The sequence below is a fragment of the Tiliqua scincoides genome, chromosome 11 (genome assembly GCF_035046505.1).
Source record: "Tiliqua scincoides isolate rTilSci1 chromosome 11, rTilSci1.hap2, whole genome shotgun sequence".
Taxonomy (NCBI): Eukaryota; Metazoa; Chordata; class Lepidosauria; order Squamata; family Scincidae; genus Tiliqua; species Tiliqua scincoides.
The window spans coordinates 11,884,946-12,026,430 of record NC_089831.1 but is presented as its reverse complement, the minus strand read 5'-3'; the positions used below and the strand labels follow the sequence as shown (position 1 = coordinate 12,026,430).

Below are 141,485 nucleotides of genomic sequence, written 5' to 3'. Positions count from 1 at the left end.
TTTTTACTTATAGAACTTTTGAATGTGCCACTCCACCTACCTCTGGAGGCATTCGTGCTACTTGTGGTTCAGCTGGGATGCACTGCTCTGTGGGGAGAGAGGGGGAAGCACTATGCTGATCGTCTTCACCACATTTCATCTGCCCCACCTTGTCAAATGCCTGCTGCACCAAAAGTCCTATCAGTGACCTGGCAAAGTTTCTACACTTGACTGCAGAGACCTGCTCGGCACAAAGGCCACTGTCGAGCCAGAGCTAACGCAGTTCAGATGGCCACCAGTCACCTATGCTGGGGAGATAGCGCTCAAGCATGCCTTGCGTGTGGGTGACTGGCCTATGCTAGCCCTGGCTCGGCAGCAGCCTTTGCACCGAGTTGGTCCACATGGTTGGGCACAGAGTCTTTGCATAAGTTGCTAGCGAGGGAATTGTGTGTGCCGCTTGGAAAGTGTTTGTGTGGGATTAGTAGCACGTCTGCAATGGGCTGGCCACTCCTGACCTAGGGTTTCTGATTTCATAATAATTGTATATGATATTAGTATTAGTATTGGCAACCTTCAGTCTCGAAAGACTCTGGTATCGCGCTCTGAAAGGTGGTTCTGGCACAGCATCTAGTGTGGCTGAAAAGGCCGATTCGGGAGTGACAATCCCTTCCACACTGGGAGCAAGTGCAGTCTGTCCCTGGTCTGTCTCCCTGGCTATGGGCCTTCCTACTTTGCCTCTTTGCCTCAGACTGTTGGCAAAGTGTCTCTTCAAACTGGGAAAGGCCATGCTGCACAGCCTGCCTCCAAGCGGGCCGCTCAGAGGCCAGGGTTTCCCACTTGTTTCCCACTATATGATATACGGTTTCCCACTATATGATATTAATAGCCCAGTAATATGTAAAATACGTGATAATGGCAATGTAAAAGTCAGTGTGGTTTAGTGGTTAAAGCGGGGCTATCCCAAGACCTCCTAATGTCTGAGGCAGCACGCCAAATGCTGCCCCTCTCATCCAATGATGTACCAGCCTCTGCTCCTCCAACTCTCTGATGTTCCTGCTCAGCACTATCTGCCAGATTCCTTTCCCTCTCCGTCCCCTCTTCCTTTTCCAATCCACTGGAAGGGAAGGAGAAGGAGGGGCAGTGGAGGCAAGAAGGTGAGCAGAGAAGATGCCTGATGCAACAGCTTCAGTTGGCCTTACAGATGGACCGGCTCTGAGTTACAGTGTTGGGCTCCAACTCAACTCTCCACACCCCCAATGCTCATTAGATAACCCTTGCCAGTCAACCCTTCCCCCTATAAGGCCACTGTGAGGATGCAAAGGGGTGGATGGGGAAAAAGCACAAGGCCCATAGCCAGGGAGACAGACCAGGGACAGACTGCACTTGCTCCCAGTGTGGAAGGGATTGTCACTCCCAAATCGGCCTTTTCAGCCACACTAGACGCTGTTCCAGAACCACCATTCAGAGCGCGATACCATAGTCTTTCGAGACTGAAGGTTGCCAACAGAACTAACAGTGTTCAAATGTTAACTATCTATGGCTGCAATCCTATCCACACTTTCCTTTACACTTTATGGCCAAGTGTATTCGGTCATATCGTGAGAATGGATGATGGCCGGATCCCAAAGGATCTCCTCTATGGAGAACTCGTGCAAGGAAAGCGCCCTACAGGTAGACCACAACTGCGATACAAGGACATCTGCAAGAGGGATCTGAAGGCCTTAGGGATGGACCTCAACAGGTGGGAAACCCTGGCCTCTGAGCGGCCCGCTTGGAGGCAGGCTGTGCAGCATGGCCTTTCCCAGTTTGAAGAGACACTTGGCCAACAGTCTGAGGCTAAGAGGCAAAGAAGGAAGGCCCATAGCCAGGGAGACAGACCAGGGACAGACTGCACTTGCTCCCGGTGTGGAAGGGATTGTCACTCCCAAATCGGCCTTTTCAGCCACACTAGACGCTGTTCCAGAACCACCATTCAGAGCGCGAAACCATAGTCTTTCGAGACTGAAGGTTGCCAACAACATGACCCTGAGCTCCTCAGAGGAAAAGTGAGATAAATAATATATAAGAAGTTATAATTGGACATGGATGGCCTGATTTTCCATGTCATCTTAAACAACTGTGATGGACCATATTCATAAGTTTCAGGAGGAAACAAGAGTTTGAAAAATGAACTGGAGGTAAGCCACCCCCCAAAAAATAATTATCAGAGGTTTATTGAATGTTGACATAGTCCCCTCTCTCCAAGTACTTGTGGTGCTAAATGGGATAGCGATTTGCAAAAGGAAGTATCCCAGGATGCTTGGAATTCTTTGCTTCCAGGGAAAAATAAATTCAGGAGTCCAGCAGCACCTTGAAAATGTTTAATTCAGCACAGGTTTTTGAAGACTTTTCATCCACTTCATCAGAGGCATCATCAAGAGATGAATCAGTGCCTCATGCACCTGACAAAATGATCATAACAGAAGCTTATGCTGAAATAAATGTAGTAACCTTTAAGGTGTCACAGAACTCTTTGATTACAACGCTAAGGGCACAATCCTATCCTGCGCTGAACAGGCAAGCCAAGAGGCTTGTGCTGTATCCAGCGCAGGATAGGGGCCGTAAGCAACTCAGCCAGAGAGAAGGAGAAACATTTCCCTTTACCTCCAGGTAAGGGCCGCTGGCCCCTATGGGTCTCCTTGGACTTCTTGGAGTCTCCTATGGGACTCCTTGAAATCCGAGGAAAGTGAAGCAGCTTGGAGCTGCTCCGTTCTCCCCGGGAACAGGGGTTGGGATCTGGCATAAGTGCCCTGCCTCCTGCTCCCCGCCCACCCGCCCCCGGGGCCGCCCACTGCCCGCCCTCCCCCCACCCAGGAAAGCCTGATTTTTATGTAAACTACTTTGTAAACTACTGATTGTTGGAAAACTGTATATAAATATGTATCAATAAAATTAAATAAAATAAATGCCACAGGCCTGCCTTGCTCGAAGAACGGCAATTCCTCATTTTGAAGATAATTTTTTTTAATACCCTCCCAACGGATTGCTCGTCTAAATAAATTCAATTTGTTTTGAACTGTCTGGCACTTCATTGCACTTCTCCATGCTACATGTTTATGTATCTGTACTGAATTGTCTGGATAATTAAATAAAACCTTGCAATTAAATCATGGTGATGAAATGGCCATAATTGTCGAGACTGTTGCTATCCTGGTTGTAATAAATACCTGGACCATCCCTAGTTTGGTGGGTCCTTCTCCGGCACTCTCTTCCCCTCCACATTTCCTCATCCTCTCTTCCAGTCCAGGAATAAGAAATGTGGAGGGGAGAAGAGTGCTAGGCTAGAACTGACACGTCATCAAGTAAGGTAGGGCAGCATTTTGCATGCTGCTTCAAGTGCTGGGAGGTCATGGGCTGGCCATGTCCCAGCCATTGGGGCGAGAATAACACCAGAACCAAGGGACATCCACTAAAATTGAGTGTTGGGAGAGTTAGAACAGACAAAAGAAAATATTTCTTTACTCAGCGTGTGGTTGGTCTGTGGAACTCTTTGCCACAAGATGTGGTGATGGCGTCTGGCCTGGATGCCTTTAAAAGGGGATTGGACAAGTTTCTGGAGGAAAAATCCATTACGGGGTGCAAGCCATGATGTGTATGCGCAACCTGCTGATTTTAGAAATGGGCTATTTCAGAAGCCCAGATGCAAGGGAGGGCACCAGGATGAGGTCTCTTGTTATCTGGTGTGCTCCCTGGGGCATTTGGTGGGCCGCTGTGAGATACAGGAAGCTGGACTAGATGGGCCTATGGCCTGATCCAGTGGGGCTGTTCTTATGTTATGTTCTTAATATCTGAGAACAGGAAAATGACCCCTGGGAAAGAAAAAGGGCAGTTGACTTCAGCAGCTGCTCCACCACAAAAGCCCAGATGGGCAAGGTTTTTCTTTCTGCCACTGTACAGGTAGAGCCTGTTTATCCGCGGATTTTACACTTGCTGATCTGACTCAACGCCAATCCTCTGTGATCGGGTTGCGTCTGGGGGCTTCCCTGGGCCTCAGAATGCCTTAAAAGGCACAAAAGCATCCCAGTCCCTCAAGAGAAACTAGAGATTGCTATGTTTTTTTTGCTCTACGGACCATTCTAAAGCCCACAGAGGCTGCAGGTGGACGCGTGTGGCCTCCGGCCTTCAGAAAGCCCTCCGGAGGCAACCGAACAGCTCCGGTCACCTTTAGAGGGTTTAAGGAACCGAAAGCAGCAGATTTCATTATCCATGGTTTTCTCGTGGATTCCAAGGCTGTACCTGTAACTGCAGGAGGCATCATGAGGAAGAACTTGCATCCTCAGCTGCTTGGCTCCTAGACATCATCAGGGGGAAGGGGGGAGAAGAGGGCATGCACATCTTTTTTCCCAAAGGCCAGCTTTCCCAGGACTGACTTTAAGTCAATCAGACCAATTATTCCCAATTGGGCCCCAGGTGTAAAGGGGCCCCCACACTAGGGTAAAAATAAAATAAAAAAATTAATATTTCTACTAAACCATTTCACAGCCACTAAAACAAGTGATTTTGTAAAAATTTTCAAAGGTAATCTATACAATGGTTGGCAACCTTCAGTCTCGAAAGACTATGGTATAAGCCTACAGCACCCGGTATTCCCAGGCGGTCTCCCATCCAAGTACTAACCGGGCCTGACCCTGCTTAGCTTCCGAGATCAGACAAGTTCGGGAGATAATGTTCAGTATAGGGAGATGGTTGGCAACCTTCAGTCTCAAAAGACTATGGTAGAAGCCTACAGCACCTGGTATTCCCAGGCGGTCTCCCATCCAAGTACTAACCAGGCCTGACCCTGCTTAGCTTCCGAGATCAGACAAGATTGGGCATACATTTTGTTTGTTTATTTGTAGGCTGACATGTATACAATTTTTATTAAAATGCGCTTAGATCCATTTGGTCCATTAACTCACGCGCATTTTTTTAAGCACACATTTGGATTGCTTTCCATTCTACTGTAGAAGGTATATATGTTCTTGATATTGCTAAAATTCTACAGACCTTGGCTGTGAACTTGGACCCAACCCTAAAATGTGTCCAATTGGACCCCAGCTCCTAAGGCTGAACCTGCCTGGCCCCCCCAAAACTGGAATCAATAATGGGAAAGATAACAGCATAATTGATTCAAGTGGACCTGCTGTGGTTTGAGGGGGGGGGGTGAGTCTGCTGTGGGGCACACAGAGAAAAAGGGTCCTGATGGAGAAGCAAAAAATAAAATTCCAAAGAATAAAAATATTTTGCTACAGGAAGTATTGTAGGGCAGGGGTGTTCAAAGTTTTTGGCAGGAGGGCCACATTGTCTCTCTGACACTGTGTCGGAAGCCGGGGGGGGGGAAGAATTAATTTACATTTAAAATTTGAATAAATTTACATAAGTTTACATAAATGAATATATTAAAACTGAATTTATATGAATGAATGAAGGTCTTGCAATAGCTCAAGGCCTATAAAAGGCCTTGCACAAAGCAAGGCTGGCCTTTCCTTTGCTGCTGCTACTGCATCACAGACGTGAAACAACAAGCAGTGGAGGGAGCCCTCAGCCCACAGCTAACGTGAGAGGCCAAACAGTCGTCCTCACACTGAGAGCAGTTGCGTCTGGCCAGTGTGGGCTCCAACAAAGCTCCAGAGGGCCAGAGGCTCATTGGAGACTGGGGGCTCCCTGAGGGCCGCATTGAGAGGCCTCGAGGGCCGCAAGTGGCCCCAGGGCCGGGGTTTGGGCATCCCTGTTGTAGGGTATTGAAATGCAGAGTTTTGCTGCAGGGTTATGAAGTAACACAGCCTCTTAATTAAACAGAAAGCAGAAACAGCAGCCTTGGGAGTGATTTGGGTTGCACATCCTGCAATGACACATCCAGTGTCCATTTGCTCTTAAAACTGAATCAAATTGGCTCATGCCTTGTCCGTAATCAGACCTATGATACACAGCTATCCTGGGAATCCACTTCTGAAGTATCAGAGCCTTCTATAACCTAAGGAACAGAGGACCCTATAGCTGTTCTTATTGCGTGGGTGTAAGGGGGAACAGTTAAAGTAAGATTTTTAAAGATTTGACCAGTATTTTTTCCAGCAGTAATTTTTCTTGACATTTGAGGAAGTGATTGATGAATCACCAAAGGCTGAGAGAGAGTATATTTATCTGGTGGTACAATGTAGTCCTCTCTTTGAATGGAAGTGACAGCTGGAAATACCTATTGCACAAATATTTGTATACAAACTGTTATCTGTTCCCAATCATCACTGCTGTTTGGGGAACTGGGACATTATCTGGCTTTCTATATCCAGAAGGATAGACTGGTAATGTATTGCCCTCGCAAGCAATGACTGCCTTCAGTCTCGAAAGACTATGGTATAAGCCTACAGCACCCGGTATTCCCAGGCGGTCTCCCATCCAAGTACTAACCAGGCCTGACCCTGCTTAGCTTCCGAGATCAGATGAGATCGGGCATGTGCAGGGTAAGTGGCCTGGAACAATCTCACCAGTAGCTTTTTTGCAAGGAAGTCCTCTCTTTGAAAAGTGTCTGTTGAGATTCAGCAGGGTTCCTTGCGTAATATGGATATTTTGCTGTGGAAGGAAGGTTGTGAAACAGGGCCAGGAGGAAATAAATGCCTCCTTATCCCCCCCACCGCCATATTACTCAGAACGCAATTCAGAGGAGCGCTCAAGCCAGCACGAGTCCCATGCGCCAGCATCTGGGTATCCTGAATGGCACTGGGCCGCCAGCACAGGGGTTTGGGGAGGGCAGGGAAGAGTGTTCCAGGGGCATTTCGGGGCAGGGGGTGGGAGGGTGGTGGGCAGACTGGTGGAGAGGGCGGAACTGGGAGGGTGGGGGGACCGGCCTCTGGGACTTAGGTCAAATCCTAACCCCTCTCCCGAGCAGCTCAGCCTAACTCCAAGCTGCTTGAAACTGCTCCAGAGTTAGCTGGCACAGATCTGAGTAGCTCCATTGCAGTGCCTGGGGCATCGCTTGGGGTAAGGGGAAAAATATCCCGTTACCCCGAGTTGCAACACAGCCACCTCCAAACCTGTGCCTGCCTGTTCCAGTGCAAGTTAGGATTGAGCTGTAAGGTATGCAGACATTATCCCATTATTGCACCCCTGCAACAGGTATTCAGAGCCGAATCCTATCCAATTCTCCAGCACCAGTGCAGCTGCAATGCAGCCCCAAAGTAAGGGAACAAATGTTCCCTTATCTTGAGGAGACCTCTGTGACTGCCCCCCCCCCCCAATTCCAGGATGCAGTATGCTTCTCGTTGGCATGGCTGTACCAGTGCTGGAAAGTTGGATAAGAGTGGGCTGTCAGAGGCATACTGAACCCAAAGGTAACACATACGTAGCCATCATGACTAATAGCCATTGATTGTCTGCCATCAATTCCCTTTTGAAGCCATCCAAGCTCATGGCAATTACCATATCTTGTGGCAATGAATTCCACAGGCTAATTCTGCGCTGGGTGACAAAGCGCCGCCTGAATCTCCTGCCAAACAGATTCATTGGAAGCACAATACCTGCTTCTGGTATTGTGAGAAAGGGAGAAACATTTTCTTCTGTCCGTTCTCTCCATGCCAGGCACCATTTTATCAATCTCACTGTCTTGTCCCCTTACAGTGGCTCCTCGGTATCCATGGGCGATCCGTTCTAGGACTTCCTGTGGATAGCAAATTCCGTGGATAATTGAATCGGGGAGGGGGGCAGCCCGCCACCTCAACAACTTACCTGGGGGCCGCACCCAGTCCTCCAGAGATTGTGTTTGACTCCCAGTTTCCTCAACAAACCAGAAGTGTTTTCCAGTTGAGTCCAGGAGGCCTTCTGAAGCATGGGGAGGTAGCCAATTCTTACAGCTTGTTAAGAGTTATTATTATAAGAATTGTTCTATTAGACTCGTTAGAGTCTTATTATTTCTTTTCAAAACATATTTAAAGAATCAAGAGCAGTGAAATGGTTTTGCAGAAATATACACTGATTGCACTGTGTGTGTGTGTGTATTGTCCACTTTGAAAATAACGCATAGGTCAACAGCCATTTACTGCTCTTACAAGTTATAGTCCTTCATTAGCCCATAGTGGCAAACTATAATTGCCACAGTATAATCACAGGTCTCTGGTTGCATCTTTTAATTTTTTAAAAAAGGATAAAAGCTTATGATGGCTCTGTGGTTACAAAAAGGCACTTGGCTTTTTTAATAATACAATTGGGAAGGGCTTAGAGGTCGAGCAACTGAAGGTTGTAGAATCTATTTGCAAAAATACACCCAGTTGGATCTCTGGTATCTTCGTGCAAGAATTGCCAAAACTACTATCTGAAGCTCTGAATAACTGCTGTTAGTGTACTGTAAGAAATGCTAAACTAGTTAAGCTGGCTTAGTAGAAGGCAGCTTCTGAAGCGAGTCTACTCCGAAGTAAGCCCTGTTAAGAGTTCAGTGGGACTTTCTCCTAGAGGAGGGGTGTCCAAACCTTTTGGCACAAGCGTTGCATCTTATATCTGACACAATGTCGAGGGCCAGAAAAATAAATAAATTGAAATTGAAGTTTAAATAAATTTGAATAATTTTAAATAAATGTCATGATTGATTTTTAATGCGATACCTCCTGATTCTCTGAAAATGGGAAATGGAGCAGAAGAGAGAGTGGAGAGGAGAGGACAGCAGAGGAAAAGAGACAAGAGAAGTGAGCTGTGGCATCTATCATTTGATGATCTAACCCAGGGGTCTCTACACTTTTTGGCCGAAGGGCTGCATCAAACGTCTGGTACAATGCCAGATAGAGGTTTGCTGCAGGCCGCAACTGGCCCCCGGGCCGGGGTTTGGAGACCCCGATCTAATCCATCACTCTTCAATGGTGTCACTAGGAGGTGTGGAGGGTGTGGACCACATCGGGTGACAGCCTCGGGGTGCGTGTGACACTACCAGTGGCCAAAATTGTGAAGACCTTGGTATTTTCAAATACCATCATGTTATATAGGATCAGTAACTGAATGCAGAATGCAGTCAAATAAACCGTGTTAAAATATCTGTATTCTACCAAAAGTTATAGCCAAATAACTGAGAAAGGAAAACACAACTGTAACAAAAAGCAGACTTCCATAACTCAATACTGACCGATGAAACTGATGGTTCCAAGAGCCAATGAGGTGTTATTATGATATAGCAGGGAACCAGTAAGATGTTAGTCTGAGACAGCTCACATTTCCATGTAGCAGAGATAATACTAAAACTCTTAGAGCCCAATCCTGTGGTCTGTGCCGCACCTCCGGGGGACTTTCCACCGGGCTCCCACTGGAGATGGCTCAGCTGTGACCGCCGGGCTGCGGAACGGGAAATGGGGCATTCCCAGGGGTGTGGGGGAGGCGTTCCGGGGAGGGGGCAGGCGCGGTCAGGGGCGTTCTCAGGGGCAGGGGAGAGGTGGGTCTGCGGAGCCGAGCTCCACAGGATCCAGGGCGCTCAGGCAGGGTTGCTCGCCCTACACGAGCGCCTTCACTTTCGTGGTGACCAAACAGTCGCCGCGAAAGTGAGTTGTCCCATTGCGGGACTGCTTCCCTAACTCGGGGGAAGGGAATGAATGCCCCCTTCTCCCGAGGAGCCTCCCGTGGTAGTGCGGGAGGCTCTGGATCCGGCGGGAGCCCTTAGTGGAGCCGCAGGGTCCCACAGCTCCAGGCAGCTCAGGATTGGGCTGTTATTCAGTTGTGTGAGTGTCATCAAGTTGGCCACTGTTTTTTTGTTGGTTCCTGATTTGTTGGGTGACCTGTGCTGATATATAGTAAGCAAATGAATAGATAAAGTTGTTGGGGGTTACACCAACCCTAGTAACGTCACTGCATTTAGGTTGCACATATGATATTGTAATTTATTCTTTATGGTCTGTTATGGGAGGAGGTCCATCATGAGGGTGACGCGCTGAGCTCTCGCACCAGGTGGTGCAAACCCTAGTGACGACTCTGCTTCTGTCCTCCACCCTTCCTCTCCACTCTGCTTTCCTCTTCCTGTTTGAATCCCGGAAGTGGGAGGAGGAGCAGCAGAGGTGGTGGATGGCATGCTTACTGGGGAAGGGGGGGGCAGCATTTAGCAAACCACTTCCAAACCCTGAGAGGTCCTGGACTGCTCCCAGTCCTTCACATATGCAAACCGAATGGCTGCTCAGTACTATTTCAGGCTCCATCCTTCCATTTCTGGGCACGATGAAAAAGCGCTTGAAATCAGATAGAGCTATGCAGGGAGCCCTTTGTGATACTCCTTCAAGCCAGGAGCAAGTAATAAAACCACCCAGGCAAAGCTGCAGAGAAAGCCAAGGAGCCCGTCCTCTTCCCCTTTGAAAAGTGCAAACAGAAGACTCGCAGGTGGCAAATTACCGGAAATCCCAGGACCTCACTTTTTGAATCGCCCACACAGCCTGAATCACCTGAAGGATGATGCATGTCAGAAGTCATGAAAGAAAAGCAGAGGATAGAATTAAATCAAGTCACTGGGGCGGTGGAAGGCTCCTCAACAGCTGTTAGCCATAATAGAATGTCTATCTTTAGGAGAAGCATCTCTCTGGTTATGGAATACTGGGGCCAAACCCCCCCCCCCCCCCAAAAAAAAAACAGGGATGTAAAAGCTATGATTATTTTACTCTGCTGAGAGCCTCTCTGGGGCTTCAAAATAAATGAATCTGATGAGGCACTGATGGAAATTGAGATCTGAAGGTCTCATCCAGCTTGTTAGTTCTTCTGTTCTTTGGCCCAGTGGTTCTCACACATTTAGCACTAAGACCCACTTTTTAGAATGACAATCTGTCAGGACCCACCAGAAGTGATGTCATGACCGGAAGTGACATCATCAAGCAGGGAAATTTTTCACAATCCTCGGCTGCAATCCTACCCACAGTTACCCAGGTGTAGGTCCCATTGACTATCATTGTTAAAAGAATATACATAGCAGCTTGTTAAAAGTACAGGTCTGTAACATTTCCCTAAATGCAGTCACATACCATGGTAAGTATCAAATCTAATATATTAAAAACAAAATATTGAAATGAATGGGACCCACATGAAATTAGCTCGCGACTCACCTAGGGGGTCCTGACCCACAGTTTGAGAAACATTGCTTTGGCCCAATGTCTATGTAACTTATGGGCAGAGTATCTGTCCGTAGTTTCCCCTGTGGTCGGATTTCTATGTCACATCAATTAACACAGGGATGGGTTTCTACCTCAAGAAAAAGGTAAGCCACAGGTACTCAAACTTCTCAGGAGTAAGGCTCCCGAGATAAGTCTTTGTAGCGGAGGAGGGAAGGTAGCGAAATGAACCTCAGGAAGGGGGTCTATTTTTGAACTTAACTTACATGCTGCCGGGGTCTGGAAGGTGTGGGGAGCCCCGTAAAGCACTCTGAGGGGCTCCCCGTGGCTTGTAAAAAGTGAAAGCTGTGGTCACGACCCACTTCCAGGTTGTGATCACAAAACCGGGTCATGATCGCAACCATTAATTCCCTCTTCAGAGCATAAGAACATAAGAACATAAGAACAGCCCCACTGGATCAGGCCATAGGCCCATCTAGTCCAGCTTCCTGTATCTCACAGCGGCCCACCAAATGCCCCAGGGAGCACACCAGATAACAAGAGACCTCATCCTGGTGCCCTCCCCTGCATCTGGCATTCTGACATAACCCATTTCTAAAATCAGGAGGTTGCGCATACACATCATGGCTTGTACCCCATAATGGATTTTTCCTCCAGAAACTTGTCCAATCCCTTTTTAAAGGCGTCTAGGCTAGACGCCAGCACCACATCCTGTGGCAAGTAGTTCCACAGACCGACCACATGCTGAGTAAAGAAAGCCATCCATTGGCCTTCTGTGATCAAAGCCAGAACACCTTCCTCCCGAGGAAAAGCTACAAGACTGGAGGCTTTTTGATTCAGAAGGCAGGCAGCTTAGGGAACCCGCGATTGAGGCTTGTAAGATGATGCATGGTGTGGAGGAAGTGACCAGGGATACCTTTTCCTTCCCTCTCACAATACTAGAACCAGGGAACATCCAATCAAACCTATCGGCAGGAGATTCACGATGCACCAGAGGAGATGTGCCTTCACACAGCAAGTGGTCAATCTATGGAGTTTGTTTCCATGCAGCATGGTGATGGCCACTTGCTGAGAAGGCTTGAGAAAGGGTTCATGAAGAACGAGTGTATCAGCCACACTTACAGCCCAATGCTATCCAACGCTGGCACAGCAGGGCTCCAGCATTGGTGTTGAAAAGTAAGAGGTCTCCTTGGGGTAAGGGAACAGGAGTAGCTGTGTAGCCCCCCAGCCTGCTCAATGGGGCTGTTCAGATCTGTGCCAGCTATTTAACTGGTGCAGAACCAAGTAACCCCATGTAGGGCTTTCAGGCTAGGATGGTTAGGGCAGGGATTTGGAGGCCTCCTCCACCACCCCTGCCCCCTCCAACCCAGAACATCTCCTCCCCCTTCCTATCCTTCCCTTGCTCTGAAACATCCCCTCCCCGCTTCTGGAACGCCCTCTCTGCCGCTGGAGTACCCTGCCTGATTCCCTGGGACCCGCACTTGAGGCTGTCAGGCGGAGTATCGGCGCCACTTACTTGCGCCACTTATTCGCTGGCATTGCCCCATGTTAGGATTGAGCTCTTAGAATGATTATGTGCTACCTCCAGAGTCATCATATCTCTGCATCCCAGTTGCAGGAGATCATAAGAACATAAAAAAAAGCCCTGCTGGATGATGTGGGCCAAGGGCCCATTTAGTCCAGCTTCCACAAGATGCCTCTAGGAGCACAAAAGACAACATGATACCTGTACCCTGTTGCTACTTCCTTGCACCTGGCATTCAGAGAGAGGCTACCTTGAAAACCCAGAGCTTGCATATAGTCATCATGACTTGTAGCCTGTGTTGGGAGGTTCTGGATTGGCCCTGCCTAGGATGGAACATTAAATAATAAGGGAGTGAGACACACATAGGGTTGTGCCCAAGACCACCTGGCACCTGAGATGGCATGCCAAATGTTACCCCCGCCCCACTTCTGCTCCTCTGACACTCTAGCCCGCTACTCTCTGATCCTCCTGCTCTGTCCCACTCCTCCTTTCTCAGTCCAGGAAATGGGAAGAACAACAAGAAGAAGAGAATCAGTGGAGGCAAGCAGGCAGACCGTAGTGGGTACCCCCTGCCAGTCAGCCGAAGCCATCCAAGCTCGTGCCCATTACCATATCTTATGGCAATGAATTCCGCAGACTAATTCTCCCTGAGGCGATTGCTTCAGTTGGCCTGAGGGATGGGCCGACTCTGGATGCATGATACTTTGAGACAAACATCTGGCAATGAGAGTGACGGGTGTGTGTTTCCTAGGAGATAAATAACCTCCTGGCAAGAACTTGCCAATGAAGCAAAAATAATAAGACCAATTCATACACTGAGACAAAGAGTATCCAGGCAACAGACCGGAGAAGGGAAATGCACCCAGGAAGTTACAGGTGGCCTAGAAGAATGATAATGAGAGTCGGCTTCCCCACATGTATTTTCCTGATAGAATTAATGTGGCTTTAACAGCTCTAAGGGCCCAATCCTATCCAGCCCTAGCTCCAGCAGCGCTGGGTGTTGTAAACATGCTGTAAAGCACGTTTATGATACCTTCAGAGTAGGAAGAGCCAGCACCAACCCAGCACCAGTTGGCGCTGGGCCCAGTGGCAGAAGGATGCCACCTTAGAAAGGTAAGAGCTCTGGGCGGTGGTGCGGGCTGAAGGGTTAGGGAGGCATTCCGGGGCAGGGGTAGGGTGGGGTGGGGGAGGAAGCGACCCGAGAGGGGGAGTGGGACCAGCGGAGCACAGCTCCACCAGATCCTATCCTCCGTGTGGGCTGAAAAGCCCAACACAGAGGTTCTTTCGTCTACACCAGCAAAATACTCAGAGCAGATATGAGAAGCCCCATTGCAGGGCTAGCAGCAACTGTTACCCTGCAGATGCCTGATCTCGTCTGATCTTGGAAGCTAAGCAGGGTCAGGCCTGGTTAGTATTTGGATGGGAGACCGCCCGGGAATACCAGGTGCTGTAGGCTTATACCATAGTCTTTCGAGACTGAAGGTTGCCAACCACAGATTGCAGGGCTTGAGGCTTTCCTCAGGGGAAAGGGTTGAAAGTCCCCTTCTCCCGAGGAGAGCTCCCGCTGCTTCCCAGCACCCATGGGATACAGCGTCCCCATTTTGGCACTGCTGTCCTTCTGGGCACCAGGAAGCTCAGGATTGGGCTGTCTGGCATGTCAAGCTTTTCTCATGTTGACATCTACACATCCAAAAAAGCCTAGAGTGATCAGGTATTGAATTGGGATCTTCTGCATGCCAAGGGAGGGCTGTAACACTCATCTGCAGCCCTCCCAGGCAAACATTGTCCTCTGGATGTGCACGCAGACCCACACAATGCTTTTTGCGGCCTTCTGTAGGACAGATTTGTTCGGCTTTACACACAGAGCATCATCCCCAAGTTTTCACTTTGACCAATAGGTGGAGGTGGTTCACTGTCTCTAAAGGACAAGCCTTCCAAACTGGCTACTGGCTCTGATTTGGGCAGTCTGATGCTGGGGTGGAATGTGTGTGTGGGGATTTCTGATGGACTCTTAAGTTGAATAGTGCTTTAAGGCAGCCAGAGGAGCAGAAAAGGTAGGGAACTATGTAACAGAGAAGTGTGTTACTGTGTTACAGGGCTGGGGCACCTTCCTTATGAGGAAAGGCTACAGCGTTTGGGCCTCTTCAGCCTAGAAAAGAGGCGCCTGAGGGGGACATGATTGAGACATACAAAATTATGCAGGGGATGGACAGAGTGGATAGAGAGATGTTCTTTACACTCTCACATAACACCAGAACCAGGGGAAATCCACTCAAATTGAGTGTTGGGAGAGTTAGGACAGACAAAAGAAAATATTTCTTTACTCAGCGTGTGGTTGGTCTGTGGAACTCCTTGCCACAGGATGTGGTGATGGCGTCTGGTCTGGGCGCCTTTAAAAGGGGATTGGACAAGTTTCTGGAGGAAAAATCCATTACGGGGTACAAGCCATGATGTGTATGCGCAACCTGCTGATTTTAGAAATGGGCTATGTCAGAATGCCAGTGCAAGGGAGGGCACCAGAATGAGGTCTCTTGTTATCTGGTGTGCTCCCTGGGGCATTTGATGGGCCGCTGTGAGATACAGGAAGCTGGACTAGATGGGCCTATGGCCTGATCCAGTGGGGCTGTTCTTATGTTCTGGATTGCATCCTGTGTAAACTTGGTATTCTGAGAATCCAAGTAGTAAACACAGGATACTGCCTTAGAATGCTCTCCTATACACATGATCCTGGGAGTAAGCCCCACTGAACACAATGGAACTTATTTCTGAGGAGCCATGCCTAGGGCAGCACCGTTAGCTTGAGCCAGACTACTGGTTTATCTAACTCAGTCTTCTCTGCACAGACCGGTAGCTGCTCTTTGGGGTTTCAGACATGAAATTGTCATTGTTGTACTGGAAATATGACCTGGCACTGCTGTGCCATAGGGGCTAGTTCCTTCAAGACCCCAGATGGTGATTCAATTATCTGGGACTGGCACAGGAAATGAGCACATCCTGTGACAGATGACATCAGCATCCATCTCTCAGCCTCTTAAAGCCATTGATGCTTTGAAACGAGAAGGGCTGCTGCCATTTCCTCCTCCCATTAAGTGGTCAGTTATGGGGTCATGGAAGCCTTTGAAAAAAACAGGCCGGAAACCAGTCAGGGGCCTGGGTTAAAGTTCATGGACCACATTGGATAAATGTTCATGCCAGGCTTGTCCTCAATAATGACAAGCCGGGCAACCCAATCTTAATCTCCCTGGCTGCCACTGTATCCTGTGGGGGCAGGGGACATGCCGGAGGACTCCTTGGGAGAAGGGGATATGCATCCTCGTATCCCAAGTAAAGCCCCAGCCTCCACAATGGGGCTTCTTAAGTCTGCAGCAGCTAAAGAGCTGGTACAGACTTCAGAAGCCCTCTGTAGGGCTTCTGAGCCCAACATAGGTGATAGGATGGGCAGGTGGTCTGGTCTAGGCAGGAGGTCTGGTCTAGAGGGTAGAGCCGCCGTTAGCCCGAAGACAACATCAGAAGGTCACCAGTTCGAGGACACCGGCAGCTCCCTGAACGACTGAGAATGGCAAGACCTTGAAGCAGCTGACCAGCCCAGCTGAGTGATTCCACCTGCTCTTGGTGTGAGCAAGAAGCATCTTGGCTGCCCTCCATGTGAGAGATGGAGCTGCTTGCCAGCCTGTGTGGGAAAACTGGAGGCCAGAAGTGAGACCAAACCAGGAAGATCCATTCTGAAATGGTTCTTGAAAGAGAGAACCTCTATTATTGTAAAAATCCCCTTGAGGGTATGCCTATGTAAACCGCCTTGAATAAAGTCAGAGGAGTAATCCGATGACCAGAAAGGTGGTATATAAATACCTAGCTACTATTATTAGGATCTGGCAGAGGAGGCCTTTGCCAGTCCCACCTCCCTCCCATGCTAGTCCCTCCCTAATCTGCCCTCTCTCTGCCCTCCCCCCACCCAAGAGCACCTGATCCACTGAATTTTTAAAGGTGGGTTCCATATTACAGACTGGGATTTGAAGTAGACAAATTAACCACTGTTCCCCAGAATCCAAAAAGTTCTTTTATGCCAAAGTCACTTTCTTGCATCCAAAATGCAGTCACACTTGAGTGTGCAGCAAGGTCTGACAAAGGAGAGCCTTGCTTTTGATGGGTAAAAAATTTCTTGACACTCCCAATGCATTTGAATATATTTTTTTTTAATTGACACACACAGACAGTTCAGGAGAAGGCCTATTTCACACAGCTGGAGAAAGGAGTACAACGCAACCGTTATGGTGAAGAGCAGGGAATTCCAGCAAGTACCACTTGTTTGGGCACAGCGCTGTCCAAGTGGCACCACCTAAAACATTCCTTCTTCTGTACAACTCTTAGAGGTATGGAAGCCTTGGCCTCTATTGCGAAGAATGGTAGGGAGCACCTGTTTATACTCCCACCCAGAGAAGGCAGTTGCTAGATTGGTGCTCTCCATGCATGTTGACAAAATCTTCATCAAGGGACTCCAGAGCTCCTTCCTAAACCAACTCAAATGGAATGCCTCCATTTTGCTCCCACCACCAGGAATGGGTTCTAAAGGGAAGGGGGAGGGGTCACTTGCACTTCATGATGAGACTCCCTGCAAAACTTAGTGCTTTGCACCCCCTCTAGATAACACCACTGTTTGCTGCCGTAAGAGAGAACAGCGGCTGCCGATGTTCCACCTCAGGCCCAAAGAGGTCTTGGGGGGGGGGGGGGAGTCAATTCTGTTTTTGAAGTCTGTGAATCACAAACCAGGTTTCTATTGCTCTAAAAAATCATTCTCAGGTTAGCCAGGTCCAGCAAAAACTGGACTCCACTGGAGCACTCCACTGGAATCCTGTCGTGGAAGTCCCATTAAAATAAACAAGTAGCACAAGAAGACCTTTTCTCCGTCTCTCCTTCATTAGAATGCGGCTCATGAAGACCTTCCTAGTGCAATGGGACCCACATCTAGAAAATATGCACATAACAAAAGAGAGAAGAAGAGATTGAAGCCACACTCTGGCTGAGCACCAAAGTCTAGCTTCTGAGGTAGATTAACACATGCGTACATTCCTTGGATAGCTGCTTTGGGCATTCCAAGGAGCTCATCTCCAGAAAAGAATGAAGCTGGTTATCTTGGTCGATCACTCAGACAAATACGGGCACATTCAGTCCCTGAACTGCGTTCCTTCCAGCTCTATACATTTGAATAAGGCACTGCTTCTCAAACTGTGGGTTGGGACCCACTAGGTGGGTCGTGAGCCAATTTCAGATGAGTCCCCATTCATTTCAATATTTTATTTTTAGTATATTAGACTTGAGATCCACATGGTATGTGCATCTGGGGAAATCTATATTTTTAATAGGCTACAATATATGCACAATCCTAACCAGGTCTACTCAGAAGTAAGTTCTATTTTGTTCAATGGGGCTTACTCTCAGGAAAGTGTGGTTAGGATTGCAGCCTAAAACAATGATAGTCAATGGGGCTTACTCCTACATAAGTGTGGATAGGATTGTAACCTAGGATTGTCAAAAACTTTTTCCTGCTTGAAGATGTCACTTCCAGCCATGACATCACTTCCAGGTTAATGACATCACTTCCGGTGGGCCCTGACCGATTACCATTCTAAAAAGTGGATCCCGGGGTAAAAAGTTTGAGAACCACTGGCATAAGGCTATGGGATTTGATTGATTTGATCAAACAGAATCAGAAATGAAACTGGAGGAGAATTTCAAGAATCAAGAAACATCATCTCTGCATGATGATGTGTGACTGCTGGGCAAACTGGTGTGGGAACGCATGTCCTCCCATCAAAGAATTCCAAAACACTGGTTTTCAAAGAGAAGGGTGTCATGTGCATTTTCCAGGCTTTGAACACATTCTGGAGCCGGCCCAAAGGCAAAACCATATTAGGAGAGGATTTTAAATCCGACAGCCCAAATCTGAACGAGCGACTTTTGAACTGGCATCCAGAATCCCATTGCTCACTTCAAAGAGCCTTCCCGGTTCCTTGTTTATATACTGCTTAGCGGATACAGTGGATCGCGTAGTGAGCCATTCGGCAGTACTGCCAAGAGGCTTGGGTGACCAAAGCAAGTCCTGTAACTCTAATCACTGTGCAGAGCAGGGAACTTGAACAACGGAGGCAGCTTCACAAACTCCTATCACGCACGTCACAACCTCCTGCTCTCCATGACTTGCTATCATACAAAAACATTGTGAAGCATTTGGTTACTCAACAGTTGTTCCTTAGGGGTAGCACCCTAAGTTACTGGAAAGTGCTTCAGGCTGTTAAAGGGTCTTTAATACTTTGTGTCTGGCATTGCTCCAACACAGATCACATACCCCCATACTCTATTTGCAGTGGGGGGGAGGGGGGACCTGTATTGAAACCAAATGAAAGCTTCTTTTTTTCCTATTATGGGGAGAGGTGACATGATCCAGACCAGATACATGGCGGGGAAAAGGCATTAAAGTCCTCGAACCCCCCTGCTGCTATTTCTTCTCCCCCCCAACAGCTTTTTTTTTTTTTTTATTAAAGAAAAACAGGGAGGAAAAAAGAGCATTATGTGTAACATAATGGCCCTGAAAGGAGCCAGGAGCAGAAAAGAACCTCTGAAATGAAGTGATTGAATTGATTCCATGCATCTGACCCCTGGAAGTGACACAACTGGAACTGGTAATTGCAATGTTCTCATGGTCCACCACAAGAGTTGTGGGATGAGTACATAAGAAAAACCCTGTTGGATCAGGCCAAAGGCCCATCTAGTCCAGCTTCCTGTATCTCACAGTGGCCCACCAAGTGCTTCAGGGAGCACACAAGACAACAAGACACAACCTGTGTCCTGGTGCCTTCCCCTGCATCTGGCACCCGGAGGTAGCCTACCTCTAAAACCAGGAGCTTGCACATACCTATCATGATCTAGCAACCCGTGATGGACTTTGGGTGATCTGGTAGACATAAGCCTCGCAACACAGAATCCCATTGCGGTTAGGACTTTTTTTTTCCCAGTTTTTGACACTCATCCAACCAGTAGCAGTGATGGGAGCATGGGTACCTGTTGAATTTCTGCTAGCCACACAGCTGTAAAAGGTACCCCTGCTCTCTCCCCCCACACCTAAGTGGCAAGCTCATATATGATGGTACATCTTCTTTTCTTTATTTCCTGACAGGGCCAACAGGGTCAACAGTAAGCTTCATGACCCACATCCAACAGGACCCAGAATATGAGAAGGATTGTGACTTGCCAGGTGCAGCCAAAACCAGCTGCAGCATGAAAAATCCACCTTTCCCCTACAGTTCTGCTCCTCGTATAGGTGCATCTGCATTAAAGAATGGCTCTATGTGGCTGCAATTGGCTTCCTTTAAGTAAAGAATAAAAAAAATTCTCTATAGCTTCAAGTGCCATTCCTTCTTCTGCAATGTATCGCTCTTGGTGGGTAAGGAGATGAAGGCGTGCATGTGTTTCAAAATACCTGAGTCAGTATCCAGGAAAAGGGACACATAAAAAAAAGTCAAGCGTGCATTCACACCAGTGCTTTTACCTGCCTGTGCTCTGTAAAACTCCTAGTACACCTTGAAGGGTGGCACTGTGGCCAGATCAGAGCCAGTTGCAGTCCTGACCATCCCAGGAAAAACAAAACAGAACAAAGAACAGGTTTAAAGGGACAGAGTCACTTCTTGAATCCGTACAATGTTTGGCATATAGCTGGCCTTAGTTGATGAGATATAACGGTGGGTGACTCTAGGATTCAGGGTAGTTCTATGCTCTTTGCCCATCAAAAGAGCCACATCTCTGTTGTATTCAGTGGCCCATCTTCACCCCTCTCTAGGGAGCACGTGACAGCTATTCCCAGCTTCTTCACGGGAGTCTGAGTTGTTAACACTGGAGTAGACGCAGATTCAGGGGCAGGGGAACACCATTGCCAGAGGAACAGCCCCTCTTGAGATGAGGCTATCACTGGCAGTCCTGAAAAGGGAAGAAGGAAGGATTTGTTTTGGAAAAGGGAAACTCACTTAGGACTGGAGAAATCACTATTGGTTTGGAGTGACAGGTCTCATCAAAGCCAGCAGGACTTTGTCCAACACAGCAACACAGGCGTCGCTAGGGGGGTGAGACGGGTGCGGGCCGCACCGGGTGACGTGCTGGGAGGGGTGACGTGCTCTGGGGGGGTGACGTGCTTTCATGGCTTTAGGAGCTACCGCATCATGCCATACACCACTGGATGCAGAATGGCCAGCGGAGTGCAGTGCAAAAAACAGAATCGAAATAGCTCCTTTCGTTCAAAGGTTACGGCCAAAAAACTGGAAGGAAAAATGCATGGAGGCCTATGGAAAGTGAAAGTGAGCTGTATCGCGCGTTTACTCACGAGTAGGTGTACTTGCCACAGTCCATCGGAAAGGGCAGGCTGAGAGGAATCCAACGTCACCTGAATGGTCCAGATCCAATGAATGCAGCCCCCCAAAAACACCTGAGAAGGTCCCATCCCTCCCAGCTGCGAGTCTGAGCCCAAACGAAGCCACGTGACCGCGTTTACTCGCAAGTAGTCCATCAGAAAGGGCTGCTGAGAGGACTCCAAGGAGATCCAAATGGTCCTGATACAATGAATGCAGCTCCCAAAAACACAAAAGAGAGAAGGAGGTCCGTCCCTCCCTCCCAGCTGCAGTCTATGGAGCCCTATGGAAAGTCAAGGAGCCTCACGTCGTGTTTGCTCCCGAGTAGGCAGACCTGCCTTGGCTGGTGGTCAGGCCAGGCAAAGGGGAATGTGAGAACACCAGAAGGGTCCTGATCTGATGGAGCTGGAGATGCTCCAGAAGGCAGCCTCCCTCCCCCCCCCCCCCCCAAAAAAAGAGGCTTGAGCTGGTAAGGGAAAAGTTTTCTATTTTGCACTTGCAAAGCCAGGAGGGTCTTTACCTTGATGTGCCTGAAATAGAAGAACTTTAAACTGGGCACTGGGGAAGGCTGGAAACCTCACTGATTCTTTTTTGGGGGGTTATTACTGTAGGCAGACTACAGAGTAAGCTCCATTGACCACTATGGGACTTACTTCAGAGTAGACATGCATAGGATTGGGCTCACAGGCTGCAATTCTACCCACACTTTCCTGAGAGTAAGCCCCATTGACCACAATAGGACTTACTTCAGAGTAGATTCACTTGGGGGAACAGGACTGGCTCCCCCTTATTTAATTATTTCTTTTATTTTAATTTAATCATTTTATAATTATTTATTTTAATTTGCTTGATTGGTCCTCTTCCAATCACTTCCAATGGGTCCTGGGCTGAATGTCATTCTAAAAAGTGGGTCCCAGTGCTAAAAGTTTGAGAACTGCTGCAATAAGTTGTCAGTAAGTTGACACGTGTGTGTCAAGTCTACAAGTTTGTGTGTGAGACTCTACAAGTTTTCAAAATCACTAAAATCAGAGTTTGGAGGAATAATCCCATCATGTTATATATCAATCAATGCGCAATTTCATGCAGAATGCAATGAAACAAACCACATTGAAATATCTGTGTTCTAACAAAAGGTACAGCCAAAAAACCAGTGGGGGGCGGGGCAATGGTAAATCACCACACCCACCAGCTGGGGCGTTGCCCCGCCCACTGCATGGGGTGGCGCGCAGGCCTCCCACACCGGGTGACGCGAATTCTAGTGACGCCACTGCACAGCAACTGTGCCCGTCATTGAGAAACCCACCCAAGCTTAAGTTCCGTTCAAAGGCAAACAAACACCGTGAACGGGAATCAATAAGCAAGTGTGTTCGTGGGTGGCATAACTGGTTCTGCAGAGTTCTAAGGTGGGAACTAATCGGTTTTCTCTCCCCCCCCTCCCGTAATCCAAGGTATTGGGCCAACAAAAGCAAAAAAAGCAATCTACAAAAGCTGATATATGGCTTGCATCAGCTGATGCTGGTTGAGCACCGGAGCACCCGAGGAGCTACAGCATGGGGCTTTGAGAAGAGCACGAAAAGAGCTCGCACCAGAGGTGGCATCTCGGTGTGTTCCCTTGAGTGTGGGACCGCTGCACATACAGCTTGGACTCTCTGCCCGAGATCGGGAGCCCTGCTTTTTTCAGGGTCCCGGGTCTGTGCGGAGAGAGCCTTCCACACAGAAAGTTGTACACGCATGCACATGTTTAAGGGAGTGTGCAAGAATGAGGGTGTGGGACCTGCCACTGCAATGCTACTCTACTCTCTGTGCATGTCCATTTCGTTCGGATGCGCCATGACACCAGGGCTACTGAAGGCCCAAACCAATGGCCCAGGGACTGCCGCTCACAGTCACTCATCAGGGTCTCAGACCCTTTCCCAGCTGTTCCTTTGAATACAATGGAACCATCACACCCTGCTTTCTGAAACGGAATGGATGGACTGCAGATGAGATGCTAACACACCTGCCAGGGAAGTCTTATTCTTCCTATACTAAAGGGCAGCAAGTTGAGAGGGAGCAGGTTGACGAAGGCGACCTGTTGGGTACCAAGCAGAAGGCAGGATCTGAACCGGGGAAGGTCGGTTTGCATCTCAACCCCTTATTTATTTACCGAAAGGATCTGGATCCCACCTTTTCCCCCACCACAAGGCGCCCAAGTTGGTTAAGAAACATATCACATGAACAACCGTAAAATACCAAAATAACTTACTATGAAAGCGACATATTTACTATGTATAACATTCTACACTAGTGACGTGACATTAATAGCACGATAGCAAAATTAAACACAAGCAACACAAAAATAGGCCCCTGCAGTTTTGTGTAGCCCACATGTGCCAGCAGTTCTCACTGGTGCAGAATATGACACGTGGAAAGCATGTGTTTTCTAATATTGACTACATTCCCTCCCCATAACATCCCCAAATATTGACTTCTCCTGTCCTAGCGCTTCAGAAGACTTGGGGCTTACCAAGGTCAAACCCTCCCATCCTATAGTGATCCTCCACCCATCAGCACCCACACCTGCCACCTGATCAAGACAGAAACAACAGAGAATACCAGTCTCGAGCAACCATTTTCAACCTTGTTTCATCATACTGACAAGGCACTAAGATCATCAAGGCACACCATCAGTTTTTAGACAATTAGCAAGGCACACCACACTGCCAGTGGAAAGACCATTGCTGGTCTAGTGGAAGATTCTGTTCCAACCCAGGGTTGGTCCCAGACTACCTGGCACCAAAAGTGGCATGCCAAATGCTGCCATACTGTAACCTGCTGATGTGTCTGCATCTGCCTTGGACTGGAAGAGGAAAAAGGGAAGTACAGAGGAGGAAAGAGTGGTGGCCTAGAGTGTCAGGGATGCTCTAGCCCACAACTCACCTCTCCTCATCTGCTCTATCCTTCTCTTCCATTTCCAATCAAGAAAACAGAAGGAGCAGCGGAGGCAAGTGGACAGAACTAGGAAGCTCCACCAAGCCGCTGATTGAAGCACCTGCTTCCGTTGGCCTCATGGATGGGCCGGCCCTAGCCCAAGGTAGCAAAAATCTGGCACCAAACATTTTAGAAAATAGTGAACTGCAGGTAGAGAATAAGGGAAGGCCACAGCTCAGTGGGAGAACATCTAATTTGCAGGCACAAGGTTTCAGCTTCAATTCATGGCATCTCCAAGCAGGACAGAGAAAGATTTCCAGCTGAAACGCTGGAGAGTCACTAACAGTCAGTGAGCTAGATGGACTAACGGACTCAATATAAGGCAGGCTCTTACACCCTAAAAGGAGGGACCAAGAGACTTCTGTGCAGCATGATGCTTGCCCGATAAGTTTACCCCAAGTTCGTTCAGAAACTCCCACAGAAACTCCAAATACAACATCTGCATCCTGTGAGTATTAAGTGTGATCACTAGGAAAATCATTTGAGATAAACATTCTCTGCATGAGCTCGAGAACAGGCAGCCTTCCTGATGTTTTTCTTGCACTCAGAACCGCCTCTGGTACTCTTCAGAGGAACTGGTAGGGAGCCTTACAGTCAGGGCTTCTTTTCTAATGGAACGCGGGGGGACGGAGTTCCGGCACCTTTTTGCAGGGGCCCCTCCCCTTCGGAGGCATTCCAGGAGGGAGGGAGCAAAACAGAGGCATTCGCTGGGTGGGTGCTGGGGGGTGCAGGGTGGGTGGGCGCCTGGCCCCTGCCTGACCACACAACGACCCCCTCCTGCCCCCAAACCCAAGCTCTCGCCTGAGCCCAGCCTGCCTCCCTTCTCCCCCGCGCTCTGCTTCCCCGCACAGCTTCCAAGCTGGTGGAGGGCACGGGGGACATGCGCCGACACTGAGGAGGAGGACGGACAGCCAGCCAGCCAGGATTCTAAGAAAAGGGATTCTATGTGTGTACAACGTGCTGTCCAGCCTTGCCAGAGATCCTCCTCGTCCTTCTCCCACAAGCATGCCCTCCGCCAGCCAGCATTTGCAGCTCCTCTCCAGCAATGCACAGCAGCTGCTCAGGGCAGCAGAGAACATACACTTGCATGCCAAGCGCCTTCCCAAAGACACAGAGTATTCTGACACCTGAATTAAACCATATTTAATCGCTTGTTTGCAAATGTAGCTGTTTCTGTGTGCACCTAAGGACCCCTCTCGTGTAAGAATTCCTTTTTTATTCTTACTCCCACAGTTGCTTAGAGTAATTTTACTACATGGAACTCATGTAAGCCATTTTCCAGAATCCATTCACTGCTTCCTCTCCTCGAAGTAGTGCCACACTACATACTACACGCTACAAGTGCACCTCTACAGTATTTTTCCCCATGTGTAGAAAAAGTAGCTAGGGGGAAGGGGATGTGGAGATTGACAGCCCAATCTTATGCATGTCTACTCAGAAGTAAGTTCATCTTTAGGGGGGAAGCACATAAAAAATATTTTATTTCTCCAATAAAAAATGGTTTAAAAATAAATAAATAAAATATTAACAAGTTGTGAGTTCCTGCACCTTTTCTTTTACAAAAAAAGCACTGCTTACAGTGCGTTCCAGTATTTACCCTCCAGAACCAAAGCACCGAATTAGGAACTCAGACTGACAGCAGCATGCCAAGAACCTGCCAAGATCTTTTCATCTCCTTAAGGTGATGTGATTAGATTTTCCTGCAAACTATTAATTAATCAAGTCAGCAGGATTTTGGGAAATCTCGAGAGGAAGCTGGTTCTCCGGTCTGCTCCGCTTCCAGAGTTGAAATGCTACATGTCGTGTTTCGTCTGTGAAACGGCAAGATCAAGACCTGCTGGGAAGCCACGATCTTGAAGTCACCATCTTCTCATAGGACCAAAGGCAATGTGATCACAGGACATTCTGCTAGAGGATCTTAAAAGTGACCGTTCTCCAACAGAAAAACCTCAGAGGAAATTAGTCTGATGAACAGCTGAAACAGGGATTTAAAGCAAGACACATCACCAAGCAAGAGGAGGTCTGAATCAAGACAGGGATATGATTTCTTTTTTTTTTTCCCCGTTTTTTGAAAACTACATTACAAAGTTAACTAACAGCATAATCTTATCCGTATTTACTTAGAAGCAAGTCCCACTGTGTTCATTGGGACTTACTCCCAGGAAAGCATGCATAGGATTGTAGCTTTAACACTGCAATGAGGTCCTCTTCACAGTCTATGAATGGTCTCAGTGCATGTCTACTCAGAAGTCAGTCTCATTGACTCCAGTGAGACTAAAGACTATCCTATCCAACTTTCCAGTGCTAGTGCAGCTGTATCAATGGGTTGTGTGTTGCATCCTGTGGTGCGAAGGGCAGTCACAGAGGCTTCCTTACGGTATGGGAACATTAAAAAATTTTTTTAAAATGACCGTGTTGGTCATCCCTTCCTGCTGAGGATTTCAATTTGTGTATTTGAGGGAGCAAGTTACCACCCACGAAAGCAACCCCTGCAATAAATAAGTTCATCTTTTAAGGTACCACAACCTCTTTGTTGTGATTGGTCCTGACAACTTGTTTTCCCTGCTTGTAAATAGCATCCTGGGGAGAGGGGGGGGGCGCCCTACTGATCTGGATTGAGACCAGGGGTGTCTACTCCCCACTGTGATCTTGATCCAGATTCCCCCACAATGCTTGCTTTTGCCTTGGGGAGGAAAAAAGTTCTCTTTGGTATCAATGGAAAAGTTATTTTCCATGGCCAAGGGTACACGGACCCAATCCTGATCAGGACTGCAGCGGTGGCTATGATTAAATACCTGCTGTCTTGATCTGAATTCCCCCAACTGTTTTATTTACCGGGGGGGGGGGAAAGCAAGCATTCTAACACCAATTGAGTGAAAAAAAGTTGCATCTTTACAACGGTGACAATGCAATTTACTTATAGTATATGGTGCTTTAATGGTGAAACCGCCCCCCCCTCCCCAAAAAAAAACCTACATCAGAGAGAAAGGCTCTCATCACATTTTTCCCAACAGCCTATAATGGCAGAGAAAAACAGGCCACCATATCAGGGGCTGAGGACATACTCCATGTCTGAAAACAGATCCTACAGCCTGACTTCAGAGAGCTGGAGTGAAAGCTAGCTCACCCACTTGACTAGGAACAACAAGGAGGCGTCACCCTTGGGGAAATGTTCAGCCTCCCTGAGCTGGTGTAACATCGTGAGGAACTCTGTAATCTTATAAATACTTGCCTGGGGGCAGGTCCCATTGAACTCAGAGGACCTTACATCTGAGCTGACATGCACAGGCTAGCACTGTTTGTTGCAAGAAAGACTTAGGACATCAATGAGGAGAGGGACTCTCTATCGTCCAGGAACGCACAGTCATGGCTCAGTGGTTGAGGACATACTCTGTGTCCCAAAGGTTCCAGTTGTAATCCCTGGCAGTTTCAAATCCCTAACAGGGCTAGGAAAGAACCCCGCTTGAACCCCGGAGAGCTGCTGCCAGCCCGTGTTTACAGTACTGAGTTGGACAGACCAACAGCTGGACTCAGTAGGAAGCAGCTTCCCAAAATGGAGACAGCTTGATAAAATTGATAAGAACAGTGGGCACTCTGGGAAACACTGATTTCTGTATGAAAGGATGCTTCTGATGTACCTGCAACTCCTAATGCAGCTAGATCGAGACAGACAAAAACCAAATGGTTACTTTGTGCCATCTGGTAGCCAAAGCCAAACTACATTGAGCTCTGTGCAGTTCCACTCAGCGGCCATGGAGTGGGTTGCTGTTCCTTTTGGCTTCAAAGCCCGAACGCTGAGCTGCTCAGCCAATTTGACACGCAGTTGAGTGGAAAGGCAAGAGGGCGAGAAGGAAAAATCATTCCATTTGCCCTTGCAAACATGCCCTTGGAGACCAACAGGGGAAAAAGATGCTTCAGGGCAGGATTAGAAACGCAGAAGGAACTGGCAGGGAAAGTATAAAATATGTTTGTGCAGGCACCCACCCACTTTACACTATTCCTTTCAAAGAAGGCACCCGGGGGCCTTGATCCTTGCACTCACACCTATTTAGCCCCTTTGCTCTTGGTGGTTCCCTTCCATCTGTTTTTCTTTCACCATTCCACATCTTAGATGCAGTGAGCTGCTTGCTCCAACTAAAATAATAATACTAATAAAAGAACTGGAGGCAGAGCGATGGCTGGCAAATGGGAGGAACCCGTAAGCAAGAAGAAATCGGATCTGAGTGGTATACAGCCCAGGTTCGTTCTCTGGTATCTCCCAGACAGGCAGAGAAAGATGCATGTCTGATACCCTGGAGAGCGGCTGCCAGTCTGTGTTGACAGTATTGAGGCAAACTCAGCAAGAAGCAGCTCCCTAAATCCATCCATCCAACCAGCTAGCCTCACTATACCTTCTCCTGCATCGCCTTCTATGCTTCCTCCTCCTATTCCCACTCTTCCCATGGCAATCTCCTTTCCTGTCAAAGCCTGGATTGCCAACTTTTTGAAACAGGGGCGGTACCCCTGCTATGTTTTATAGAGCCCCTGTCTGTATAGCTCACTGTTGCAGAAGCACCATTCTCCCGGACCCCTACACAGATCAGGGTTGTCATACGTTAACTCCAACACTGGAGCCAGAAAGGTGCCCTCTGTCTGACTTTCACCTGACATTCTCCATCCACTGTCCTGCGTTGATCATACCTATAGGACACCTAGAAAGTAGACAGGGCTGGTGGCAGAGTTGCCATAGTTAATGTGAGAAATCTGGAGCCTCAGATTTTACAGGCTGAGAGCACTGAAGACTTCAACTTTTGGAAACCTATTTCCAGACATCAACAGGCAGAGAGGGCAATTTCTGGAAATGGAGCAGAAATCCTATTGCTCATTTATCTCCATGAAGAGAGAAACCAAGCCACCAAGCTACCTCAAGTCCTGTATTCTAAAGCTGCAGGTCCAAAAAGGGAGGAGGGGGTAACACTGATTGAGAAAGAAAGCAGAGCAAGAGGTTTCCTTTAAATTTCTCTGTTTTGAGCTGGCTGAGAGAGCCGTCATGCACCCCACTGACCACCATCCCCGTATTGCTTTCACAACCCAGGGGCACAGATCAGTAGCAGAAGACTGACTTTCAACACAGAAAATCCCCAGTTCAGTTTCTGGCAGCTCATTCAGGTAGTGCTAGGGGGAAATAAAACCCTGTTTGAAACCTTGGAGGTTGGATCAGTATAAGGTAGTATTTTACCATTTTCAGGGCAGAGAGATCAAACATTCCTTCTGGTTCACCCCCCCTTTCCCCACATCATCATGCAGCATACTGGTGACCGCCAAGACATCTGGGCACTCTAGGAAAGCAGCATTTAAGGCATCCAGCGGCCACATGGCCTCTGTTGTAAGTTGCTCTGGGCCCCATAAGGACAAAATAAATAAATAAATAAATATGCCCACAAGCCACCCCTCTCCCCATTCCCTTTCCCGAAATCTTGACACCTACTCTTCCAGCTGTGGGCATAAAGTAATCTGGGTGCCTTGAAGTTGGGCTTCCCTGAGTGGCCGTGGGGTAAAACTGTGCCCATTTCTGGCGTGGCACAAGAGCTTGGTTTCCCCAGTCCTACTGCTTGAGCGGCTGCTGGCACTGCTGGAGCCCCCATCTTCCTCTTCCTCCTCTTCCTCCTCTCTGGCCACCGTGGTCAGTTTGCTTTCCTTTTCCAAGGGTGTCCGGGGGCCAAAGGCCCATGGGCACCTGCGCAGGTCCTTGGAGACTACATGAAGGCGGCGATCAGCGCTCCGAGGGCAACACAAGAGCTTCTTGAAGGCACATCTGAAATCGGGGCTGCGGCAGTAGATGATGGGGTTGAAGGCCGAGTTGACGTAGCCCAGCCAGTTGAAGAAGAGGAAGAGCTGGTCAGGGATGAGGGGCCGGGCGAAGACCTTGATGACGTTGGCCACAAAAAAAGGAAGCCAACAGAGGGTGAAGATGCCCATGATGATGCCCAGGGTCTTGAGGGCCTTGTGTTCCTTGATGGCCGAGAGCAGCCGGGAGGGCCTCCTTCGGCGGGAGCCCTTGGAGGCATCTTGGACAAACCTGCCCTTGTCCTTCTCGATGAGGTGGAGCTGCCTGGAGGCCACGGCAAAGACCCGAGCGTAGACGAAGATCATGACCAGCAAAGGCACGTAGAAGGAGATGATGGAGGACAAGATGGCGTAGGGCATGTTGGTGACGAAGTCGCAGCAGTGGGGGTCGGCGTAGCAGCGCAGGGCCTCCTCGTCGGCTCCGTCGCGCCACCAGTGGTTCATGATGGGCAGGAAGGAGACGAAGGCCGAGATGACCCACACCAGGCACACCACGCCCCGGGCCCGGCCCTTGGTCACCAACGCTTCGTACTGCAGCGGCGCCGTGATGGCCAGGTAGCGGTCCACGGCGATGGCGCAGAGGGTCTCGATGCTGGCCGTGACGCACAGCACGTCCAGCGAGGTCCACAGCTCGCAGACGACGGTGCCGTAGGGCCAGTGGCCACGCAGCACCTGGGTGGCCCCCAGCGGCACCACCAGCAGCCCCATGATGAGGTCGGCACTGGCCAGCGAGGTGATGAAGACGTTGGTCATGGTCTGCAGGCGCGGCGTCTTGGCGATGGCCACGATCACCAGGAGGTTGCCCGCCACCGTGGCCAGCACGGCCAGGCTCAGCGCCGCGCCCAGGGCCCACCGCCAGCCGGGGCCACCCACAGGTGCCCCCGAACAATTGCTGCCGTTCCCCGGTGCCCACCACGTCCCATTGGGGGGCCAGGGAGGGGCCATGTTACCCACCCCCAGCACCAACGCGGGGCGCCTGGCTGCCGATCGCCTTCCTCGACGGCTTCAGTGGGAAGGGTCCGCTCCCCCCAAGGCTGGCACCGCGGGCGCCACGTGCGGCCGGCCCGTTGCAGCTGCCCGGCCCATGATCGTGGGAAGACTGAAGACGCTCCGGCGGGGACCTGCGCCCTCCCCCTCGGTGGGCACTGCCGAGAGGAGGAGCCCTTAAAGGCGCAGAGAGCAGGGATGGAAACGCCCCGGGCATCGCCCTCCAGGATCCACGCCTGTGGGGTTGGCATCGCTGCCAGGCTTCCCCCTCCCCATGCCAAGCGGAGCCTCCCTCCCCCCAACCCACTTGATGCCCTCGAGAGGGGCTGCAAAGAGGAGATCGCTCCCCCAAACGACCCCCAGCCGTCCCCATGCATTTTTCTGATGCCCCCACTTGATGCCTAGACTTCCCAGCTAGAAAGCTTGGGGGAGGGGGGGAGTTCCACAGCACCTGCCCTTTGCCTTTCTTCAAAGCTGCCCCCCCCCAATTAATCGACGGCACTGGACTGAGGTTGAAAGCTGACCCCCCCCCAATTAATCGACGGCACTGGACTGAGGTTGAAAGCTGACAACCCCCCCCCCCCCACAATTAATCGACGGTACTAGATTCCCAAGGGGTTGAAAAGAATCGCCCCCTGCTTCAATGCTAAATGGGGGGGGGCTCACCATGTTGCCAGCCTGCACATTCTTGCCCCCCCTCCACTCTACCGCTCCCGCCCACGTGCGACCTCACTCAGGTGTGGACCTCACTCACCTGTTCATCCCTCACAGAATCCCTGCTGCCCCCACTGCTTGCCTTTCCTGCCCCCACATACGATGATGGACGTTTAGACCAATGCGAGAGAAGTGGGGGGGTCTCTCCCCACACCCCCACCGTCCCTAATCCTTCGCTGATGTCCCCACTTGAAGCCTAGACTTCCCAGCTAGAAAGATTGGGTGGGGGGGTCTTTCCCCCCAGGTGAGTGGGGGTCTCTCTCCCCCCCCTTGCGGGCTTGTGTTTGAAGATGAAACCCCCCTCCCGTGGCCACGGACCCTTGGAGCCATCACTGTAGACGGCAGAGCTAATGAAGTGCCCCCCCCTTCAGGAGTAGTTGAAAGAGTTAATAAATTGAGGCTACAATCCTATCCACACTTACCTGGGAGTAAGCCCCACTCACTGTAATGGGACTAACTTCTGAGTAGACATGCATAGGCTTGGGCTCAAAGATGAGTTTCGTAGCTGTTTGATTTAATGTGGCATAAGATGTTGTAGATTAGAACATATTTAAGCACCAGGGCCCTTTTTAAAAAAAATGACACTCTATCAGGACCCACCCAGGTTTACCAGCTTTTAAAAAAGGAGATCTAGAAATAAATAATATTTTATTCTATTTATTAGTGATAACAACCAGAAAAAGACCCTCAAACTTTTACCTCCCTTTATTTACACATGCTTGCAAACTGCAGGAGCTCAGCAACTTACAGGGCAGTTAGCAGCTATATTGCTAACTGCAGGAGCTGAGCTTTTTGCAGGGTAATTAGCAGCTACAGTATCTGATTTTTGAACAGCCTCAGGGCTTCCGGCAAGTTATCTTTCCATCACCCACTGGCAACCCACCAAAATCAGGTCGTGACCCACCAGTGGGTCCCGACCCACAATTTGGGAACCACTGAACTAGAACCCAAGTCATCAAATGCACAAAATGCCATACTCAGTCACACACACACACACACACACACAACGTAGAGAAATAGGTTGTGTACAGCCCATCCACAGAATGCATGAGGTGCAGCCTGAGACATTTCAAGGCATGGCTGAAATTTTTTCAAGACCCTTCACAACAGCAGTACATACTGGAGACAACACACAATGCAGTATCTTTAGCTTTGCTCCTTCACTTGCGGGGGGGGGGGGGGGGGAGAGAAATCTCTGATCTTGTTTGAGTCCTCAATGAAAACGATCAAATTGACTGATACTTTCTGTCCCAGCAAATTCCCTCTGAAGGTCAATCTATTTTTGTTATTATAGCAGGGGTTCCCAAACTTCTTAGTACCAGGACCCACTTTTTAAAATGATGCTCTGTCAGGACCTACCTAGGCTTACCAGACATTTGAAAAGGCGATCTGGGAAAAAAACATTCATTCATTCAAGCATTAATAACCAGAAAAATACCCTCAAACCTTTTTCTCCCTATATTTACACATACTTGCAAACTGCAGGAGCTGAGCTCTTTGCAGGGTAATTAGCAGTCACAATATCTGATTTTTGATAAGCCTCAGGGCTTTGAGGCAATTAGTTGTTTGGTTTTTCCATCACTCTTTGGCGACCCACCAAAAGCAGGGCGTGACCCTCCAATGGGTCCCAGCCCACAGTTTGGGAACCGGTATGTTATAGCAATGATTATGTCCCAGCAAAATGATTTGCTGTACTGGTCTCCCAAATCATTCTTTCTGTTCCCTTTCAAGAGCTCCCACTTCTCTGTAGCCTAACATTTCTCTCATAAGAACAGCCCCACTGGATCAGGCCATAGGCCCATCTAGTCCAGCTTCCTGTATCTCACAGCGGCCCACCAAATGCCCCAGGGAGCACACCAGATCACAAGAGACCTGCAAGGCTTCCTGGGAATTGTAGTTAAGAACATAAGAACAGCCCCACTGGATCAGGCCATAGGCCCATCTAGTCCAGCTTCCTGTATCTCACAGTGGCCCACCAAATGCCCCAGGGAGCACACCAGATAACAAGAGACCTCATCCTGGTGCCCTCCCTTGCATCTGGCATTCTGACATAGCCCATATCTAAAATCAGGATGTTGCGCATACACCTCATGGCTTGTACCCCGTAATGGATTTTTCCTCCAGAAACTTGTCCAATCCCCTTTTAAAGGTGTCCAGGCCAGTCGCCATCACCACATCCTGTGGCAAAGAGTTCCACAGACCAACCACACGCTGAGTAAAGAATTTTCCTTTCTTGAGTAAAGAATTCTCCTTTCCCATCATGCTCTTTATGTTTCTGCTGTCGCTTGGATTTATTTCCTCCATCTGCTGCGTCTTCATCGGAAATGAAAAATGGCTATGAAGGCGTGAGAAAACTTTTTTAATCCTGAGTGTTACTCTCATGGTTTGCAGAGTGAAGTTTAAACCAAAGAGTAAATGTTGGAGTTGGAGTTGTACATCAAATTGGATCTCAGCTACAGAAAGGCCAGGGCTGGCCCATCCATGAGGCCAACTGAAACAGTCATCTCAGGCAGCAAGTTGGCGAGAGGTACCCATCTATGTCCACCTACTTGCCTCCATTGCCCCTCTTTCTTGGTCCACTCCCTGGATCGGACAAGGAAGAAGGGAACATTGAGGAAGAGGAAATGTGGAGGGGAGGAGGGTGTTGAGCTTGAACACTGGGGAATAGGAGGAACAGAAGCTGGCATCTCATTGGGTAAGGGGGCCAGCATTTGGCATGTGGGCATCAGGAGGGCTGGCTCTGATCAAAAATCGCCATGGTAAGTCCTCATTCGGCAAACAACCTCATTTGTGTTCTGCTGAATGTATGCAGAAATACTTTTTAAAAATAGATTTGAAAGACTCCCTTTGGGGTGAAACCTGATGATCATGAAATATTTGAGCTCTGTGTGTGATGTTCCTAAAATATGGTTGTTCTCCAAGTTCATAACATTATTTGCTTGGTATAGATGTCCAAAGAGCTTGGAATGGGTGTGTTCCTCCAGGAGTTGGCTGAATCCTCAGAATGAACATCTGTCTCTATTTTCATCACCTCCTGCACAGTACATTGAGTTGCAAGAGCCAGTTCCCCTCCCTCTGTCAGAGTTAGGAGCACAGTATAGGACGCTGTCCTGTACTAGCAGACCAATCTTATCCTTTCCACCACCACCCCATTGATGCAGTGGTGCCAAAATGGCGTCCACTGCATCCTATGGTGCAGTTGCAGAAGTCTTCTCGTTGCCTTACCTGGGGGTAAGTTTCCGCAGCACCTAAGGGTCTGCTTGGACCTGTGACTGCCATTTTGCTGTCATTCCGTATTGACCCACACTGCAGGATCAGGCCTGGGAAAGGGGTTCGGATATTGGCAGTACTGGTGGCACCAATCTCACCCACCTCCCAGGTCCCATCCTCCCATCCCTGCCCTGTTTTGCCCCCCTCCCTGCCCCATTCTGAACTTATGCTTGCAAGTTCTTTTTGGCTAAACAACTAGGGCTGGCCATCTATGACGCTACAAAGGAGGTCCCCTCAGGCTGCAGAATGATGAGCAGAATGGCACAGAAGAGGGAGAAGAAGACTCCGACGCTCTAGCCCAAAGACTCTGACGCTCTAGCCCACCACCCGCCTCTCCTCCCACTCTGTTTCCCTCTTCCATTTTGAATTCAGGAACCAGGAAGAGGATTGACGAAACCAGCACCGCTTAGTAAGTTTGATGTGGCACCATACAAAGCAGGTGCTGAGAGGTCCCGTAAACAGCCTTGTTTTCTCAATACAAGGGAGCTTTGGATGAACCCCTCCCAGGAGTGAGCCATCAGCTCCTAAGCAGCTGTTCAGCAATGAAGAACTTAATTAAGACCAGTTCAGTGATGGCTTCTGTTTCTCTGGCCAAAGGAGCAGCTTAATATTCCTGCTCACCGGTCATCCTAAAAAATCCTCAAAACTAACAAACAACAAACCCGGAGAGCAAATCCGAGACCATCTGGGATCATGTAGACATTAGATCACGTACAAGCCTGTATGGAAACTCTAGGGGAGTCTATTTAAGCCGTGGATTAGAGTAACTCTTTTTGGCTCGGGCTGTAGAACAGTGTGTATTCTTTCAGAAAAATTGTTTGTGTGTATGTATTTCTGAGATGTGGGTTCAGTGCAGTCCCTTCCTCTGGAGCAGGGGTGCCCAAACCCCGGCCCGGGGGCCACTTGCAGCCCTCAGGGGCTCCCAATCAGGCCCTCGGGGAGCCCCCAATCTCCAATGAGCCTCTGGCCCTCCAGAGACTTGCTGGAGCCCAAGCTGGCCCGATAATTGCTCTCAGCATGAGGGCGACTGTTTGACCTCTCACCTGAGCTGTGGGACCAGGGCTCCTTCCACTACTTGCTGTTTCACGTCTGTGATGCAGCAGTGGCAGCAAAGGAAAGGCCGGCCTTGCTTTGTGCCAGGCCTTTTATAGGCCTTGAGCTACTGCAAGACCTTCATTCATTCATCTAAGTTCCATCTCTAATAAATTCATGTATGTAAATTTATTCAAATTTTAAATGTAAATTAATTCTTTTTTTCCCCTGGCCCCCGACACAGTGTCAGAGAGATGATGTGGCCCTCCTGCCGGAAAAATTTGAACACCCTTGCTCTGGAGGGACAGAGGTGTAGCTAAGACTGAGATATTGGCTTGCCCTTCAGTTAGAGGGACATTGAATGTCCCTTGGAAGAAGAGATGAAGCAGTGGGATGTCAAGCAAGTGACCCTGCAAGCCTTTATCTCCAGCTGCAATCCCTATACTCACTTTCCTGGGAGAAAGCCCCATTGAAAACAATGGGAGTTTCTTCTGAGTAGACATGCATAGCATTGCACTGTTGAGTGGGGTGAGACAGTCCATGTCAGGACATGTCTACTGCAGGGACGTGCAGTGCGGGGGCCTCAGGTAGGTAGAACTGCCCCCATCATAGTCCATGGAAAAGCACCGCAGCCACCCCACCCACTTACACCCAAGGAGGCTCTCCTTACGCCCGAGAAAGCAGGCGGGTGAGAAAACTGCAATGCTTTTCCATGGACTACGAGGGGGCAGTTCTATCTCACCTTCCACCCCCGCATTGCACGTCCCTGTTCTGTTGTACACTCTCCACTGCACTGCAATGGTATCAATGCAGCAGGCAGAGTCATGTTGTGTAGGGGGGGTTTCCTGAAGAAACTCCAGATGGAAGTCAATTTAATCTGAAAGGGATTTATATTATTATATTAAGGAATTTAAGATTAAAGGGTCTTAATGCTGGTTAAGGCCATGGATGTTTCCTGATTGGGCAATTTACTGGGGATAAGAACATAAGGAGAGCCCTGCTGGATCAGGCCAAAGGCCCATCTAAGTCCAGCTTCCTGTATCTCACAGTGCCCACCAGATGACTCTGGGAGCACTCAAGACAACAAGAGACCTGCATTCTGGTGCCACTCCCTTGCATCTAGCATTCAGAGAGAGGCCACTTCTGTAACCCAGAGGTTGTATGCAGTCATTATGACTTGTAAACTGGGATGGGTTTATCTTTCAGAAATCTGTCCAATTCCCTCTTAAAGGCATCCAGGCCAGATGCCCTCACCACATCCGGTGGCAAGGAGTTCCACAGATTAACTACACCCTGGGTAAAGACATTTCCTTTCCTCTGTTCCAATTCTCCCTCCAGACAATTTTAGTGGCTGTCCCTGGTTCTGGTGTTGTGTGAGAGGGAAAAGAACTTCCCTCTATTCTCTCTATCCATCTGATGCATAATATTATATGTCTCAATCATGTTCCCCCTCTTTGGGGTTCTGAGTGCAGGACAAACACTTTAGTGTCATCATGGACTACCTACAAGCTTGCAGGATATACTTTATTGACTACAACCAAGATCCACCAGCCAGAGCCTGGTGCAGAAAAGTGACTGAGGATGGACAACAGGAACCAGATGCTCTGGCCAACATTTTTCTCCACATCCTCTTCTAATCCATTGCACAGTCTTCAAGGGAAGCCTCATAAAGCATGTTCCAGTAGTCCAGCACGGATCACTGTGGTCAGTTCTTCAGGAAGGACTCCAGCTGGCTCACAAGTCAATGTTTGACAAAAACAGTCCTAGCCCCAGATACCACCTCCATGCTCAGGTTCCTGTTGGGAACCAGAAGCAATCCCAGATGCCACACTAAATCTTCAAGGCAAGTGTAAACCTTTTCAGAACAGGCTGTAGACCTATTCCAAAATCAGCTTTCCTACTGACCCTCAGTTCCCCTGTCTTGCCTGGAATAAGTTTCAATTACCGGTAATTAGCCCATATCCACTCCTTTGCAGGATAGTCGTGGTCTAGGAAGATCAGATGCTCTGAACAGTAGCTAAGGGCTCTGGCACCAGGGGGACCCCAGAATTTTTTAACATCCCCCAAGGTATTAATACACCCCAGGGACCACACGTCCAGAACACCCCCTGGGGGCATCCAGGAGGTGGTCTGAAACGTGGGGAAACCATGCATGGACTCCACTGGCTTACCTGGAGGGTGGGGGGGGGAAATGCTCCAGGACACCACCCAGTGGAGGTGGTGCCAAAATTCCTTCGGCCCATTTTTTTTCCCCTTTAGCCCTTTTACCAGAAGGCCTTCTGAGGGCTCTGGAAGCCCTACATGGGGACGGGAAGGTCATGCACAGCCTCTCTGGCCCTCAGAAAACCCAAAGTGACTTTTTCAGCCTCTGGGCTGTGTGGGGGGAGTGGCATTTTGCGGCCCTGTCCCCTAGCAATCTTCGGCGTTGAAGGGAACTTACCCCAGCCACCTTCTGGCTGGGGTATGTCCTTTAACAACCTCATGGGCTCTGGGGAGGGGAGCAGGGGCTCTGCACCCCCCGCCCCATTCCTTTAGCTCATTTAAGGTATTACCCAATCCAAAAAGTTTTTTTAAAACAGAAGATCCTGGTGATCTTCTGCTTCAAAGGGACCTTTTGTGTGTGGAGGGGTGGGTGGGGGGGACAGGTGTCAGTGGATATGTGAAACTGCAGATACAGGATCCGTAGTTACCGGGACAAGCCTGTATAGCTGAAGCCTCCCTTCTACCTGGGCTTGGATCTTGCTAAAAGTGACTGGCTCGCATTCCCATGAACATTAAACATCAAAAAGCAGAAAGCCTGGTTTAATTCCCTGGAGCCCAGACCTATGCTTGTTTCCTTGGTAGTAAACTCCAGTGAGTTCAGTGGGGCTTCCTCTCAAGCAAGTGCGCACAGGATTGCAGGCTTGGCGATATCTGAGGGTCCCAAACGGCTCTGTTTGTAAACACTGATAAACAGGGCATGCTGTGCATATTTTCCCATCCTGCCTGTGATCTGAGTCCTCTGACTGAATGAGCCCTGCCTGCCCATCATCAAAGAGGACAGAGGCGAGAGAAGTAATGTGGGAAGCCAGAGGGATTTTTTTTTCCCCCCGGAAATCAAAAGTGCATGTGTGCATAACAAGGAAAGGATTGTGTCACTTCAGCGTGACCCAAGCAAGCAATGGGACAGAATATTGGCCTTCTCTCACCCCCACTTCCCTGAGCGGTGAGACGTTCCAGGGGCAGAATCGACGGGATTTGGGCTTCTAGCAGAGGAGAGATCACTGGAGGCTTATTTGGTATTTGAAATATTTTGCTTTATTGACCTGGATGCAAACTCAGCACTGGGATGGAGGTAGGGAGCCCAGTAAGCAAGAACTGGCGACACCGGTTCCCTGGTGAGCCATTTATTCTGCACCCTGGAGGTGCTGTTAGCTTCCAGCTCTTTCCCTTAGCCTCCATTTCAAGATCTCTTTGTAGCATTTCTCTCCCCAGGGAAACTGACATGTATGGCCTTCACAGGAATGTGCAGCAATGACCCTTCCCTTCCCTTCTCTTCCCTCCCGTGTTTAGTGGCACCATCTCTGCCCCCACCCCAGTGGTGCCTGGGAAAGTGAATCGGGAAGCAGAGTGGCGTTTGTCCTGCAGATGGCAGGACCAAAGGAGAAGTGTCTGGCACCGCTGCCCCCTATCACCTGATAAGCTTGCTAGGGCCCAGTGGGGAGAATTACTGGGTAGCAGCAGGCACTAGGACAGGGGCTTCAGGGGTCTACCAGGCAGGTGTAGGCATTCATAAGAACATAAGAACATAAGAACATAAGAACAGCCCCACTGGATCAGGCCATAGGCCCATCTAGTCCAGCTTCCTGTATCTCACAGCAGCCCACCAAATGCCCCAGGGAGCACACCAGATAACAAGAGACCTCATCCTGGTGCCCTCCCCTACATCTGGCATTCTGACTTAACCCATTTCTAAAATCAGGAGGTTGCGCATACACATCATGGCTTGTACCCCATAATGGATTTTTCCTCCAGAAACTCGTCCAATCCCCTTTTAAAGGCGCCTAGGCTAGACGCCAGCACCACATCCTGTGGCAAGGAGTTCCACAGACCGACCACACGCTGAGTAAAGAAATATTTTCTTTTGTCTGTCCTAACCCGCCCAACACTCAATTTTAGTGGATGTCCCCTGGTTCTGGTATTATGTGAGAGTGTAAAGAGTATCTCCCTATCCACTCTGTCCATTCCCTGCATAATTTTGTATGTCTCAATCATGTCCCCCCTCAAGCGTCTCTTTTCTAGGCTGAAGAGGCCCAAACGCAGTAGCCTTTCCTCATAAGGAAGGTGCCCCAGCCCCGTAATCATCTTAGTCGCTCTCTTTTGCACCTTTTCCATTTCCACTATGTCTTTTTTGAGATGCGGCGACCAGAACTGGACACAGTACTCCAGGTGTGGCCTTACCATCAAATTGTACAACGGCATTATAATATTAGCCGTTTTGTTCTCAATACCCTTCCTAATGATCCCAAGCATAGAATTGGCCTTCTTCACTGCCGCCGCACATTGGGTCGACACTTTCATCGACCTGTCCACCACCACCCCAAGATCTCTCTCCTGATCTGTCACAGACAGCTCAGAACCCATCAGCCTATATCTAAAGTTTTGATTTTTTGCCCCAATGTGCATGACTTTACACTTACTGACATTGAAGCGCATCTGCCATTTTGCTGCCCATTCTGCCAGTCTGGAGAGATCCTTCTGGAGCTCTTCACAATCACTTCTGGTCTTTACCACTCGGAAAAGTTTGGTGTCGTCTGCAAACTTAGCCACTTCACTGCTCAACCCTGTCTCCAGGTCATTTATGAAGAGGTTGAAAAGCACCGGTCCCAGAACAGATCCTTGGGGCACACCGCTTTTCACCTCTCTCCATTGTGAAAATTGCCCATTGACACCCACTCTCTGCTTCCTGGCCTCCAACCAGTTCTCAATCCACGAGAGGACCTGTCCTCTAATTCCCTGATTGTGGAGTTTTTTCAGTAGCCTTTGGTGAGGGACCGTGTCAAACGCCTTCTGAAAGTCCAGATATATAATGTCCACGGGTTCTCCCGCATCCACATGCCTGTTGACCTTTTCAAAGAATTCTATAAGGTTCATGAGGCAAGACTTACCCTTACAGAAGCCATGCTGACTCTCCCTCAGCAAGGCCTGTTCGTCTATGTGTTTTGAGATCCTATCTTTGATGAAGCATTCCACCATCTTACCCGGTATGGATGTTAGATAGAGGTCAATTCCTAAGCTTGCCAATCTCTGATGCTGCCCCTGGGTTGTGGAGACCTGGGAGCAGCAGACCTGGGAGCAAGGCCGGCCCATCCTTGAGGCCAACTAAGGTGGTGGCCTCAGGTGACAGATGGGTGGGGGAGCCTATCTTTGTCCACCTCCTTGCCACTACTGCTCCTCTTTATCCTTTCCCTCCTTGGATTGGAAAAAGGAAGAGGAGGGCAGAGATGAAGAGGAAATGTGAAGGTTAGGGAAGTAATGAGCTAGAACATTGGAGAATGCTACATTTTTGAGTAAGGGTGCAGTGATTAACATGCTACCTCAGACATTAGGAGGGTTTGGGCCATCCCTATCTGGGAGACAGGGAGCTTGGCTGGCAAGGAGATAGAGGAGGAGGGGAGCTAAAGGAACAAGGGCTCAGGAGGTATTGAGGTGGATTTTGAAGGCCATGGGCACAAGACTACTGTTATAGGACAGAAGAGCAGAATAGAATCAGTGAAAGCCAGAAGGTCTGTTTTGGAAGAGGTATGTCAAGGATTCGCCCACTGTAAAGAGGGGATTAGGGACTGTGGAAAGGAATGTGACTGCACTGTAAAAAAAAAAAAAATACACTGCACATAGCTGTGTGTGTGTGTGTGTGTGTGTGTGTGTGTGTAGAACAAGATGGTGCACTGGGAGAGGGTAGAAAATTCTGTTTGGTGGAAGAAAGTCCTGTAAGGCAAACAAGCCTCATTCATGTGTAGTGATTTCTGCCAATCATTCCTCTTCCCTGGCCTCAGCAATCTGCATTATTCAGAAAGAAAAAGCGCATAGTTTCACCAGAGATATGTTGACATTTGGAATCTGGGCTGAGGAGCAGGTTTCTTTCTTTCTTTCTTTCTTTCTTTCTTTCTTTCTTTCTTTCTTTCTTTCTTTCTTTCTTTCTTTCTTTCTTTCTTTCTTTCTTTCTTTCTTTCTTTCTTTCTTTCTTTCTTTCTTTCTTTCTTTCTTTCTTTCTTTCTTTCTTTCTTTCTTTCTTTCTTTCTTTCTTTCTTTCTTTCTTTCTTTCTTTCTTTCTTTCTTTCTTTCTTTCTTTCTTTCTTTCTTTCTTTCTTTCTTTCTTTCTTTCTTTGGCATGTGCATGTGCATGTCAAATGCTGACCTCCTTACCCTGGTGCACTATTGGGTAAGACTACTTCAGAAGGCCAGATAAGCAGGAGAGGGCATCAGGACGCAGGTTGTGCCTTGTTGCCTTTTGTGCTCCCTGAAGCATTTAGTGGGCCACTGTGAGATACAGGAAGCTGGACTAGAAGGGCCTTTGGCCTGATCCAGCGGGGTTCTTCTTATGTTATCTGTACTCCCTATCCCCAGTGGGCCTACTAAAATCTAGGCCAGCTATTTTGCTGGCGGAAATCTGTTAGGTCAAAGAAGATGTGCTGGACAGGGGTTCCTGACCTTGCGGGTCATGTTATAGCCAAGATATACCCCCCCATTCTGCCCCAACCTGCCCAAGCCCCTATCTGCCCCTGCTGTCATTTCACCTGCTCCACTGGTAAGTATGCTGCCCTCTGCTGCTGGCACAGGGGTTACTGGCTACCACACCATCAGCCCCAAGCTTCCCACCACTTGAGCCATTTGAGTGGCTCTTGCAGGGGCAGACTGAAAGCAGATTGCGAGATCTGCCGTCCTATTGCAAGGATAGGATTGGGCTGTTAGCGCAATGAAAAGGATCAACTTCTTGAACCACTTCAATAGTTATCTGAGCACATTTCCTGTTTTCTGTTCAAAAAGGAGAAGGGAGGGGGAAGCACTTTGTCAGAGGAGAAACCCGGCCTGTTTGACAGCAGAGTTTAGTGTTTTGCCTCCAGCTAAACGCAAAACAGAGATAGACAAGGAAATCCTCGGAGCCTTAGATGTATATATAGTCAACGATGTTGCAAGATTACACTCCGTTCATTAGAACATTGAGGCCATATTACTGAGTGTTGCTATGGCATCCCAGTGAGAAGCTGTAATGTCAGTGATATTCATGCATTCCTTGGCTGGCGACTCTGGGAATTGCCCTGGGAAGAAGAAATCACAGGCGTTTCTATTGGGAAAATGAAATTAGCAGGTGGGAATAATTCTGTGGACTTTGGAACAAATGAAGGAGGTTCTGGGATCCAAGTTCTCTTTAGCCACAGAGCTGTTCCAGTTTGGCTAGGAGCAGTGGCATCACTACGGTTTGAGTCACCCAGTGTGGGAGGACAGTGCATCACCCCCATGATTAACCCCCTCCCATGCAGTGGGCGGGGCAACACCCCAGGTGGTAGGTACAGTGATGTATCATTGCCCTGCCCCTGCTGGATTTTTGGCTATAACTTTTGATAGAATAGAGATAGTTCAACATGGTTTGTTTCACTGCATTCTGCATGAAATCGCGCATCACGTGATATGTAACATGATGGTATTATTCAAAAATACCAACATTATAAAAATATTGGCCAGTAGTGGTGTCACCCCCCCCAAGCGCATCACCCAGTGTGGCCTGCACCCCTGCACCCCTCTAGCTATGCCATCGGGCAGCAGTACAAAAAAGAGAGAGTACAAAACATGAATTTCTGACTTGGCTTTGAAGGGTGGCACATTGCAAACTACAGAAGCTAATGGAGGACAGAGCCTTGCATGCATCATTGAGAATTTATCAGTATTTTCTTTGATAATACCCTGACTTGGCACAGCAATTAGAATTCATATTAGCATGAAAAAAATGCAACACAACAGCTGCTTCTGTGGCTGAAGTTCTCTGTTCTGTGCAACAATAAGAATTACCCGGTGTGTGTGTGTGTGTGTGTGTGTCACAATGGTAAGTATTGACGCTGCTGCTGCAACACACCACACCGTGGAATCACCATCAGAGCCATACCCTCTCATTCCCTTTTCAATCCAGGGGGCAGAAGGAAGTCGGGCTTTTCTCCTTTCTGCAGCCCTGTCCCCAAACAAGTGGGGCTTGCGGAAAAGCCCTGCTCTTCACAACAACGGACCCTGGATTGTGCATCTTCCTCCTGCAGCCTGAAACAGCCCTTCTTCTTGTCACCGTATGTAAATCATAATGTCGAAACGCACCGCAGTGAGTTTCCAAGGGGCAACCAAGAGAGCTGCTTTGCATTCTGGGATGACCGATTTGCCTATGACCATTTCCTCTTCTGATCCATCCTGCTCCACCATCTGCTGCCTGATGCTGCTACAATCCTATCCACGCTTTCCTGGGAGGAAGCCCCTTTGACTATAATAGAGCTTATTTCTGAGTAGGCATGCAAGATGGGCCCTAAAGCAGCCCTCTTCATCCTGCCACCGATGGGCTCTTGTTCACTTTAACAGTTGTTTATGATGCATGCATTGGGCAAAGAAATAGTGACCCCATTTATCCTGCCTCTATTGCCGAGCGGAGAACTTGTTCGACCCCGCGTTTGTCTGAGATTGCCGTCTTCGACTGTTTGGTTTCGATGTGCTGACACATCTCTCTGGGAAAAGCAGAATCCACAGAGAATTCTTATCCTGTCTCAACAATTCAGTCACCATTCCTTCTGACATATTTACAACTAGGTAGTTCTGGAAAAAAAAACAATGGCACCATTGTGTTTTTTTAGGGGGGTGGGGGGTTTAAAGCCAGAGAAATGCTCAACTTGCTTAGCTAAACAGGCTGAGCATGGAGCCGGAGTAGAGATTTGGGATGCCTTCACTCTTTTCCTGTCACTCTGCATATAAACCTACAGTTGTATTCTTTCCGTTGGCGAAGATGGCGAGTGAAGGTTTTCTGCTGGAGCAGGTAAGACCATGCAGGGGGTGGAATGGGATGTCAGGAGGGTGAGAAGGGCAGAACAGGGACAGAGGTGGGTGAAACGGGGTGGTGACAGGAGTGGGGAAGAGGGTAGATCAAAGCCAGGAGGGAGGCAATTTGGCAGCAGCACATGCCAAAACTTGACCGCCTTCCCAGTCCTGATCTAGCCAGTGATTGAGCTGGTACAGGTCCAAACTGACGCATAGCAGCATCTGGGCATACTCTGGGGCAAATGGACAAATGTCCCCTATGCCAAGAAGACCTCCAGTAGTCATAAATCTCCCATGGGATACAATGGAAGGACCCATGCCAACGCCTCTGCACAGAGATTTAGTTATGATTGGGCTGTAAGTATCTTTATACACATTTTAAAAAATTTTTTGCATTGTAAGCTGCTTTGAACCCTGCATTAGGTAGAAATGCCCCAAATAAAGACATAAATACATAAATAAATAAATTCCATTGTGAATTTTAAGGACCAAACTATATAGTACATTTAAGGGCACAATTATGAGGGAAGTTTTAAGACCACAAGTACCTGTTCTGTAACAAAAAGAAGCTGTTTGGGAATGATGAAGATCCAGGACAAAACTGCAGGTAGAAGGGGGTTATACCCACCCCACCCCTGTGCCATTTTTCATTGCCTCCCCACTGCCTGGCTGTTTTCAAAGCAGCTAACAAATTGCTGGGGCCAGGGAGTAAACAGCAGCTTCAGGGGATAGTTTTGATGAGAAAACTTCCCAAGGAGAAAGGGTTGAACCACCACCCTGTGCACCTCAGTCCCAATCTTGACCCCCCCCCCCAAAAAAAGATGGTTTTGTTTAAAAAAAAAAAAAAAAGGATGTTTCCCATCTGAGGTCAAGCTCTTCAGAAAGCATTTTCCATACCACCTAGTTTGGCTTGGAAGGATTTTTGGAGAATGTCTTGGGCCTTTTCCTTCTTGCTACCAAATGCTTTGCAAATATTTGACTGGGTTGCAACCAAAAGTCTGATCTATCCTTTTGGAGTTGCAGACCACAATTTGCTATGTAAAAATGACTGTTGTGGAAAAAAAAACAACACAAAACCAGGTGGGTACTTTGTGGCTGCATATGTCAGTTTACACAGCCCAGAATGCAGTGGGTTAGAACCCACAAACGAAGGGCATGTGGTCCTCAAATGAAAGGCTTGTGGTCAAGGTTATCGGAGTAGGTGCTGAAAGACTGTGCAGATGCTTGGGTTAGGGCAGCATTTCTCAAACTTCAGGTTGGGACCCATGAGCACTTCAGGCCTGGTCAAGGAAGTGCAGTGGCAGGCCTCCCCAGGTCACCTTCATGGAGCTCCTAAAGAAGCAACCTCAGCGGCCTGGCTCCTTAGGAGCTTGGCTGCCGGGTCAGGGAGCTCAGCCACTTCCAGCCACATGGCCCACCTGAGGACTTGCGAGACTTTGGGCCAGCCAGAGCATAGGTTGGGTGTGATCTCGCCACTCCCATCCTACTCAGTGGGCATTCCCCTGGCGCCCGACTTCACTCCCCATTCCAGCAGACACCCTTCCCTGCTGGCACGACAGTTTGGGCGGGCTATGCAACCATGGGCCCCCTGGATCCGCCCCAATGTAAAGAAGATCAGGGTTAACAATGGGTTCCCCTTCTGATAAGAATGTATTGCCCTTTTTGCCCCTAAACTACCCTACTGAGAGTACTGCCCTAAATGGCTTTCCAGAACGCCATTATGAGCTTAGCTGGAACAGAACAAGCTCTATAGGCATAGTGACAAGAGAGCAACCCACCCTCCCAGCAGAATGGATGTGTGTTTAGTTACTGGAGCTCCAACCAATGCTTTGAACGCCTTAGCAGTTAGCAGTTCTGTTACATGGCGTTACATCACAATGAGCTGAAATGCGCTAGTCATGCATGGGCAATGTATTCAGAATATGCAACCGCCTTGCCTCATTAATTGTTCAGTCATATTTCTCTTTCAGCCCTCCCCTCCCCGGACTTAACTGAGTCAGTCAGGAGGTGATCAGGCACCACTTCTTGAAACTCAGCCCTGGAGGGAGTGAAACTGGCATATACCGACTAGCTCCACTGGCCTGTCTTGGTCAGTATTGTCAATACTGGCTGGCAGCGGCTATTTAAGATGGGGGTCTTTCTCAACCCTCTCTGGAGATGCCCGGGTGCAAACCTGGGGTCTTGGGAACGCAAAGCCCAGCCTTCCACGGGACTACAGTCCCTTGATGTGCTTGATTTTTCAAATCAAATGCAAATAGCAGCTACATGGAATGCCAGTGTGGATCAGGACCATGGCACGAGAAGGGCAACTTTACCCCCTTGCCCCTCCCCATGGTCTCAGTCTGAATGGGGGCCTGTCACCCACTGCTATTTGCCACAGCAGAGAAACACAGGAGGGTGTTCTAGCTAGTTCATCATTCCCCTCTCTTTCACGCTTCGTTTCCACTCTGTTTCTCTCTGCTGTAGCCCACAGGTGTCAAATATAAGGGCCACGGGCTGGATGTGGCTCACTGAAGCTCTTTATATGGTCCTCGAGCTCTCCCAGTAACACCATTGGCTGCTGAGCCTGTACTGTGGTATCACTGCTGAAAGCTCAGCCCGCTTGATAATTGGGGTCTCTCATAGCTTGAAAATACGATCAAGATTTGCATATTTTCTCTTCTGCCATTTGCAGTTTATGAGTTCCTGAGAACAAATGACATCACTTCCTGCTTATTGACATCACTATCATCCCTCAGCAGGCATCATGACTATGGTTTGGCCTGCTGTATGACGCATTCTTGGCATCACCTGGCAGGTCAAAGTTCCAAACAACACAGTCCTGGAACGTGCTGGAATCCCTAGCAAGTATGCACTGCTGAAACAGAGACGCCTGCGTTGGCTTGGTCATGTTGTGAGAATGGATGATGGCCGAATCCCAAAGGATCTCCTCTATGGAGAACTCGTGCAAGGAAAGCGCCCTACAGGTAGACCACAGCTGTGATACAAGGACATCTGCAAGAAGGATCTGAAGGCCTTAGGAGTAGACCTCAACAGGCGGGAAACCCTGGCCTCTGAGCGGCCCGCTTGGAGGCCGGCTGTGCAGCATGGCCTTTCCCAGTTTGAAGAGACACTTGGCCAACAGTCTGAGGCTAAGAGGCAAAGAAGGAAGGCCCATAGCCAGGGAGACAGACCAGGGACAGACTGCACTTGCTCCCAGTGTGGAAGGGATTGTCACTCCCGAATTGACCTTTTCAGCCACACTAGACGCTGTTCCAGAACCATCTTTCAGAGCGCGATACCAGAGTCTTTCGAGTCTGAAGGTTGCCAACATGGATGGACACCCACATTTGACACCCAGGCTTCTCTATCCCAGCACTCTCCCTTCCACATTTGCCTTTCCCTTCTGTTTGCTTTTCCCATTTTCAAATCCAGGGAGCAGGAAGAAGAGTGGAGGTGGGCAGCATTGGAAGCAGGTGCCCGCCCCCCACTAATCCACCAGTTCAGTTGGCCTCATCAGTGGGTCAGCCCTACCCAGTGGGGCCCACTTCCCAGCAGTATTTTTTATTAATTTTTTTAATTATTTTCCAAAATAAAAACAAACAACCAATATAAACAAACACATAACAAACACAAACTCAATACACAACACACAAAAACACACAAAAACACACCATTGGAGGGTGCAGGCAATTCTATATCAATATATCTAATAAATCAATACAAATCTTCTAATCTTGTTCCTCTTCTAGTTTAGCCTCTTAATATCATTTATCTATCATATAATATCCTGTATAATATATCATGTATACAATATATTCATCTAAATGCCCTGTCTTAAACATCTACAACTTCATTTTCAACCAAACATAAAATGGTTTCCATGTTTTACTGGTGCCATGTACCATCTATAAAACATTTTATATACATTTTCTTTAAAATGTGTCGCTCTAGTAAATTTTATATTATATTTCCAAATCTGTTCCCATTGCTCTAATGTAATGTTATGGCCTATATTTTGCACCCGTTTTCTCATACGTTCTTTTATTGTTTCTTCATGCATCTCCAAATCCAATAGGAATATATACATTCTTTTGGTATATTTTTCTTTTGTTTCTAAGAGTATTCTATCAAATGGCGTCTGTTCTGAATAGAATCCTTCATGTTTATCTTTCCCAAATTTTGAATGAAGTTGCGAGTCCACCAATTCATCTCCACACCCTGTCTTAACAATTCTTCTTTTGTCTTTAATTGCCCATCCTTCTTCAAGAAACTTTCATATCTAAGCATTTTTGTTATCTCTAGTAAATTCGGACGGGTACATGCTTCTAGCGGCGCCACCCGCTTCCCCACAGTATTGATGCAACTGGATAACAATCCATTTTAAATATCTGCGGGTGGCCTAAACCAAGACAACCCCTCAGGTTTGCCCAGAGCATGCCAGGGCATTGACCAGCAGGGCATGAACCTTTGATATTTTTAGTGACAGGAATTTAGGCTGCTTCAAGCCGATCTGATTGGAGTGCCTCTAGTGATGATGTCATCTTGCCTGCCCACAGCTTATGGTCTGCAATTTACCCATTGTTTTCACAAGATTAAAGAAAATAGTAAGAAAGCAGAATAACATAGCGACTGAGCTCTGGATGTGGATCATAAAGTCCCAGGGATGAAAGCAGACAGCAGATAAACCTCTATTTCTGACTCCGCAAGTATTTTTTTATTTTATTTTTATTTTTTCCAGCTGCAGGAACAATTCATGATGTTGATAGCAGCTTATAAGGAGATGAAGCCAAGACGAGCTGATTTCTTCTTGGCTTAGCGGCAGTTCCTTGAGAATTCTCCGACGCACATCGAGGTCACCCGCAGCTTTTGGAAAATGTTCTCGTCAGGCGGATCAGCTTGAACAGCGATTTTCAACCTTTTTCATCTCAAGCCACTCTGTCAAGATGCGAACATGGTCAAGGCACACCAGCAGATTTTTTTTTTGGCAATTGACAAGGCGCACCACACTGCCAGCAGAGGGGGGAACTCACATCCCCCAATGGCCCTACTTTATAAAACTTTGCATATAGGCTAACGCAGTGGTTCTCACAAATTTAGCCCCGGGACCCACTTTTTAGAGTGAGAATCTGTCAGGACCCACCAGAAGTGATGTCATGACTGGAAATGACATCATCAAGCAGGAAAATTTCTAACAATCCTACCCACACTTACCCAGAAGTAAGTTCCATTGACTATCATTGTTAAAATAATATACATAGCAGCTTGTTAAAAGTACAGGTCTGTAACATTTGCCCAAATGCAGTCACATACCATCATAGCACCAAGTCTAATAGATTAAAAATAAAATACTAAAATGAATGGGGACCCTCCTGAAATTGGCTCATGACCCACCTAGTGGGTCCCGACCCACAGTTTGAGAAACATTGGGCTAATGGGTTCTGAGTTGTCTGTGACAGATCAGGAGAGAGATCTTGGGGTGCTTGTGGACAGCTCGATGACAGCGTCAACCCAATGTGAGGCGGCAGTGAAGAAGGCCAATTATATGCTTGGGATCATTAGGAAAGGTATTGAGAATAAGATGGCTAATATTATAAAACTGTTGTACAAATCAATGGTAAGGCCACACCTGGGGTATTGCGTCAAGTTCTGGTCACCACATCTCAAAAAGGATATAGTGGAAATGGAAAAGGTGCAAAAGAGAGCGACTAAGTTGATTACGGGGCTGGGGCACCTTCCTTATGAGGAAAGGCTACGGCGTTTGGGCCTCTTCAGTCTAGAAAAGAGACGCCTGAGGGGGGACATGATTGAGACATACAAAATTATGCACGGGAAAGATGAGTGGATAGAGAGATGCTCTTCACCCTCTCACACAACACCAGAACCAGGGGACATCCACTAAAATGGATGAGAGTTTGAACAGACAAAAGAAAATATTTCTTTACCCAGTGTGTAATTAGTCTGTGGAACTCCTTGCTACAGGAAGTAGTGATGGCATCTTGCCTAGATGTCTTTAATAGGGGATTGGACAAATTTCTGGAGGAAAAGTTCATCACGGGTTACAAGTCATGGTAGATTTGTGTAAGGTAGAGGTAGGCTGCCTCTGATTGCCAGATGCAGTGGAGGGCACCAGGATGCAGGTTGTGTCTGTTGTCTAGTGCAGTGTTTCTCAAACTGTGGGTCGGGACCCACTAGGTGGGTCGCAAGACAATTTCAGGTGGGTCCCCATTCATTTCAATATTTCATTTTAAATATATTAGACTTGATGCTGACATGGTATGTGACTTCATTTGGGGAAATGTTACAGATCTGTACTTTTAACAAGCTACTATGTATACGCTCTGAACAATGATAGTCAATGGGACTTACTCCTGGAAAAGTGGGGGTAGGATTGCAGCTGGGATTGTTAAAAATTTTCCTGCTTGATTATGTCACTTCTGGTCATGACATCACTTCCAGCGGGTCCTGGCAGATTCTCATTCTAAAACGTGGGTCCCAGTGCTAACTGTATGAGAACCACTGGTCTAGTGTGTTCCCTGAAGCATTTGGTGGGCCACTTTGAGATACAGGAAGCTGGACTAGATGGGCCTTTGGCCTGATCCAGTGGGGCTCTTTTGATGTTCTTATGTTCTTACTAATAAATGACCCTCTCAAAAGCTTCTCAGATACACCCGCGGACCATTCGTACTACACCAATGTGTGGTGGCTCAGTGGTTAAAAAAATAGCTGAGCTAGAAGGTGGTGATTTTCAGTCCCTGTCTGGATCAGAGCACTGATAAGGTTCTACTTTGCTAACAAGGTCTTGGTAGCCTCACCATATACGGTTGTGTGAATCATCTCTCCAGCTTCCTTTCCTTGTGCAATGAATGGAGTCATCAGACATCAGACAAAGAAACGGAAACTTTTTGGAAGTTGTGCATAAATTTGTTTGGGATGGGGTCAACAAGTGAGGGACTTTGATGGAGGATATTAACATGTTCCTTTCATTTGGACTCCCAAAAGCATTTCCAGAGATAAGATGGACTATTTTTGTTTCCTGGCAAGGTTCATGCATATTTAACAGCAGCAAAACATTTTTTACATTTAAAAAACAAACAAACATGTATACTGTGCATCATAAATCAATTCTTTATTGATTCATTCACTGATCATTTTCCATTTACTGATTTTATCGATTGACTGTTTTATTGATATTGGTTTCCTCGATTGATTCATATTTTCAAGAAACTTAGAGCCAGTTGTTCTGCCTGTGCAAACCTGACCAAGCGTTGTCGGGATTCTCAGGAATAAATGAGTGAGTGAATTGCATCAACAATAGCCTGGGAAAAGGTTAGTATCCTAGTATGGGATGGGCTCAACAAGTCAAAAAAAGTGAGGTACTCTAACAGTTGATCCACTACACCAGTGGCCCAGAAGATCCAGTGGTCTTCAAGAGCTGGGGACCCACCTCAAGTTGCAACATGGAACCCACCTTCAAGGGCTAGTGGGCAAGAGGGTGAGGCAGGTGAACAGCCACTGTACTACCTTCTCCTTCCTCTTGCTCTTTTTATCTGGTGACAACCAATCAGCATGTGATTCTCCTCCTTTTCCCACTCTCTGGATTGGAAGGAAGATGGGGCAGAGAAGAAGAGGAAATATGGAGGGGAGTGCTGAACTAGACCATTGGAGATGGGGATAATCAGAGACTGGCACATCACCAACTAAGGGGGGCATCATTTGTCATGCTATCTCAGGCATCAGGTGGTCTTTGACCAGCCCTGCTTCCAATGGACTGATGGAAGACTTTTGTACTGCTCTGCACTTTTATTTTTTTTATTTTTTTATTTTTATGAAAAATATTTTATGTTTTTTGAGTGAGTAAACCTCATATAAGGTCATATGATCTCTTTTCTAACTCCAAGCACTGGGACAGTTTTGTTGATGCTGTGAATGATATGTGTCGAACAGGCCGTTCTTCGTGCTGTTTTCTGAGGATCTGTTCACAGCTGTTTGTGAGCCAGAACAAGCAATGGAAAGCATTTCTGCTGGGAATGGAAGGTGGCTATACCATCATGCAAGGGACAAGTCAATGTCAAGCAACAGCCCCTCCCCCCCCACTCAAGCATATTAAAGGTTTGTCAGCTTTTCCCACTCATGGCCTTGCATTAGCAAGACCTACTCCCAGAAAGGTTCCTCTGCAGGTCTCGAAGTTCCATTCCTCTTAAGAAATCTTCCTGAGGGTCAAAGCTGGAATCAGTGGCGTCACTAGTGGGGTGTGGGGGATGCGGGCCACACCGGGTGACGTGTGCAGGGGGGGTGACACCACTACTGATTAAAATTTTTTAAACTTGATATTTTTGAATAATACCACCATGTTATATATCATTCGATGTGTGATTTCATGCAGAATGCAATGAAGCAAACAGTGTTGAAATATCTCTATTCTATCAAAAGTTATAGCCAAAAAATCAGCTTTGGCGAGGCAATGATATGTCACCACACCCACTCTGCATAGGAGGTGGTCCATCATTGTGATGACGTGCTGGTGCCCTGTACTGGGTGATGTAAACCCTAGTGATACCTGGCAGGAACTCTAAGAAGAGTTGGCTGGACTTTCCTTTTCACAAGAATTCTCAAGCTGATTACTTTGTGGGTGAGACTGGGATGCATTGTGCCATATGGTATTCCTTACTGACATGTCAATATTATTGTGAATTTTCAATCTGATGAGTTTCAAGCCATGAAGGCTTCCTTGAGATAAGAGAATATTTGTTCCCTTGCCCCAGAATAAGCCCTTGCAGTCCTGCTGGGTCTACTTGGACTGGCACCAGCTACTTTCCTGCTACCAGTCTGAGTGGACTCAGGAAGGTGGATTGAATCCTCCGGTGGGGGGGGGGAAGGACATCAGCGGTGCCACTACTGGCCAATACTACCCCCCTTCCCAGTCTCAATTCATTCTCCTTCGCACCCCGATCTCCTCCCCATTCTGCCCCGTCCCAGTTGTATGGGAGCAGCTTATTCAGAGCTGGTCCAAGATCTCATTGTTCCTGAGGCAGTGCACAACATATCATTTCCCTTTGTGCATGGGCTTTGCCAGGCCAAATGCTGCACCAGGATTTGGAGGTACCCCATCAGAGAGGCATCATTCCGCATCCCTCACTATAGATTTGATAAAGAAGGAAACTGAGCAGGAGAGGGAGTGGAGAGCAGAGGAGTAGGCTAGAGGGTAATCATTCTCTTCCTTTTTTGAAATCAAGGGGTGGGAGAGAAAGGATCAGTGAAAGCAGGTGAGCAAGTGGAGCCAAGCAAGGGGTGTTCCACCACTAACCTGAAGCAACTGGCTCAATTGGCCTCAGAGTTGGGCCAGCCCAGAGCTTCTCTGTGAGCAGTTCCTGTGTGTTGGAGACTGTGAGAACGTTTCAGTGACCCAACCCCATGTATGGGAGCCAATCACGATATTCTCTCCCACACAATCAGCACCACGCCAAACTTTGCTGCTGAAACAAAGTAGAGCTCCTCACTGGGTGCCAATTTCCTGGTGAGAGTCAAGGCAATTAATTTTGTAAGATCTGCGGGCTGTGAAACAATGAAGATTCAAAAGGATTGAGAATGAGACGTCTTGGCTAGCTCAGTATCAGTGTGGTCTGGGAGACAGAATGTTAAATTGGCCTCTGGGAGGCCTGAAGTCAAGAGCCTTTCCAGAAACCTGTTTTGACTGCAATTCAGTATTTTGCAAATATTTTGCAATCCAGAATATTGCAAATATTCAGACACTTCTCCTCTCTGCACAGTCATGGTTATGTCGGTTATGTCAGAATGCCAGATGCAAGGGAGGGCACCAGGATGAGGTCTCTTGTTATCTGGTGTGCTCCCTGGGGCATTTGGTGGGCCACTGTGAGATACAGGAAGCTGGACTAGATGGGCCTATGGCCTGATCCAGTGGGGCTGTTCTTATGTTCTTAAACTACAATTCCCAGGAAGCCTTGCAGGTCTCTTGTTGTCTGGTGTGCTCCCTGGGGCATTTGGTGGGCCACTGTGAGATACAGGAAGCTGGACTAGATGGACCTATGGCCTGATCCAGTGGGGCTGTTCTTATGTTCTTATGTTCTTATGGTTCTTTAGCTGCTCTGAGCAGGCCCAGAATGATCCTCTTACCTTATTGTGTCCCATTTCCCACGATGGGCAGCCTAGTTCTATGCAGCCATGCCAGCAAGGTGAATCCCATGGGGACGTTTCAGGGCCGAGAGGCCTCCTTGTGGTAAGGGAACATTTGTTCCTTTGCCCTTGGGCAAACTTCTGCTGTCCCAAAGAGTCTATCTCATACTCAGGCCAGCGGTTTTGGTGGCTCAAGTCCAAGTAGACCTGGGTAGCTGGATTGAGGTTGGAAATGGAGATAGGGTATCAGAGGAACTGCTGCCATTGCCAACAGTCGCCATGTTCCTGCTCTCAGGACACACCCTTCCTAGGTTACACAAGGAATGGAGATATTGAGCTGGATATTGTGCATGGACACCCTGCCCTTATCCATTCCTGATAACCTTCCCCAGTGGTTTCATATAGATGTTAAACAACATGGGGGGGGGGGAGAGACAAGCCTACACTGCAGGACACAAAGGGCCAATGAGTATGGCGTCCAGTTGAACATAATGTGCCTCTCCAGCAGGAACCCCACCCCAGCCCTGAATACGGCGCATTAGTTCATTTTCAAATCGCCTGGTCATTCCAGCCAGAGGGGCAGACCCATTGTTTCAACGGGTCACATTCCTTTGTCACAAAATGTTCTGACTGCTGGGAAAGAAAGAAAAAAAAAAAGGATGGCAATTGTGTCCATGCCCCAGAACTGGAAGAGGAGGGCTGTCTTTCTGTTATAGCCCCTGTGTGAGGAAGCAGAGGACAAGTGGGCACAAACTGTTTACTTTGGGCTCAAAGAACTGTTTATGAAATGGTCACTGATCACTCTTCCTGGATGGCCTGCGTCTGTGGAACTCCTTGTCCACTGACAATTGCCCCCCACATACCAGAAGTCTATTTTTAACCGAGCCATTCAACTCACTCTTTTGTTGTTCCCATGCAGAGCAAAGGCAGGGATTCACTGCAAGAAGGGACAGGCTGACGTTGGTTCTGTTTTGCGCGGGGAAGGAAGGGAAGAGGAAGGAGGCGACAGGCACTCAACGACATTGACAGCTGGAGCATTCAGCCATGACAGTTAGGCCAGCCCTGAGAAGTTAGGATGCCCCATTTTGGCCTGCAACAGACGGTGGACCCAATCCTATCCAACTTTCCAGCACCGGTGCAACCTCAATGCAGTCCCGGGGCAAGGGAACAAATGTTCCCATACATTGAGGAGACTTCTGTGACTGCCTTCCCACCACTGGATGTAGTGCATGCCCCAGGGGCACAGTTGCACCGACACTGGAAAAGTGGATAGGATTGGGCTTTGTGACTGGTAGCTCAACAGTAAGGGAATTTTGGAGAATGAGTTTGGCAGTGGCGTAGCTAAAGGGGGGCAGAGGATACATTACCTTGGGTACCAAGTCTTAAGGGGGAGCTTGACATTAGTGGCTAAAATTGTGAAAACCTTGGCATCTATGCATAATATCATCATGTGATATATCACTCGACAGGTGATTTAATGCAGAATTCAATGCAACAAACCACACTGAATTATCTTCATCCTATCATATGTAGATAGACAAATAACCAAATTCCCTTGCTGAGCTGGAGCACTGTCACAGAGTAATTGACAGTAAACACACTTAAACTGGAGAAAACTGCACATTTGAGATCCACAAATTCTGGAAATAAGAATTGGGAAGAATCAGTGCTGGGGCAAAGCCCTGCATTTGGGGGGGATATCCCCAAGACACTGCATTGTCCCAGCTTTCCAATAGGGGCTGACCTCCCATCCTCCCCACTGGCTAATGTGAGCATCTCTTAAAGTTCCAGGTTGACCCAGGAGACCCTTGAATTTATAGCTGCCCAGTTTGGTTCTGGTGGCTATGAGTGGGTGGGAGCTTCCCAAATACAAGTCAAGGTTGTTTACTCAGCCATCATTTATTTGCGTGTGCCAAATTGGCTGGCAGGGCGGCCAACTGGATGTTATCATGGCTGGCACAGAGAGAAGAATGTAAACTGGGCATGGATCCAAAGTGCCTCGTCAGGCTGATGTCACCAAGGGACAATGAGTGCTATTTTGGGGGCCTTGCTGTCATTCAAGGAGTCCCTGAAGTGTTGGGACACACGGCCAGATTCTAGAGCAGCAATTTCCATTCCTTTCCATCTCATGGCACACTGACAAGGTGCTGAAATTGTGCCTTGAGTACACTGTCAGACATTGACAAGGCGCACCATGCAGGTGGTGGTTGGGGCTCACATCCCTCAATGGCCCTACTAATCAATGACTCTCCCCCAAACTATCATGGCACACCTGTGGACCATGTGAGGTACACTGGTTGAAAATTGCTGTTCTAGAGCAGGGGTGTCCAAAGTTTTTGGCAGGAGGGCCACATCATCTCTCTGACACTGTGTCAGGGGCCGGGGGAAAAAAGAATTAATTTACATTTAAAATTTGAATAAATTTACATAAGTTTACAAAAAATGAATATATTAAAGATGAACTTATTTGAATGAATGAAAGTCTTGCAATAGCTCAAGGCCTATAAAAGGCCTTGCACAAAGCAAGGCTGGCCTTTCCTTTGCTGCCACTAATGCATCACAGACGTGAAACAACAAGCAGTGGAGGGAGCCCTCATCCCACAGCTCATGCAAGAGGTCAAACGGTTGCCCTCATGCTGAGAGCAGTTGCGTCGGGCCAGTGCGGGCTCCAACAAATCTCCGGAGGGCCAGAGGCTCATTGGAGACTGGGGGCTGCCTGAGGGCCACATTGAGAGGCCTCGAGGGCTGCAAGTGGCCCCAGGGCCGGGGTTTGGGCACCCCTGTTCTAGAGCAACCAGTGTCATCACTCTCCTTTGCCTAGAGATTCTGCTTCCATAGGAGTGATCAAGACGCACAGAGAGGAATGAGACGAGGTGCAAGCAGAGGACTGCATGGGAGGAACTGCTCACAAATGGTTGAAGAAGGAATTGCAGCAGCTGTAGCTTTCCTCCCCCTTGCACTTCTTCCGATGTGACAAGCAGTGCCTGCCAAAATTCCCTCTCGACTCTTAAAGGAGCAGGAGTTCTGTCCTCTCCATGTATCTCGACATGCTGCGCATTGGGTTCGCTGACCTTCCAGTCAGCAAACAAGTGAAAACAGAGACCTGATTTGAACACTGTGCTTTACAAGTAGCTGTAGTAGAACCACACAGTATGCAGGTGGTCATTGGCCTTGCTGCAATGCTGACTCTGCCCTGCCCTGCCTTGCTGGAGGTGGAAGCAGCTGGGACAGTGGTGCGTCAGCGGTCAAGTGCTGACAGCGTAAGAAGGATTCGGCATTAAATCACACTCATTTTTATGCCTGGCCCCGCACTCTCTGTGACCATTTTGTGAGAGGTCCCACTCTCCGCAGCAGCCATTTGGTAGCGACACCCACCACTCCCTTCTGAGGACTCCAGCAGGTGTCTCTCTGCTTGAAGATCTCCTGTGAGGAGAGAATTCACCACCTCCCTTGGCAATCTGTGCCATTGCCAAACCTCCTGTACCACCAAGAATGTCTTCCTGAAGTCCAACTGGAATGTTTACGCGCATGCATTGATGCTATTTGTGTCATTGGTGCTGGAATGTAGATGCCGTTTTCCAGGATGAAGCTCTGTGTGTGTTTTTGATGGGGAAAACAGCTAGGGGGATAACAGGGTTTTAAAGCAGTGCCCTAGAGCCCTCCCACAGATCCTTCCAAAGTGGGGGAAAAAAAATAACATCAGATCAGATCGCTGATCTCTCACATCGTATCTGTTTCAGCCCTTATATAGAAGAGGTTCTTGAGCAAGAAGATGAACCAAGGGGGGGGGGGGGGGAATGCATAGATCTACAAATTAGATGTGATAAAACTTGGAAAAACACTTGAAAAACACTGTGCTCAATCAACACAACTCCAAGTGTCCAGTGAGCCTAGCCTTAATGAGGCCGTGTACTGGCAGGGGTACCAACCTCTTCCTTCGCCCCCTCTGTGGATTCAGAAAGAACAAGGAAACAGAGCAGAAGAGGAAGAGTGGAGGAGTGGCGGGTTGTTCTTTCCACTCTTCCTCTCCATTCACCTCTTCCTTTCGGAAGCCAGAGAGTGGGAGGGGGCATCTGAATCTCTGCTCAGAATCATGTCAAATCTGAGACTAAAGGTAGCCAAACCAGCACTGGAACCCCCTCCAAGGGCTCATCCAGGAAGGATTTGGCTCAGTGAAGCGGCAGCATTCTAGAGAACCCAGGGGGACCGTTCACATATTATGCTGTAGTCTGATACACCAGTCTGTGTGAATGACTGCACTTGGGTTCATGAGACAGGTCAAGAGTCATACACTGAATTGAATTGAATGTGTGAATGCATGCACCCGGGTGTGACATAACAATGATTGAATCTGGATAGCGGTCAATGTGCAGACAGCCCTACAATTGCTCTGTGATTCTCTATTTTCCTAGCTCCAAATATAACTCATGTACAGGAAATGGATGCGATAGGTGTCATGACTAGAGATGCGATTTTTGAGATGATAAAATAAAATCACATAACACTGCTTTCTGCACTTCTCACGCCTGTGAAAAAATGAAATCTGCAAGAAATAAAAACAAAAGCGTATAAGAATATAGCCAACCCCCTCTAGCTATGAATCACACACCAGCCAGTCAATGGGTCAGGGTTGACCCAAGACCACCTGACACCTGAAGTAGCATTCAAATGTCACCCCTTCTTACCCAATGATGTGACATCCTTTTCCTCCTCCTACGATCCAATGTTCTGGATCAGCAAACTCCTCTCCTGAACACTTCCTCTTCTTCTCTGTCCCCCTGTTCCTTTTCCACTCTAGGAACTGGAAGGAGATGGAAGAGCAAGTGGGTGGAAAGAGATGGGTGGATCCCCCTCCCACCATTCTGGTGCCTGAGACAATTGCTTCAGTTGGTCTCATGCATGGGCCGGCCTCACCATGTTTTTTGTCCTAGGCAGCCTTGTGTTATCACAGGACCATTTGGGACAAAGCCAGCAATAGCTTAGTTCCTCTGCCACCTTTCAAGGAAGGTGTTAAGCTGGATACGTGGAGGTGGGAAGGCTGGAGATTCAACAAGGGCAAGGATTCGGAGCTGTACTTCACCCCAGAGCCCAGTGCAATCTGCCTGGACCTCTGAGCATGTAGATTGCTAGATGTGTCTCCTGTTACACACATGCACATGTTGTTGTGTTTCTGAAGCTAGTCTTATTCTGGGCGCATACTAGGCTGCCTAGTGCCCAAATCATTGGGGGTGGAGGTGTCTCACCACAAAAGGAACAGCATTCCAATTGCGTCATGGAAAGGAAGGGACAATTTCTGTGCCCCCTTCCCTCCCTGCCACTATCTCGGCTGCTTTGTAGCTGGTTGTTTACAGAAGAGGGGATGTTTATGCTCTCCTTGCTATATTTTCTTCCTGTCTCAGGTCTCTCTTTTTAATTGAACAAGTCGCTTAGTATTGGTGGAAATGCTGAAGATAATAACACACTGGCAGGCAGGAATTTCCCCCTGGCTTCCAGTCTCTTCTTCTTGGAGCCCCAAATGGGCAATAAACACTCTCCCACCCTGGAATGAGGGGGGGCCCACCTTGTCACGCAAAGGAATCCCTTCAGAACAATGATGGTATCTGCCCCTTGGGCAACATGAAAGTACTAGTGGAAAAACAGCCGGAAGGATCTGAATAGATGGGCAGCAGGAAACCGTTTGGGCAATAGCAAACTAGGCTCCGAGGACTAAACTCAACATCTTACATTCAAAGGAAAATTTGACCATGCTCCTTTTAATTTTTTCCCCTCTGTTAGTTGAGAGGTGGAATGGGGCTTGAGATTGTGCCACGCAAGGAGAGGTTTTTACACACACACACACACACACACACACACACACACACACACACACACAGTCCCATTACTTGCTATGAATCTACAGAGCGAAACTCCAAACTGAATGTAACATGTAGGTTGGTCCTGGTCTGAGGTTCTCAGCAACAGTGAGACTCAACAAGTGAAGGACCATGAAGTTAAGACTGGGCAGCTGCAGAGAAGGAAGGTAGGTTAGACTCAAAGTACCTTGGACAGTTCCAAGGGAGGATGTTGCTCTGAAGGGGCATAGGTAGATTGAGGCCTCAAATACATTCCCATAGGCTACATCTCAGGGACACCGCCTCTCTGCCCTGAAAGTGGAGACCTTAAAAAAGGTATCCTTCTAGCCTGAAGACTTGCACTTTGCCTCATCTTAGCCAAATCCTGCTTTTCCCATTGCCTGTGTTATTGTTCAGGCACTGGGGAAAAGTGCAATTTCTTGAATGAGAAGGTGCAATTTTTTAGAGGTTTGGGGTGTGTGGTCCCTCCCTGAGGATGCCTGCCTCTGAAAGTTACTGTCTGAAGGATTCTTTAGGCTTGGATTAGGTATTAAGGCCTGGATTGGGTCTAGTATTTGTCCTGCCTCCTCAAGTTCTGCTGGGGGCACACATCACAGTATCAGGCTGAGATAGATTGCCTCTGAACATGGAGGCTCCACAGAACCATTATGACATTCACTTGCAGCTAAAATATTTGCAGTGGGATGCAGCCAATCAAGAGATTTTGGTGCCTGGCCCTGCCCACCACAGCATCCCTTCTGTGATGGAACCCATTCATCATCTCTTCTCAGACTGCCAAACTTGTGGACTGTCAGGGCCTACAAGTTCAAGGCTTTTGAGTCACAGCGAGTGTTTCACCTGTTAAGATATTTCCAGTCCCCTTTCACCTTGTATCTCAGACAATGTTGCAATCCAGCATTTCTCAAATTGTGGGTCGGAGCACTTGGTGGGTAGTGACCCGATTTCTGGTGGATTCTGCAGAGCCTCTGTTGAAAGCAAGGGTGATGGAAAGATCAGATATGAAATTGCTTCAAGCCCTGAGGCTAGGCAAAAATTAGATTAGCTGCAGTGACCCTGCAAAGGGTTGAGCTCCTGAAGTTTGCAAACTTGTGTAAATATGGGGAGATACATGCTTGAGTGCCTTTTTTTCTGGTCTTCCTCCCCCCCCCCCCCAGTCCATCAATGACAGGTAGTGGGGGCAGGTGATGGCTGGGTCACTCCATTAAGCCCCTCAAGCTTTGAGGCTGTCCATTAGGGCTGCCTCGTTACAAGAAATGGATAGGGTTTCTTTGCAAATCAATAAATAAAATATTACTTGTAAAAAAAAAATCAACGTATTGTTTCCTTCTAGATCATCTTTATCAAAGCCTCTTAAAGTTAGGTGGATCCCGACAAAGTGTCATTTAAAAAAGTGGGTCCCAGTGCTAAAAGGTTTGAGAAAAGCTGCTCGAGTAAATGCCATCAGCATGCACTGAACATCCCACCAAAAAAAAAGCAAGCATCAGCCATGGGCAAACCCCAGTGGCTTAGCACCACACAAAGAACCTTTTCTGTTTTCATATCAGCCACAGCTCTTATTGCTGGGACATCACTTCAACTCTCTCAACCTGACATTTCCTGAAACCCGTATTTCCATGACAGTGTTCTCACTCTCACTTCTGCAGCAGCAAAAATATGCTCTCTTTCCTTTCTCATAAATGCCAAACGCCGGACAATCATGTCTCAACGCTTCGGAGAAGAAACCAGTAGGGGTGAGGATGGGGGGGGAGGATTGAGAAGGCTTTCAGGAATGTGTGTCCATGGAGATTTTTTTTTTTTTCATTCTTTATACCTTCCTGTCCTTTGCCAATGGTGTCCTTTGCATGTTATGGGTTTGTCTCTGAAAAAACTGGATTAATATTAGATTTCTTTCTTTCAGTAGTGTCACTAAGGGGATGCAGAGGGTGTGACCAGCATTTGACATGCTGACACCACTACTAGCCAAAGTTTTGAAAACCTTGGTATTTTCGAACAATACCTTCATGTTATCTATCATCCAATGTGTATTTTCATGTGGAATGCAATGAAACGAACAGCATCAAAATATCTATATTCTAGCGAAAGTTATAGCCAAGAAAAAGGGGGGGCAGGGTGGTGGTGGATCACATGCCCATTGCCCTGGGCATTGCCCCACCCACTGCATGGGAGGAGGTCCATCACAGGGGTGGGGTGACGTGCTGGCCTCCCGCACCAGGTGACACAAACCCTATGTTTCTTTAGCAAACTTCTGTTTCTCCGTTCAGCCCTTCAGTCTTCCCCGAGCGGCTAAAAGAAGTCAGAAAGCAATTAAAACCACAAACATTGTGTAACAAGAACCCAGCAGGAGAACAGGAATTGGAACAAAACACAGCAAAGCCCCATGAAACCAACCAGAGATTTAAAAGGCCCAGGAGAATTATCATTCTTTTATTACCCTGCACATGCCCCGATCTCATCTGATCTTGGAAGCTAAGCAGGGTCAGGCCTGGTTAGTACTTGGATGGGAGACCGCCTGGGAATACTGGGTGCTGTAGGCTTACACCATAGTCTTTCGAGACTGAAGGTTGCCAACCATCTCCCTATACTGAACACTATCTCCCAATCTCATCTGATCTCGGAAGCTAAGCAGGGTCAGGCCTGGTTAGTACTTGGATGGGAGACCGCCTGGGAATACCGGGTGCTGTAGGCTTACACCATAGTCTTTCGAGACTGAAGGTTGCCAACCATCTCCCTATACTGAACACTATCTCCCAATCTCATCTGATCTTGGAAGCTAAGCAGGGTCAGGCCTGGTTAGTACTTGGATGGGAGACCGCCTGGGAATACCGGGTGCTGTAGGCTTATACCATAGTCTTTCGAGACTGAAGGTTGCCAACCATTACTTCATCACAGCCGATGCTGGGTTGCGTATAGTCTGCAATTCAGGGTCTATCCAAGATCCTTGGAATCACAGAGATAGTTTTGTAGGATTTTTGCTGTTCCAAGAACTGGAGCTGAGAAGGTGTAATTTGCTCAAGGCCAGCAACGTGGAGGTGTTCCTTCAGAAACAATATTCATTCATTCATTCATTCATTCATTTATATCCCCATCTTCCTACCAGCGAGGGCAATCAAAGAGGCTTACAACATTAAAACCAAATGACAACAATAATGAAACATTAAAAGCACTTAAAACAATAAAAACGAAACAAACCCCAAAAGATCACATAAACTGTTGAAATTACTTTTAATTAAAATGCCCCGTCCTTCTAATGTCATGTCAGGTATTGAATGCTACCCTAAATAAAAAGGTCTTAAGGAACTGAAAGTTCTCCAAGGAGGGAGCTGTTCTTAATTCCACAGTTGGGTGCCACCACTGAGAAGACCCTGTTCCTCACCGCCATCCCCTTCACCTCTGTCAATAGTGGCACAGTTAAAAGGGCTCCCTCTGATGACCTCAGAGGTTGGGTCGGATTACATGGAAGGAGGTGGTTCTTCAGATATCCTGCTCCCAAGCTGTAAAGGGCTTTAAAGTCAAAACTAGCACCTTGAATTGCGCCCGGAAATGAACCGGCAACCAGCATAGCCGCCGGAATGGTGGCCCAACTGAGCCAAACCAACGAGAACCTGCAACTACATGGGCGGCCGGATTCTGTACTCATTGCAGTTTTTGGACAGTCTTCAAAGGCAGCCCATGTAGAACGTGTTGCAGTAATCCAATCTAGATGTCACTACTAGGGCATGGGGTCACCATGTCCAGGTCTCAATGATTCAGGTACGGCTGAAGCTGTCAGATCAGCTGAAGCTGAGCAAATTGACCTTCTCCTCCCAGAGATGCCAAGACCAACTTGCAGGTCTTGATACCTTGTACTCTTCCCAATCTTCTTTATCTTCACTTCTACTGTCACCCGGGATTGTTATATCAATGATCTCATCTTGATTATTTTTTTTCCAACCACTATTATATCTGGTGTATTACTATATATTGTTTTATCTGGAGAATTATTATTATTAGTATAGTATTACGCTGCTTTTGAATAAAAGGAGTGTGAAGATGATTCCTTGACATCAGTGGTGTCACTGGGGCTTGTGCCACCTGGTGCAGGAGGCCAGCACGTCACCTCTTCCCATGCAGTGGGCGGGGCAGTGGGCGTGGTGATGCACCATTGCCCCACCCCACTGGTATTTTGGCTATAACTTTTGATAGAATAGAGATATTTCAACGTGGTTTGTCTCACTGCATTCCATATGAAATGATGCATCAAAGGATATATAACACGATCATATTGTTTGAAAATACCAAGATTTAAAAAATTTTGGCTAGTAGTGGTGTCACCCCTTAGTGCGCGTCACCCTGTGAAGCCCGCACCCCCTGTGCCCCTCTAGCGATGCCACTGCTTTACATCCTTAGGCTGCCTTTTCAGTTGGCCCAGTATGATTCCACGTTGGTCAGAGCATGTGACTTCCAAGGAGATTTGCCCCAAGTATGGATTAATATTTAGGGTAGCTGCCCTTGAAAAAAAAAGAAAAATCCTCTTTCCTCTGCTTGTTTTTCTCATCATTAACACACTGGGCCAACATTGTCATTCCAGATGGCATCTGTTTCATGGGATGCCAGCCTTTGTGAAAGATTGTTTAGGGACTGTTCTTAAGAATGAGTAAATTAAGAGAATGTTTATTGGCAGGGTGGCACTCGCAGACAGACAGGCAAAAAACGAAACAACCCCAAGTCAATCTTCTTTCCTGGTATGCGTTCTTTTTTTGACCCAGTGCAGATAAACACATTTCCATGGGAAAAACTGATAAACACATCAAACAGCTGGAGCCTTCGAGCCAAAGGAGAGAAGGCACTGAATTGAGGCATGTTGCGAGCAAATCAAAAGGGTACATGGAAGTCTGAGATGGTACGCAGTGCATATCTAGGAGACCACAGTGTAAGAGGTGCTGTACAGGGCCAATCCAACCATGAGGCTGAATGAAGCCATCCCCTCAGGCAGCAGATTGGCAGAGCTGTCCAGTTACACTTACTCAGACCTGCGCCAGCAAAATTGCTGGCACAAGTCCCTGTGGACCTGGATCAGGGTATTGAAGTTGGAAAGGGGGCTAGGATTAGGTGGATGCTGCTGCTAAACCCACCCTCTTCCCAAACGCAGTCCACCCTTCCCCCACTCCTGTCACTGCCCATTCCACCCAGCCCTCCTGTCCCAGCTTCCCCAACATCCCTTTACCCCATCCAGCCTCCCCCACTTGCGCACCTGGGTCGGAGGGCCTTTGCAAGTCTGCCAGTGCACAAGAAGCTACTATGGCCCCTCTGCCGGTGCTCCAACCGTGTGCAACTTCACACGCTGCCAGAGCGCCGTTTACAACTGCCATAAAGCAATCAACCCTGGCAGCATGCTAGTTCCTCCAGCAGGCCTTTCCAATAGAATTGGGCTCCCCATGACCTAAGGCAAGCCACTCCCACTTGGCCTCAGTCTTCCCCATCTGCAATATGGGAATAATACTACTTTCTTACCTTACAGGGCTGTTGTAAGGACAACACCAAGATTACACTTGTGAAGAAGTGCTTTGCTAGTGCCAAGTATTTTTATTCTCCCCAATGTTTAGTTATCTGTATGGATGAACTTGGATTTTGAAGGAGAAACTTCCAACATGTAAGTCTGCATCTGCTATCTGAATTGGCACTGCCCAGATACTAGATTATCATTTCTAGGTCTCAGAGGGGTTGCTGTTTCCTTCTTGTGCCCTGTTAAGTCCTATCTCCAGTCCGATCACCACAAATCCAGTGTAGCTCATCTTAGTCCCAGGCTGGCACAGGAGTGGTACACCCAACTTCCTGAACAATAGCTTTTCCTTTTGGGTCTGTTCCATCCCTAATTTCCCACACTGAGACAGGAGACCAAAGCCCAGGATGCTGGGGTAATGAGCTGAGGTTAGGGTGGAAATAAATCAACGCATGCAGGGCATTGTGTAACCCAGAGACGGGAAAAGTCTTGAAAATACGCAGAGGGGAGGGCAAGGGGCAGCTTGGCAAAAACAAGCTCGACAAAGTTGCCCAGAGAGAAAAAGGCTGGGGACAGAAAGGAGAGACATAAGCCCTCCACTGTTGCCTCATTGTTTTCTAGGGAAATGTGTTGGCAACCTTCAGCCTCGAAAGACTCTGGTATCGCGCTCTGAAAGGTGGTTCTGGAACAGCGTCTAGTGTGGCTGAAAAGGCCAATTCGGGAGTGACAATCCCTTCCACACTGGGAGCAAGTGCAGTCTGTCCCTGGTCTGTCTCCCTGGCTAGGGGCCTTCCTTCTTTGCCTCAGACTGTTGGCCAAGTGTCTCTTCAAACTGGGAAAGGCCATGCTGCACAGCCTGCGTCCAAGCGGGCTGCTCAGAGGCCAGGGTTTCCCACTTGTTGAGGTCCACTCCTAAGGCCTTCAGATCCCTCTTGCAGATGTCCTTGTATCGCAGCTGTGGTCTACCTGTAGGGCGCTTTCCTTGCACGAGTTCTCCATAGAGGAGATCCTTTGGGATCCGGCCATCATCCATTCTCACGACATGACCGAGCCAACGCAGGTGTCTCTGTTTCAGCAGTGCACACATGCTAGGGATTCCAGCACGTTCCAGGACTGTGTTGTTTGGAACTTTGTCCTGCCAGGTGATGCCGAGGATGCGTCGGAGGCAGCGCATGTGGAAAGCGCTCAGTTTCCTCTCCTGCTGTGAGCGAAGAGTCCATGACTCGCTGCATGCTTTCTAGGGAAAGGACACTGGCAATGCATAGAACTAGGCTGCCGACCCAAGTCAGGTTCATCTAGTTCAGCCTTGGCAACACTGACAGGCAGCATCTCTCCAGGGTTACAGACTGGAACTATCAGTCCCAGCTGACGAACCTAGGTCTTCTGCACACAAAGCATGCATTCTGCCTGGTGGCGTCGCTAGGGGGGTGCAAGGGTGTGGGCCACATCAGGTGATGCGCACCACAATGAGCCCAATTTTTTTTTAAATATTGGTATCTTCAAACAATACCATCATATTATATGGTACCATATTATATGGTACTCCCGTACAATCCGGCTCGCCCTCTCAGGTCATCAGAGAAGGCCTTTTTACAAGTGCCGCTGCCTAAGGAGGTACGTGGGGCGGCAGCAAGAAACAGGGCCTTCTCAGTAGTGGCACCAACGTTATGGAACTCCCTTCCCCTTGACTTGAGAATGGCTCCCTCTCTTGAGACTTTTTGGCGAGGCCTGAAGACTCTGCTGTTTAAACAAGCCTTCTGACTTCATGGCCTTTTTAACATCTTTTATACATCTTTTAGTTGTTTTTTACAGGCGTGATTCCTCCTTGAACTGCTGTTTTATGCTCTTTTTATTCTGACTTTTATCTGACTACTGTTTTTATGGTTTCTGTTAATGTGTTTTTAATACGTTTTTATCTGTTGTTAAATTATGTTTTAATCTGTTTTTAATATGTTGTAAGCCGCCATGGGTCCCTTTAGGGAGAAGGGCGGGATAGAAATAAAGTTGTTTATTATTATTATTATTATTATTATTATTATTATTATTATTATTATTATTATTATATCACCTGATGTGCAATTTCATGCAGAATGCAATGAAACAAACCACGTTGAAATATCTCTATTGTATCAAAAGTTACAGCCAAAATCCCAGCAGGGTCAGGGCAATGGTGTATCACTATGCCCACTGCCCTGAATACTGCATGGGAGGAGGTCCATCATGGCATTGTGTTCCCCTTGGCCTGTCCTTCAAAGTGGAAAAGGCAGAGTCACCTACTCATGAAAAAACACGAATGCTGCTCTTGTTTCAGTTTCCATAGGGCCCAATACATTTTCCTTGTCTGCTATCAGCTTGCCAGTTTCACAACCCACCAAATGTTGGTTCACAATCCACTGGTGGGTCCCAACTCACAGTTTGGGAACCACTAGCATAGCGGCAAAGAAGTTTTGCTGCAAATCAGCTCCCCAGTTCAAAGCTCCTCTCTGCTGTCAGTGCACGAGGTCGAACGTGGCAAGTCACTCCCTCCCTTCCTCTGCCTGCCATCGTACCTACCTAACCGGCTTGTTGTAAGGACGCCACCCAGAGAGCACCTGTGAAGCACATGGTGCGCTCAGAAAGTGCCCTTCAAATCTGAAGCATTTTTATGCACCAAGAAAGGGCCTGTAACAAAATGGTGTCGTATGCAAGCACTTTGTCCTGGAGGGGTGGACGTTCCACTACACGCCACAGTCTTACTTCAGTGTAAGAAATGCTATGGATCAAGCTTGCAAGGGTTGGGCAGAGGTCTTCAGCACTCTTCAACCAAGCTCCCCTCTTCCTTTCTCTTTGATCCTCGTGATCTGCTCAGCTTTACTTATATATCTTACAGCATGCCAGAACTCGAACTTCGCAGTTACAGGTGAAGGTTCACTGAATTCTGAGTAGTCCATTGCCCCTGCCTGGCCTTCTGTGTTTATAGCAGCACAGAAGTTCCACATCAGCACAAGCCGCAATTACCATGCCAGGCAATGGTCATGAAATAGGCTCTAAAGCACAGCAGGGTTTGCTTTAAAGTGAGAAAGCATCCCAGCCTTATCAACTGTCCAATTTAGGTGTTATTCTTCCAGGGAGAAGGGCAAACTGGAATGCATCAGCTAACCATGCCCCTGTGCCAATGACTGTCCCTAGTCATGCTCCTGAATGTCCCTGAGTTTCATCACTTGTCTATAGAAGGCAGGCAGCAAGCATTCTTAATTAGGGGAATAATTTTCTCTTCATTCAGTATGCGCCTTCTGCAGAAGTGCTTAACCCATTTCTGCCCAGCCCACAGGTATACACATTTGATCCCTGATGCATATATGCAACATTGGGCAGAAGTGACTTGGTATGGATAGTGTGTGTGGGGGTGGGGGGTGTTGACCAGAGAGTGCATCAGTGAATGGCAGGGTCAGGGTATAATTGGCAGGTGGGGTGAGGTGTTCCTACTTCTATGAGGTGTTCTACCTCTATGGAGATCTCTGAACAAAGCACTTTTGCATCAGTCAACAGATTCAGTAGGAGGCAAATTGAGAAATTTGCCTAGGGGCATATGTCAATGTCTCAGGCCATTATCTTTTTCAAAGGCTACATGAGAGAGAGAGAGAGAGAGAGAATGTAGCTCATATTACATCAAGGCTATAATCTCATGCAAAACTACCTGGAATAACTTGTACTGAACACAATGGCACCTACTTCTGAGTAAATATGCATAGGCAAGTACTCAAAAGTTGCAATTTGCCTAAGCAAGCCTGCATATGATTGTGCTGTAATGTAGTTTTGATAATTATCTGATTTTTTTTTAAAAAAAAAATTCCATGTTTCATATTTTATACATTTAGTTTTGATATATCTTTATACATTTGTTGTAGTAAACTATTGCAATTCACTTCAAGAGTCGGGGATGCAGCGCACTAGAATAGATCCTTAAATAAAGTGTGTCTGATTATGCTTTTCAGAACATGAATAAATGGCAGGAGAAGGAAACCCTCTCAGATCATTTGCTTCTTGTGATCTAGCTATGCCCAACTCCATCATATGTGAAGATACCAGGAATTGAACTTACATGTAATCGTGTGCCTCATCTAGGACCCTTCCCTGTATAGAAAGTCTATTCCCCTTTAGGCAGACCACACCTGTTCACAGGTAACCCAAAATATGGAGAGAAGTTGAAATATTATCCTCGGCATCACCTGGCAGGACAAAGTTCCAAACAACACAGTCCAGGAACGTGCTGGAATCCCTAGCATGTATGCACTGCTGAAACAGAGACGCCTGCGTTGGCTCGGACATGTCGTGAGAATGGATGATGGCTGGATCCCAAAGGATCTCCTCTATGGAGATCTCGTGCAAGGAAAGCGCCCTACAGGTAGACCACAGCTGCGATACAAGGACATCTGCAAGAGGGATCTGAAGGCCTTAGGGATGGACCTCAACAAGTGGGAAACCCTGGCCTCTGAGCGGCCCGCTTGGAGGCAGGCTGTGCAGCATGGCCTTTCCCAGTTTGAAGAGACACTTGGCCAACAGTCTGAGGCTAAGAGGCAAAGAAGGAAGGCCCATAGCCAGGGAGACAGACCAGGGACAGACTGCACTTGCTCCCGGTGTGGAAGGGATTGTCACTCCCGGATTGGCCTTTTCAGCCACACTAGACGCTGTGCCAGAACCACCTTTCAGAGCGCGATACCATAGTCTTTCGAGACTGAAGGTTGCCAATACAATATTATTAGCATTTATATACTGCTTTTCCAGCTAAATATAGCTATAAGTCCACTGTCCTGCAGGTACAAAAACCTGGTGCAAACACATATGAAATTTGAGTTTCTGCATTCACACACACAGAGTGGAAGCAAGAGAGAAGCTCAAAAACACTTTAATAAATACCATTTCTGCCCAACATTGCATATACGCAACCAGGATCAAATGTGTACACCTGTGGGCTGGGTAGGGTTAAGTGGTGCAGGTGAAATGCAGGTGAATCAGGCTTTCAGCCTCCCTGCTTCCAAATGCACTCTGTTGGATCTGTTCACTCAACTAAGAATGTTCTCCGACTGCCATCTGGTGGATACAGAGGTCACTTCACCAGAGGTATCACAAGGGTTTGCATCACCTGGTACGAGAGTTTATTGTGTCACCCCCATGATGGACCTTCTCCTGTACCAGATCATACTGATGGGAAGTCTTTTTCTAGCCCTCAGCAGTCCTTTGCATTGTGCTTGGAAATACAGGAGAGAAACTACCCAGGCATGAATCCCAGGACTCCTTGCTGCAGAGTAGCTCTTATGGAGAAAATTGGACTTGCTTTGGACTGAGCATCTTTAGGATTGAACCACAAATCTTTAATGTGAATGTTGCATCTACAGTTGATGGAATTAATGCTCAGTTTCTTTCCAGTCCCTCATAGTCACATGTGGCTTAGATAATTCAGAGGAAGCTAAACAGTGCCAGCCCATGCATGCTTACTCAGAAGGAAGCCCCACTATGTTCAATGGGGCTTTCTCCCAGGAAAAATGTGTTTGGAGGTTGCATATGAAAGGCCGAATCCTGTGCAAGTTTACTCAGAAGTAAGTCTCATTGTGTTCAATGAGGTTTACTCCCAGGAAAGTGAGTATAGGATTACAGCCTTAAGCAGAAACAAATCCCATCAAATACTGTGGGGCTTACTTATGAGTAACAGTGCCTAGATTTGCACTATCAAAGAAAACTCGTAAACCCCACATGAAAACAGACTAGAGCTGCGATCCTATGCACATTTACGTGGGAGTAAGCTGCACTGGCCACAATGGGACTTACTTCTGAGTAAACATGCAAGACTTGCTCTTCAGGGCTGAAATCTTACACATATTTTCTTGGGAGTAAGTTCCATTGAACACAATAAGGCTGACTTCCAAGTGTAATATGCTTTGAATGGCTCTGTTTTTGTGTCCCTGTGCTGTCAGTGAATGTTGGTTTAGGAAACAAAACAGATCCATTTTAAAATCCAGGTGTACTGTATTCCAGTGCAGGGAGGCTTTCTATTCCTGCTGTGGATTCTAACTGAAAACCAATTCCAGTTGCACAAACTGGAAAAACCCCTTTAAGGACTGAGGGTGTTGCCCAGTCTTGGAAAGGATATAGGGTGGAATCAGTATTGGCAGGAAAGTTTTATATATATATATATATAAATGTTATCTAAAATGGTGGTTGGGCTGCACTGACTTCTTAAACTGGTGGGTAAGGTGGGCTAGAGTATGACTCACTTAAAAATCTGGAGTTTGTGTTTGAATATATAAGTGAACTATGTGTGGTGGATTTGCCTTACATATGTGCCAAAAAAAAGTGTTTTGAATTGGGCTTTGGTTGGTGACCTCATTTTGGTCATGCATTTGCGCATAATATAATTTTGGCTGGTAGCTTCCTTTCCATTTTGATTTGCTTTTAATTATCTTCTGTTGTTGCCCAATTTAATTGAGTAAAACTCTATTGGCTCCAATTTCTTTTTGTTTCCTTCTTATGAATGAGTTCTGCGGGGGTGAATTCACTTGCTGAATATCACGTGCATAAATGCTGCAGTTCTGACTATGGAGCAAGTGAAGTTTAACCCCTTTTAAAGATTTCTGCTATATGTGTTGCAGCTAATTTGGAGAACTCCTCCCCTCTCGGAACTCCCCCGAAAAATTTCTGGATGTTGGATAAAGGAGTTCTGAAGGAATTTGGACAAGGATGTGCTATAAAATAGCTTTCATTCATCATCTAGTACAGGGTGTCAACCATAAGGACCACATGCTGGAGCTCCAAGGTGCTCAGGGTGGTGTATGTGGTTCTTTCTGGCCTGTTGTCCTCACAACAACACTTTGAGATAGGTGAGGCTGAGAGAGAGAGAGAGAGAGAGAGAGAGAGAGAGAGAGAGAGAGTGATTGGCCTAAGATCAGCCAGGTAGCTTCATGGCTGAGCAAGGATTTGAACCTGGACCTTCCAGATCTAACACCTGAACCTCTACCATCCTGGCTCACGGGATGATACGTTAGTTTTCTTGTGGATTCCAATACAGGCATGACCCTTCTTTGGGCAGTGCTTAATATATTTGTAACTTATCAATAATATATCAAAGAAGAAATGGTGTCATTGCTTTAAGTGTTTACTACTGCATCTTCTTTGTAGTCTAGTTTCACCCCTTGGTAGTTGCTGAGCAGAATGACTTCCTCTCTTTCAAACACACTTTCATCAGAAGACAGACCTGTGACTGTCCTTTGGGGTAAGGATGTGCATTTCTTAACCATATCTTCTTAAATACCGCCCAGAACCTCAGAGGTGAAATGTGATTTCGCCTAATAAAGAGTGTTATCAATGACTCAGTTCTTTGGTACAGTTCTTAAGGTGATAAGAGCCAATTGTGAACTCAAGTTACACCTTCCAGGTGCTTTTAAGAGTTATGTGAGCATTGGCAGTATAATTTATTTTATAAATATATTTATACCCACCTTTTGGCTGTGTGGCTTACTTGGTGGCTTCCCAAATGGCAGAAATGTTCAAAATAGAAGGGGAAATCGCATTCATCCACATGGGAGCAATTTAGCTAAATTCCCTTTGCTTCTGGTGCATGTTTCATGTGTCTAAAGTAGCGCCCAGGCAGTGTTCTACTGGCCCTGGCTAGCTCCAATAACCCATGCAAGGCTAGCAGGCTCAGACCAAGTGGCACAAGCTCAAATTGAGATTGTAGCGCAAAAAGGTTAGATGAGTTGGTGCACCCTTTTGACAGCCCCTAGTCTCTGATTCCAATGAATTGGAAGGGGTCATATGGCTAGTGAATCCAGAGGCAAGACTAGAGTTTGTCGCCTTTCGCGAGAGCTTGTTCTGTCAACCCCATGATGGACCACCTCCTGTACCAAACCTTAATAAATTATAATATCATATGCACAGCCTAAATGCAATGGCATCACTAGGGTTGGTGTCACTCCCATTTACTTTATTTTAATGTGTAACTGGTTGGGTCACCTGTACAATCAGTAACCAGCAAAAAACCAGTGGCCAACTTGATGACACTCTCACAACTGAATCAAAGTTCTAATATTGGTTCATACAAGGGCATGAGAGCTGACTCATACTAACACCTTATAGGTTCCCTGCTGTGTCATAACAACACCTCATTGGCTCTTGGAACAATCAGTCTCATTGGTCACTTCTGAGTTAAAGAAATCCACTTTTTTGTTACATAAGGCAGTTGTGTTTTCCTTTGCTGGTTATTTGCCTAGAACTTTGGATAGAATACAGATAATTCAATGTGGCTTGCTTCATTGCATTCTGCATGGAATTGTACATTGAATGATATATATAACATGGTGGTATTTGAAAATACCAAGGTTTTCACAATTTTGGCCATTAGTGGTGTCATACTTCCCCCCTGAGGGTGTTACCTGGTGCTGTCTCCCCCCCCCCGCATTCCCTAGTAATGCCACTGAGTGAATCCCTGGGACATTGTCAAGCTGAAATCAAATTGGTGTTCCTGTAGGCTGTGAACTGAATAGCGGCATCAGGAGTTGTGTCGTGAAAGAGGAGGATGACTTGCTGGAACACCTGGTGTACCTGAAAACGGTAAGCCTCTATTGAGATGTTCCCTGTTGCAAAACAATAGGCTTGATGTCTGCACAGCTCCTGCTTAAAACCATATTCCTCCTTGGATTGCTACACATCCCCTCTCCTTGACTTTGCAGCAAGAAATAAGAAATGGATGTGCTCAGAGGGTCGTAAATATGCATGATCCTGATCAGTGCCAAACCAGGTTGCTGAACAAAAGTGTATCGTCCATTCCTTGGACAAAGTCTTGCACTGCCATTCTCCCCCCGGGGGCCCCCCCAGATGTACTGGGAGCAGAACGTGGGAAATAAAGGTGGTTGTGCACCGTAGTGACTCTTCCTAACCACTCTATGGGTAAATGAAGAGCCAGGGTGGTGTAGTGGTTTGGAAGCTGGACTTAGACCTGGATGATCCAGGTTCAAATCCCCCCCCCCCCAGCCGCAAAGCTTTTCCTGGGTGACCTTGGGCCAGTCACTTTCTCTCAGCCTCACCTACCTCACAGGGTTGTTGTGAGGACAAGAAAGAGGGGAGCAGCAGCTGTGTAAACCGCCCTGAGCTCTTTGGAGGAAAATGTGAAAAATAAATAAAATAAATAAATGAAGGCATTTTCAGTAGCAGCAACTCCTTTTGCTTTTGGAAGGTAAGAGGAACTGCCGATGCATCTGTCATTCACCACTGGGAAGGTGGGAGAAGAGTTGTAGCTGCAGAGTCCTGTGGTGGTGGTGGTGGTGGTCGCTCCTTCTCTGACCCTTTCCACTACCCAGTGGACTTCCCCCAGTAGTTTAATACACTATTCATCAAACTCCTTTATCTGACCACTTGGAGGACCCTCCCCCAGAAGTGGGTCAGCAGGAACTTGGGTCAGACCTGCCAGTGGTGTAGCTAATGGTCATGTAGCCTGGTGCTGAGCTCAAAATGATGACCTGGAAGTGATGTCACACCCCGGCTTTTAAAAATGTGTAAATGGGAGAAAATCTACCTCTGCTGCCCACTTGCTCTTTGCCCTCCCCCTAGGCTCCCTCCATTACCACCTTATTGTTTCCCTGCTGTATCATAATAACACCTAATTGGCTCTCGGAACAATCAGGCTCATTGGTCAGTTTTAAGAAAATTCAGTTTTTGTTACATAAGGCAGTTGTGTTTTTATTTTCTGGTTATTTGACTATAACTTTTGATAGAATTGAGATATTTTGATGATGTTTAATTCATTGCATTTGGCATTAAATTCTGCATTGAATGGTATATAACAAGCTCGGGATGTTGCCCCCTAAAGCTTGTTACCCAGTGCAATTGCTACCCCTGCACTCTCTTAGCTATGCCACCGGGACCCGCTCCTCTGATAGTGATTTGTGGTGTCATCTTAACGACTCCTCCTGACACCATGGACCAATAGGAAGGCGTTTCAGATCCCTGGAACTAATGGTGTGGTGGGGAGGCTCGCATAAGAAGAGTCCCACTGGATCAGGCCATAGGCCCATCTAGTCCAACTTCCTGTATCTCACAGCGGCCCACCAAATGCCCCAGGGAGCACACCAGATAACAAGAGACCTGCAAAGCTTCCTGGGAATTGTAGTTAAGAACATAAGAACAGCCCCACTAGATCAGGCCATAGGCCCATCCAGTCCAGCTTCCTGTATCTCACAGCAGCCCACCAAATGCCCCAGGGAGCACACCAGATAACAAGAGACCTGCAAGGCTTCTTGGGAATTGTAGTTAAGAACATAAGAACAGCCCCACTGGATCAGGCCATAGGCCCATCTAGTCCAGCTTCCTGTATCTCACAGCAGCCCACCAAATGCCCCAGGGAGCACACCAGATAACAAGAGACCTGCAAGGCCTCCTGAGAACTGTAGTTAAGAACATAAGAACAGCCCCGCTGGATCAGGCCATAGGCCCATCTAGTCCAACTTCCTGTATCTCACAGTGGCCCACCAAATGCCCCAAGGAGCACACCAGGTAACAAGAGAGCTGCATCCTGGTGCCTATGGGGTGCCTGGTTTGGGATGGTACGTGACCCCTCTAGAAACACCTCCCAATGTCCAAATGCTGAGTGATTATTTGAACAACAGCAGAAGGGAAAGATAGCTTGCTAGAGCATGGAAATGTTCACTGACTGTTGCACCCCTACAGATGTCTCTGGGTGAAGGTGCTACCGATGAACTGCATGTGGTGGCCGCGGAGTCCAAAAACATGGCCAGTGCCCCCAAGCCGGTACCAATTGCATCGTTGAGGCACTCAATCTTGCCAATGGTAACTCATGGGACAAAGCGTGCATTTGCTGGGTGGGCGCTATCACTCAGCCACATGCTTCTTAAGAGAAGGATTGCACATGTTAAGCTCGGCATGTGCAAATGAACCAACCCAACCGAGGAAGAGAAAAGGTGGGGGGGGGAAGAGTGCTGAGTTAGAACATTGGAGAGCGGAAAGAGCAGAGGCTGGTACATCGTTTGGTAGAGGGGCAGTGCTTGACATGTCACTTTGGGCATCGGGGTTCTTGGGCTGGCCCTGGGAACAATAGTTAATTAGTAAAGCCTTAAAGTGAAGGAAGGGGCTAAATGGAAGCGCACTGGATGTCTTATGAAGCTGAATGTGTACGATCTGGCTTAGCATAAAGCATGGCTACCGCTCTAGAAGTTCTTTCCAACCGGACTTCAACAGTCTGATTCTAAATCTGTCTTGGAGAGCCCATCCACATCAGAAATCAAATGATTCGGCCACTTGGCCTAACCATTGGATGGTTTAAAAGTGTATTCAATGGAGTATGTTGCAGAATGTATATAAGGAAAGCACTCATAAAAAAAAAACTGCTTCCTAGGTTTGGTTTTGTTCAAACAGGTCAGTCTGGATGGCTTTGAATTCATCCCCCCTGTGACCTTTATTCTAAAGTCCGGTTCTGGACCAGTCTACCTCAATGGACAACACTTGATCTGTGAGTGAAATCCCGGCAACGTGAAAAAAAGATTGGAATGGGTGGTGAAGAGGAAGTGGTGCTGTTCACTGGCTGGACCAGAAGAGTCAAGTATCCTGAGTCTAGGATGCCAGGGGGTTCTTGCATGGGTGATCGAGTTTGGCCCAAAACCCCTTGCATGCACTGCTATATTCCCACACTTTCCATAATATTTTTTGGACATGTTGAGAGATGGCTCATGGATCTTCCCCCTTCTATCTAGCCTGGCCCTCTCAAGCATCTGGCTGCTTGTAGTCTGCCGTTTCCATTGAATGTGAGTGTATAGCTGGTGCCTCATGTCCGTGGGGGTTCCATTCCAGGAACCCCCACAGATGCCAAAAACAGTAGATAACAAAACCTGCACCCCTCAAACCCTCCGAAGGTGACCGGAGCTGACTGGAATGTTCAGGTTGAGCCAAATCCATGAATAAAAAATTCACAGATAAGTAGGCTCAACCTGTATATATTAATATCCCATTGAATGTAAGGTAAAAACATTCATGACTCATAAATGAAAACTGTCCTTTTAGAAAGAGGAAAAACCACCTTGAATCACAAATATTGTTGTGGTTCACCTAACATCTTAAAAGCACAGCTCTTTGGTATCAGGTTGCCATGAAGGTAATCTTGCTAATGCCCTAATTTGATGACTAAGTCCCTGGGTGTCTGCCAGTGGCAACTTGCATAAAATCACCATGGTTGACCACCACTGATGTGCCAGCTTGCAAAATTGTGGCTTTTCTTTTAAAACTGGAACCTTCGTTCATTGTGACATCAGCCCTTTCTCTCGTCTCCATTCTTCTCCCACCCACCTAACTGGCACAGAACTTGATGCGGTTGAGTGCTCTGGGTATGCTCTCCTGGCAACACTGACTTGAGTGCGTCCTTCGCTTCGCAATCGGGGACTGCTGTCTCTGCTCTTCTGAAACGCAGACCCCTTTGGGGGGAATAAGGGGAGGTGATGCCCTTCAAAACGCTGCAATTGGGACGCTGGTGGTGGTGGTGGTGGCTGATAAACTTACTACTGCCTTACAATGCTTTTTCGCAAGTGGAAGACTTATCGGATTATGACACGGCCGAGGATACCTACCAACCACCTCCAGAAGATGACAGTGGGGCGTATAGCAATGGCGCTGAGAACCCCAATGATCCCGGTGATCTCGAAGAGGATAGCCAAGGCTCTCAAGCGCTGCCTCCAGAAGTAATGTCTCCAGAGGCAGTACCTCCAGAGCTTCCACAATCGGTAAGTTCTGCTCAGTAGTAAAGTGGTAGATTTTGAAATACAGGAGCTCATCACCTTATAGCCACACCCCACCGAGAGAATAACACATAATAAAAAAAAAAATCAACATTAAACTTCTTTATTAGAGCATTTTCCATTGCTTATCACTTATTCCTGTTTTGAAACATCCTGGACTTCCATGAAAAGATCTAGCTTGCTCCATCCCAATTCTGGGAGGAGGGGGGCTGCAATGGTTCTAAAACAAAAGCATGAACATGCCTTCCAGTACATACTAAAGGTATACCGGAGACGGTATGCAGGCTTATTCGTTCATAAATCCTGTTGTGTTCCATAGGATTTCCAGGTAAATTTGTATAGGAACGTAGACTCAATGCAACATGAGATCCATACTGTCTCTCTAGCAGTCCTTGGGAAAGACAAATGGCCTAGACCAGTGGTTCCCAAACTCTTTAGCGGCGGGACCCACCTGAAAAAGCATTACCAATTGCCCAGGCCTCTGTGGCTATAAAGATTATTTTGTCCCCCCAAGCAACAGATTGTTGAACCCTTGATGCGTATAGTCTAATTGTCTAGTCTAATCGTCGGTTTTGTGACCCACCAAAAATTGGGTCATAATCCACTGGTGGGCATGGATCCACTATTTGGGAACCACTGGCCTAGACATTAACATGCCCCTAGGCAGATTTTTCAGTTTGCCTCCTGCTGAGCCTGCTGCTTGCTTCTCAGCTAAGGTCATCTGGTGGGGGGGGGGGAGTTTCCAAGGAAGCCCCTGAGCGCTTGTCCTGCTATAGGGGAAATCTCAGAACACTGCTGCCCATCAACTACACCCATACTTTCAGCAGAAGCTCTTTTTCCCCTCTTTAAAATAGCTTGTGATGGGGAGCAGAACCACAGTGCGGGCAGTTTTTTTCCCTGAACTCTTTTTGTTTTATATAAGGAAAAAAGTACATAAGGCATAAAAAAAAGAGAGGAAGAGAACAGGAAAAAAAACCACACAAATTAATTTACGTTGCAAGGGGGGGAAGAAATCTAAGCAAGTAAATGTTTCCATAAGTATTGCCTACATAATGCATGGAACTGAACATTTTTTGAGGAATGGCCTGCAGATTGTCTCACATAGGCAGGCAACATCTTAAAGGTTCCTCCTATGATTTTGCTTAAGGTAGCAGCAAATTCCATTAACAAGATAGCGCTTACTTTGAAATTGACATGCATTGCATTGTATTGCTATCCTGTTCCCTCTCCCATGTGCTGCATAGAGGGAAAGGAGAAGCAACACACACACACACACACACACACACACACACAGTAGAACCTGCAAAGTTGACCACCTCTCTATAATGACCACCTCCTTAAGTTGACCTAATTTTCTAGAGCCTTGGGTTTTTCCAGTCCTAATTTTCTATAGCCTTTTTTCCGTATGTTGACCACCCCCCTATGTTGACCAATTCCTCCAGTCCCTTGGGTGGTCAACTTAAAGAGGTTCTACTATATGTATGCACATACACATACACACAAAGTGATTTGTGTATGCTTCTGATTGATGTATTCTAGAGTGCAGTTTGAGTTGGTTTCTTCTGAATTATATACAGCTTTATTCCTTGAAGCCTATTGGCACAATTTCATACAGTCTGACTGGTACCAAACCATAAGATATGCTGTTATATAGTGGTTCCATGCTATTCAGTGTCAATGGCAATTGTGAAATGGTTGTGATGTTCAGTAACGCAGGCCTGTGAATATGCTGGCCAGAAATAAATTTTGAAAAAGTTTGATTTCATATGAATTTGGGTGCTGAATCAAAAAATGGCATTAGTTTTGCTCTATCATGTCTAGTTTTGGAGATATGGCATATGCTTGTTAGCAAATGGTTCAGCAACTTTCTCATGAGGAAGCCTTGGCATAGGCTTCTTCATGAGGAAGCTGCTTGAATCATTCACGAACAAGGAGATGCCATATCTCCGAAACCAGATGTGATAAGGCAAAACCGATGCCATGTTTGGAATCGGTACCCCAAATATATCCAGGAATAGGTCTAACTTTTAAGACACCAAAATGTCTGCAATTTTGGCCTGTGGAATTGACTGAAATATTGGAGAATATTTGCTGTCAGAACTTGGAGGTGAATCCTGAGAAGACATTGCAGCAAGGTGGTTAACCAACTGTAGTAAAAAAAAAAAAATTGGCAAGAGTTTTCAGATGGTGATCTTGAAACTAATCTCCAAAGCAGCTCCTTACATGTTCAGACTGGGCTGCAGAGCATTCTGTTGCCAGGAATTGTGGACTTCTCTGTTTTTCAAGTAGAGCTGCACATCATTTTTGTGGCCACTGAAATGTTCTTCAGAGAAATGCATCCACAGGGTGGTTGCAAATTTGAATGATTTTTGTTAGCATCTTGTGTTGGTGCTAGTCATGAATCCCCTTTGTGACCTTCTCTTTAGGAAGAGCTTTTCAAGCAGAAATGAGGACCCTGTTTCCTGATTGTAGCAAGTACCCTATAGAGGAGAGATCAGCCGAAGAAACAACTTCAGATGGATCCATGTGGCTACTGCTGGATGATTAAAACCTTGTTCTAGGAAAAACAGCTTCTGTGTGTTCCTTTTGGCTTTTGTTTTCTTGCTTTCATCATGCTGCCCTCTTCTGGCTTATTTAGTATGGCAGGTTTTTATATTATTATTAAGGATTACCAAAAAAAGATGCACTTGGCTGGTATGCACCAGCATTGGAGATGAGCCTTAGTATTTAATGTGGGGATATGCAACTGTTCAGTGGGTTGGGGATGATGACTGAACACAGTAATTCAGAGAGTGCCATCCTAATGTTGTGCTAGGCTGGCGCAGGAGGTGTGCCAGCCCAGAAGTGTCAGAAACATGCCATAAAGCATGTTTGTGACTACTCTGGAATTGACTAGGCCAGTGCAGAGGACTACACTGGCCCATGGAGGCCAGAGCCAGCCTCAGTGCCACTGTAACAGGGGCAGTTTGCACCTGCCCAGACAGGTGGGGTGGGATGGAGGACAGAACAGGGGTGGGGAGGGATGTTGTGGGACGGATGTGGATCAGACCCAGGTGGGGCTGGGATTGGTGGTGGCAGCCCGTGCCATATCCTAACCCCCTTTCCTGGACTCTGCAGCCTTACACAGGCTACTCAGATTTGTGCCAGTTATATTACACCATGGGGCAACGGGCCGTGGGGTGTCTGGGGCATTACACGGGGTACGGGAAAAAATATCCCCTTACCCTGAGTTGCCCTCCAGTCACAACCTATTTTGTGCTGCATACAGCACAGGCCACTTGACCTGCCTCTTCCAGTTCAGATTAGGATTGGGCTGCCCACCGAACAGTACGTTCAGTTGGCATTCTTTGTGGGCTACCAAGACTATCGTCCTTTCAAAATACAACTGACGTTGTTGTTCTTGTGGCTCTCGAATGCTTCCACACCAGTCTGTATTACCATCCATTGGTAATACACCCATCCATTACTATCCAATAACAATTGCCACCTGTTGTTCCAATGTGGATGTCGGTCACTGACTGAGAGCCCATGTCATGGGAGGGTCCGCTCAACCTTCGTATTGTTGACAGTTGTAGGGCCCGATGCCCCATCTGAGGGCTGAGCAGGGGTGCACTGGGGAGCTTGGAGGCAGGGATACCAGTGCCACCTACATTGTTTCACCTGGTTTTTATTGAGGAAGTGCATAAAGGAATGACCATGAGGAAGTGTTACCCTTCACATGCCCAATCTCGTCTGATCTCAGAAGCTAAGCATGGTCAGGCCTGGTTAGTACTTGGATAGGCGACCGCCTGGGAATACCGGGTGCTGTAGGCTTCTACCATAGCCTTTCGAGACTGAAGCTTGCCAACCATGAAGAAGTGTGGAAGGGAAGGGTGGTGGGCTAGAGTGTTGCCAACCCTCCTCTCCTCCACATTCCCCCTTCTGTTCATATCTGTCTTTAGGACTCCAAGGAGTGGGAGGAAAAGAAATGGAGGCAGTGGCTGTTGTGTCACCAGGTAAGAGGAAGGTACTCAGCATTCCCCTTGAGTCCTGGCAATTCTTGGGCTAGCTCTGCTCAAAATCAAGGAGTTCTGGGGCAAAAGATTTCATAATACAATAATAATAATACATGTATTTATATACCGCCTTTTTTGGTCGTCAGATTTCTCCTCAGACTTTATTCAAGGCGGTTTACATGGGCAGGCTGTTCTAAATCCCCTTAGGGATTTTTACAATCAAAGAAAGGTTCTGTTCTTTCAAGAACCACAACATTTTAGATGGATCTTTTTGATCTGGTATCACATTCTGGCCTCTGGTTTCCTCCCACGCAAGCTGACAAGCAGCTCCTTCACCTCTCACATGGACGGCAGCCAAGACGCTTCTTCGCTCACACCAAAGAGCAGGTGGAATAGCTCGGCTCAGCTTGTCAGCTGCTTCACAGTCTCACCAATTCACGGTGCTGGTGGCCTCGAACCGGCGACCTGCGGATGTTATCTTCAGGCAAATGGAGGCTCTACCCTCTAGACCAGACCTCCTGCCCCCTAACTGTCCCCCTCTTCTGCTTTCTACCCCACAGTGCCACCGATGTTGTAGTCAGGGTCATAATTATTGGCAGGCACCCTTCTTACCCCTTGCTCCCTCTACATGGCTCCAGAACTGTTTCAAGCTATAGAGAAATTGGAGAAGAGGCTCAAAGTAACCCCTACCCTTTATTAAAGTAGCTGCATACAGAACTACTTGCGAGCCCCGCAGTGATCTCTGAGCCGCTTGACCTCTTACACCTCCCTCTACCTTGTCCTCATTACTCCTCCTCCATACTCTGGTTTTTCTGGTGCTTCCTTTGAATTAAATAGGGATATAAGAATAAGGGTGAGAACCAATTTGGCTTGATGTCACATCATTGTATATGTGTCAAACAGCTGGGTTGACTTTGTAGTATCTATAATTTTTATTCTGGGTTTCTTTTTAAGAATTAGAAATGTTAGCAAATCTGTGATAGCTTCAGATCTCCCCCTCCCCCCAAAATGTAAGCTGTCTCTAATACAGTGCTGAGTTTGGATTGATTTCTTGCTGTGCCCAGAACTATCTGTGAAAACCCTCCTGACCTTCCACTATCTCTGTGCTTTCTTTCTGCCTAAGAGCTCTATCCTATGCATGTCTACTCAGAAGTAAGTCCTAATGGGTGCAATAGGGCTTACTCTCAGGAAAGTGTGGATAGGATTGCTGCCTAAGTATAATTGTTAGCTTGATTTTCTGCTTTATGGGGGGGGGGGGGAACAAAACTTTTTCCACGGTTCAGAGGCAACCAGCCCAGCCCTTTCTACTACGATGGGGAAAGGAGTTCTCTGGCACTTTCTCCATGCCTTGTATCACTTCATAGACTCCTTGCTTGGTTCCTCGACTCCCTTCCACCACAGGCTGAGGCGAACAGAACACTGTTGGCTTCCCCCAGCTGTGTGCTTGTTAAGGGTTCATCCCTGTGACTGAGAGAAAATTTACAGGTTGAATAGCAGCAGGCCTTGAAGCCTTGGCCTGACTCAGCCAGCACAGCATCCTGGGAAGAAAGGATGATGCAACATCGGGTGATGTAGACCAGGTGACTGCTACCTGTGTGTGTGTGCCACTCCATGCAGAGTCAGAGTGACTTAGCAGTTTCTTACTCCACACTGATTGGCTGACACGCATATAAAGTCCAGCAGGGACAAGCTGGGGTGTGGGAGATGCAGAGTGGAGTTAGTGCCGAAGGCTACGTCAGTGAGAACCGTGATTCGTGTGAAATCTGGACTGTTGTTGTACATATTGTATATAGTAAAGAGGCGTTTGGTGGAGAATTTCTGCCTTGTGTCATCTTGTTCCCGGGAGTGCCGGTGCTCTGGCCTTGGGAGATAGGCAAGCCAAGCAGCCGGGCAGCAGCTGGCGTTGTACACCGTTCATCCAGCTCGCAACAGTGCTGCTTTCCATGAATTAACTTTAGCTTAGAATACCTGCTCACAGGTACAGGTGGTGTCCATGGAGACAATTATCTTAGGATTCTGAGAGCTTGAGCATGGTTGCAGCTGTGGATTCTTCTCATGTCCTCTAAACAAGCATTAAACTGACCCCCCCCCTCGAGTAGACAGTCCAAGTGCTTTCACTCAGCTGATCTAAGACTGGGGAAGCTATGACTACCGTGTCCATCTTCCTTGATGTTCCATTGGTCAAGGTGACAGATGTTCCTCTGGATGCCTACCACGAGGATCCATCACCCCAAAAAGTGTGCCTTGGCCATGCAGGTAGATCTTGAGGATGCATGGGCTTTCTCTAAATAACTGTGTTGCAGTTCCCTCCCAGAGGTTGCCTACATCTGTAGGACTAGAAGCAGAGAAGGGTGTTTGATCTACTTCTGCCAGTGTCACAAGGGGGAAGCAAATGTTCGGTCATCAGTTCATAAATGTAGGCAGGGCGGCAGAAACATTTTGCTGCCTCTTGTGACATTAACAGTATATTCTAATGGAACGGATTCACAAGAGACCCAAAGGCGGTGCTTCGTATGCATTCTATAGTAAGGATTTGATGTTGGTGGTCAGAAGTGGGGTGGGAATGTTTCTGCTCCAGTCGTTCAACAGGCTAGCTCATCCTCTGCCCCCTTACTCAGTTGCTCCTACCCCACCATCTCTGTTTTTCAGTACTAGGGTCACAGGAGTAATAGTCACAGAAAAGGGGGAGAAGGGATTGCCCCTCATATAGGAGGGCTATGGTGGTGCCCCCTGGTGCTGGGCAAGCTAGAATGGATTCAGTGGCTCTGTAGGACTTCTGCTCCCAGCAGAAGTGCATAAGTCCCTTGGTTTGCCCCCTTGATGAGACTTGCTTTCTTGCTACATGGTAGGTCCTGCTGCGGAATTGCTTAAATCAATTAACTGAGCAGTCTCGTTCAGTCAAAAATCATGTGCCAAATTATTTCTGTATAACTTCTGTATAAATCATTGGCACTTTTGTGAAAGTTTTAGGGATGACTTCTTTAAAAAATGTCACCAGTAGACACAAATACGTGACACTGGTGTACCAACTTCCCTTCTAATCCCCCATAAATGCCTATGGAGATAGCAAACCACAGTCCCTTTGTCTCTGTTTTAGAACGCAGGGAGTGTCTGTTTACACAACCAAGGCAATAGATTGGACTGAATGTTCACTTAATGACCTAATCTTATAACAGGAATTGGAGAACGTATCTCTGTCGTTAAGTGGTGCACACCTGTGCTTACATACACAATTGCTCTATTTTGATCTGTGAAACCTGACAGTGTGTGTGTGTGTGTGTGTGAGAGAGAGAGAGAGAGAGAGAGAGAGAGAGACAGAACAGCACTCTTCCCTCTCCCCAGGCTGTCAGACTGATGCGGATGAGCCATGGATTCCACCAGTCACGAAACGAGTTATGCGCCAAGCGCGCGAGGACCCAACACGGACCTACGAATACCTCCCGGAGCTGGGCATTTATGCGTTCACCAAAGCAGCCACTGAACTGGCACTTGGCAAGGACAGTCGTGCCCTCCTAGAAAACAGGGTATGGCTGATCTGGGCAGACCTCACCATTTTCAAAACAATGTCACCGAAGTGAGATGGAAGTGAGAACGCAACCTACTTGGTTGCAGAAACTAGCTAAGGAGTTTCTTTGCCTAGTTAAGGGATTATTTTTTTAATTCCAAAATAGCATCGGCTGCATGGCAAAACCTTGACGTGTCTACTCAGAAATACAGGTGGGGCCTCTGTAGCTGCAAATCTGGCTCAGTGGGGATCCCCTGGACCCACTTTGAGCCAGACTTGGCCCAATCTGAGCCCCCCAGAGGTGACTAGAGTTGCATTCTGGTCTCCTCCAGAGAAGTTTCTGAAGCCCGCGGAGGCTGCACACGTCCACTTGCGGCCTCAGCAAGCTTCAGAATGGACCCTGAGCCTGACAACATGCAGCTTCTGTGTTCCCTTGGGAAATTGGAAGTGACTTTTTTTGCCTTTATGTGGCATTCTCAGGCCTGGGGAAGGCCTCTGGGGGCCTCCGGGGGCTTCTCCAGGCCTCTTAATGCCTTGTAAGGGCAAAAAAAAAGTCACTTCCAGTTTCCCAAGTATTTCCGTGCTCTGCCACCATTCTGAAGCCCGCCGAGGCCAACATGCGTGGCCTCTGCAGGCTTCAGAAAGCCCTCTGGAGGTGACCAGAGCATAGCTCCGGTTGCTTTTGCAGCCAAAAAACCAGCAGGGCGAGGCAATGGAGCATCATTATGCTTCCTGCCCAGGGCATTGCCCCATCCACTGAGGAGGTCCATCAAGGGGATGATCGCTGGCCTCCCAGACTGGGTGACACAAACCCTTGTGACGCCACTGCTATATCACCTCGTGAGATGCTCAAATACTTTGTTCAAGGAAGGATAAAAGTTGTATTGGGCAGAGAGGGACAGAATTAAGATTGTGCCCTATGGCTTTCCAGACATCTTTGGAAGAGATGGGAGGCTACTGTCATGAATATGTACAGTTTAGGCCTAGTAACATGTAAAGCCTGAACCAAGCTAAAACGGTAACACAGAAGTGGCTTGCAGTTCCTAGCTGCTAGGAATTTACAACTCAATGGAAGGTGATGATGTAGCACCTAGGCAGCCAGAAAGATGCCCATCAAGGATGGAATGCAGCTGTAGATCTCCAGGGGGGAGGCAAGAGCTGAGAGGGCGAGCATCCAGCCCCACTTCCGTGGGACAGGGTCTTTGGTCTTTGTCTCTTGGTGAGATAGGTGGTGGGTGCACATCCTGCCCCGCCAGGACCATGTGGCCCATAGGTAACTGGGGCTGAGGATCTACAAAAGAAGCTGACCCAGGTGAGAGTTAGGAAATAATAGAGATAGCCAGTTAGCTTTATTATTTTATGCTGATATGTTTCCTAGAAGTTTTTATGCCTCTAGCATTTGCTGCCTTTTTAAACTTTTTGTAACCCTATGTACTTAATAAAGTAAAAACCCTTTTACCATGTTGGTTAATTGTCTGTTGGGGACAAAGTTTCAGAATCCTGCCTAGCTGTTCAGCAAGCTACCAAAAATCCTCATTGTGGACTAGTAACTTGAGGACTGAGACTTTAAGTAAAGAAAGTGCTCAGTGCCTACAAGGGATGTAGTTAAGCCTGTAGGGTCTCAGTGTCCCTGGACTGAGGTACTGGCTCTTACAGGGTGGTGGCAGTACTACCGAACAGGGATCTTTGAGGTCTCTAGGGTTCAGAACCAACAACTCTGAGCACCCCAAAACCCTGGGAGTGTGACAAAGTATACAACAGATACACAACAACATGCAATTACACACTGCCCTAAGGTCATTTGTGGCTGTTAGAGCAGAACTGGTATGCAACCGAAGACCCTTCTACGGATCGTGGAGTCCATCTACAAAAGCACACTGTAGGCTCCCTCATCCCTCCTGCCTGAATTAAAGGCACCCAGAAATATTGCTCACAATTGCATATCTGTAGAGCATCCGAGATCTGTAGCACAACTCCCACTTTAAAGAGGTAAGTTTCTAGTTCCTTTAATTCATTGGGCTTGAACAGTGGCCTTCAACCATTTTCATGCCATGACCCCAATAACGAAATAAAGTATGAGACTGGGGACCCACAGTCGATCCCGGGACCCTATATGGCCACCCCCATGTCCCGTTACACCCTCCTGGCACTCTTCCCTGTAGCCAAATGTTCTTAAAGCAGAAAAAGTTACCATGAACTGGCACTAGTGAAAGCTATTTCAGCACAATTGCTAAGCACCTGAACAGGACTGAGGGCCCAATCCTATCAAATTTTCCAGTGCCGGTGCAGGCATACTGATGGAGCTTGTGCTGCACCCTGTGGTGGTGGGAAAGTCACAGAGGCCTTCTCAAGGTATGGAAATATTTGTTCCCTTACCTCAGAGCTGCATTGTGGCTACGTCACTGCTGGAAAGTTGGACAGGACTGGGCCCTGGAACACCACATCCTGGTATCTGAAGGGGTACACCAAATGCCTCTCACCTTACCTGGTGGTGCTCTAGTCCAGAGGTCTTCAACCTTTCTCATTCCCGTGACTCCCACAACTGGGACTTTGCAACCACATTGGGATCCCCGCCCCAAGATTGAAGAACACTGGGCTAGTAGGAAAAGCATACATTTGGCATTCTACCCCAAATGCTCCCTGAGAAGTAATACTATTAAATAACCTTGGCTGGCAACCTTCAGTCTCGAAAGACTCTGGTATCACGTTCTGAAAGGTGGTTCAGGCACAGCGTCTAGTGTGGCTGAAAAGGCCAATTCGGGAGTGACAATCCCTTCCACACTGGGAACAAGTGCAGTCTGTCCCTGGCCTGTCTCCCTGGCTATGGGCCTTCCTTCTTTGCCTCTTAGCCTCAGACTGCTGGCCAAGTGTCTCTTCAAACTGGGAAAGGCCATGCTGCACAGCCTGCCTCCAAGCGGGCCGCTCAGAGGCCAGGGTTTCCCACTTGTTGAGGTCCACTCCTAAGGCCTTCAGATCCCTCTCTGCAATGAATCCTTCCCTCCTTGGGTCCTCTCTGTTCAAGATCTTTGCCTATGGACCTCTCCAGCAATGTAGGTGTTGGTCACCAGGTCTAGTTTTTTTTTAGATTGCGAGTAGCACATGGATTTTGGAAGAAGCGGTGTTTAATATTTCTGAAACATTAACCGACAGTTTTAGGTGACCCATAAAGAGCACATTCGTTCTTTGTCAACAGGCCGGAGGCGTTCAGACGCTCGGTGGGACTGGCGCTGTGTTTATCGGAGCTGAATTTCTACGCCGCTGGTACAAGCCGAAACACTCCACGCTGGTGACGGTCTACATTGGCGCACCACAACTGGGTAAATGAGACATTTTCCGTCACTGATTTTGCAACTAGTTTGACAGGTGAAACTGCTTAGCCAAGGACGACACAACTTTTCCAGCTAGCTAGCTGCCTCTCCCTTCCTGCCTTGCCAACCCCATAAGGCATTCAAATACAGACCTGCCCTTTTCCACCATTATCCAATTCTTTTCTGAGTACCCCTAAAACTCCTGGCAAGTATTCCTGGGGGTATGCATACCCCAGGTTGGGAATCACTGAAATAGTGAATAAACTTCAACTTGGAAGTCTCTCTTTCAGGTTTTCCTTGCACCAGGCTTGAGACTGTGATGGACCAGACCTCTATGGTCACTGCCCACATTGGCCTCTGAGAAGGGTAATGAGGAAAGCCCCGGACTGCATCTGCTCCACCACTCAGCAATGGCCTCACCCTCTTCTCTTATGTAAGAGGTGCCTCTCAATCCTAACACCAGAGAGCATTTTTCTATCCGCTTTTCTGTCTCTTGCAGGCAGTCTGGGTTGTATATTCAAAGCCGCTGGTTTCACAGACATTCACTCATACCACTATTGGGACTCCATAAAGTTGAGAGTCAACATAGGTGACTTCTTGAAGGAACTACAGGTATGGTCATTAGAATAGAAGGACCACCATACTGGATCAGGGCAAGAAGGGTTCCATGTAGTATAGCATGGTGCGATGAGACAGTGGCTGGCATGTTAGACTTGGGTGTGGGGAATTGTGGGTCAGAACCCTGCTCAGCTCTGGAGCTCGCTAGATGGCCAATGGCAAAAAAAAATGGAAGAAGAACCTTCCTGGGCCACACTGAAATCTATCTATTCTAGCATCCCATTTCTTGAGGTTGCCTCTGGGGAGCCCACCCTGAGCCTGAGAGCAGTGGTAGCTCTCAATTGTTTCCCTTGCTGTATATTCCCCAGTAGCATTTAGCACATTGCTTTTGGTGCTGAAGGTTTTGCCACCTGGTTCCACTAACCTGAGGAGATGACTGAGGAGTTGGTTTGCTTTCAGAGAGCAGCAGAAGGCTCCGTTGTGTTCATGCATGCGCCGGAAGAAACAGGTCTGACGCAGCAGGACTGGGTGAAGGTTGCGGCCGTGATGGAGGTAAATCTGGGCAACTGACCTCTCTGATGGTTCCTTTTCAAAAGATCTGAGCCAAGAAGAAGTGTCTTGAAGTGGACACTTCGTGTGTCATAAAGGGAGACACTTGTCATGAAGGGGAAGACACTGAAACATTTGTCTAGGACAGGGATGCCCAAACCTCAACCCTGGGGCCACTTGTGGCCCTCGAGGACTCCCAATGCGGTCCACAGGAAGCCCCTAGTCTGTAATGAGCTCTGACTCTCCAGAGACTTGCTGGAGCCCATGCTGGCCCAACACAACTGCTCTCAGCATGATAACCAACTGTTCAACCTCTTACATGAGCTGTGGGACGAAGGGCAACTGCTTGCTGTTTCATGTCTGTGATGCAGCAGCGACAGCAAAGGAAAAGCCAGCCTTGCTTTGTGCAAGGTCTTTTATAGGCCTTAAGATATTGCAAGACCTTCGTTCATTCATATAAGGTCCATCTCTAATATATTCATTTATGTGAATTTATTCAAATTTGAAATGTAAATTAATTCTTTTTTTCCCCCGGCCCCCGACACAGTGTCAGAGAGATGATGTGGCCCTCCTGCCAAAAAGTTTGGACACCCCTGGTCTAGGAGCATAAGTACCAATCTGTCCTGACTAGACATACAGCTGGATCATGGGTAGGGTAGGAGTAAGATTGAATCATGCCTTTCAGGAATAATAATAATAATAATAATAATAATAATAATAATAATAATAATAATAATAATAATAATAATAATAACAACAACAACAACAACAACAGGTATTTATATACTGCCTTTCTTGGTCTTTATTCAAGACTTTATTCAAGGCGGTTTACATAGGTAGGCTTTATTTAAATCCCTTATTAAATAGGGATTTTTACAATTTGAAAGAAGGTTCTTTCTTTCAAGAACCACTACATTCAGGTGTTTCATTCTGATCTGGCTTCACATTCTGGCCTCCATCCTCCCACGCTCAGAGCAGAATAGCTCAGCTATTCTCAGAATAGCTCAGCTATAGCTCAGAATAGCTCAGCTTCAGCTTGTCAGCTGCTTCAAGGTCGCACTGTGCCAGTGGCCTTGAACTGGCGACCTTGTGGATGTTATCTTCAGGCAGACGGAGGCTCTACCCTCTAGACCAGACCTCCTGCCCAGGAAGCGGACTGGGGGCTTGCTGACCTAATGGTATTGAACCTGAGGCCTCCAGGAGATAGAGACAGTATAAGTAAGTTTGCGCAAGTGACAGTACAAAGCAAAGCAGGGGTTTCAGAACTTTGAACAACTCCAAGAGGAGAAGCTATTTGGGAAGGGAATGTGTTTATGCAGATGTTCAGTGCCCTGGAGAGCACCAGCGAAGACTAGGCTGCATACAGCACCAGGAACAAGCTTAGAGGTTGTCCCAGCAAAGGTCTGAAGGTCACTGGCAGGTTGAAGACATGCCACAGCTAGTTTAGGGTGGTTGCCCCCTCCCAGGGAAACCATCTGAGATTTAAAGGACCGTTGCCTAATTCTGCTGATGCCGACTCAAATAGTACTGGAAGGAATCTGGCTCCATTGCAGGGTCTTGGAGGGAATCTTGGGAGTCCACAGAACAATGTAGAACTGTGTTTTTGATCCATGGAGGGGTTCAGGTGGAGTGGGGGTTTCTGGAGTCAACGCTGAGGAAATTCCTCTTCCCCACTCATTGTCCTCAGAATTGTCCACCTGTTTACACACTGAGTGGGTTCCATTCCTGGAAAAGTGACAGGAGACAGCCAAACTCCACACCACCCACCTACCTTTCCTCTTGTCTTGCCTCCTCAGAGAAAGCGCCTTTTCCCCTTTTTTGACATGGCCGCGCAAGGCCTGGCTTCAGGGAACCTGGACATTGATGCTTGGGCAGTGCGGCTCTTTGTGGCAAAAGGCTTTGAACTTCTGTGTGCCCAGTCCCTTTCCAAAATCTTTGGCTTATATGGTGAGTCTCTAAATTCCTATTTAAACGTACGTATTTGACCTTGAGGTACCAAGCATCGCTGAAAGCAAAAACGCTCCTGAAGTTGGGATGGGCCCTTAGCTTAGGGCAGCATTTCTCCAACTGGGGGTCGGGACCCGCTAGCTGGGCCACGAGCCAATTTCAGGTGAGTCCCCATTCATTTCAGTGGGTACGTTATTTTTAATATATTAGACTTGATGCTCCCACGGTATGTGACTGCATTTGGGGAAATGTTACAGATTTGGACTTAACAGGCTATTATGTATATGCTTTTAACAATGAGAAGGGGACTTACTCCTGGGTAAGTGTGGATAGGATTGCAGCCTTTGGGATGTTTGGGGATTTTAAAAAAACCAAACTGCTTGGGAATTTTAGGAGGGTTTTTCTTTTAATTTTTTTTAAAAACATACTTATTGTAAACTTTTAAATTACTTCATTAATTAATTAGATTATATGGAATCTATGACAATTTGATGGTGTCGTATAGGGAGTGTTAAAAATTTTCCTGCTTGGTGATGTCGTTTCTGGCCATGACATCACTTCCAGGTGATGTCGCTTGGTGACTTCCATCACTTCCAGGTGACTTCCATCACTTCCAGCACTTTTAGGTCCCAGTGCTAAAAAGTTTGAGAACCACTGGCTTAGGGATAGAGTGGGTTTTACAGGCATCTCAAGGCAGGGGCGGGAGAGACTCCTCTCTGAAGCCCTGGGGAATTGCTACCAATCATCATAGACAACACCGTACCCAGATTAAGAAACGCATTTTGATATTAGATTTCAGGGATGGACCAACTGTTTCCACAAGCTAGTCAGTTACTCAGTCAATTCCCTTGGTTGAATTAAGAATTCAGTAGGCCAGCTGACCGTTCTGAGTTTTCCTTAACAGCAACCAGGCTATTGTCAAAGTGTGTGGTTGTGGGTGGGCTTTGACCCCAGGTGCCAGGTTGGAGGGGGGTGTCCTAGAGGCTACCCCAAGCTGTCTAAACTTATTTTTGAAGAAGAGCACTTATTTCTTTTAAATTTTTTTTCAATTGGTTACTGGTATGATTTTATATACAAAGTTATATATAAATATCCAAATAGAGACATACAAAGTTAGTGTAGTTCCGTTAGTTAATTCAGGAAAAGACAGTGTGCACTGTCTGTGCTTCTTCTCTGGCTATGATTACAGTATTATTCGTTTCATGTCCTGATTACTACTGCAAATAATTTTGACATGGGGAGGGTGGCAAAGTGGCAACTGATTTTGGTATGCCACTGCTAGTTACCTCTCTGAATGAGGCCTCTGTTGGGAAGCTGGTGACTTGCAAGGTCAGAATTGAGGAGAGGTGTTGAGGTATAAGGTGATTCTACCCCCCCCCCCCCACACACACACAGGTGTCAAATTAAAAAGAAAAGCATCACGCAGCGCAATGGAATAGGAAGGTCAGGAGGCCTGCGTTGTATGCAGTGCAAGATAGGTGCCCAAAGTGGCTCAGCCGGAGGCAAGGAGAGACTCTTCCTCTTACCCCCGGGAAAGCCACTGGAGCCCCAATAGGTCTCCTTGGACTTGCGCCACCTCCATAGGTCAGAGGAGAGCGGAGCTGCTTATAGTCACTTCACGCTGTTCGAGGAATGGGGTTGGGATCTGGCATAACAGCCGGGTCCCAGCCCCGTGTCCTGCTACCTATCCACTCACCCACAGGACTGCCCTCCCCCCACCTCTGAACACCTCCTTTCCGCCTCCACCCCACCCTCCCCAGATCTCTGCATCAGCTGAGCTCAGCCAACACAATCTACCTGCAGCAAGCCCATATGGAGGCTGGATGCAGTTTCCATGCTTCAGCGCACCTCTGTTGCACCAGTGCAGCTTGCTCCTGAGGAGGCACAAACATGCTTTATGGCACGTTTGAGACCCTCCTGGGCTGGCACAAGGGACCTGTGCCAAGGGCGCTTTAGGATTGTGCCCTTAGGCAGTGTGCATTCTGAGTGAGAGGGAGCCTAGGATTTGATCTGGGGAAGCAGGAATGGAAACTAAGAACTGGCTTAGGGACAAAGGACTTTTTGGAATGTAGGACTGCCAGTTGGGATGTGTCCTGTCACTGCTTGCAGGACTGTTTGATGCGCCATTCCAATGTTCTGCCTTTAAATGTGTAAATCGAGCAAATCTCACAAAGCTACCATGAGCTCCAGTGATCTCTGCTCCCAGAACCCAGGGGATACTATGCAACTCTTGGAAGTGGGGCATGAATAGGTAACAAGACTGAGCTAGATGCACCAGTTTGGGGGCTCATTAGAAGGTAACTTCCTAGTTCAATTCAGTAATAATCAAATTATGAGATAGTTTAGATAGCTCTGATTAGGTAGGGCATCTATCTTGTGATAGTCCTTGGAAAGCTCCTGCTTCAGAACTTCTTCTCATGCCCTTCTCGTGTCTTCCAGAATCTCTGTAAAGTCCACTACTGAGATCAAGGGATCTGGAAAGGAAAAAAATAAAAATCTCCAATCGGGGTGGCATACGAATCCTGTAGATGGGAGCCATATCCTGATCCTGGGGTAATTACACCCCTCCATGAGCTCAATGAATAATTCCCCCCCCCCCCCAAAAGGAAGTGCAACCTAGTTGAACAGTACTGGGATGGTGCAATTCTCATACCTAAACACCAGAGGTCTCTGCAAGCAAAAAATAAAACAGCAAAAAATAAAACATGAATTCAGATGTCGGAGACAGCTAATGAGAGGCCTATCTTCATCCCAAATTACTAAAGTGGCAACTGATGAGTTCTGCTTATTGAATAATTTTGGGATCATTTGGTCTCTGTTCATTATTTTTTGTGTGGGTCCCACTTGTTAGATCTGGAAGTGCTTCCTTTTGATCTTTGTGCTTCCTTCCTAAAGGACTGCCTAAAATTCTGAACCATTCTGACACTTGGGAATAACTACAAAGTAGTCACTTCATTTCCTAGGAGTAGCCACAATTCAGACCCTTACGGAGTTGCTGTCTGGTCCATAACTTCATATAGCGTATCTGTTCACAATGATGCTTTTATTTATTGGGCAGCCCAATCCTATGCTTCCCGGGGCTGCAGCGGAGCTGAAATGGCGACAGCCGCATCCAGTGGGGCTGGAAAGCAGCACCAGGTCTACTCAGGGTAAGGGGGCTTATGCAGCGTATGCTCCCTTACCCCATGTAGTGACCAGGTGGCCCCGATGGGTACAGGGGTTTGGGGAGGATGCTGGGAGGCCAGAATGGGGCATTCTGGGTCAGGGAAGGGAGGGAGGCAGGCAGGCCATGGGCAGACAGGGCCTGGGAGTGGAGTGGTGCCAGGATCTGGCACTTAGGCTGGATCCTAAGCCTCCTCTTGGGCAGCTCTGCCTAGCACCGGGCCACTCGAATCTGTGCCACCTCTTTAGGTGGTGCAGATCCAAGCAGCCCTATTTGGGCCGCTGCCGCGTTACCTGGGGTAAGGGGAATTGATTCCCCTTGCCCTGGGTGGTGCTGCAGCTAGTCACAACCCTGAATTGGATGCAGCACAGTCCAGTTGGCCTGCCTGTTCCAGCACAGGTTAGGATTGGGCTGTGCGTCTTTCTTTTAATGGTGTGAGGGCAAGTCTGAGATCAGGGCTGGCCCATTCATGAGACCAACTGAAGCTGTCGCCTCAGCCAGCAGTATGGTGAGGAATGCCCATCTCTGCCCAGGCCCCCTTTTTAGTCAGATTCCCTAAACCAGGGGGTGCCCAAACCCTGACCCTGGGGCTACTTGTGGCCCTCGAGGACTCCCAATCTGGCCCGCTGGGAGCCCCCAGTCTCCAATGATCTCTGGCCCTCCAGAGACTTGCTGGAGCCTGCACTGGCCCAACGCAACTGCTCTCAGCATGACGGCCAACTGTTCGACCTCTCGTGTGAGCTGGGGAACGAGGGCTCCCTCCACTGCTTGCTGTTTCATGTCTGTGATGCAGCAGTGGCAACAAAGTAAAGGCCAGCCTTGCTTTGTGCAAGGCCTTTTATAGGCCATGAGCTATTGCAACTTCATATAAGTTCCATCTCTAATGTATTCATTTATGTAAATTTATTCAAATTTGAAATGTAAATGAACTCTTCTTTTCCTGGCCCCCCACACAGTGTCAGAGAGATGAGGTGGCCCTCCTGCCAAAAAGTTTGGACACCCCTGCCCTAAACCATCACAGCAACCACCTCTTAAACCTTGCTCTTCCTTTGAGCAGCTTCAATGCTGGCAAAGAACTATCATTCAGTGGGACAGACTAGCTCTTTTGCCTCACCCCCATTCACAGATGGGATGGGAAGAAGGGGAGATACCACCATTGCTGAGCACTCTCTTCAGAAGCTCCTCTTTCTCTCATCCTCCCCAAAGACTGATGGGAACAATCCCTAAAGACCATGCAATGATGAATGAGGTCAGGGCTGTAGCCAAGGGGGAACACCGAAGCTTCCCCTACGGTAGGAGCAGTGACAGGAGAAGCAGCAGTGCCCTTGAAACCTTGTTCAGAGGATATGAGCTGAACACCCCTGCCCATGTGCCTTTTGCTCCCTCATGCAGACGAACGGATGGGGAACCTCATTGTGGTGACGAGAGACAACCAGACGTTGATCCGAGTCCATTCCCAGATCACCCAGCTAATAGACATGATGTGGTTTGGCCCCACCAACTTGGGGGCACGGATCATTACGATGGTGCTGACTAGCCCTGCCCTGCTGTACGAATGGTAAGCAGGGAGGGAGGAGGAGATGTGTGATGTCTTGGCTTGAGCTGGGATTGCCAAGACAGCAGCCCATCATTTACTATTATCTTGCCACTTTCAAGTCATCTTGAATAGAGAGGGCTCTTTGCAAAAATCATAGCTTATGAGTCTGAGGGAGTGGATCAGAGTGTTGGGGGGCGGGGGTGCCACCTCCATGTCTCCTCCTCTTACCACTATCTGGATTTGAAAAGAAAGAGAGGAATGGGACAACCAAGGAACTGTGAAAGAGAGTGATGGGCTAGGGCGCCTTGATACTCTGGCCCACCATTTTTCTTCGCCTACTCTGTTCCCCTTTTCCTTGATGATAATCTGTTCAAGGAAGCGCAGAAAGGGTCTTGTGATACCTGGCCCGCAACCTTCCAAAAACTGAGGTCCTGCACCCAGAGATGCCACCCTCACCTTTTTGAATCAATTGTCACCCCCCCTTACTTGGGGGTGACTGAGCTCCCTGAATTAGCCACTCTAGCCCACCCCTCTTCTCTCCTCTACACTTGCTTTTCCACTCTCTACACTTCCTCTTCCACTCTGTTCCCCTCTGACCTTTCAAATCCAGGGAGCAGGAAAAGGAGGTGTTACGGAGACAGGTGGATGAAGGCTGGCAGAGGGAGCCCCCTGCTGCAGTTGACGTCACAAACAGATCAGCCTTGCCTTTACTAGATTTATGGTAGCTTAAGATTTTATGAACTCAAGCTCAGTCTCAAAAGTTGGCCTCATTTCCTGTTTGGACCCCTGCTAACTGGTTAAGAGGCACTTTTTCAAGTAGGTGCTCCTCTTTTATTTAGCAGGGGGAGAGTAACTGGCCCACCTCATCCCAGCAGTGTCTTTTCTAGTGGCTGTCTGCTGGTGTTGCATCTTTTTAGATTGTGAGCCCTTTTGGGACAGGGAGCCATTAGATATTTGATTTTCTCTGTAAACCGCTTTGTGAACTTTTTGTTGAAAAGCGGTAGATAAATACTGTTGTTGTTGTTTGCTTCGCGTCTCCTAGAGGAGGGAATTTCCCAATGTCTGTACCCTGCTCTTGTCAGACATCATCTCACTTACCTCCATTCACCACCACTCATCACTAGCATTCACTCATCCCTGGGCAGCTAAATAGCCTCAACCAGGCCACAGATGCACCTGATATTCCTCCTACCTCTCTTGGGACATCTGGGTCCCACACGGAGCCAGCTTTCATAGCAACCCTGTCAGCACTCTCTCCATTGAAGCCTCGGAGACCCACAATCCACCTGCTCTTTCTCTTTCCCCTGGAACCAGCCAGAGGGTGGGGGGGGGAGTTCCACTGGGTAAGTCAGCCTGGTGCCATTGTTCACCTGATGTGACAGTCTTGGGCAGTCAGATGCACCCACTTTTATCCTCAGCTGCCAAACGGCTAGACAGAAAGCAGACAAATGGAGACAAGGGACCAAAAGGTTTCATGACATGCAAGGGGTGCAATCTGTGACACTTCCATGCAACGTGTGTAACTATATGCAAGTGAACAAGGGGTTGTTCCCAACAGTCATTAATAATAAATAATAATAATACAGGTATTTATATACCGCCTTTCTTGGTCTTTATTCAAGACTTTATTCAAGGCGGTTTACATAGGCAGGCTTTATTTAAATCCCTTATTAAATAGGGATTTTTACAGTTGAAAGAAGGTTTCTATCTTTCAAGAGCCACAACATTCAGATGCTTCTTTCTGATCTGGTTTCACATTCTGGCCTCCATCCTCCCACGCTCAGAGCAGATGGAATAGCTCGCCTCAGCTTGTCAGCTGCTTCAAGGTCGCACGGTGCCGGTGGCCTCGAACTGGCGACCTTGTGGATGTTATCTTCAGGCAAATGGAGGCTCTACCCTCTAGACCAGACCTCCTGCCTCATTGGCAGTAATAACACCTCCCAGCTTTGCTCAGCTCTTTTAAACACCTGCTGTTGGAGCAGTTGTGGTCACGAAGGCCTGCGTCACCCTGTGTGGGATGCCAGCACATCACCCCCATGATGGACCTCCTCCAGTGCAGTGGGTGGGGCAACGCCCCAGGCAGTGGGCCTCATGATGCGCCATTGCCCCACCCCACTAGTTTTTTTGGCTATAACTTTTGATAGAATAGAGATATTTCAATGTGGTTTGTTCCATTTAATTCTACATGAAAGTGCGCATTGCATGATGTATAACATGATGGTATTATTCAAAAATACCACAATTAAAAATTTTTTGGTGGTGTCACACCCCCATGCACATCACCCAGTGTGGTCCATACCCCTTTGCAACACCACTGGGTTGGATAGAAGACCTTGTTCTCTTAATGAGTTCAAAATAAATCCAAATCAAATCAATAGGGAGAGTCAGAGAAATGTCATACCACATTACGGTCCAACTTTGGTATTTCGATGCATTCTGGGGCGATGCTGGGAAGAGCATGGAACCTCTGTGTGACCTGGATCTTTTGAGCTATTTTAAGCTCCAAGTGGCTTGAATCTTTTGACTGTGCAAAGGTCAGAAATGCAATTTTGGCACACTTCTTTCCGTTTTAAAAGCACTTAATTGGTGAACTTGGCATTCATGGTGAGTTAAATCCATGGATGCCAGGTCTGCGGATGCCAAGGTCTCACCTATAATTAATTTCTACCTCTGCCTTCTCAGGAAACAGAGTCTCCGGATGCTGGTCGAGAGGATGATGCTGATTAGGGAGAAACTGAAAGAGAAACTGAGGATCCAGGGGACGCCCGGCTCCTGGGAGCATCTCACAGCCCAGTCTGGAACCCGTAGCTTCATTGGGCTCCTTCGTATGTATCCAATCATGCTTTTCTGTTGCAAAGCCTGGGTAGGTGGGCATTTGGGCTGTGTCCATCCTAGCCGCTAGCATCAAAATCTGGCAGTGGTTGTGACCCTTCTTTGGCTGGTCTGTGTCTTCTTCGTTTCCTTGGTGATCTGCAATTTGGGTGTAAGAAAAAGCAATTATGGTACATTCAGGATTTGCTGTGCAACACCTAACCCTCTCACCATGTCACAAATACTCCTCTGAGCTGGTCTAAACGGATCAAACAGCCATAGATATCCAGGAGGGAAGATTCACCACTTCTGGGCGGCCACCTTCTAAAACCTCTGGTCTCCTTTCCACATTGACTTTGAAAGCACATGAGCACAGTGCTGAAATCCGTACCTTAAGATGCATGAAAGCCATGGCATTGACTTCTTCCCGAGGAAGCTGCTGGAATCCCATTTTAATTAAAAATAGCATTGGAAGGCAGTTGCCCCAAAACAAGAGGTGATAGGGTAAAACGGATGCCAATTTTGGATTCAGCACCCCAAATTTTTTTGGGGGGGAGGGGCACAGTCCTGCTTAATTAGTCTGTGCAATTCATGGTCACAAGATGTGGTGATGGCCACTTGCTTGGATGGCATTAAGAGGGAATTGGACATGTATTTACAGAAGACAGATCTATCAGTGGCTACTAGCTATGCGGTTTTAGGAGCTACTTCTGGGTTCAATAGCAGTATGTCTCTGCATACCAGTTATAGGGGACCAATGGCAAGAAAGATGTATGCCTTTCTCTTCTGCTGGTGGGCTTCTCAGAAGCAGTTGGTGTAGGCCATGGTGGGCAGCAGGATGATGTTCTTGATAGGCCCTTGGCCTGATCGAGGAGGGCTTTCGTTACATTCTTACAAGGGATAGAGAATACAAAAATAGCATTCGGAAGTGATCCTGGAAAGTGTGTGTCTTTCAGCTGTAAGTCATGTACATATTTTCATGCCTATGAAGTGCATCATTGTTTTATGATGCCACAGCCACTCACTACTAAGAATCTGATAAGTCTCCTGGACTAGCTCAAAAGTCCGTCTATCCAGCATCTATTTGCCAGTCGGATGTCTCTGGGAAACCCGCAAGCCTGGAGTGAAGGCAACAGCCCACCCTCTCTCCATGGTTGCTTCCTACTTCCTAAGTAAGGTGCCCCTACTTACCTGAGAAGTTCCTGTTTTCTGGTAGGTGTCTTTGGTCAGCACTGTCAAGGGTGATCCAGGCAGTTCTGCTCCCTGCATTTGAACAGATCTGTCGCTCAACAAAATAATCCAGTTGGGACACATCTAGAACTTGTGATAGTAACCTTTGCACTCAAGTCTATCTCGTATTTGTCTTTCTATCAAAGTGGAAGTGATGGGGAGCCAGACCTTGTGCAGAGTGCATGGGGAGCCAGTGATGTGCAGATTTCATCCTCCCCTGGTCCTGCCCCATGCACGCATGGAAGCCATAGCTTTGCACATGCTAGTCCCACAAGGATCATCTGTGCTTGGTTGGGATGGAGGTCTTTTTTTTTTAAAATAACTTTTTATTAATACACACAACATACACTACAAACTCATACACCACAAACAATAGAGGTTGCAAGACACCATCTACCAAATTATTTAATACATCATTCTACATTCCTAATCTACTATTCTTCTACTTTTACCCCTCATTAACCTAAAAGATAAGGGAGAAAATAAAATGGACAAAAAAGAAAAAAATAGAAAATATATACTTATACTCTTTACATACCCTATATTAAACTTATATACTATATATACTTTTTATACTTTCTAAATCATCATTTCTACCATTCCTGTTTATATCAACCTTCTAGACTCCTTCCAATACCTAACATATAAAAAGATGTTTTATTAATATATGTTACTTTATATGATATATAAAATCCTTCTTATCTACCTTTCCCTTTCTAAAAATTAAGCACTTATTATTTTACCACACTAACCATTTTTACTATCTCTAAAATTAACATCCCCAAATATATTTTCAATTACATATGTGTGTGTGTGTGTGTGTGTGTGTGTATAATTACATATATATATATATATATATATAAAACATAAAAATTTAACCATTTTTACTATAATATTATCATTCCAAAACAATTTCAAACACTTTAATTCCAATTCTAATTCTTCTAAATTAACCTATAAAATACCAACATATCTCTTATCTCAAATATAAAAGTATCTACCAAATAATTACTCTATTTTGAATATCAATTCTTCTCCTTATCTCAAATTCTATTCACTCATCTTAATATCTTACATATCTGAGTAATTTTCCATCTCTTTTCCTAGTAAACTTCACATAAATCTTTCTCCACAATTGGCACTTTAATAAATGTTCTCTTCTTGTTGCTCCCATCAAATCCAAATTCTGGCAGATCCTCTCCTTCCCCTGATCCATTTCTATGCCTGTCAGTCCAATTGTTTCTTCTCCATTCTGATCCGATGGCATCTGAATACTTGTCTTCTGAGCTGCTCCATCAATCTGCAACTCTATCAAAGTTCCTTTTTCAGATAGTTGATCAAAAATCTTCTCCTCTGTTACGCTTCTGCCTTTCATGTCACGCAGTTTATCTTTTAAGATTTCCACACTGATTTGAATATGTAAAAATCGAATTCCTTGCTGACGAATCAATAGAATTAAAGTTTGTATTTTTTCTTCCATGAGGTTTCCCCATTCTTCCTCCGGCATTTTTCCCTTTGCAATTATCTATTAATCCACTAGATGTCATAAGCAGCTCTTTTTACTGTGGAATGTGGCACGTGAGATACAAGACCTTCAGACTAAACAAAGTCAGTTCGCAGCTCAGTATCCTTCCACATATTTAAATTGTCCAAAATAAAGTCTAGTAAAATTTGTATCCAATACCAGTTTGCAAAATTTGTAGAGTTATATCAATCAGATCATAGTCCATATAATATCAAGATCGCACCGTATCGTCTCAGGTTTAAAAAAAACAGCAGTAAGTCGGGGGAATTTCTCCCCTTTCTCCTTTTCCTCCAGAACGTTAACCCAAATTAATCGTTTGAAGCCAACATTTGCATAATACAGTCAGCACTTACTCTGATCTTCCAATTTCCTTCTTTCATAGATGGTATCACCACAGGGGTTTCACAGCTTAGTGGCAAATTTCGCCATTTCTCCCTATCTGCCTCAATGGCTGTGTCCCAGGAAGGAAGGCCCCCCCCACCAGGCTCTGACCTTCTGAAGACACTTCGCACCTTCAGGGTGACAAAACCTCTCCTGGCTTTGTCCTTGAATTTCCTTAAATCCGCAATTATAACTGTTATCCTGCACATGCCTGATCTCGTCTGATCTTAGAAGCTAAGCAGGGTCAGGCCTGGTTAGTACTTGGATGGGAGACCGCCTGGGAATACCGGGTGCTGTAGGCTTCTACCATAGTCTTTCGAGACGGAAGGTTGCCAACCAAGGAGAAAAACAGACTAATTCCAGGAGCTCTGGAATCTTGCTGCTCATGCACTGCTTGGCCCCGACTCCCCCCAGGATAGAGGTCTGTAATATGCTTCTCACACTTGAACATCCTTCGCTAAAATCCTGGAAACAAGATATGGTGCCAGGTGTTTGTGAGTCATGCACAGTTATGAAAGCTTTGGACTAAGCCTTAATTAGCGACGAAATTAATTAGGCTTGCAAGAGGGAAAGAACAAACAGGAGCGCCCACCTTGCTCAGATAACGGGGAGAGAACAAAACAGGGTCTTTTTATCTGAGTGAATGGATGGTTTTATAGAGGAACTATCCCATTAAGGGATTCTTTATGCCACCGAAGTGTACAAGTAGGCCATAAAAGCTCATAAGCCTGCAGAACAGGGAAACATATGCCTCATTCAAATATATGCTTCCATTGCATCAGAGCAGTTCTTGGTCGCTCTTGGTAGGTTGCATGCTGGGAAGACCAATGACGCTCATTTTCTGCCAGCTTCCCAGGTGGAATTCCTAGCAAACGAGAAGCACATCTATCTCCTTGCAAACAACCAGATCAGCATCTGTAGCGTCAATTCAAAGAACCTGAACTATGTTGTGCAGAGCATCCATGAAGCTGTGACGTCCACCACTCTTCCGGATGACGCTCGGAAGGACTTGGAGGAGGTCGATTGATGCCAAGCGGAGGCAGGTTGAGTCTGCGTACTTCTAAAGAGTTGTGATTTAAACTATTAAATTGTTGTGATTGAAGCTACGTGGTGTTTTGGAAAGCTTTTTATTAGGGATGGCCCAAGGCTTCTGGGTGCCTGAAGCGTGGGGAAAGGGGAGTCAAATGCTGCCCCCTCTTTACCTAGGGATATATCAGTCTTTCCTTCACACTTCCTCTCTGCTAAAGTTGTGTGCTTCCAGAGGCATCTGGTGGGCCACTATGAGATACAGGAAGCTGGACTACATGGGCCCTTGGTCTGATCCAGCAGGGCTCTTCTTATGTTTTTATGCTCCATTTCTCCTTTTCCAGTTTCTAGTCCAGGGAATGGGAAGAGCAGGAGCAGGAGCAGGTGAATGGAGGTGGGCACCTCTTCCCAATCTGATACCTGAGGCAATGGCTTCAGTAGGCCTCATGTATGGGCTGCCCCTGGTCATATTGATTGAATCTGTTGGGGGTCAAGAAAAAAAATAATAATCTGATATAGTGGATAAAGAACTTTATGAGGTATCTAACCATCCCCTTACCTGAACTCTGTGTGTGAACCCACACTTCCTCTTCTGCTCCATTCCCCTCTTTCTTTTCAAATCCAGGGAGGATTGCTATTTTTTTTGGGGGGGGGGAGTTTGGGGGGGGTGTAGCATCTGCAGATTTTTTGCAGAAATTCACTTGGTGGAACAGGGCTGACTTCTTCCCCATTTCCCTTTCTCTGTGTAGCCTACTGAATAAACTCACTTGGTGGGATGGACAGTGTTGACTTCCTACCCCATGATCTCCCCTTCTCCATTTGGACAGGGGCGCAAATTCAATGCTTGCCATGGGTGCCTTTTTCTCTAGATACACAGCTGATAGGATTGTAGCCGTTCGCTGCAATCCTCTGCATGCTTACCTAGGATTAAGCCCCATGGGCTATAATGGATCTTGCTTCTGAGTAGACAAGCATAGGATTGAGCTGTGAATCTCCCCAAGCCATTAGGATTTGTTAGCGTTCCTGCTTTTTGTTGCTGGCCTATTCGCCAGCTTGGTTTTGACTATGCCTGTTCACTGCATCTGCTTAACAAATGGTTATTCACTTTTTTTATTTTTTTATTTTTTTATTTTTTTGAAGAGTGAGTTCAACTCAAGATGAACTCCATCAAGCTTCTCTGAATGACACTGCATGGCTTCAGAAAGTCTCTGTGTGATGTCCTTCCCAACCTTTTTGCATAAGTGCCTGATTAATCTGCTTTTGGAACCTAATTAGTTTATCAGCAACAGTAACAACAGGAGCCGGGATTTTTCTTTTCTTGGATTAAATGTGTTCCTTTCCTAGGGTTTTCATTGTTTTTGTGTGTTGTTTTTTCAAAAAAATTTACCGTCTTGCTTAAAATTCAGCTTTAGTGGATGTAATGGAAGATCAGAAGATCATCAGGTGGATGATGTGGTGTTGACAGCGATTCCATGTTTTGACTGCTGTTTGACAGCTCTGGGAAGGGCAGGGCTGGCTCCACAGCTGTAATCAATCAAGGCCAATGGAGACTCTGATGGACACCTGAGCTTCATTTGACCTTGATGGGACTTTGAATGGACATGGACTAAAGAGATGGCTCACCTCAACCTAATTTGGACTTAACAAGAGGCTAACAAGGTAGCTCACAGGTGAGCTGCATTTTGGATTATGAGACATCCAAGGATAAAAGGCAGCTTCAGAAGGAGGCAGAGCTACCCTGACCCAGACGGAGATGCTACCTGACCCAGAAGGAACATGACTAGACAGAGCTACCTGACCCAGACCTATGGGAGAAGGGGACTGCCAGGACTTGGCTAGAGGACACAGAAGAGAGGACTGCCAGGACCCTGCTGAAGGAGACACTCTGCTGGAGAGGACATAGAGGAGAGACTCTACTGCAGAAGACTGGACTGTGCTCTGGAGACTGGATTGGACTTGGACTGGAGACTTCAGACCTTTACCCACTGAGTTAAGTGGAGTTTGGGGGAGGGAAAGCCTCTGGACAACAGGACTTGCAGGGAGTGAGTGTGTTTGTAGCAATAAATTCTTGTTAATTGCTCAGCTGATAAGGAGTTCTGTTCATTTCTTTGCACACCACAGCTGTTGTTCTTGGAAAAGGAGGGTGTTAATTAGCCAAAAAGTGGGCATTAGAAGGGAGTTGGAATATTTGGATGGGACAGTGGAGGAGATGCACATGGGGGTAAATTCTTAGCAGTAATAGATGAGAAATTACTACTAGTCCCCAATTCATCTTCCCCCGCCACTTTTCTTTTTAAGAGGCAATTACTGTTTTATAAACAGTTCACCTGCTGTTTAGCTAGCAAACTATATGACTTCTGCCTTGGCAAGGGAAACATCCTTAATTTAATACCTTTTGGTTCCCAAACTATGAGCCGTGGCTCCCTGGAGAGCTGCGGAAACCAGCCAGGGGAGCTGTGGATCCTCGCAAAAACCTGCTGCCCTATACAGCATATAGGTTGGGGCTTGGTATTCACAGTGGATCTGTTCCTGAACCTCCTGTGGATACCAAAACCTACGGATAATTAAATCTGTGGGTTGTGGTCCAATAGGGCCTCTGGACATGACCAGAACCTTGTTCGTTCTGATGCCCCCAGAAGCTTTGGAAGTGCACTTCCAGTCATCACAAAGCCAGAAGTGCCCTTCCAAGGCTTCTGGGTCCCCTTCTGAGGACTGTAGAAGCTGCATGTGGCTTCTTATGGGCCTCAGTAAGCCTCCTGGACATGACTGGAACAAGGCTCCGGTCACATCCAGGAGGTCCTCAGTGGGTCCTCCAGCTGTGGATTCAGAGTGGGTCAAATGGATACACTGTGGGTCAAATCCATGGGTTCCGAATCGGCGGATAAAGAGGACCCACTGTGTAGGATTGTAGCCCTAATGGGAAGACACAGCCAATGGCCCAGTAGGGCAAGAGAGCAGCCCGTTGAAAAGGTTTGGGAACCACTGCATCTATCATGGCTCTCAGATTGGTATTTATAACTTTTACAGGCTCTCACTTTTTCCAGCCGCGGATCAGATCTTGGCCTGCAGAACTTCAGCCAGGTTCCTGTATCAAGGTGGTGTGGTTTTTCTGTTCCTTGGATGACAAATGGCAGCTGCTGAAGTCCCTCTGTTGTTGTTGTTTTCCAATAGAAGGACCAGATGAAAAGGAGAACCCAAAGCTGGCTCATGACCTCAGGCATCTGAAGCATCACTCCAAAAGGCCACCCCCCCCTTATCTGGCATTGCACCAACCAGTTGTAACCACTGCCCTGTCATTCCTTCTCCTCCCCCCACTCCTTGGATTTTAAAAGGAAGGTGGGAATAGAAGGGAAGGAGGAGGAGAGTCGCAGGCTAGAACAGTTCCAGATTTCATGCGAGGAGCATGAGAGCCAGGCTGGTGTAGTGGTTTGGGAGGTGGACCTGGATGATCCAGGTTCAAATCTCCCCTCAGCCACAAAGCTTCCTGGGTGACCTTGGGTCAGTCACTATCGCTCAGTCTCACCTACCTCACAGGGTTGTTGTGAGGACAAAAAGGAGGGGAGGAGCAGCTGTGTAAACCGCTCTGAGCTCTTTGGAGGAAGGGCGGTATAAAAATGTGAATAAATAAATAAATAAGGGTTGTGGGTTTTATTTATGTAGCACAGAGGTGGCAGATGTGAGATGTCAACAGGCAGCCTTCTGGGTCGTGATGCCCCTGCACTGACCCTCCTCTCCAACTGGGCTCTTGTAAGTGGGTTCTGTGTTGCAAGTTGGAGTTTGAGGTGGCTCTTAAATCATGTAGAAACTTTTTGTATTAATGCGAGATCCCGAGTGATTTATCTTTGAAGAAAGGGACTTTACTGATATTTGAGAGAATGGCTAACCAACTACAACTACAAATGGATATATTGGAGAATATTTGGAATCCCTTCCTCGATATACACATGTAGGATGTGAACTATGTAATGTGATGTAATTTTACTGATTGCCTGATTATCCACTAATTTTTTTTTATCGGATAAGGTTTTTCACAGTTCTTTTTAGTTTTTGTTTTTGTTTTAAACTGTTTGGGTTACTCTATATATTTTTCTGTTTCTTTCACAAAATGAAAAATAAAAGTTGGGGAAAAAAAGAAAAGGACTCATTTGCTTCCTGGTTTCTATGGTAACTTTGTGGGCAGTCGGATGCAGCAATGGGAAAAGCACCTAGTGTGGAGAGGCAAATAAACAACAGATGTCCGGAGTATACCCATGCTGGAGATGTGAGATGCTCAAAAGGTAATTAGTGGTGGTGATATTGGCAAAGAAAGGACAGGACACCATGACCTGACCTGCCATATATGGCTATTTCAACTATTTCTATGCACAGGAAAATAATTGTTTGTTTCATGGCTAGGGTTTGCGTCACCTGGTGCCAGAGGCCAGCGTGTCTCCCTGTGATGGACCTCCTCCCATGCAGTGGGAAGGGTAAAGCCCCCGGTGGTGGGTGTGGTGATGTACCACTGCCCCATCCATGCTGGTTTTTTGGCTGTAACTTTAGGTAGAACAGAGATATATCAACATGGTTTAAGTCATTGTATTCTGCATGAAATTACACATCAATGGATATATTACATGATGGTATTTGAAAATGCAAAGATTTGAAAAATTTTGGCCAGTAATGGTGTCACCCCCCCACCCTGTGCGCATCACCCAGTACAGACCACACTCCCTGCACCCTCCTAACGATGCCACTGGCTTGCTTTTATTTCAGAGGAATATCATTACTGCAAACTCCCAGACTCCCAAATTTAGATCATTTCACTTACTCGGTGAAATAGCAAGGACAGACTGTTCTCAAGTGCAAAGATGGACTTGAGAACACACCATACACACAAAGCTCCCTCACACCAGCACCTCACAAAGAACACACCAGCGCCTCACAAAGAACAGCTGAGGATGTCCTCTTTTAATGAGCCAGGACAAGAACAGGGCAGCCCATGCCAAATGTGATAGATGGCAGCACAGTTGAGCTTACCCATAGTGAGAGAGTTGTGTCTCTAAGGCTGTCTTCACCCAAAGAGAACTAAGAGACCTCTTCTCATGAAGCCTCCTGCACAGTCACAGAGCTGCAGCGGTGAGATTGTGACCACTGGCCACTCCCCAATGCCCACATGCCCTGTAACTACTACATGCTCTGGCATATGGGGGAATTCTGGGAAAAATCATTTGCATGGGGTTTGTCTCGTCATTTAACTCTAGGCTGGCCCAAGACCTCCTGGCACCTGAGGTGGCATCCCAAATGCTGCTCCCCCATTACCCCATGATGTGCCAGCCTCTACTCCTGACACCATCCAATGTTCCAGTTCAGCACTCCCCTCCCCTCCATGATTCTTCTTCCTCTCTGTCCCCCACTTCCTTTCCCAATACAGGGAGTGGATGGAGGAAGAGAAGCAGTGGAAGCAAGTAGGTGGACAGAGAGAGGCTTCTGTCCACCTACAGTGCTTCTCACCAAACTGCTGCCTAAGGCAATTGCTTCAGTTGGCTTCATGAATGGACCGGCCCTGATTTTCATTGTTCATTTTACCTTCCATGTTTTGTTTCTGTCCATCTTTTGTTTCTATCCTTCAGATGCTCCCATCCTCTGAGGTGAGGCTGGTGATTAGCAGGTAAAGACTTTTTGCTGCTGATTCCCCATCTCCAATTCTCTCCCAGGGGAGGATGGGAAATAAAAATGCTTCTGTCTTTTTTGGTACCCAGAGATGATCTTTGTGGTGTAAACTGAACATTTGTTGTTGTTGCTATTGAAAGTATTCTTTAGTGGTAGTAATAAACCTTATAGTGCAAGCCCATGTAGGTTTACTCAGATGTAAATCCTACTGTGTTCAGTGAAGCTTACTCCCGGATAAATGTGTGTAAGACTGTGGTCCTAAACTTACTTACCTGACTGTAAGTCCCATTGAATTCAATGAGACTTACAGCCTGATCCGAACCAAGCTGCCCATGCCACAATACAGTGGCTCAGAAATGGCTTCCACTGAACCCTGCCTGGGTAAAAAGGCAACTGCAGGTCTCCTCAAAGTAGGGGCTGTACTGCGGCATGGATAGTCCTGTTAGCTGAATGCTTGCAATGCCTCTAAAAAATGGCTTTGGCACTAGGCCCTAGCGTGGATGCAACCAAGACTAAACTGTAAGGCTTAGGAAAGTGTTTCTCAAACTGTGGGTTGAGACCCACTAGGTGGGTCGTGAGCCAATTTCAGGGAGTTCACATTCATTTCAAGATGTATTTTATTTTTAACATATTAGACTTGATGCCAGCAAGGCATGTGAGTGCATTTGGGAAAGTGTTTCAAATCTGTACTTTTAAGAGGCTACTATGTATATGCTTTTAATAATGATGGTTTACTCCCAGGTAAGTACGGAAAGGATTGCAGCCTTTGGCATGTTTGGGGATTTTGTTTTTTTTTTAAAAAAAGATCAGCAACTTCTTGGGAAGGATAGGAAGGTTCTTTATTTTAAATAAATCTTTAAACCTGAACTTTTTGTAAACTTTCAATTTACTTAGGCCCAAATCATAACCAACTTTCCAGCACTGGCATAGCTGTGCCAATGAGACATGAGCTGCATTCTGCAGTTGGGTGGTGCTCATGGAGGCCTCCTCAAAGTAAGGGAATGTTTGTTCCCTTACCTTGGAACTACATTGCCCTTATGTCAGTGCTGGAAAGTGGGTTAGGATTGTGCCCTTAATTAATTAGTTTTGATTTTGTTGTATTGGAGGGGGGGGGGCAAAATTTGTCCTGCTTGATTATGATGTCACTTCCAGCCATGACATCACTTCCAGGTTAATGACATCACTTCTGGTGGGTTCTGACGGATTGTCATTCTAAAAAGTGGGGCCTGGTGCAAAAAAGTTTGAACACCACTGGCTTAGGAGAACTGTTAAGGCCCTGTCTCTCCTTTTCCCAGCAGCTAGCTCACTAGCTCTACCCAGTCATTTCTGTCTCCTTCCCCTCTTTCCCTATGCATTTCATGCCTTGTAACCTTCCCTGTTGGTATTTTGCTCAGCTCTGCTATCAGTATGACAGCAAATTAGATGAAGCCTGTAATTTGCATACCAGATTCATATTGCCTTCAGTGCCAATAATGCTTAATTTGCAATGGCATGCCGAATGGAATTTTTATAAAGTGCAACATATTAGAGGCGCAAAGAGACCAGGGATGGGAGCCCAAAAATATTATGAGTGGAAGGAAAAGAGCTGTTTGTGCTGTTTAGAAAGCACTTGCACAAAAGTTCAAGGAGCACTCTAATGAGGGAGGGACTCTAGCTCAGTAGCAGATCACGTGCTTTGCATGCAGAAGCTGCAATCCTTGGCATCTCCAAGCAGAACTCTGCTTTGCATGGAGAAGGACCCTGGTTCTGATATTTCCAGGTCAGGCAGAGAAAAATTCCTTTACATAAGAACATAAGAACAGCCCCACTGGATCAGGCCATAGGCCCATCTAGTCCAGCTTCCTGTATCTCACAGCGGCCCACCAAATGTCCCAGGGAGCACACCAGATAACAAGAGACCTCATCCTGGTGCCCTCCCTTGCATCTGGCATTCTGACATAACCCATTTCTAAAATCAGGAGGTTGCGCATACACATCCTGGCTTGTACCCCGTAATGGATTTTTCCTCCAGAAACTTGTCCTATCCCCTTTTAAAGGCGTCTAGGCTAGACGCCAGCACCACATCCTGTGGCAAGGAGTTCCACAGACCAACCACACGCTGAGTAAAGAAATATTTTCTTTTGTCTGTCCTAACCCACCCAACACTCAATTTGAGTGGATGTCCCCTGGTTCTGGTGTTATGTGAGAGTGTAAAGAGCATCTCTCTATCCACTCTGCCCACCCCCTGCATAATTTTGTATGTCTCAATCATGTCCCCCCTCAGGCGTCTCTTTTCTAGGCTGAAGAGGCCCAAACGCCTCTTTCAGAAGATTTGGAGAGCATCTGCAGATCCGTGTTGACAATACAGTGGACAATTCCTGGACCCCCTGCGGGTACTGAAGCTGCAGATATTGAGATCCACAGGGGGCCGTCAGAGGACCTCCGGACACAATTGGAAGTGCCTTCTGGTCATGTCCGGAGGTGTTCCGAGGTGCGGGGAGACTGTATGTGATCTCCACGTGTCTCAGAAGCCCTCCCAGAGGGTTTTGAGAGGCACTTCCACTTGGATAAAAAAAGCCTCTGGCTGGTCTTATGAGGAGCGCAGAGTTCGCGCATGGCCTCTCCGCACCTCAGAACATCTCCTGGGCTCCACTGGAAGGCACTTCCGGTCTTGTCCAGGAGGTTCAGTGAGCTCCTCCAGGCGCAGGTCGGGACCGGCAGTAAGTCAAATCCACAGGTAAGGAGGACCAAACAGTCCACAGTTAAATGGACCCATGTCTGGACTCTGCATACAACAACAGAATATAGTCTTCTTGTCCTGCTGGAAATCTTACCAGAAATATCCATTTGGCTCATGTTGCTTTGCGCAAGGCGAACTTTTCATTGGATTCAGCAGGGTAATTCTGACCGGGTTTCAAAGCTCTGTACTGGCCCTGGCTTGGCATCCCTACTTGACTCCCTGGTGGCTCACTGGACACTATCAGTGCATCAGTGCTAAGGTGGGTCAGAAATGGGCATAGGACTGCTGGGTCCTGTGATGGGCTAGGGCCCTTGGCCATAGCTCAAGGTGGCTAACACCTGACCTTCTTCTTATGTCCTCTGGTCAGTTAGGCACTAGGATTCTACACTAGGATTCCACGCTACACATCCATATATGTGTTCTCCAACTATTCCTATTAATTCAATCTGCCTATCAGTTAATGGCTTATATGCCTTGAATTTACTACATCAGCACTTCTCAAACCGTGAGTTGTGACCCACTTCGTGGGTGGTGACCTGATTTCTGGTGGGTCCCACAGAGTCTCCAATTAAAACAGGGGTGATGGAAAGATCAGATAGCTAATTGCCTCAAGCCCTGAGGCTATTCAAAAATCAGATAGCTGCTAATTGCCCTGCAAAAGAGCTCAGCTCCTGCACTTTGCAAGATAGTTGCTAATTGCCCTGCAAAACTGCTTAGCTCCTGCAGTTTGCAAGCTTATGTAAATACAGGTAGATAAATGTCTGAGCATCTTTTTTTCTGGTACTTTTTTTTTCCAAGTCTGTCAGGTAGCAGGGGAAGGTAAAGGCTGGGTCACATAACTAACAGCCCAATCCTAGGCAGGTCTACTCAGAAGTAAGTCCCATTAGAGTCAATGGGGCTTACTCCTAGGAAACTGCGGATAGGATTGGGCTGTCAGTCTTCTAGATTCTAACTAAATGGAAGAACTCAGGTATTACGTATATACTGACATGCTGAGAATTCTGATTTTGGCTTGTAGTACTTAAGCACTGATTTCCTACATGAGGAAAAGGAAAGTTCCTCAGAGGACCAGTCGGCCAATCTTCATGGAAACAGCCTCTTCGTGCTGTGTATTCATTACCTCGCTATCAATTGCTATTCACTTATTTAAATTAATCTACAACAAACATCGTGGTTTTCATCTGAGATCCTAGAGGGTCTGCCGTAACTTTCATTTTCAGGTTGAAATAAGAGGTCATGAGCTCATCCAAGGTTGTCTTTCTGTAGCTTTCCAAATTGTGAATTACTGGCAATTTTCCTTCAAAAAAGAGTATGCAAGACATTCGGGAAATTGACTTGAATTAGTTCTTCCACAAACATAACTAGTATGTGTTAATAGCTCTCCCTGTGGTTGTTTTTTCTAGAGTGTGATGGGGACATTCATTCTAAGCTGTTAATCTTGTTCTACATGGGCTTTTTCCCTGCATTAGCAACCCCCTGTGAAGTGAAGGAAGTGAAGTAGCTATTTTTGTTTGTTTCAATGGGACACAGAAAACCGTACTCAGGAACGGGTACAAAATTGTACAGAATAGAGCTGGCCTATCCATTAGGTCAAGTAAGGCAGTTGGACCACAAGATTCAACTCTGCCATCCAGCCTGCTGTTTGTTAGCAGAGGAGTTGAAGCCACAGCTGGAAAATTTGCACCCATTCCTGGAGGGAGATGTATTTTTCTTAACCAGAGACGTCACCACATGCTATTAAAGTGTTCTTTGAAAACATCACTTAAATCCAATGATGCAAATTGCCGCTAATGATGCAGCTGTATGCAGGATGGATGAAGTATGTGTTTATGGCAATCCAGACACATAGTGGTAACAACAGCAATTTGTTGGCACGAAAGAAAAGTCTCCGATTGATGGGTTTGTTTTGACTTGCTAATCTTCCTAGTGGTATGAAAGTAGAAATGTACATGAAACAGAGCCTTGGAGAGTGGCAGCCCAATCCTATGCATGTCTACTCACAAGCAACTCCCATTAGAGTCAATGGGGCTTGCTCCCAGGAAAGCATGGATAGGATTGGGCTGCCAATCATCATTTTGGTAACAGCTGGAGGAGGAGGAAGTTGGAGAGCAGGTGCACAGTTCCACAGTTTGAATGGACATATGATACACAGGGGTGCTCATCTGTTTAATTCAGAGTTGTCAAGCTCATTTCATATAGTGGGCTGAACAGCATAGGAAAGAAATGGTTTCATCAAGCAGGAAGTGACGTCATTATGCAGGCGATGACCAGAAATATGCACCATTATGTAGAAACCCATTAACTGCAAATGACAGAAGAGAATATGTGCAAAGTGTGGTAATATTTTCAAGATATGGTTCTCCTAATTAGTTGACTGGGAGGGCCCAGTTATTACAATGGCCAGATACAGTGGTTCTGGGGGAGGCACATCTGGCCCACGGACCTTATGTTTGACACCCCAGTCTAACCCACTGTGAAACAGGGCTCGCCACTTTGGCTGAAGAGTGAGTTGCAAGAGTGCTCTTTTTTAATATTGCTCTGTCTTCACCCTTTACAGCTGTCAATGCAATCAAATACAGTGGACAACCACACACAGCATCTAGCCCTTTTGGCGTATCAGTTTGAAAGAGGGCTTTCCAAAACATCTTGCAACCCAGCAAACCCCTTGACCCTCCAATACGTCAGATGAGAATGGTTGCCTATCATTCCATGCAATAAGGAAATTGCACATCTCAGGGTGAAGACAAACATCCTAGATGGACAGATGTTCTGGGTGAAGACAGACCAACATTCTAGGTGAGATGAAATTAGTTTCAACAAACATGGTGGGCTAGAGCATCAGCACTGCACCTCTCCTTCACATGTCCTCTTATGTTCTGGTTCCCCCCCCCCTCTCCAAATCTGAGGAGTAGTAGTGAAGGCTGCCATGTTGCCTCAGGCAATGGCCTCAGCTGGCCTTCGGGATGGATCAACCCAGAAGTAAGCATTACAAGAGACATGAGAATGAAGTTTGTGTGTGTGTGTGTGTGTGTGTGTGTGTGTGTGTGTGTGAGAGAGAGAGAGAGAGAGAGAGAGAGAGAGAGAGAGAGAAATAAACTTCATTAAGTTGATTGGACACCTTAAAGTACAGCATGGAGGGAGGGAGGGGAAGTGGGGGTAGGAGAAGTTCAACCCTGGTCTTGCCCATACTTGTACCTTCGAAGCTGGTTTGGGACTTTCTTAGCCTTTATTTTATTTTATTTCATGGCCAGTCTTTTGAGTTGTATCAGAAGAAAAAGCAGCTGATATACAAGATTTCCAGGGGGAAAGATTGGGCTGGGCAGATTCATCATCCCTTTCCCACCTAGCCATGCTGCACTTGAAATGATGCATTTCACTGCTTTATAGAAATTTGGTGGGATTCCTGATGGTGCTCATGGCTGTGCTGCCATTGTACTGATTAATGCCTTTTGGAAGGGGATATGAATCTAATTTCCTGCTAATGGAAACCCTGGCAATTAAGTGTACCAAGCGGCCAGGTGGAGATTAGAGGAAACCAAGAAAGGTCAGAAGAAAAGAAGGACAAAGAGAATGGAAAGCAAAATGGCCACATTTGCATGACAACCACTTCATTGTAGAAGAATCAGCAAAAGAGTGAGACTGAGGACTGAAAATCCTGTACAAGTGTTTGGCTGATAAGTCTATCTGGCAGATATTTGAAACGCCTGCTGTGGCATCAGAGAATTAGACTTCGCTCTGGTCTGACTGTCATAGCAAATAGCTTTGAAAAGCAGCAATCTGGTCCTCTATGATTGAAGGGCACCTTGCATGGCTGGTAACAAAACTCACCAGGTGGCCTGTTTGAGGAGATCATGAGATCTATTTATCTAATCAACTTTTGTCTTTAGGGCTGGCCCATCCATGAGGCCAGTTGAAGCAGTGGCCTCAGGTAGCAGATTGATGGGGAGGGCTGTCCATCTCTGCCTGCCTACTTGCCTCCCCTCTGCCACCTTCTCCTTCCACTCCTTAGCTTGGAAAAGGTAGAGGGTGCGAGAGAGGAAGGGGAAATGTAGAAAGGAGCAACAGCTGAGCTAGAACTTTGCAGAATGGATGCAGCAGATGCTGGCACACCCTTGAGTAATGAGGACAGTATTTGGCATTCCACCTCAGGCATCAGGAGGCCTTAGCTAGCCCTTTATCTCATTTTCCCTCTACGTAGTTTGAGGCAGCACACATGGCCTGCCTCCGCAGTATTGCATCCATGGCTGGCCAGACCTGATGTCATGCCCCAGGACTTAGCTATGCTAGTAGCTCAGTAGCAGAGCACATAATTTCCATGCAGAATAGAATGTGACAGGTATAGTCCCCAGTATCCCCATAAGAACAGCCCCACTGGATCAGGCCATAGGCCCATCTAGTCCAGCTTCCTGTATCTCACAGCGGCCCACCAAATGCCCCAGGGAGCACACAAGACAGCAAGAGACCTGCAAGGCTTCCTGGGAATTGTAGTTAAGAACATAAGAACAGCCCCACTGGATCAGGCCATAGGCCCATCTAGTCCAGCTTCCTGTATCTCACAGCGGCCCACCAAATGCCCCAGGGAGCACACAAGACAGCAAGAGACCTGCAAGGCTTCCTGGGAATTGTAGTTAAGAACATAAGAACAGCCCCACTGGATCAGGCCATAGGCCCATCTAGTCCAGCTTCCTGTATCTCACAGCGGCCCACCAAATGCCCCAGGGAGCACACCAGATAACAAGAAACCTGCATCCTGGTGCCCTCTCTTGCATCTGGCATTCTGACATCGCCCGTTTCTAAAATCAGGAGGTTGCGCATACACATCATGGCTTGTACCCCGTAATGGATTTTTCCTCCAGAAACTTGTCGAATCCCCTTTTAAAGGCATCCAGGCTAGTTGTTCATGGCTACATCGGCAGGACAGGAAGGTGGCAAGAGGAAGTAGCATTGCTAGACATGGCCGCGCCAGGTGATGCGCACAGGGGGTGACACCACTACTAGCCGAAAATTTTTAAATCTTTGTATTTCTGAATAATACCATCATGTTATATATAATTTGATGTGTAAATTAATGCAGAATGCAATGAAACAAACCACCTTGAAATATCTCTATTCTATCAAACATAGCCAAAAAACCAGCAGGGGCGGGGCAATGGTGCATCACCGCGCCCACCACCTGGGGTGTTTCCCCACCACTGCATGGGAGGAGGTCAATGGGAGGAGGTGACACATTGGCCTCCTGAGCTAGGTGATAGAAACCCTAATGATGTCATTGGCAAGGGGTCAGCCCTGTCGCACTGGAGGGCCCATCCAGCCAGGCCCATCGCAGAACCTTCAGTACTGGTGATACATTTGCAGCAACTGTTACCTTATACATGCCTGATCTTGGAAGCTAAGCAGGGTCAGGCCTGGTTAGTACTTGGATGGGAGACCGCATGGGAATACCGGGTGCTGTAGGCTTATACCATAGTCTTTCGAGATTGAAGGTTGCCAACCAACCATGTACCACCTAGGTTAGGAATGCCATGCAGGCTCCAGTGTAGAGCTTTCCCCAGGGTCTCCAGCAAAGCTACTTGCCCTGCCAGGAAAGATGGGACACTGTTATTGAAACTCTGGCTGTGTGTGCTACTTGATATCCTTCAAGATCAGTTGCCAGCTCCTCTCTTTACTGTGCCGGACATTACTGCAGGCACAATGTCAAGTCATGTCTGTGTTTATTGCTAATTATCACCACAGGGCTCTGCAATTTCAGGTAAAAGTAATTAGCACTGGGAAGCTGAGCCATTAAAAAATTGGATTTTTTTTTTAATCCATTAAAAAATTGGCAGCTCCTGTTCAATTTCATCCGTATTTTTAACTGTGTAATATTCATTCAGAAGAATGTCTCACTGGGTTCAATGAGCTTTATTCCCTTAGAACTGTGTTTAGGGTGGCAGCCTCCCTTTATAAAGTGGCTTCATAACTGAATCCGATGCTTTAAACAGGTTTACATGCACTTCCAGCAGAACGGTATCGCATTTTTAATGCTTGCAAAATAACTTTAGCAAATAAATTTAAGGACAACCATTGAATGAGTTATCCTTAAATGCAAACTAAATGCATACACCAGGATTTTAAAAAACAACCCAGGAAGATATAATATGGGTCATATAACTTGAAAGTAGATTTACAGTTGGACCTCAGTATCCATGAGGGAGGGGGTCCACTCCCAGATCCCCCATGGATACCTAAACCCACGGATAACACAGGCCAACACACATTTTGCTTCCTTAAACGTTGCACCAATTCCTGGGTATATTTGGGGTGCTGATTCCAAAAATGGCATCCATTTTGCCCTATCACGTTTAGTTTTGGCAACACGGCATAGACTCTTTAGTGAATGGTTCAAGCAGCTTCCTCATGAGGAAGCTGCTTGAACCATTCACTAATGAGGTTATACTATATCTCCAAAACTAGATGTGATAGGGCAAAACGGATGCCATTTTTGGAATCAGCACCCCAAATTCATATCAAACCACCATAAAGTTTGGGAAAAAATTTTCTGACCCTCAATTTTGTAGGCCTGTGTAATCGAATCCATAGGTCTGGGCCATCAGAACCTCCAGAAGCAATTGGAAGCTACTTCCAGACATGTCTGAGAGGCTTTCTACGGCCTAGGAATGCAGTGTGCAGCCTCTTGAGGCCTCAGAGCACCTCCCAGTTGAAAAGACACTTCTGGTTTTTGCTCATAGACTCTCTGGGCCTCAGAAAGCCCCCTGGGGGTGTTGGAAAGGCATTTCTGGTTTTTGCTAAAATTGGAACTGCCCTTCTGACACATCTGGGGGGCTTTCTGACACCCAGAGAGACCATGCACAGCCTCCCCAAGCTTTAGAAAGCCTCCTGGAGACAACCAGAAAGCTCTTCTGGTCATGTCTGGGAGGTCAGGTGAGGCCCTGCAGCATGGATTTGGAACCTGTGCTGAGTCAAATCCATGGGTTCCAAACCAGCAAATAAAGAGGGACCACCTGTATTCCACTTGCCCAAGTATTCTGAACCTCTTATTTTGAAACAGGTACCGCTGCTGGTGTTTCTTATGTGTCATGGTTTGGTTCTATTTCAAAGCAACCATGAATTTCTAGGTCTTCATTCATTTCCAGTTCATTGAAGGGGGAAAAACAAGTGTTTCTTAATCAGTTTGGGGGCTTGAGTTCCAATTATACCACAGTGTTACCAAGTGCAAAGAAATTTTCTCATTTTTAAAAATGCAGTCAACAACAACAACAACAACAGTATTTATATACCGCTTTTCAACAAAAAGTTCACAAAGCGGTTTACAGAGAAAATCAAATATCTAATGGCTCCCTGTCCCAAAAGGGCTCACAATCTAAAAAGATGCAAAGGAATACCAGCAGACAGCCACTAGAACAGACAGTGCTGGGGTGAGGTGGGCCAGTTACTCTCCCCCTGCTAAATAAAAGAGGAGCACCCACTTGAAAAAGTGCCTCTTACCCAGTTAGCAGGGTAAGTCGTCTTGTTTGTGAAAATGGAAAGCGCCCCAAAGCATCTACCGACTGCATTCAAGCTGGAGCGAAATCAGATAAAAAGTAAGCCGAGACTGCAATATCGCCATTGAAGCCTTTCTGGATCAAATCCAACTTTAATGTAGATCCCACTGGGTTTTACAAGCAAAGCCTCCCCGTTATGATGTAAAGAACATTGGATTTGATCCAGACCGTTTCTTTGAGTGAACAAAACAACACCATATGCAGAACATGTACCCAAACAGAAGGCACAAATATGTAAATTGGGCACCTACCTGGAAGGTTCATCAGACCCAATGGGATCTGCTTCTGAAATTCATTTGCATATAATTACTTCCCAAGTTTTCAGCTAGATGTGGGTACTTGCAAAATAATTCTGATTTATTCTGTACTGAATTAAGTCTAGAAATTGTTTTGTGGCATTTTTCTTCTATTGCCCAGGGCCCATGAAAGTGGGGTACTGGGGTTAATTTGTACCTGGGACAAGGGACAAAAAGGGGGACTAAGAACCAAAGGAGGACCCCCAGAAATTTATCTTACATTTTCCCATTTCACCCAGATTCACAGCCTGTGCAGGATGCTAAGAGCACTACTATGGCCGCAAGCCATATGTGCCAAGCTGAGGAAAGCATACATGACAGTCCTTAACACACCCTGTCAAATCTGGGAGGAAACTGGCCTGCTGCAGTAGCTCTTTGGTTTGTGGAGCCGCTTACCATGACACAGCAGCGTACCTAGCGCTGAGCAAACAGGGCAAATGTCCCGGGTGCTGGGTCCACGCGCCTCTAGGACTGTGCGGGAAGCCTCACTGAGGATCCCGATGCAGTTTGGAAACTGCACTTCCGGTTGTCCAGAAGTGTAGTTTAAGACAGTGAGGAAGCTTCACAAGGCTTCCTCAGCTGGTCCTATGGTTGTGTGAGGCTCCATCACACTCCAGAGGGAGTGGGCGGCATCTCACAGAGGAGGGGGCGGCTTTGCAGACCTTTGCCCTGGGAGCCGGGAGGGGGACATCTACCACTGACATGAAGGAGTGTATGAGAGCTCAGGAGCACAGCTGGAGGGCTACAGCTGCTGTAGAGTAAGTTTAGGTAAGCAGAGGACACTTTCCATCCTAAAGTGAGCCTCAATACAACGATGCTAATTCTCTGCAATGATTTTTTTTTATATTTAAAAGATTTTAGAGAGTCTTAGGGACTTTGTTTTGTCCTTTATACAATAGTTAAAGGTATAGGCACTTTGTCCTCCACTGTATCTGGTCGCCCTGACTGGGACCCACTTTTTAGAATGACAATCTATAAGGACCCACTGGAAGTGATGTCATTAACCTGGAAGTGATGTCAAGACCAGAAGTGGCGTTATCAATTTAAGCTTCAAACCCAAGCTGCGATCAGCCAAACGTCCCACTACACAGTGCGCTTGTGCTGTTATTTTTCATGGCTCAGAATTCAAACAGTCCAGCTTGGAAGTCAAAGCAGGATGCAGACTTGGTCCTTCTCCAACCACACAGCCCTCTCTCCTTTCCAGCGTCTGATCTTCCCACCTATTCAGGGCAAAGCACCAGGCCTCTCTCCCACCAGGAGCCTGCCCTGCCCAGCAGCTCTGTATCCTGTATTTTCAACTCTGTATTTTCATTGGCTGCTGAGCTAGGTGCTATGTGACCCACCTGAAATTGGCTTGCGGGCCACCTAGCGGTCCCGATCCACAGTCTGAGAAGCACTGCATTCGTGCCTGTGGGCATCGGTTTGAGGCTTCTCCTTTCTTCTTGGGTTTGTTTGTTCTTGGTGTTGACCTTCCTTTCCTCCTACACTCTCCAGGGAGCCAGCAGTGCTTCTAAGGGTGCAATCCTAACCCCTTATGCCAGTGCTTTCCAGCACTGGCATAGCGGTACCAATGGGATGTGCGCTGCACCCTGCAGTTGGGTGTCACTCACGGAGGCCTCCTCAAATAAGGGAATGTTTGTTCCCTTACCTCGGAACTTCATTGTCCTTATGCCAGTGCTAAAAAGCACTGGCATAAGGGGTTAGGATTGCACCCGAAGTCACTGTTGTCTTAGTAACACTGTCATAGCTGCCCAAAAGATGTCTCAGCAAACTGCTGCAGTCCTGAAAGCAGAGCCTTTTCTCCAGCTGCAGCAAATTATCCTCTCTCTTGCCTGATTATACTCTCTCATGCTTTGCCAGTAGTGTTGGCTTTGCAAGGCTTCTTTGGATAAAATTGATTCACTGGTGAGAATTTGTTCTTCCATCTCACACTGACTGGGGGGAAGAAAGGAAGCAGAGAAATACACAACATGGTGCAAATCGACCGTCGACCATCATTATCGTTCACGGCAGCAAGCTGGCGTGAAATTGTTCAGACCTGTGCCACTCCACCTTTCCTCTTCTTCTCTGACTTCCTTTTCCAATCCAGGGAATGGAAGGGGAAGGATGAGCAGTGGAGGCAAGTAGGTAGACAGAGCACCCCCTCCAAAGTGCTGCCTGAGGCAACAGCTTCATTTGGCGTCATGGTTGGGCCGGCTCTGAAAACAGAAGAAAATAATCTGCTGAAAAGTAGAGAGACGGAGAGAGATGTTCCCCCTTTTTCCAGGGGGAAATTGTACTATTTTTGTTTTCAGAATGGCAAATGGCGCACTTGTGTAAAGTCCTGTTTTAAAAGAGTCATGACAAAGCACTGCTGGAAAGCTCTGGCTGCCACATCACTCTGTCAGCTCCTCCTCTGCCCACTTCCAGCTGCAGATTCTTAGGCGGTGTCTCCCACAGCATTGTACATTGTGGCGTTGTCATGAATATGTACATTTTAGGCCTAGTAACATGTAAAGCCTGAACCAAGCTAAAACAGTAACATAGAAGTGGCTTGCAGTCCTAGCTGCTAAGAATTTACAACTCAATGGAAGGTGATTATGTAGCACCTAGGCAGCCAGAAAGATGCCCATCAAGGATGGAATGCAGCTGTAGATCTCCAGGGGGGAGGGATGAGCTGAGAGGGCGAGCATCCAGCCCCACTTCCGGAGGACAGGGTCTTTTGGTTTTTGTCTCTTGGTGAGATAGGTGGTGGGTGCACATCCTGCCCCGCCAGGACCATGTGGCCTCTTAGGTAACTGACCTGAGGATCTACAAAAGAAGCTGACCCAGGTGAGAGTCAGAGAATAATAGAGTTAGCCAGTTAGCTTTGTTGTTTTATGCTGATATGTTTCCTAGAAGTTTTTATGCCTCTAGCATTTGCTGCCTTTTGTAACTTTTTGTAACCCTATGTACTTAATAAAGTAAAAATCCTTTTACCATGTTGGTTCATTGTCTGTTGGGGACAAAGGTTCAGAATCCTGCCTAGCCGTTCAGCAAGCTACCAAAAATCCTCATTGTAGACTAGTAACTTGAGGACTGAGACTTTAAGTAAAGAAAGTGCTCAGTGCCTACAAGGGATATAGTTAAGCCTAGAGGGTCTCGGTGTCCCTGGACTGAGGCACTGGCTCTTACAGGGTGGTGGCAGTACTACCGAACAGGGATCTTTGAGGGCTCTAGGGTTCAGAACCAACAACTCTGAGCACCCAAAACCCTGGGAGTGTGAGACCAAGTATACGACAGGCGTGACGAGCTGTCTCCATGCCGGAAACAAGCATATGATCCTTGGACGTGAACAAGAGCCAACGCCACTCTTTTAAGTTATACCTTCTTCATTATTGATGACCCCCTGGGGCACTTTGAGGGTCTCAACGGGGAGGCGGAAAAGAGAGCGCAACACTTGATTGGGTACAGTTGGCCAGGTAAGAAACCACCCTGTGGGACCTGGCACACAGAACACAGGATCACAGGCAGGAAGTAATACATTAACTGCCTCAGTGTGTCAGATAGCCATATTGGTTAAGAAAAGAGAACCTTTGTGCTTGCACTGCAGAAGGTTCCAAGTCAGTGTTAAATGAAGACGATTCTCTCCAGTAAGATTAAAGCCGCTTTCGACTTTTCTCCCGAGCCAACTCTACCTCCTGCAGTGAGTCTGCAATAGATTCTTCTCTGTCGTAAAAGAACTCACTCCAGAAATCTCATCGTGAGGCTTCATACGGAACGAAGGCTGAAGAAAGCCAGTGTGTCCCACTGGGATAGGACTGGTGCCAGGCCTTGATATCCCCGCTCCTGTTCACGTGTTGCTTAGCATTTGGGAATAGAACAGGGCATTTCAAGAACATATACATACATGTGCACACATGTTATAGTGTGTGGACTCCTGCAGGAGCCCAGCGCTGCCCCCCCCCCGTAAGTAAAAAAAGCCTCTGAAATGTCAGTACCACAATCCCTGCAAGCGCTGTCACTGCCCCCACCTCACTGCCCCTTCCCCATCCATGCAACCACTTACCTGGTTCAAACTTCCCTGTAGGAGTTTGGGAACCACTGCCTTAGATCAGTGGTTCCCAACTTCTTGAATGGTTGGCAACCTTCAGTCTCGAAAGACTATGGTACAAGCCTGCAGCACCCGGTATTCCCAGGCGGTCTCCCATCCAAGGACTAACCAGGCCTGACTCTGCTTAGCTTCTGAGATCAGATGAGATCGGACATGTGCAGGGTAACAGTTGCTGCCAACTTCTTGTCCCTTTAAGATAGATTTGGGACCCACTTCCTGTCACTTTCGGATTCTCCCTGCCTCTGCTGCCAAATACTGGATGAACCCCTTTAAAACACCTTTCCTACCTGCAGGGAGAACTCAAAAGTGACAGGCATCATCACCTACGAGATCTGCCAGTTCTTCACCCTCCCACCCCCTCAAGGGGAAAGGACTTTTCAAACATGGTACCTGGTGGGGTCATGACCCCCAGGTTGGCAACCGCTGCTTTAGATGTTTGAGTGATACAGGTTTTCTACAAGACTTCTGATGTATGAATTAGAGCTTATTAAAATGTGTGTATGTTTTTTTGAGACACCCTGAATATAGAACTCATCTTCTGAAGAAGCCACTATGCAATTATCACCTTTTGGAAAACGCCACCCTCCAAATGGGTTTTCATGGTGGAAGGAGAGGACGAAAGAGAAACATAAAAATCTTGCACTAACACCACAATCCTATGCATGTCTACTTAGAAAGGTCTTGTTGTTTTCAGTGGGGCTTCCTCCCAGGAAAGAGTATATAGGATTGCAGCCTCACCTTATTTGCATTCTGGTGTGCTTTCAAAGGTCATGTACTTTATCATTGCAATTAGTTCTTAATTGCAGCAACTGTTACCCTGCACATGCCCAATCTCGTCTGATCTCGGAAGCGAAGCAGGGTCAGGCCTGGTTAGTACTTGGATGGGAGACCGCTTGGGAATACTGGGTGCTGTAGGCTTATACCATAGTCTTTCGAGACTGAAGGTTGCCAACCAACCAACCAGTTCTTAATTTAGCACATATAAAATCTTTAATCTACAGCAAGGCAAGAGCTATCACATAGATCAGCACTTGCTAACTGGGACCAGGCACGAGGAATGATACAACCTGACTGGAATGTCAGTCTGCACATCCCATCACGTTTAAAACATTTTATTTTGTCATTTTTTCAACGGCAAAGTAATTTAGGGCCCAACCTATCCAACTTTCCAGAGCTTGGGGCAATGTAGCCCCAAGGAAAGGGGAAAAATGACCTTTTACCATGAAGAGACCTCTGTGATCCCCCCCCGCCACTGTAGAATGCAGTGCACACCCCAATGGCACGGCTGCACTGGCACTGGAAAGTTACGCCCCTAGAGAGTCTTTTTTCCTAGCCTCTGTTATTGTTCAACAGATAATGCAATACTTGAAACTTACATCTTTAGAAAGTCCTTATAATGTGAGGCACTGGACTGCAGCATACTCAACTTCTACAATCCAGACCCGTCCATCCTCAAGGTTCAAATCAAAACATTATGAGCCAGTGGACAGAGGCGCTTGGGTGATCGTACCGGACTGAGATTCAATGATCTTCCATGGATTTAGTGTGTGGTCTTAGGCAAGCTCTTACATTCAAGCCCCCAGCTCTTAAAATGGGAATCAATGTCAGTGAGAAACTGCCTACGTGACCAGTTCAGCACAAGTACATTTTCAACCTGGATTAGGTACAAGCAGGTGGCCATAAGGACAAGTCTTATGTGGTTTGGTCATCCATACCCACCAGTGGGAGCTGTTCAGTTTTGGACTAGCACTGAGGGTGCCTGGGATCACTTTGATCTTCTACTGCCAAAACCTTTCAATTTCTTTTTGTAAAACTTTGTATTTTATTTTTTCCCCCCAGTTCTTTTTCCTCTACTCTTCTACCATCACCTGGTATTGCTATATCAATTATTTTGACATGCTTATTATTATTATTATTATTATTATTATTATTATTATTATTATTATTATTATTACATGTACATCCATCTATCCATACCAAATCTCTTGGGAAACCAGCAGAGGGTGTGAGAGAGTCTGCCTGAAACTGAACTCACCCACTAGAAAAGTGCGTGAAGGCTACAGCCTGAATATTTTTCTCTCTCTTATACTCACGCACAACTTCTTTCACACGGCTGCTGTGCAATCAGACCTCTCAGTCCGGCTTTTCCACTTGACTTTGCTACACACTTCAGGTCAGTAGAGAAGAGAATGCATGATTGCGCTATTTCGATGTGTGCTTCCATTCAGCTGAATCTGAGCGGCGAGAGGTTTTACGCTCTTTAGTCTGTGTTAAGTGGAAAGTCAACTAACAAAATGCTTCAGAGGATGGTCAAGTTCTGTAGATGAATCTTGTTGGGTTGCAGTGTCCCCAGAACAGCGTACCTTTGAGTGCCAAGAGTCTTTCTAGGAGGAAGTATAGAGACAGCAACCTTTCAATGTTTAGCGTCACAGAAGGGCTGGTTTTTGCAGGGGAAACCAAGTGAAATCAGGCATTTGTTGCAACCGTTCATCGCATTTTGCTAGTAGCTTTTGTCAATGAAGTTCTTTTGTTGAAGGTCATCTGAGCATCCACCGTACAGATCTTTCTGTTTGCAAATGTAGCAACTCCCTTTCAAGAGCTGTTTCCAAGGTTTCCAAGAGCAAAAAGAAAAACTGACCTTCAAATTCATAAAAAACAGTTTTTTGTGTGTGTCTGTAATGAGCTGTGCTGAATGTGGAAAGCAAAGCCTGCAACCCAAAACAGCATATTTTCTAGTCCTACCGATCCCAACGCAGCGTATTTCTGAGTAACTGTTAAAATACTGCGCTGAAAGTATTCACTTCTTTTGTATGTCTCACAGTGCTCCTTTTGGGAAAAGGCATTTCACTGAGAACAAAGCAATACAATTCAGTATCAACTCAGATATGCAACAGGTTTTGTTTTGTTTTAAAACAGGTTCCTGAGTTGTCTTATGTGACAAAAAGCAAAAACCTGGTTTCCAGTTTTATAAAGTGGAAACCATTTTATAGAGCCAATAAATCAATAAAGTCCATTTTATAAGGTCAAAATCACAGAATATCTATGATTTTCAGCCAGGGAAGAGGATTTGGGGGTTGTGCTTGGGGATTGTGCTTTTGAGGGGTGAAAAGCCCTCCAATCTTAGGTTATACACCCAATTTCACTTTGATTAACTTTCACTCTAGTGCAACATCTTACATTTATCCCCTCTTTTGAGAACACAAAATCTACTATGTTGCTCTGGATATTTTTTCTTGATCATTGGCTTGGTGGGATCCTATGGGTTTCAGTTCAGCACTAGAGACTGGACTGAGTGCATGCATAGACTTCAGAATATGGGGATAAAACCATTTTGTGCTTTCATTTACTAAGGCAGTGATTTTCAACCTATTTTGTCTTGTGGCACACTGACAAGGTGCTAAAATTGTCAAGGCACACCATCGGTTTTTTGACAATTGACAAGGCACACCATACTGTTGGTGGGGGCTCACATCCCCCAATGGCTCTACTAATAAATGACCCCCCCCCCAAACTCCTGTGGCACACCTGCAAACCATTTGGCACACAGTGGCACACTGGTTGAAAATGGCTGGTCTAAGGAGCCCTGTGTACACCGCTTATTTTTATGTATTCCCTAGTCCAGTGTTTCCCAAACTGTGGGTTGGGACCCAGCAGCTGGTCACTATTTGATAGCTGGTCAGTTGCAAAACTGAAACTGACAAGCTGAGAGTTGACAAGGAAAATGTATTGAGTCTTTTGGAAAGGGCAACTGAGCTGCATGTATATTCCTTGGTAGGCAAACATGCCTCAGTCCACTTTGAAGGGTAGGCTGAGAGGAACCCAATGCCACCAGAACAGTCCGATGAATGCAGCCCCCCCCCGCCCCCCCATAAAAAATCCAGAAGAAAGTCCCCCTTCTCCAAGCTGACAAGGAAAAATGTACTGAAACTTATAGAAAGAGAGCCACGTGTGCATGTTTACTCACAAGTAGGCAAATATGCTTTGGCTCTTATTGAAGGCAGGTGAAGGGGAATGTAAGACCACCAGAATGGTCCTGATTCCGATGTACATGGAGCTCAGCAAGTTCTCCAGAAGGCGGTCTCCCCCAACCATATTAAAAAGGATAAAACATGGCTTGATTGGCTGGTAAAGTAAACCTTTTTTTTTTTAGTCTTATAAAGTTGGGTGGGTCCCGATAGAGTGTTTTTTAATAAAAGTGGGTCCTAGTGGTAAAATGTATGGTGACCACTGGTCTAGTCTGGTGAAGAATCCTATTGGATTTGAAAGCTTGCTATTTGATACCTCGTTACTCTTTGGTAGGTCATAAGGAAGGCAGTACTGACTTCAGATGATGATAGTCAGGTACTCGCTTTCCATAATGCAGATGTTTGCCTAATGTTGGTTATATGGTACCAATTTTGAAGGCATGTCTCCCTAATCTATCTTTCCATCAAGGTACTGTAGTAATGATGCACCCAGGAGCATTAGAAATGTACCTGTACTCCTCCTGTATGTTCCACACTTATCTTGGGCTATGGCAGAATCAAGAGCCACCGTGTTGGGCGTGTGGCCTCAAGATCCGCTGGAGCTGAGCTTTACTGGTCCTGCCCACCTCCCACCCTGCTCCCTCCCCCAGCATGCCTCCTCCCTGCCCTCTCCCCACCTCCCTTCACGTCCCCCCACTCTGGAACGCCTCTCCCCTGCCTCCTTCCATGCCCCCACCTACCAGTCTTCCACCTAGTAGTCTGGGCAACAGCCAAGCAGCGGAGCACCAGCCTTCCACCTGCACTAGCCCAGCGTTGGCTGGTGCTGGGCCGGCACTAAGGGCTCACAAACGTGCCTTATGGCACATTTGCGACAGTGTGCACCAGCAGTAAGCCAACATGCACTGTTTAGGATTGGGCCCTTAGTTTCCAACATATACCATCCACTGCACTTGAGATAACTTTATGATCTTTTTTTTCTGGTCTGCCATTTTGCCTTGACCTTGCCTAGAAATCTGACCATTTTCCACCTTCTTTTCAAACAAAATCCCGAAGACAAACTCTCCATAGACTACTCTGAGCCTGTCATATCTTTAACTTGTTTTTTTTCTGTAGTTCCAGTCTTTGGGGGAAAGTTGTTTACCAGATTTTCTGTCATTCTAAACCATTTTCTTTTCTTTTCCTTTTTTTTTTGTCGTCTGCCTTCTCAGGCATCCGTAAACCAAGACGGATCCCTTGGAAAGTAATGGAAATGTTGCAGCATTGAAGATGGAAAAACAACACAATTTCGAGGCTAAAGAGACAGAAAATGGGAAGACATCAGAAAGAAAAGGGGAATATGTGACAGTGCCGTGATTATCGAGGTGCTTAATGGTCCTTGAAAGCATTTCTTCGCATTCTTGCCAATCTGAACTGTGGATGAGATGCAAGAAAGAGCTTCAAAAAATGGTCCATGAGTATGTATTGATGTGAGGACACAAAGTACTGTCTAGAATCGAGAGGACAAAACCAGGCTAACCCCATCGATAAGTCGGCCTGCCAATGTCGATCAAGAACAAGTGCGATGTGAACTTTCTTCACTTCAACTGTCATCTCTGCCACAAACTCACAGGGTAAAGACAAGTCACTCCCTCTCCGCCACCCATCTGCAGTATGGGAACAATAATGCTTCCTTCCTTTCCAAGGTGGCTGTTTTAAGGTTCGCCCCCAGATAAGACACGTGAAGTGCTTTACACACTGCTGAGCAGCTGTTAAATATTCTTATTGCCACATGAAAAGACCTGGTGATTCATGGTTCGCACATGCAGGGAGGCCAAGATCCCCAAATGTGTGACGTTGTGAACGTGACCCCCTAACTAAAATACAGGGGTATCCTCTTTTGTTGCTCCCAGGTGCATTTAAGGTTCACATTGACTCATGGAAGCCACCGGGCGGAGGGACAATGGCCTGTCCAATGAAACCACCTATGAAGTTGCACTGAGAAACATTTCCAACTCCACTTCTCAGTTTACAGGTGTGCAGCTGATACAGTCTTTCAAACCTCTGATCATCCCCTGCTACGCCCTGGTGGTGCTTGTCGGCATTTTTGGCAACTATCTCCTCCTCTATGTCATCTGCAAGACCAAGAAAATGCACAACGTCACCAACTTCTTCATTGGGAACTTGGCCTTCTCAGACATGCTGATGTGCGCCACCTGCGTCCCCTTCACTTTGGCCTATGCCTTCAACCCTCAGGGGTGGGTCTTTGGGAAGTTCCTGTGCTACTTTGTGTTCCTGATGCAGCCCGTGACAGTGTACGTGTCTGTCTTCACGCTGACGGCCATTGCGGTGGACAGGTAATTGCCAAGCCTCTTCAGATCCAGATCTAGAGGTTTCATGGTCCTTTTCCCCCAGTTGTACCCAGTGGGGGAAGATCTTTGGAATCCTTCACAGCTTAAACAGGCCAGAGTACTGCACCATTTTTTTTTGGGGGGGGGGGGTGCTTCTTGTAGCTTTCCCTTCTGTTCAGACATGGCTATAGGCTACTTAGTTGAAGTTGTACCCGTGTGCGTGTGCGTGAGTGATCAAAATGAGAACTGTGGCATGTGGGGAGAGGATATTTAACCCTTTTCTGTTGCCCCCCCCCCCCAAAAAAATTGGACCATTCAAATGGCTATCAGTTCCAGGAGGGAGGCTTCCATTTTTGCCAGTAGAATATTCCCTCCCAAGGATAATGGTAGTTTCAGGACTGCAACATAGCAGTAAAGGGTGATATCCCATCTCCTTGCACAGTACTACTGTGGTCCTGATCTCCACCCTACAGGTGTATTACACACACACACACACAGAGAGAGAGAGAGAGAGAGAGAGAGAGAGAGAGAGAGAGAGAGAGAGAGAGAAGGAAGGTGTCAAAAGAACCAAAATATCAATCTACTATGATTCAACAAAAATTCAAAATAATAAAATGGCACTTAAAATATTAAAAAGGTAGGCCCTTGAATGAGTGTCAGTGTACGTATTCCATAAGCAGGGTGCCACCACCAAGAAGACTCCGTCCCCAGTAGCCACCCACCTAACCCTCAAAGGCGGACTACCTGGAGCAGAGCCTGGGGTGCTCCAGAAGCACCCAGAGGACTCTACAGCAAGATGATTAATTAATGCCAATTAATTCAAGTCACCCATTTCCTGGCTTCTGTATTCTGAGAAGCCCCACCGTTTTAATCTCTGCACCATTCAGCACATCGCAGTGGAGCAGAGATTAATTAGACCCTCCTGTTGAAGAAATTAATTAGGCAAAACAAGGCTGGAGATAGAAAATTGTTCTGGATTAATTAAGAGAGTTTTCTGCCCAATGTTGCATCTACACCACAGGGATCAAATGTGTATACCTGTGGACTGGGTAGAAATGGGTTAAAGCAGCCCTGTTGTGAGAATCTAGCGCAGGGGTATCCAAAGATTTTGGCAGGAGGGCCACATCAGTTCTCTGATACTGTGTTGGGGGCCGGGGGGGAAAAAGAATTTACATTTAAAATTTGAATAAATTTACATAAGTTTACATAAATGAATATATTAAAGATGAACTTATAGGAATGAATGAAGGTCTTGCAATAGCTCAATGCCTATAAAAGGCCTTGCACCAAGCAACGCTGGCCTTTCCTTTGCTGCCGCTGTTGCATCACAGATGTGAAAGAGCAAGCAGTGGAGGGAGCTCTCATCCCACAGCTCACACGAGAGGTCAAACAGTCGCCCACACGCTGAGAGCAGTTGCATTGGGCCAGTGCGGGCTTCAACAAATCTCCGGAGGGCCAGAGGCTCATTGGAGACTGGGGGCTCCCTGAGGGCCGCATTGAGAGGCCTCGAGGGCCGCAAGTGGCCCCCGGGCCAGGGTTTGGGCACCGCTGGTCTAGCGCATCTGGTCCCATATGTAAGAGTCAAACTTCTTCTTACACCAAAATAGAACAAAGAGACACCAAAAGAAAAGTCTTCATGTCAATCATTCACCATAAAACAACAAACATTTTACATGGCTACAAAAATCGAAAGTGTCATGCCTGTATAAATCAAAGCGCTCCTACAAGAAACTAAAACAATGGAATCCTATACCACAGCCTTCTCAGATAAGACCCTTTAGCACAGTGGTTCTCAAACTCCTTAGCACTAAGACCCACTCTTTAGCATGACAATCTGTCTGGACCCACCAGAAGTGATGTCATTAACCTGGAAGTGGGGTCATGGTTGGAAGTGACATCATCAAGCAGGAAAAATTTTAACAACCCCCCCACCATACAACAAAATCAAATCAAATAATTAAGTGTATAATAAGTACAGGTTTAACAATTTATTTAAAATTAAGAACCCCCCTAACACTTCCAAGCAGTTGCTGATCTGTTTGAAAAAATTCCCCAAGCATCCAAAAGGCTGCAGATCCCATCCACACTCACTCAGGAGTAAGTCCCCTTGACTATCATTGTTAAAAGTATATACACATTAGCTGGTTAAAAGTAAAGACCTGTCACATATCCCCAAATGCAGTCGCATCCCATGTGATCAAGTCTAATATATTAAAAATAAAATGCACCTTGATGTGAATGGGGGACCCACCTGAAATAGGCTCGTGACCCACCTAGTGGGCCCCCACCCACAGTTTGAGAAATGCTGCAGGTGTCCCTTCTATCCGTGGGGGGTTCCTTTTTGGACCGCCCCCCCCATGGAGACCGCAAATCCACAGATACTGAGAGTCTACTTTAGAAAATGTGTAGAAAGAGAAAAGCCCAAAATACTTTCTCTGTCATTGAGCAGCGAAGCTACTGTATTTTGAGGGCTCCAAGCAGTTTTGTGAGATACCTGCCTCCTCTTCTGGGTCACACTGAGGCCCTTCTCTTCACCCAGGCTTATCCCAGAATGCATCACAATTTTCTTATTCTTTACTATACTTTTTTATTTACTTTCTACACATTTTTAAAGTGGTCCCCCAGTATCTACGGCTGCTGGATCCGTTGATATGGGGGGGATGCCTGTACCACATTCCGAAGGATGTCCAGTTCTCATAGCAATCATTCAGGTCTTCTGGTGTCCGTGGGTCTCTCACAGAAAGGGAACGGTGGTTTGATGCAGGCAAGATGGGGCAGTTGCCTAGCTTCCGCGGCTCGGCGGTCTCCCGGACCGCCGAGCTGTGGAATGGTAGGCGGGGCAGGGCAGGGAGGAGGTGTTCCAGGAACGGGGGAGGCCAGCAGGGGGCGGAGCGAGAGCGGGGAGGAGGTGTGACAGGGAGGTGTGACGTGGGGAGGAGGTGTGACGTGTGATGTGAGGAGGGGCCCGGAGGCATGCCTGAGGGAGGGATGGGAGGGGGGTCCGCGGAGCTCCGCTCCACAGGATCCAAGGCACTCGTGTATGGTTCCTTTTGGTCAGCGGTAAAGTGAGTAACCCCATTGCGGGGCTGCTTACCTTACTCGGGGGAAGGGGACAAAAGCCCCCTTCTCCCGAGGCACCTCCTGCAGTAGCTCAGGAGGCGCAGAATCCGGCGGCAGCCCTTCTCAGTGCCGCCGAGACTGGGCGCCCCAGGCAGCTCAGGATTGGGCTGCCCGTAAGCAAGTAAGGGCACAATCCTAACCCCTTATGCCAGTCCTTTCCAGCACTGACTTAAGGGCAATGCAGCTCTGAGGGAAGGGAACAAACGAGTGACACCCAACTGCAGGATGCAGCACACGTCCCATTGGCACCGCTATGCCAGTGCTGGAAAGCACTGACAGAAGGGGTTAGGATTGCGCCCTAAGTTAATTTTGTGACCCTCCTGCCCAGTGGGAGGGATGAGCCATCAGCAGGAAATTGGAGAATTATGCTTGTCTTGGCCTGCTTTTCTGTTTGAGCAAGCCGTCTTGCTCCAGGAACGGTGTCGGTGGCTGCTGGTTTTCACACAGTTATTATTTTTGGCACAATCATTAATATGATATTTTACTTGCTCCGGAGAAAAACACAGAGTTCTGTTATTTGAATGCACCTTTTCTTTCTAGAAAAGCAGATTCGCCTTTCTGATACTGATGTGGGGGAAAGAGGGTTGCTGGCACGTTTCCATGGTGACATAATTCTAGTTCGCAAATGGTAACAGACAGGTTTCAAAAGTGAAGATGAAGGACCAGATCACATGATATGCTTATGAATTCTGGCCCTCCAGAGGATTCCGGCAGAGGATTCCGGCAGAGGTGCGGTGCCAAGGGCACAACCGCCGCCCCTGCAGGTGTGATGCCCAGGGCATTTGTCTCTCCCCTTAGGTACACCACTGGTTGGTGGTGACCTACAGGCTGTAATTTGAAAGTCCTTGCAACGGCAGGATCTCGCACTCACTAGTCTCCCATTCTTCTCAGGTATTACACCACCGTGCACCCTCTTAAGAAGCGCATCTCCTTCAGTACCTGTGTGTATGTCATCTGTGGGATCTGGCTGTTCTCCTGTGCCCTCGTGGCACCAGCAATTGCCCACACCTACCACGTCGAGTTCCAGAAGGAAGGCTTTGCCATCTGCGAGGAGTTCTGGGTGGACAAAGAGAAGGAGCGCTTGGCCTATGCCTATAGCACCCTGATTATCACCTACATCCTGCCACTCTCTGCCGTCTCCCTCTCATACTTCTGTATTACCGTCAAGCTCAAGAACCGGGTGATGCCCGGCCACCCAACGCGAAGTCAGACCGAGTTCGACCGGGTGCGCAAGAGGAAGATCTTCCGCCTCTTTGTGCTGGTGGTGGCTGCCTTTGCAGTCTGCTGGCTCCCGATCCATGTTTTCAACATCATCCGTGACATCGACATCAGCCTAGTCAACAAGCACTACTTTCTCCTCATCCAACTGCTCTGCCACTGGTTTGCAATGAGCTCCTCCTGTTGCAACCCCTTCCTCTATGCCTGGCTTCACGACCGCTTCCGGAGCGAGCTGAAAGAAATGTTCACCTTCAAGCAGAAGATCATCCCCGCCAATAACTGTGTGGCTGTCAGCGTGATGCTTTGAGGTCACAGGTCGTGGCTCGTTCCTACTGGGCAAGGCACTTTGGTCAAAAAAATGTGTGGGAGGTGGGGAAGTATTAACTGTAACTCCTCGCTCAAGGAAGCCACACCTTCTTACTCAGCAAAGCCCATGCCACTGAGTTGGTGCCCTGTACTCTTTTGAGCCAAACCCCCCTGTCTGTATGGAAGAACAACAAGGGCTGGCCCATTCCTGAAGCATCTTGAATAGTTGCTTCAGGTGGAGGACTGGGGAGGCGTGTCTGCCGCCACCCCCAGCACTCCTCCAGTATTTAGACCAAGGGTGGCCAACCTTTCAATTTTAGGGCTCCTGGACCTTTAACAGTTACGTAGAAGAGGACATTTCAGCAGGCGCAGCTTGTCATCTCACAGATGAGAAGCTGCACCTGCTGAAATTCCCCCCTCTACACAACTGTTAAAGGTCCAGGAGCCCTTAAAGTTGAAAGGTTGGCCATACCTGGTTTAGAAGCTCCTTTCGAGCTTCAGTATCATTGTTCCACAATATATTTGTGTAGAGTGAAGTATCAGCTAATGTTACAAGCATAGTGTTGTCATCTCATTGATGCTGTTTCTTCAAGGCCTGAACTTTCAATAGGAAATCATTTGTGCCTTTGACATATGATGGGAGATTTGGGACCAGATTTTGTAAATGTGAGTCATTATGCCCGATGGCTCTTGTTTTGGGTGTACGGCATAGCCACCTTATATGTTGATTCAAGCAGCTTCCTCCTGAGAAGCTGACACCATGGCTTCCTCAGGAGGAAGCTACTTGAATCAGCATAGAATTTGGCTATGCTGTACCCACAAAACTAGTTCCAATCAGGCAATTCTGATGCCATTTTTGGTTTTAGCACCCCAAATATACCCTAAGAATAGGTCTAAGATGGCAAAATGTGTGTAGGCCTGTGTAATCTTTCTGTAACAGTTTGCAAAGACAGTGGAGCATCCCAGGTTATTAGGTTTATAGATTTAGGGAAACAAAAAAATCTTGACTTTGGGTGGACAACAAGGGCAGCTATTTCATGGCTGAGTAATTGTTTCGTTTGCAAATCCTTGCCTAGATTTAGAAATATGGTAATTGAGATCTCAGCTACAACATGTTTCTTCGGGACTTTGCCTGTCTTATCATTGCTGAGTGGTCCAGGGCCTTCAGATATGTCATCTTAGGGTTTGGTACTACAACAGCGCCATCTCTGTTCAACAATAATGTCCTTCCTTGCCTGAAGATTTATCAGAGCTGTTTCCCCACCCCCCTTCTTTAGGGGATGGACAGAGTGGATAGGGAGATGCTCTTTACACTCTCACATAATACCAGAACCAGGGGACATCCACTAAAATTGAGTGTTGGGCGAGTTAGGACAGACAAAAGAAAATATTTCTTTACTCAGCGTGTGGTCGGTCTGTGGAACTCCTTGCCACAGGATGTGGTGCTGGCGTCTAGCCTAGACGCCTTTAAAAGGGGATTGGACAAGTTTCTGGAGGAAAAATCCATTATGGGGTACAAGCCATGATGTGTATGCGCAACCTCCTGATTTTAGGAATGGGTTAAGTCAGAATGCCAGATGTAGGGGAGAGCACCAGGATGAGGTCTCTTGTTATCTGGTGTGCTCCCTGGGGCATTTGGTGGGCCGCTGTGAGATACAGGAAGCTGGACTAGATGGGCCTATGGCCTGATCCAGTGGAGCTGTTCTTATGTTCTTATGTTCTTAGAAAGGTTTTCATATGTTGTTGTTGGTGCCTGGCTGTTTGTGGCTCTTGCAACAGAGATAAGAAAAGTTTCTAAGACAAGTTTTTGGTGTACCTAACTGAAGTAGAAGATCTTGCAGCCATGTTTTATGCCATTGCTGGGGTCATCACTGAAAAATTCTGCTAATTTAACATCTCCTTACATGCATGCACACTCTTATCTGTTTCTTCACTTTGTATCCATCAAAAAGCACCTTCTATACAAATGTTTATCCTAGGCCAGCTGAGGTGGTTGCATCAGGTAGACGACTGGGGGCGCCCCCAATTATTTTTTCCACAAGCTAATGTTGGCCACAAAGCATTCTCTCTACAGTCTGGTATAATGTCTGGCTTAATGTTCTCTGTGCTAGGGTCAAAAATGCTAAACCCACCTGCCCTGTAGGTGGCAGTGTTGTAAGCTTTGAACACAATACTTAAGACATGATAAGTTTTCAACTGATCCATGCATTCCACCCTGTTCCAATTGTAAGAAGGCTAATCACGAGCCAGAAGGAAATACTGTATTGCATTGGTGACCTGCCTAACAGGACTAGTATGAATTGCTCACTGATAAGGCTGTTTCTGGGGAACCAGTACCTCCCCCAGGAAACACGGTTCTTTTAACTTCAGTTCCATTGCCCGCATTACAGTGATGGACAATCAGGGATGAAGTGCCAGGACCAAACAAGACCTGCAGCAACTGTTACCCTGCACATGCCTGATCTCGGAAGCTAAGCAGGGTCAGGCCTGGTTAGTACTTGGACGGGAGACCGCCTGGGAATACCGGGTGCTGTAGGCTTATACCATAGTCTTTCAAGACTGAAGCTTGCCAACCATCTCCCTATACTGAACACTATCTCCCTATCTCGTCTGATCTCGGAAGCTAAGCAGGGTCAGGCCTGGTTAGTACTTGGATGGGAGACCGCCTGGGAATACCGGGTGCTGTAGGCTTTCGAGACTGAAGATTGCCAACCATCTCCCTATACTGAACACTATCTCCTGATCTCGTCTGATCTCGGAAGCTAAGCCGGGTCAGGCCTGGTTAGTACTTGGATGGGAGACCGCCTGGGAATACCGGGTGCTGTAGGCTTTCGAGACTGAAGATTGCCAACCATCTCCCTATACTGAACACTATCTCCTGATCTCGTCTGATCTCGGAAGCTAAGCCGGGTCAGGCCTGGTTAGTACTTGGATGGGAGACCGCCTGGGAATACCGGGTGCTGTAGGCTTTCAAGACTGAAGATTGCCAACCATCTCCCTATACTGAACACTATCTCCCTATCTCGTCTGATCTCGGAAGCTAAGCAGGGTCAGGCCTGGTTAGTACTTGGATGGGAGACTGCCTGGGAATACCGGGTGCTGTAGGCTTATACCATTGTCTTTCAAGACTGAAGCTTGCCAACCATCTCCCTATACTGAACACTATCTTCCGATCTCGTCTGATCTCGGAAGCTAAGCAGGGTCAGGCCTGGTTAGTACTTGGATGGGAGACCGCCTGGGAATACCGGGTGCTGTAGCCTTATACCATAGTCTTTCGAGACTGAAGCTTGCCAACCAAAACAAGACCTCCTGGCACCTAAATTGACATGTGGAATGTTGCTGCCCTTACCTAGTGATGCGCTAGCCTCTGCTCCTTTCACTCCGGAAATGGAGAATGGGGTTGGAGGATGTTAAGTGCAGGGCTGAGCACAATCGAGGCAGAATAGGGGAGGGTGGGGAGGTGAAGGGTGGTGGCAGGGGCGGGGGAAGGCGTAGTGGGCCTGGGAGGAGGAGGAGGGGGATGGCTCTAGAACCCACCCTTATTCCTTGCGCTGGATACATCAATGGCCATTTTGGTGCCACTACATCACAATGTGGACCATTTGATTAGGATTAGGCAGTTTGATGGCCTGATGCTCCGACTCAGCTGGCAAGTTCTACACTGCCTTTGGTCTGTTCCACCCGCATGACTGCTTTCAACAAAACCTCCTGTGCTCACCCTTAAAGGACGAGAATCTTGACAGCTCCTAATGTACCCTCTGCTGCAGTTGCATCCCAGAGCTCCAGTTGTTCTAACCTAATTCCATCTTCTTTAAGGTCTCAGCAGGTGTCAGTGTCACTGACTCTGTCCCATGTCCTGCTTAATTTTGTTTTCCTCTCCCTTGGGATCTCATGAACATTTTTGCAACACTGGTGTAATCGGATGATAACCCCTGCATTAGGGGCATAAGTGTCTCACTTCTAAAGCACCATAATGACATCTGCTCTGCTTATTTCGAGTTGTATTTCCATTTCACTGAAATTATACCACTTTGGGAGTTCTCCTGGTGTCAGCAGAGAACATGAAAGGCACCAAAATACGAAAGTATCACTCGTTTTCAGTCTGTCCTCCAGCCAACTACTAAAAATACCTAGAATGATTGCTAGCAGCCTGAGGAACATTTAACAAAAAGGTGATTGTGTGTGTTGCACATGACGGAGAGTGATGCTTCAGTTTAGAGCACTGTAGAACAGGGGTGTCCAAACATTTTGGCAGGAGGGCCACATCATCTCTGTGTCGGGGCCAAATTAATTTACATTTCAAATGTGAATAAATTTACATAAATGAATATTTTAGTTATGGAACTTGCATGAATGAATGAAGGTCTTGCAATAGCTCAAGGCCTATAAAAGTCCTTGCACAAAGTAAGGCTGGCCTTTCCTTTGCTGCCACTAATGCATCACAGACATGAAACAGCAGGCAGTGGAGGGAGCCCTCATTCCACAGATCATGTGAGAGATCAAACAGTTGCCTTCACACTGAGAGCGGTTGTGTAGGACCAGCATGGGCTCCAGCAAGCCTCCGGATGGCCAGAGGCTCATTGGAGACTGGGGGCTCCCCGTGGGCCTGATTGTGAGTCCCTGAGGGCCACAAGTGGCCCCGGGCTGGGGTTAGGGCACCCCTGCTGTAGAAGCTTCTTTTCAGGATTGGGGGATAATATCGCAGAACTAGAGGAGACCCCATGGAGATATAATGGCCAACTTTGTCTCTGTTTCTGCTTCATGGCCAAATTCCTAGAAATGTAGCAGCCAATTTTTGCTAGCCACTTATCACCGTGCCAGGACGAGGGTTGGCTCATCCATGAGGCCAAAGGAAATGGTCACATCAGGCAGCAGACTGACAGAGGGCTCTCACTTCACCTGCTCCCCTGTACTGATCCTTCTCCCCCCAGTACCTGGATTGGAAAAGGAAGAGAGGGACTAAACAGAAGTGTGGAGCAGAGAAGAACAGTCAGCTAGAGGGTTAATCGAGTAGAAGCGGGCACATCACCAGGTAAGGGGGGGCAGCATTTGGCAAGCTGCCTCAAGCGCCAGAAGGTCTTGGGCTGGCCCTGACCAGGACAACCTTTACTTGCTTCATTTCTGCATACCAAGCTGCTGTTAAGGTGCAAGAGCGACTGTAGTGAAAAAGTTGGCAACCCAACAGAATGAGATTAACTCTTGACAGCCTTGACAGGAGAAAGACAATACTGAAGATGAAGGGTAGAAATGGTTGGTTGGCAACCTTCAGTCTCGAAAGACTATGGTATAAGCCTACAGCACCCGGTATTCCCAAGTGGTCTCCCATCCAAGTACTAACCAGGCCTGACCCTGCTTAGCTTCCAAGATCAGACGAGATTGGGCATGTGCAGGGTAACAGTTGCTGACAAAGAATTCTGGAAATTCATCCAGTTCCGTTTTCCCCTTCAGGTGGGCCCTGTTTGCATTTCTACCTGCGAAAGGTACTGAGTTCTGTAAAGCAAATCGGGGGCAAGCACGTTTGGGAGTGTGGCACTAGAATTGGGTTTAGCTCTTTGGAGATGGTCCAAGATCTCCTAGTTCCTGGGGGTGACCCTGTCTTACCCAGTGGAATACCAGCTTCTGTCTCCACTGCCCCCTTCTTGCTTCTGAATTCAAAAAGAAAGAAGGTAGTGGAGCAGAAGAGAAAGTGCAGAGGAGAAGAGCGGTGGAC

The 141,485-nt window shown here is 47.2% G+C and overlaps 4 protein-coding genes and 10 pseudogenes across 4 annotated transcripts; 10 read left to right on the top strand and 4 right to left on the bottom strand.

Annotated features, from left to right (window-relative positions):
* Positions 1-6,353: 6,353 nt before the first annotated feature.
* On the bottom strand, positions 6,354-6,472 carry LOC136662996 (5S ribosomal RNA; annotated as a pseudogene).
* A 7,440-nt stretch (positions 6,473-13,912) lies between these two features.
* On the top strand, positions 13,913-14,032 carry LOC136662689 (5S ribosomal RNA; annotated as a pseudogene).
* Positions 14,033-29,402: 15,370 nt separating this feature from the next.
* Positions 29,403-30,710, bottom strand: ADRB3 (adrenoceptor beta 3). Its single transcript, XM_066639606.1, has one exon. The coding sequence runs from the start codon at positions 30,708-30,710 to the stop codon at positions 29,403-29,405; it is 1,308 nt and encodes a 435-aa protein (XP_066495703.1).
* Positions 30,711-63,341: 32,631 nt separating this feature from the next.
* LOC136662796 (5S ribosomal RNA) lies at positions 63,342-63,464 on the top strand (annotated as a pseudogene).
* Positions 63,465-63,493: 29 nt separating this feature from the next.
* On the top strand, positions 63,494-63,616 carry LOC136662644 (5S ribosomal RNA; annotated as a pseudogene).
* Positions 63,617-73,442: 9,826 nt separating this feature from the next.
* Positions 73,443-81,477, top strand: LOC136662455 (nucleoplasmin-like). Its single transcript, XM_066639675.1, has 6 exons — positions 73,443-73,503; positions 74,758-74,840; positions 76,953-77,072; positions 77,658-77,751; positions 78,819-79,012; positions 81,454-81,477. The coding sequence occupies exons 1-6, from the start codon at positions 73,443-73,445 to the stop codon at positions 81,475-81,477; spliced, it is 576 nt and encodes a 191-aa protein (XP_066495772.1).
* Positions 81,478-85,166: 3,689 nt separating this feature from the next.
* Positions 85,167-104,563, top strand: GOT1L1 (glutamic-oxaloacetic transaminase 1 like 1). Its single transcript, XM_066639674.1, has 9 exons — positions 85,167-85,278; positions 86,365-86,546; positions 89,721-89,844; positions 90,335-90,447; positions 90,853-90,945; positions 92,739-92,889; positions 97,445-97,610; positions 100,272-100,414; positions 104,385-104,563. Exons 1-9 carry the CDS (start codon positions 85,167-85,169, stop codon positions 104,561-104,563), a joined length of 1,263 nt encoding a protein of 420 aa, XP_066495771.1.
* Positions 103,722-103,838, top strand: LOC136662738 (5S ribosomal RNA; annotated as a pseudogene).
* A 20,336-nt stretch (positions 104,564-124,899) lies between the features above and the next one.
* Positions 124,900-125,019, bottom strand: LOC136662869 (5S ribosomal RNA; annotated as a pseudogene).
* Positions 125,020-125,637: 618 nt separating this feature from the next.
* On the top strand, positions 125,638-125,757 carry LOC136662896 (5S ribosomal RNA; annotated as a pseudogene).
* Positions 125,758-130,718: 4,961 nt separating this feature from the next.
* On the top strand, positions 130,719-135,776 carry LOC136662538 (prolactin-releasing peptide receptor-like). Its single transcript, XM_066639786.1, has 2 exons — positions 130,719-131,137; positions 135,143-135,776. Exons 1-2 carry the CDS (start codon positions 130,719-130,721, stop codon positions 135,774-135,776), a joined length of 1,053 nt encoding a protein of 350 aa, XP_066495883.1.
* A 2,706-nt stretch (positions 135,777-138,482) lies between these two features.
* Positions 138,483-138,605, top strand: LOC136662967 (5S ribosomal RNA; annotated as a pseudogene).
* Positions 138,606-138,621: 16 nt separating this feature from the next.
* LOC136662966 (5S ribosomal RNA) lies at positions 138,622-138,744 on the top strand (annotated as a pseudogene).
* A 2,320-nt stretch (positions 138,745-141,064) lies between these two features.
* LOC136662798 (5S ribosomal RNA) lies at positions 141,065-141,181 on the bottom strand (annotated as a pseudogene).
* Between the last annotated feature and the right edge of the window lie 304 nt (positions 141,182-141,485).

What these genes read in the sequence shown, in the direction of transcription:
- ADRB3 (XM_066639606.1), bottom strand. Translation starts at nt 30,710, where the DNA reads ATGGCCCCTCCCTGGCCCCCCAATGGGACGTGGTGGGCACCGGGGAAC.
- LOC136662455 (XM_066639675.1), top strand. Translation starts at nt 73,443, where the DNA reads ATGACTTCCTCTCTTTCAAACACACTTTCATCAGAAGACAGACCTGTG. An exon ending in ACCTGTGACTGTCCTTTGGG is followed by an intron (nt 73,504 to 74,757) that starts GTAAGGATGTGC and finishes GTGTTCCTGTAG; the next exon opens with GCTGTGAACTGAATAGCGGC. An exon ending in ACCTGGTGTACCTGAAAACG is followed by an intron (nt 74,841 to 76,952) that starts GTAAGCCTCTAT and finishes GCACCCCTACAG; the next exon opens with ATGTCTCTGGGTGAAGGTGC.
- GOT1L1 (XM_066639674.1), top strand. Translation starts at nt 85,167, where the DNA reads ATGACTACCGTGTCCATCTTCCTTGATGTTCCATTGGTCAAGGTGACA. An exon ending in AGTGTGCCTTGGCCATGCAG is followed by an intron (nt 85,279 to 86,364) that starts GTAGATCTTGAG and finishes CCCTCTCCCCAG; the next exon opens with GCTGTCAGACTGATGCGGAT. An exon ending in CCTGCCCTGCTGTACGAATG is followed by an intron (nt 97,611 to 100,271) that starts GTAAGCAGGGAG and finishes CTGCCTTCTCAG; the next exon opens with GAAACAGAGTCTCCGGATGC.
- LOC136662538 (XM_066639786.1), top strand. Translation starts at nt 130,719, where the DNA reads ATGGAAGCCACCGGGCGGAGGGACAATGGCCTGTCCAATGAAACCACC. An exon ending in ACGGCCATTGCGGTGGACAG is followed by an intron (nt 131,138 to 135,142) that starts GTAATTGCCAAG and finishes CATTCTTCTCAG; the next exon opens with GTATTACACCACCGTGCACC.